At 38.4% G+C, this 117,363-nt stretch overlaps 2 protein-coding genes across 7 annotated transcripts; one reads left to right on the plus strand and one right to left on the minus strand.

The window, feature by feature from the left end:
* Nucleotides 1-13,115: 13,115 nt before the first annotated feature.
* BRD1 (bromodomain containing 1) lies at nucleotides 13,116-77,044 on the minus strand. Of its 6 annotated transcripts, none has more exons than XM_055807716.1 (14): nucleotides 76,690-77,041; nucleotides 73,923-73,985; nucleotides 71,094-72,474; nucleotides 58,689-58,845; nucleotides 52,151-52,282; nucleotides 47,874-48,002; nucleotides 46,762-47,074; nucleotides 45,712-45,972; nucleotides 41,979-42,083; nucleotides 27,087-27,222; nucleotides 25,641-25,768; nucleotides 20,408-20,517; nucleotides 17,818-17,972; nucleotides 13,116-15,027 (listed from the first exon to the last, which is right to left on the minus strand). In XM_055807716.1, exons 3-14 carry the CDS (start codon nucleotides 72,458-72,460, stop codon nucleotides 14,844-14,846), a joined length of 3,177 nt encoding a protein of 1,058 aa, XP_055663691.1. In that variant the 5' UTR covers nucleotides 72,461-72,474; nucleotides 73,923-73,985; nucleotides 76,690-77,041; the 3' UTR covers nucleotides 13,116-14,843. The 6 variants fall into 6 exon arrangements, with proteins under 6 accessions (XP_055663691.1, XP_055663688.1, XP_055663689.1 ...); XM_055807713.1 differs by having other exon boundaries at nucleotides 41,979-42,467; XM_055807714.1 differs by lacking the exon at nucleotides 73,923-73,985 and having other exon boundaries at nucleotides 41,979-42,467; nucleotides 76,690-77,042.
* Nucleotides 77,045-108,295: 31,251 nt separating this feature from the next.
* ZBED4 (zinc finger BED-type containing 4) lies at nucleotides 108,296-113,420 on the plus strand. Its single transcript, XM_027796102.2, has one exon. It carries the CDS (start codon nucleotides 108,527-108,529, stop codon nucleotides 112,043-112,045), a length of 3,519 nt encoding a protein of 1,172 aa, XP_027651903.1. The 5' UTR covers nucleotides 108,296-108,526; the 3' UTR covers nucleotides 112,046-113,420.
* Nucleotides 113,421-117,363: the final 3,943 nt, after the last annotated feature.

Consider the following 117,363-nt stretch of genomic DNA (forward strand, 5'->3'; position numbering starts at 1 on the left):
ACTGCTTTAGTATGTCCAGAACTGTAGTAGTTTAATATACATATTAAATGTGACTGGACTTATAGTGGTAAACTGGTAATCACTCAGAATTTAAACCTAGCCGCACCTAACCTCCCACCTTGGTGAGGAGAGTCAGAACACAAGGGGGTTTATTTTCTGCCAAATTACTTCATCCCCATTAACACAACAGTTACGTACTCCAAGACTCTGCAAAATGTAAGAAATTAAAACAACAAAAATATCTGTTTGATTTAAAGCCAAGCTTTTCATCTGAAGTCCTTTAAAATCTATAGAGTTCATTGCTTAGCTGAGGCCACCTTCACTCTGGAAACCCTCTGGAGGTCTGGAAAGATGTTGGCTCTATCAGACATCTGGGAAGCTTCTCACAGAGGCCACCCCTACCCCCTCGCTACCAAAACCTTGACACACAAACCCAATACAAGGGGTTAACTAAAAGGTCTGTCTTGGACTCCAGAATATTCATTTTCAAAGCCAGTGATAAAGTTTCTCTATATCATGGAAACTTAAGGTTAAGGTTCAGCAAACTGATCTTTTTTTATTAAGTAAACTTGTTAAAATTGAAAAGTTCTTTCATACTTGTGCCCTAGAGATTTATCCTTTGCTGGTGTATCTTCCTCGGATCACAAGTCAGGATTTAATTCTGTCACACCCTAGGGTTTCCCATGATCTTCTAAATAGTTAACTTTCATAATTTGGTCTTAGAACATTATCAGCTTTCTCTGCCAAAGACCTATTGACATTGCTATTATCTATATGATCCTTAGACATCGTTAGCAGTAAGTCCACTCTCTGATTTCGGTTAAAGTTGAAGGATGCTGCAAACTGTCTCTCATTTCTGGACTGCATGAATTAAACAATGGCAAATAGCAATAGGCTGAGTGGAAAAACAACTGATTTACTTATTAGAATATTTTTGTACAAGTGTTCCATAATTCAAAAAGAAGTACTAATCTAAAACCCATTAATTTACCAAAACAAATTGAACATGAATCTATTCTACTTTGTAGAATGCAGGCATATTTACTGAATAATAAAAAGTTTTAATTACTTTTACATTACTTGTGTATATTTGTTCTGTTTGAACTACTAGTTGTAGCATATTGCCTGGAAATCTGCATCTTTCCAGACTTGTATTTGTCTGTATGTGTTGTACACTTGTATGTGTCTGTAATATGTGTTGTTTTAAAAAAGTTAATATAGGAAATCAAATCAAATGGGTAGTTTAAAATGTCTTATTTGATATGTATTTTCATGCAGTTGTAAATGCTTTAGCATTAATCTTAATTAAGACCTTTACTTCAGCAGGCCTGTTGGGGTGTACAGAGCAGGATCTAGCTAAACCCTTTCTTGGGCACCTTCTTAATCTCACATTGTGCCATGGTAAAATCCCATCCTGAAGATCTGCTCGGTTTGTTCACCACCTTCAGAGTAAACGTTCAATTTTCTTTCTCATTCTCTACTTTGAGAGAAGAAATTAAAACAAGTGGGAACCTGAAAATGTCTGTTAAAAATAGACCCCTAAGGAAATAAGATGAAGGAAGATGGAGAAAATGGAAGACAAGGCCCAGTCCTCTGCATTTCTGTTTCCAGGCAGTTATTTTTCAGTTTTATCCTCGAGAAAGGCTGTCAGAAATTATGAGGGATGATTGGAGGGAGGGACAGTATGGCCATATATAACCTGTGTCCAGGTCAATCTTCATTTTTGGGCCTGGGGGAAGTGTGAAATGGCAGGCATCAGAGCAGCCCAGTGGTGGCTCTGTTTACTCGAGAGCAGCTCTCCTACATATTAAAATAGTTCTTATTAATTAAGAAAGGAGGTCTACTGTGCATTAGGATAAACCTTTCCAAGGTATTAGGATACCTTCAGCATTTTAGCAACTCCACAATTAGTTCAGTTACATCAAGCAAATGGCCTGAGAACAAGTTTTCTGTGCTTGCATTTTTATAACTCCTTTAAAACAAGCAAACAACCTTAACAGAGGGAAAGTGTTAGGTTTAGTCTTTTGTCGTCAAAGGTTGTTCTGTGGCTGTAATTTTTCAGTCATAATAAAGGAATTTTAACCTAAACCTGAAGTTTGGGCAAAAATCAGACCGTGAAGGTATTTATATCTTACTTCTGAGGGAGAACTATTTAACTAAGGTTGTGGTCGCTTAGTGAAAATTATGTTTGTGAAAGATATATAAGCAGTTTATAATATCACTGTGTTTTCACAATAAGCTGGTCTTAATGAGAAAAGTTTTCCGCAAGAAAAATTATGCCTACCATAGCTCTCCTACGTCTTTGTAGTATATTTGTACTACACAAGCAGCCCATCCATCAGAATGAAGTACTTAAATCCCTTAAAGACCATTGTGCTAATTTAGTGCTGTCGTTTGATTAATTCTCAGTGTGTCTGCTTTTCCAAAATAAGGTGTGTTTTTTTTCTTTTTTTACTAATTTAACATACATTTTGGGAATCATGCTTACAACCTGTCATTTTTTTGCCTAGAGATCTAGCAGTATAAAATTAACTTACAAAGAAAATTAAAATATTCATATTTCAATCAGCATGTAAAGAAATGGAAATAGTTTCTAAATAAAGAAGCAGAGACTTGTAAACCCCCATAATTTTAAACAGAATAAAGATGAATTTAAACTCTTTAACTACATGCACTAATTGTTTGTTTTGGTAGTCCCAGAATGCACAGTAAAACTTCTATTCAATCCAGTCCTGTCATGGCATACCTGTATAGATTTTATACTGGGAACAGCTAGTACAAGCAGTCAATATAGCCGTAAATAGATTAGGATCAACTACTATCTGTTTTATGAAAGTTGTTTTATATTGTGCCTCCCATCTGCAGCACAGGAGCAGAGATGAGGTAGAGTCAGGATTTATGAGCAGACAAATAAGAGGACGAGATAAATGACTGTATTGATGAGGAATTTTTTGATTAAAATTAAGCTGGTTTTTGTAACAATTTTAATTTTTTGTTGAAGCATATTCATTTCAACAAAGCTTCTTTTAGATGGCTTCCTATTTACAGATGGATGGTTGAGGTAACAGGAGCACAAGTTCAACGCCCACAGATGGGACACGGAAGGCTCACAGGTAAGTACCTGTGCCAAGTTCAAAGTGGGGCCTTAAGTGTGAGTCTCCCATATCCCGTGGGATTGCTCTCACTACAGCACTATTGACTATTCTGACAAAAGGTTAGAAGACCTCTGCCTTGAAAAGAGATTTAAAAATCTATTGTAACAAGCCCTTTGCTGCTGATGCAAGATGAAACCAAATTGAAAAACCTCAAACTTTTTGTTTGATCTGGCTGGAATGGAGTTACCTTTATTCGCAGTACCCTATGTCGTGCTGTGGTTTGGATTTGTGACTAAACCAGCACTGATAACACAACAGTGTTTTGGCTCTTGCTGAGCCGTGCCTCCACAGCATCAAGGCCTTCTCTGTTTCTCACTCTGCCCTTCAAGGGCGTAGGCTGGCGCTGGGCAAGAGGCTGGCAGGGGTCACAGCCGAGGCTGTTGACCTGAACTGGCCAAAGGCATATTCCATATTCACTTACTAAACTGTCTTCATCTTGGCCCATGAATTCTCTCACTTTTGCTCTTCCTATGCCCTCCCTTATGCCCCTGGGAGTGACCAAGAATCTGTGTGGGAACATTGCCTCTGGCAAGGGTCAGCCCACCACACTTCATTTTCTAACAAAATTCACTGAGTGGCTCAGTTAGTGATTAAGTTCTAGATTTAGTAGGTGGTTAAAAAAAGAAGCCATAATTTGGTGGTTGAGGCAGAAGCGTGTTCAGTCCAATTCCTAGCTCTGTCCCAGACTTGGACGAGTCATGGAATTTCTGCTTCGCTCCCTTCTCTGTCAGCCACAGGTAACAACACTTCCTATTATATTCTTCTGTTGCATCTAAATTACAGCCAAGCCCCTCAAAGGGCAGAGGGCACAGGGCAATACAAAACTGAACACAAGCAGGGGAAGTGCATTTCTCTTTAATGATCATTAACTGTACCTTCATAATACCACATACATACATACCTGTCTATCAGCAGGCATGGTAATCTACTGTTTAGTTCTGCATGCCTGACTCGAGTGCAGGGCCACCCCAACTAATGGTTTTTGTTTGCAGACTTACATATATTACATATATTACAGACTTACAAGATGATTTCACCTGTGCTGTCAGCTATGGGCAGTATTCAGAGATTGCTGCACAGTTCTATATGTGGCCACCATGTGGACATGAGATCTCAATTAAGAGGTTTCTTTCCTAATTTTTTTTTTTTATTACCATCCTTTGAGATAGAGAGTTTCCCTCGATTCTTTAGGGTAAATACTTTTCCACCAACAGGAAGTTTCTGTTTTTACCAAAACTAACTTAATTTCAGCACCAGCAGCACTAAGCCATGTATTGTTTTGTCTGGCCCTAGAACTATTTTCCTTCCTGTTTGCATTCAAATGTGGCTATCTAAACTTACAGCCACACAACCTCTGGCTTATTTTTATAACGGATCCCATGAAGATCAGAAAAGAGAGCGGTAATTTGATTAGGTGTGCTTGAGCAGACTAGCACCTACTACAAAGACTTCACATGTTGTCTTGCTGCAAACATGACAGCTAAGGGGGTGTGTGTGTGTGTGTATCTTCAGCTTTGTAACTGTTTTTCAACTTTCCAGGGCTGTTTGTTCTTTAGCTGATAATTGTACACATATGGCATTAAAGAGACAGTTGAATACAAGAGCTAACATGAACTTCAGGCTGTCCCCAAACCTAATTTTTAGAAAGACAGGTAATAAACCAGACTTGTGTAGTTCATTAACTACACCTAACCCTAGGACTGATTGAATACATCGCTGTCGGCTCCAGTAACCTTGGACGTAGAAGATAGTGTCACACTAACTAAGATTAATGAAAATACTGAATGTTAAATATGAAACAAGACCAGAGTTTTCAAAGCCAAAACTTTTTATTGCTGAGGTGTTAAAATGCTAATGGTTTATTTTTATGCAAGTAGCTTATATGAAGCATGGAAGATTTGATAGACACTTTGAGCAATTGCAGTAATAAGATGAGCAGGGGCTCTGGCACACAAGGCTCTGGAGGAGGTGTCATGCGACTGTCTGCTGCTGCTGGTGCCTCTGACCTTATCTTTTTGTATTCTGACTCTAACCTGAAAACTCTGCCCTCATTTTTTATGCAGCCTCCTATTCCTTGCCTAGAAATTAGGTCTTTTTAAATAACAACCTTTTTACTGTTGTTTGTCAAATTAAGTTTTACCTTTTTCTTTGTATTTTCTGGTTGCCAGATATAGTATCTGATAAATCAGATACTTCAGTAACATTTCAGTTCTCCCTTACTGCTTGTTTTGATGAAAATGGTTTTCACTCCATTCCAGATCTGAAAAATGGAAAAAAAATTACAATATTGTTTACACGTTCACCTGAAATATCATTATCTTTAATAAACTAGAGCTTGTTTACCTCTTGATGATATGCCGTGTATAAACAGCACCCCAACCACCCTTGGAAGAATGCAAATTATGATGACATAACTTATTGTCACATTCTCTTTATTATTTAACAAAAAAAAGAGAGCAAAAACCCCAGCACACTTGTTTTTCTTATCTGGGGAACCATTAGCTGTGATGACTTATTCTGGCTTTAACATATGAATTGGGGGAGAGGGCAAAAATCATTCATAGGAGAATTTGACTTATGAAAAATAGCTAAAAATCCAAAACCAAGTCCTATTTACCTATCATGGGGCAGCTTAACAATTAGGAAGTAGCAACACAGTGTCGAAGAGACCTTCTGGGTCAGCGAGGGCAATCACCTGTTGTTGCAAACAACTGAGTTACATAGTTCCTGTCGCAAAATTTATTAAGCTACCTTTTTTGTTGGTTTGCCCAGTTGTCTCTATGCCAGGGCTTCACTGGCCACATGTCAAATCCATTGCAGAAAGCTTACTTGCTTTCTTTGCCCATGCATTAATGCAGTGCATGAATCGTGGAGGGGAGTCACTGCTGCACAGAGCACCTCGGCAGGGATTGTCCAAACAATTGTCTGAGTCATCTGCTCTCTTCTGTGTAACATCTTGTAATTTCTTCTCTTTCCATGCTTCCTAACATGTATTGGTTTGCTGTTATAATTTTCACTTTCAGTGAAAGAGAAACAGCTGAGGAAGAATAGTTTAATGGTAGCACTAAAAAATCAGAATTATTGCAGAAGAAAAACTTGCGGTAAATAAAGCTGGCCCTTTTATTTTTCTAAATTATTTTTTCTTAACAACATAAAATTATATTATCTGTCTTAGTTATTTTCATTATAAAATGGTATGTACAAATGTGCTAAAGAGAAAATCTTAAGCAGCAGTACCTTAGGAACACCACTGTGATCTTTATATTTTTAGTGAGTCCTAGGAAAAGAATGGAAGACGTGATTGGTTTCCTCACAACTTCCCACCCTCAGCAAGGTGCTTCCTCATTTCAAGTGCTACAAAACCTTCGTGAACTCTGCACACTGAAAAATTAGTTGATCTTCAGGAAGAAGGTTAATGGTCCCCTGGGCTGCACTAGACAAAGTATTGGCAGCAGGTTGAGGGAGGTGATCCTTCCCCTCGACTCAGTGCTGGTAAGGCCACATCTGGAGTACTGCATCCAGTTCTGGGCTCCCCACTACAAGAGAGACACGGACATACTGGAAAGAGTCCAATGAAGGGCTGTAATGATGATTAAGGGACTGGAGCATCTCTCCTGTGAGGAAAGTCTGAGAGAGCTGGAAGCGTTCACCCTGGAGAAAAGAAGGTGCTGGGGAACTTTTACAGTGTACATAAATACCTGAAGGACAGGTGCAAAGAAGGCAGAGCCAGGCTCCTTTCAGCGGTGTGCGGTGACGGGACCAGAGGCAATGGGCACCAACTGAAGCACAGGAGATTCCGCCTAAGCACCTGGGAACACTTCTACGGGGAGGGTGACCGAGCACTGGCACAGGTTGCCTGAGGAGGTTGTGGAGTCTCCATCCTTGGAAATCCTCGAAAGCTGCTAGATGTGGTCCTTGGGCAACCGGCTTTAGGTGGCCCTGCTTGAGTAGGGAGGCTGGATCAGATGACCTCCAGAGGTCCCTGCTGACCTCGGCTGTTCCTGTTCTGTGACATCACAAGCACCTACCATATTTTTAGCAGTTTGACACAATCCTCCACTTATCATACCTAAAACCTCAGAGTCAACAACCCCAGCTCCAAGAAACAGGACTAATATCTAATACCCAGAAAATCCTTCACTGTCGGATCTACCCTGTTCAAAGGCTAAAAGTGCAACATTTCCAGTGTACCCGCTTAGTATTAGGTACCTCAGATTTACCCTTTCTTACTTTACTGCTCACTTCCCAGGCCAGGGAAGTAAATTTAATTGCAATCATGGACATTACTTGTGAATCTAATGGTCAGAAGAATGCAAAAAAGCCTTTGTAGCTGTTAGAGTATATATGGTGGTATGCAAAATGAAAAGAGGTAAAGGCTCGGCAGTGCTGTCTGTCAACAAACTAAAGCTATGAAATATAACATTATGCTTACAAGATTTTGAGAAGACCATTCTGATCAAGATGAATTTGTCAGCTGAGTAAGATTTGAGAATGCTGAAGAATGAGGAAGTCTCGGATGGATTCACCTACTCCTGGATGAAAGTATTACTCTTGTCCCCCAAAACCACCACCAAAGAATTTGGGTGAAACCTACCGTGTACATGAAACCACACACAGGGCTGCTGGATTCTACTTGATACCAAAGGCTATAATAAACATTTCATTACCTATTAAAGACCAACTAAGACTGTCCTTTATTTACCTCAACATTTTTATGGCAGCTGAAGTATTAAAACCAAATAACTAGTCAGTTACATTCAAGATAAAACCAGGAATTTTAAGAGATCTTATAGAATAAAGTTGGTTTAAAGATCTTTGATTGAAAAGGGTGTAATGGAAACTCAGAAAAAAAAGTAACAATTTCTGAGTTTCTAAGAGTATAACACAAAACGTATACACACATTTCTTCTTCCAGTCAGACACTACAAAAAGCCTTTTCTCTACACTGCTGAAATCCCCTTTTAGAGTAACATTTTCATTAAAAGTTACAACTATTTTCTAATGCAATCAACAACACAACCAAGCCCTGTATTTTTCTCAGCTGGAGACACCTGCTGACAAGTACTGCATCAGGCATTTTCAGAAAAAATAAACTTCTGTGGAAAGAAGCAGATAATTATGCAGCAAATTAAATTAGCTTGGTTCAAAATATTTGATGAAGTTGATCTGAAAAATAGATCTTCATGCTTCATCAGCATCTTACCGACAACTTGTATGCATTCGCTCCATAATCATCATCTGGCAGAAGTGCAGAGGAATAACTTCAAATTCACTTCTCTTCTAAAACATCTAAATTAAAGATTACTCAGTTGCACCATTATAAATATGGAACTTTTAGAAAAGGCATACAATTTAGATTGCTAGTTAACTTAATGTACAGTCCGAGTGTAGTTTTACTCGCCTTTTGTTTATCTTGCAAGTCATTTTCCTTGTGCATAGACAACTATTTCCACAGAAAGGAGGAAAAAAAAAGGCACTTTTAATACAGGTCTTTAATTTCTAAAAGAACTGCTGCCCAAATGCACTATCTTGTCTTGGTTTGGACAAATTACATCTCCTTAATTCCAACTTCCTCCTGAGAGAAGAAAAAACAAACCCTACTGGCATTCAAGTACCACATTTTATGGTTAGTTCAGTCAAGGCTACACATCAGTCTGTAAAGAAACTAATTCTGGGATGTCCATATCATGATAGAAATGTTGCATCAAGTAAGAAGTGAAGTATGAGCCACAGAACTACCAAAGCAAAAGTTCATTCAAAACATGGGTGTAGATAAACATAAAAGACCTAGACTAGCATTTAAGAATTTTGCAGTGCTATTTAGCATGATCGTATTAAATACTGTTCCCTAATGTGCAGACCCAGAAGGCAGGCTATTGAAAGTGGTCCCCCAGTTTCACATCAAACCATTGACAATTTGAGAACTGCTGCGGTTTTTCAAAGACCTGTTTGTTCCAGGTGAGTTTTTTGTTGTTTGCTTAAGAAAACAGGATGAAGAACTTCAAAAGCATTGGTGAGGTCAAAAGTAATTTCAACTGTTACTTGTCTCTTTATCCAACATTAGAACTGTTATTCTATCCTACACAAGTAATAAGTATTTTGACATTAACTAAAAATTAAATTCTCCATAACAACCTTTAACTGCTTGTAAATCCACCTAATTTCTATCTTTCTAAAGTAGGAAATTAGGAAAATACCATTGCCCTCTCTCTGCCCATCTCTCAACTGTTCCCTTTCCACCTAAAATCCAGCCACCATTGCTTCTCTCCCCATGTCCTTGCAGTGGCTTCATCTTTAGCCAGACTGGTGGACAATTCCCCAAATCCCCCTTTTTAAATGATGACCCTACTTCAGCACTTCTCCAGTTATTTAGAAACCCCCAAGTCTGTCATGAGTTCATGACGAAAATTGCAGATGTTTTCCCTATAGTTCCCCATTGATTATTGACAAAAACTGCTAATGTTCTTCCTGTATTTCTCCACCTACTTGAACATGAGCATCAAACCCCTACAGCCCTGAAGAATAATTAAGATAAGGAAGATACTATTGACTTCTTTTTATCAAAGACTAGGAATATGACAAAAAATGAACTGTCATAATCTCAAAACAACTCTCTGTAAAGAATAAAGCAAAGAAATCAATCAAAACAACACCAATCCTTCCTCATCTTTGCATCACCTATTAGCAGCTGCTTTCCCCTTAAAATGACAGGCATAGATTTTCTTTGTTCTTGTATTTTCCATGTATTTAGATAAGGTTTTTCTGGTTTGTTTTATGCTATAAGAACATGAAAATTCCCATCCTCGCAGAGCCAAGCGTGGAGCAGTGAAGGACACGGTAATTAAACATAGATGAGGAAGATGTGTGGGCTCTCCTAACCCAACTTCTTAGGGTAAAATGAATCTTTTTTTACCTGGGGCTGTTGCCAGGTAAGTTGTACAGGGATACAGCCAGCTCTCCCTAGGGTTCACAAAGTGAAGCCCTTCATGATGGAAAATGGCCCCAGACAGCTTCTGCAAGACCAAAATCGTAATAAAATGCAGATTAATGGGGAAGATGGAAAAAGTAGTATCAATAATTAGGCTCATTGTGCAAAGAGAAGCAATCACAGACTGGACATGGGAACTGTTTGCATTACCCTGGACCTCTTTGTACACCCAGACATTAGCCCAGAGAGCTGAGACTTCCCTGGTTTGCTGGCAGTGCTGACTTGTTGCAGTGAAGACATCAAAACAGATGAACAAAAAATGAGCTGAGCTTAGAGCAACTCTGAAAAGAACCAACAGAGGCAGCACAGCTGCAGTTTGACCAGAGGACTGTTTTCTAAGATACGTGGTATCACTGGGATTCATTTTAAAGAACGATTAAATTTAAAAAGGGGGAAAAAAAAATCCTTATCCTGTCCCTCTCTCTCCACGTACTATTTACTAGCACAAGATAGAACAGGGTGACTGCAGCCACTGCAGTGTTAGATTTTTAACACTATGGAAACAACTGAAAAAGATCTTGAATAAACTTAACTACGGCTGCCGAGATGTTGCATTTTCCTCCCTGACTGGCAGAGATGGAGTTTCTGTGCACAGGCAATAAAAGAAAGCTGAATAAATAGGCAGATAAAAATAAGCTCAGAGCCCTCTCCCATCAAAGACCAATTTCAAAAAAAGTTTTTAAAATCTTATTTATCCGTTTCATGCTATTCCAAAAATGTTTTCTCAAACTTTAATTAGCTTGAATTTACTCTTTTCCTACTTTATAAGAGAAGTTCTAGAGGAAATAAGTCTTTCAAGAAAGAACTGATAAAATAGGTAAGTCATAACTGAATGGCATTATACAAAAATGTAAACGAGCTAACCAAAAGGCGTTAAGTAGAATGTGGACAGCAAATGCTTCCCTCATTTACGTTTTGCATTACACTTACGAAGCAGAGGGAAGTGTCTTTTTCCTTATATAGATAACAGCCTTTACCCACACCATCACGTCAGAGCCAAGTTTATTTAATTCCCTTGTGCATATCCTCAAGACAACCCCTTCGCCAGCCTGCAGGACAAGCAGTCGTCCCATCTCGAACCTTCACGTCAAAACTTGAGTGAGAATGGCTGCACGTGTGACTTGCACTGTCACTAGCAGCAAGCAGCTCCGAGTCCCTTTCTAACACTACAGAATGCATGCGTAGCAGTACAGCCGTGAGCAGAAAATCAACAGCTAAATAAAACTGTAACTCACCCGTCGCTAGCAGACAGAGCCAGAATCCAGTCGCTGTTCTATGTACTGGCTCTGCAGCTGAAACAAGCGTTCCCCAAACGGCCCACTCGCAGCAAGATCAGAGAAAGCTACTTTTGATGGACTACAAATGCTAGAAGCAGAAAATACTTTACCCGCAACAAGTTTTAATAGCAGCATTTTGAAAAGGGAGTATCAAATGTTACCTTGGGAATGTCGGTGGCCTGTGTGCACTGCTCCCTCTAGTGTAAAAAATACAAATCACAATCAACAAACACAAAACCCCCACAAGTTTAAGTGTTCCTTTAAAAAAAGGTAATCCTCTTATCCACGTTTTTTTCCTTAAATGTTTGTAACATGATCTCTCACAATTCTAATACAAATGAAGACAAACTTAGTTTCAGCTTCTGATCTGGGTCTCTCACCTTTATTAGTGGGAAAGGATGGTACCAGGAAGGAGCAGCGAATTACGCACACCTAGGCGCTCCACTTACCGCTGCGAACACTCACCCAGAGGTCGGCAAGATACAATGTGGCATTTACCTTTCCTTCGTCCCCCAGAATACCGATTTCCACTCTATGATTATGTTACCAGTTATTTATGGTGTCATAGAAGAACTTGGTCTAAAATGTAGTGAAGCACGTTGTGAATGCACAGATTCATCCGACAGCTGTACCTGGCGATGTACATCCCAGAACCTGGACATGCAGCGGTTCTGGAGACCAGACTTTCCCTTCCTAAATAGGTATGAAAGCCCTTTAAAACCACACAAGCCACACTGAAGACTGACAAGTCAGAGAAATTATTTTAGACTTTCACCCAATCTGAAGAGCCACTGGATGATACTTGAGCTGCTGCAGCCTCCTCTCAAGCAGCATCTGGAAGAAACTCCTGGGACAGTTTCCATCACGTGTACAAAAGACGACCAGCATCGCCTTTCATGCCAGCTTCACCAAAAGAATATCCTGTGTGGTTCATTAGGATACTTAATGGGCTTTTTGTAATCAGTCAAGTTTTCCAGCTCAGAATTCTCTGAAGCACATACAGACACCTGCAAGATCAAGGCACCAGATTTACCTTCTCCAAGAACTGATGAAGCGGTCTCTGAAGATGAAAGTCAGAAAATGAAACTTGGAAGCCTGAGCAAAATTTGAACTAAAGCTTTCACTGAAGATGCCATTAAACAATGTTACAGACTAATGAAATGAATGCTCTGCTTTTGTTTTACAAAAAAAAGAGCTCTTTTTTTCCTCTCCTATGTTGCTACCATCAGAAGCAGCTGAGAACTTTGGAAGCCTTCTAATGAATCATTTTGCAACTGTCTGTACGCTTTTTTTTGGACTTTTACGGGGACATCATACTTCACAGGTATCAAAATACTTACCATACAAATACCAAATTATCATCTTCCAACTCCTATCGTAACCGCAATTTCAACTTTGCAAGGTCTAACAAATCCAAAAAAAAATGTTTTCTCTTTCTGCCACAACCAGGCTGTGAATCATTATCCAGTTTCACACACACCAAATCCGAGTGTATTTGGTGGAACAAGCCTGAAATAAAATCTGATGCAGGGTGTATTTTTGGAAGACACTTATTAGGCAGTCCTACCAGCTGCAAGTGGTTCTACTGCCCTACTGTTCGATCTAGCTGGAACTAGCGCCTCTGTAAAAACTCAAATCATGGAGAAAGAAAATGGGCACTACAGCAAAATCTCAGGGGCTAAATCCAGGACAAAATTAACAGTTGAGAAAGAAATTTTATTTCAAGCTTCTAAGGGGTTATTACAAACAATAGAGAATAAAAACATTAAAAACTATTTAAAAAGTAATTGTCCCTTTAAAATAAAGATTCAAGCAGGTTTAACAATGAAGTATGCTATTCAATGAAGTTTTAAAAAAAGATTTAAAAAGTATTGGTTTTGCTGTATTTGCTAATCCTTTATAAAAAAGCTGGGCATAAATACTTCGTGCATTCATATGCATTATTTGGTGTTTCAATATTATATAACTTGGTACAGTATTTAAGATATCACTGCAAAAGAGTTCAAACACAGTGCATTTATAAATAATGGAGTCATTATAAATCACATTGCAAACATACCTTGCCATTTTCATTGTTACAAATTCAGTATCTCAGTGAAGGTAGGAATAAAGTAGCTACAACAATCAATATCTTGACTTTATTTTTTTTTCTTTTTAATATAAAAATGCAGTTCTGGAAACCCACCCTCCTTCTTCCCCCTGCCCAAACATAATGCTTTACTTCTTAAAAATAAAAATAAAGTACTAATTCTATATACATCACATGTACCATACAAAAATGTATCCAAAGTTTCTATTGCTACCAAAGTGTTCTAAATTAAAAGTTACATAAATCCCCTCATTGGAAACAAAAGATTACAAGTTACCAAAAAATCAAATTACACACAAACCATCAAGTTATTTTATACAATTTCCAATACATTTTCTCCCAAAGCAAGTTGTCGTCTCATGTGCCTGTATAAAAATGCATATCAATATATTTGTCAATTTTATTTTTCATTATAAAGCAAATTAATACATTTTCTACAATAAATAAAACACAGGGAGGCACACATATCAACAAAATTAAATCAATGGGAGTTAAATGGGATATGGTTTTGAAAGAAAAAATGTGCTTGTAGGCTTTAAGCCAGTTTTTTTTTTTTTTTTTTTTTAAACAAAAACAATCTTAAGTTATTTTGGGCAACAATGGAGTGTTTTTGGTGATTTGCAAGTGATGTACATAGTATAATTCTTTTCGTGATGTCTTTCCCACAAAGTACCCTCCAAAATAATGCAACTTCCTTTCTTAAAATACATATTTGTAATCGTAAATTTACATCAATCTTAAATACGTGGTACTTTGTGCAAAGAGCAACAATTTACACAAACATTCAGAAGTCTTTTTCAGAAGCTACAGACCAAGGAAGAAATGATACAAGCAGCACCATATTGTATATGATTTAGGCAAACATATTGGATGCCATTTTGATATTAGGCTTTAAGATCCACTAAACACCTTCAGCTGGAAGATGGTGCTTAGGTAATTTAACCTCCAAAAGAAAGAAAAAAAAAAAGTAAAAAAAGCATGGAAACAAAAAACAACTCCCTCCCCAGCAAAATTATAAAAGGAATTAAAGAGCTACTTCTAAAATCAGAATAAGTTAAGTGTTGAATATACATTTATGTACAATTATGAACACTATGAACAAGACATTTTAACAGATTTAGTGGAAAATCCTCCAAACTACAACACGATAAAATCATGAATCAATATGGCAATGGTGATTTAGAAGAATTGCTCAACTATTTCAAGTTTGCAGAACTCAGCCACTGAATCAACAATTAAGGGGTTGTATCTTCAATACATTCTTTTAGACAAAGAGGTTCAATTAGTAGAGTTCAAGTCTGTGTGGTATTTTTCATGCCTTGGTAGAATCTCTGTTAGTCAATATCACTGAAGTCACTGACTGGTTCTCCATGGACTCGACTCAGGTGATTCATAGCACGATCAAAAGCAATTCTTACTGCTTTTCGTATGCTGGAGTTACGTCCTTCCATCATTTTTAACTTGTCTATGGTCTCATCTATCCCAAGGGGAACCATTTTGGATTTGGGAAGCCACTGCCTGTAAGAAAGGGTAAAATAAGTATGTTAAATATAGAATAAAAATCAAGAAGTTTGTCCAGAAATGTCGGTGCTGCTACATTGTGTTTCTCATACAGCATATCAGGTTTACAGTCTTAAATAAACTGATACAATTCCTTTTAAGATGGTACTTACTTGCCTTAAATATTTTAAGAATATGAAATATTAAGAAAGCCTCTTCCACAAAACAAGGAGTACAATCCAATTCAAAGATACTTATTTAATGATTGATAGCAAGTATCAACTTAAAAAAAATACCATGAAATACTGATACAGTTTTAATTTAAGAACAGGCAGCAGCAACTAACAATTAACAATGCTCAAGATTCACTTGGGGCAGTTTGTTTCTCTTCTTTCTTTCATTTCCACTATTACAAGGAATTTGCAGATGATGAATTTTTGCCTGCATTTAAGACATCTCAATTTGGTCTTTGGGGAAAGCAAAACTGTCAAGGAAGTTCTGCACAGTGTGCTTTTACTCTGAAGTATGAAATCCCACTAGTTCAGTATTCAGAGTATTTCTCCATCTTAAGCTCCATGAACATCATTAATTTCTGGGCGTAGAAGAGTGATAATGAAAAAACCTCTACATTCCATTCTTCTAGTTAAAGCAAAATATTTTATAGATGAAATAATCTCAATATTTAATTAAGAAGTGTAAAGTAAATTTACGTCATTTCCGTAAATATTTATCTTAAACCTGGTTGAAGTTATAGGTATTAAGGAAAACAAAAATCAGGTAAATTAATGACTATCTCTTAAAGTATGTTACCGTAGTCTGCAATCTCAACCCTGCAAATGGCCGAAGCCATGCTTCTGTTTAAAAACAGAACCTCAGTTTGGAAGTCCATTTGGAGCCAAACCATGTGTAATTCAGACAGTAAAGTTCAATATAAAACACTTTATTGAAAGATTTTTTTAAAAACTGAATAAAATTGTCAGTTGAAATATTATTTTTATTAAAGCACTCTAAACTACAAACCTACCGTACTGAGCACACACACTGAAACCAAAAAAATGTCAAGAGTCAGTACAAGGATACAGACAAAACAATAAAGAATCGTAACACCAGCATGACAGGCAGCAGTCTAACCATTATCAGTTTTAATACAGATCACAGAGAAGTTTTAGAGAAGGTATTTTTAACAGAAAGCTTGCCCAGTCCTCCAGAAGCAAGCAGTGAAGGTGAAGAAACAAATCTGAATATCTGAAAAGGTAATCCATAGGTGATAGAAGCTGGTATCACATACTGAAGATGACACATACCCTGCAAGTGAATTGTAGTCATACACATGGGTTCAGGAGTAAAAGACTAAAGGGAGTTAAGAGGGACGAGTGCCAAAATAATCAGGATAAAAGAACCATAACCAAAAAGATTTGGGGGAGTGAGGATGGAGGGGAAAGGGGCTGGACAAGTATTTAGCCTTTCCTGTCCATCTATGCAGAGTATACGTTAAAGCCAGCTTCACATAATACTTGCAAGATTTAGGACCAGCAGGATTTAAGTTGGATGACTCCCAAGATCAAGAAGCAATCACAGCAATTAAAGTCGCTAGGGAGAGTACACATTACACTTGTGATACCAATAAGAGAAAAAATGAGAAACAGAACACCGAACATGTTTAAATATGGATGTTCTCCATGAACAAAGGAGAATGCAGGCTCTTGGGGAATCCTGTGCAACTGAACAAAGGAGATCATGAAGTACCACCAATTAATTAAGAAAAAACCTGAAGAACAGAGAGACCAAGGCAAAGAATCATGATTATGCCAAAGGATCTATGGGGACAGAAAAGCAACCATCCGTTCTGAATTTCAGACAGTAAGTTATTTAGGTGATACCGTATCGAGATGGAGTCAGGAGAATGGCAGCATTACGAGGCATCACATATAACCAGCTAAAGGGGACAATGATTACCTGAAAGTGTAAGCAAATTCAAGAGTAAAACTGAGATATAAAAAGATTCAAAATTAGCTTGACCTGTGTAGAAACACGGAGGGGGGAGAGGGATTAAGAAGAACACAGGAAAGAAATATGCAAGTTGATGAAAGGAGAAAAAGAGGGGTAGATGAAAAGTTTCCTTATCTGGCAAAAAAGAAAACCCAACAACCCAAAACAAAAAACCTAGAACAAACAACATCCAAACAAAACACACCACAAAAACCCAACCCAAACCAAACCAAACAAGCTAGTGGAAGGGAAGAGAATGTTTCATTGCGTGAATTATCCCTTCGGGCTCCACAGAGCATATTGCTAATAATGAAAGAAACAGAAAAAGGGAAGGTTTCATGAAAAAAATTTAGAAAGGGCAAAGAATTTGAAATGAGAGTGTTACTAAAGCATTTACACAGGTTAAAATTTTAAAGAAAATGCCCTTGAGCAGACTAGGAGGAAAACAAGTGTTGGCATTCAGAAAGCAATGATGAAGGCTGATACAGATAAATAATAAAGACTATTACCTTAAAAATTTCTTCCAAAGAAGCAATTTTATCAGGTCAATAAATAAAACCAGTTTGCAAATCAAACCAAAAGACTATTAATGACTTAAAAGTATTTTCTCCCAAACTGACCGTAAAACGGTCTCTTTCAGTGATGATATTATGTCTTGGTCCAAGAATAGACTCAAATACAAAATTTTAACATTACAGTTGATACTTCCATAGGAAAGATATCCAAAGAAAGATAAAGTTTCAATTTTTTTTTTTTTTAAAGGTACAGGCTTTTAAATTTTCAACTCACTACATCAAACAATGCATTTCAATAACATACCAACTCCTTTTATTGTCAAAAAATAGTACTAAGAATAGCTTCTCATCTGATTTGGTCTGCATTTGTTCTCCGATTTTCAGTACATCCAGGGGTGGCACTGGTATAGTAACACCGTTGTGATGGCCAGCAACACGAGGCATCTTAGGGTCAATAATCTATAAGAGAGAAAAAAAGGATAGTTCCTAATTTTTAAAACTACATAATTTACTTTAAGAGGTATTACAAATAAAGTTAATGGGGGAAAAAAAATCACAAACTAAGCAGCCACTGCATATAAATTGGCTTTATGTTACACTTACATTACTTTTTGATACAAACTGAACAGGCATAGCAGAATCACAGGAGTAGATATAACTGGAAAAACTCTCTCTAGAGCATTTTTCACCCATATCTGTTCTTAAAGTTACACCTGAATTTTACTTAAGTACAAAATTCCAGACTGACAAGCAGGTTTCAGAATGAGAAAAGCTGAACCAGGATTTCTAAAAGCCATAACTGGCCTCAAAGTCTGGGTTTTGAATTTCAGGTACCTTAAAGAAACAACCTATATTAAGGTGCAAATATTTGTCTCTGCAAAATACAAGCCCCACACTCATAATCTGGAGAAAAAACACCCTCTAAACAAGCAAAAAACCCCAATGGAAAAGCCATAAATCAGAAATCACTTTCAAGTATCTTACATATCCAATTTAATGACTCTGTTTTCAGCAAAACATGCAGTCACAGTCACAAATCCTTTCTAAACAGCGTTGGGGGAGGAGGAAAGATGCTGCTCACACTAATCGCGCTGATGGAAAAACTCCTTCGTAGTCAGATCACAGCCTTATCAAGCACCCAGCTTCCACCAAAGAAAGAGGGGTTATATGGCTCCGTGCCTGTCCCACCCATCTCTCTACCCTACAAACTCCCGTTGTTTTTCTAGCATCCACACTGGCACCAATCTTAATCCACAGTGAACTGATTATGGGAACTAAATCAACAGAAAGCTAACACTGTAGGAAGTTTGTAGAAATCAGGAGAACAACTTTCTTCTCTTGACGGAGCTTTAATTCCTCCATCAATTCTTCACACACTCAGATAAAGACACCAGTGCTGACACAGGAGTGGGCAGAAAAGGAGCCCTTTAGCGTTCGATTTAAGCTGATCATGACTGAAGGGCTAACACCATTCAAGAGACAAATCAAATCATCAAACTTTCAGCATCTGACCCAAGACTGTTTGAGTCACCCTCTGAGGACATAAACTCAAGTGCTCTGAATCTCACCTGCACAGGTTTTAACCTGACGCTATGATTACATTTCCAGATGTCCCCAGCACATTTATTGTGTAAGTCACGACTGTTCAGTCTATTACAAGCCATTGTGTATGACCTGTTTCTATAGCGCTAAATGTGTGAAGTCAAACATTTTCTCAACAACGTTTTCTCTGCAAGCTTTAAGTAGAACTGTGTGTATTCCTCCTAAAATAACATGGGCACAACAGCTTTACGTTTCCAGGACATCACTCACAACTGCATACAATCATTCAATTTATTCCAACTCTACCGGTAAAGTTTTTTGTTTCTTTAATGAACTGCAGAGTATTTTTATATTCATTTTGTAGCAGAAAATACCTTGCGGTTTCAACACTAACAAGATTAGGGACATGGTTTAGTGGTGAACTTGGCAGTCCTACGTTAATGGTCAGACTTGATGATCTTGAAGGTCATTACCAACCTAAACGATTCTATAAGGCTTATTCAGGTGACCCTTTGAACAATAAAGTATATTGCAGAAACAGTCTACTGAGAAAGGTGTGCTGGTTTTGGCTAGGACAGAATTAACTTTCTTCATAGTAGCTAGGATGGGGCTATGTTTTAGATTTGCGCTGGCAACAGTGTCGATAACGCAGGGATGTTTTTGTTACCGCCGAGCAGCGCTTGCACAGAGCCAAGGCCTTTTCTGTCCCTCACCCCACCCCACCAGCGGGTGGGCTGGGGGAGCGCAAGGAGCTGGGAGGGGACACAGCTGGCCCCAACTGACCAAAGGGATATCCCATACCACATGACATCATGCTCAGCGATATAAAGCTGGGGGAAGAAGGAAGGCGGGGTGTTCAGAGTGATGGTGTTCATCTTCCCAATTAACCGTCATGTGTGACGGAGCCCTGCTGTCCTGGGGATGGCTGAGCACCTGCCTGCCCACAGGGAGTGGTGAATGAATCCCTTGTTTTGCTTTTCTTGGTTGTGCAGCTTTTGCTTTACCTATTAAACTGTCTTTATCTCAGCCCAAGGGTTTTCTCACTTTTACTCTTCCAATTCTCTCCCCCATCCCACCAGGGGGAAATAAGTGAGCAGCTGTGTGAGGCTTAGTTACTAGCCAGGGTTAAACCACAACAGGTATTGCAAATCTCAAAATACAGGTAGGGTAGTAGAGATTATTGACTCAACATCTGATCTTGCAATAATTTTACCATGCATCCAGTTTGTAAAGAGGGCAGAATAATCCACCTTTATTCAATCTGAATGGGAATTCATCAGTTACCTTAAGTTCACACACCAATATTTTCAGACCAGAAACAGTAGTGCATTGATGGGAAGCTGTGTACTTACCAGAGCTGGATAAGAGGGATATCCACTGCATTTGGCCCACACTACTTTTAGAGGCTCAAGAACAGATGTTGCAGCATCAGTTGAAATCCACATACTGCTATGCCCAACTTCTAAGAACAAATAATAATTAAATATAAAATTAAAATGTTAAAGAATGAAATCTCAGACAAATCTTCTGCAGTTCTTCACTTCCTCGTCAGTTTCTTATGACCATTAGAATCCAGATACCAATACCACCTTTCATGTACATACCAATAAAACCAGGTAACATTCATAACGCTCTTCAAATGATATTAGTACTTCAAACTAAGCCTACAGATACAGAATGAGGTTTTAGACACTTCGACAAACAGCATAACTTAGAACACCTTAATTCTCAGAAAGGAAGTGTTTGCCAAATTCTAATAATCCTTTCCCTTTGAAAAAGCTCAAAAGAAAACATAAAATTATGGTACCCCAAATAAGCAGTTTCTTTTGAAACTGCAACGACAATCCTGTCAAAGAGATGATGCTACTGAAGATGCAAATTGCATGGTATGTTTCCAGAGTTTTGGATATCCATAGTAGGATGAACACCTGATAACTTACAATGCTTGTCTGGTATGCCTTTCTATTCTTATGCCTAAATTCTAATCTGCATTTTAAATTCTACTTATTTATTTACGTTTAATCAGCCCTCTAGGCCTCTGCCCAGCCCCTTCCTGCAGCAAAGTTCAAAAAGACCAACAGGGTTCAAGGAAGCGGCTGCAGTAGCAGTTTCTTCCTAACAGAAAACTGAGTTTATGTTACTGCTCACTTCTACCACAACCCTTCGTTTTCTTCTCTGTTGCTCACTACTGCACTGAAGCATGAGACGGGCTGAAACCTTCTGGTCAACCAGAACCACATTTCTAATGCATGCATGCAGATATACATTCTATCTCAACATCACAAAAAGTACTGGAAAAAAGTGGTTTCAGACTTTGTAAGAGTCTGAAAAAGCAAGGAAAATTTGTGTAAGGTGATCACAAAACAAACAAAAAATCAGTCAATTACTTCTCACAATATATTCCAGGTCAATTTTCAGCCACAGCCCAATTAATTCAATTATAATTTATTTTGAAGGTATGTTATCAACACCTCAAGAAAATACTTCATTGGGAAGTCTAACTCTAGAGATTCACAACTATGTAACATCAGGTATCAAAATGCACTAGTTCATAATAACTTGTCACCACAGCATAACGAGACGTTAGATGTTTTTGAAACTAAAAGTTGGTTTATGTTCTATAATGGGTGTGGGTATCACAGGAGAATGAGAAACAAATGCAACTTTTCCCGTGTCTTTAAGACCTGAACAAGTCTCCTAAAGAAAACAAGGATCTTTGCTACCAACCCCAGCAGGCTTTACAGAGGTCTTTAATTAGTGCATTCTATTATATAAAACCATAAAACCAATCTGTTTATTTACACTGTTTCTTACTGAACTACATAACCCTGGAAAAAACAGTTCCTAAATTTATTTACTATTTTATTTATTTGTTCCTTTCTGTATCTTTTTAGAGAGGTCATTCTAGGACATTCTTCACTTTCTCCTTAAAAGCAGTAATAATATTCTTCAGTTGTACAAACATGTAATACACAGAAATAAATTACATACAGGCATTCTTATACTGCTAAGAGAAAAGCAGACTACATAAAATACTGGACATTATGAAACACACATTAAATCCAGATGAATCATTTCAGTAGTATCTCAGAATAAAACAACCAGAGCAACTACTAACACAATAGTAAAAGCAATCTAGGCAACTTCTTTATTTCTCTATTAATACCAGTATGTTAAGTATTCACATGTCAGTTAGAAGGAATCATGAAAGTTTAGATTGATGTATCCTTCATACATAAACTATTTTGAAAAAAAGTAAAAAAAAATAGAGAGAACTGTATCTCGTACTTAAAACCAGTACAAGTCTCTTCTTCGGGGCATCTAACAAAAAAGAAAAGAAACCTGCATTATTCCCAGTACAGAACTGATAGGAAAGAAAGAAAATGGCATTTTAATGCTGAGTAGAAGCACAACATGTCAGGAAGCATACAGCCAGATTCCCTCAGAGATTTCTCAGGTGTATACACGGTAGAGAAGAGTCTCAGAATTTTTCCTAGTTGAAATGTATTCCATATGGTGATAGGGGGTTAACTACACTAGCACATACAGTTACTAGTTTTCTTTTATAACGTAAACCCCCCTTTACTTCCTCAAGCCATGAGAGACAGCATTTAAGTTAGCAGTCAGGCCAACATACTGCTAAAGATTTTAAATAACAGTACTCTCACCAGCTGAAAACCAACAGTACCGAAATACCACCAGACATAAGACCCTGCATAGTTTAAGATAAGGATGTCTTCTTACACTTTTCATTCCCTTAAAGACTTTCTACTTATAGTATTTTTAAAACGACTAGCCTCTGTTTCAATACCATTCTCCTAACAGAGTCACTGTGTTTAATCTTCTGTGTTAAGTTCAGCAAAACACCCATTAGGTGCCACAAGCCTCAAAACTTTAAGGCACTTCAGCCTTCAGAAACAGAGCTAAGAAATTCACACCCAGTGCCTGCATAGCTTTCAGCAAGGAGTGCGAGCTCTTCATAGGCCAATTTTATTTTAAACCAGAAACTTCAGCCACAAACAGGAAAGTCTACTTTACTGAAAGATGATCAGATTAATAGTGCACAGTGCTGAGGGTTTTTTTGGGAGTTTTTTTCTTTGTTCATGGTGGTGTGGCTCATGTTTTGGGTTTTTTTACATAGAATAAACTTCGATTTTAACACCTGAATCTGCAGACAAATCCATTAACACTGAGCATATTTAAGCTCCAAAACTACTGCCACCTAAGAGGTAGCTGTGGTATCTGCAGTGTAGATTTATCATTTGTGCTAAAGAACAATCCATCAAGACCTTTCTTTTACTGTGTAACTCTTGGCTGGACAGTGTTCTCTCTGCTGTCGATGTTACCTGTTGAAATGAAGACCACACAGAGGGGAAAGCTATTTTGAGTCAAACGCAGCAAAATGTTCCCCTACAATGTGACCCTGCCCACCAGTCTGGTGTGACTGAAAGGGAAAACAGCATCTAGACACTGCTGGAAAAAATACCGTTGCTAAGATTTACTGAGGAAAAAAAAACTGACAAGAAGGTGAATCAACTGGCTGGACGAAGATGGGGACAAAGAACTGAAAAAACTGGGACAAAGAGCACCTGGGAACAGGAGAACATCAGGGAACAAGGCATAGCCAGGCAAAAGGATTAGACAAGGTTCAAGAGGACAGGGGGAAGAACACATTGCCACTTTTGATGCAGCAACTTCCTGACCCTGCTAAGGAATCCAAGACCTACAAACCTCAGGACATCTCTGTATACAGCACCTATTAATGAAAACCACTCATAGCACGTGTCTATTCATCTTCCAGTGCTCCTGCACACCAAGGACAACAAGCTATTACATATAGATAATTCTATCTGAAAACCAAAAAACCTCTCCCATTAAACCTACAAGTCCAAGCCCCAAAGTTAAACAGAATTCTGAGTCACTTTTGAAACTTTACTTCATCCTCTGTGTTTATATCTCAATATAAACTTCATATTTGAATACAGAACTTATTTTTCCATAATAACTTGTCCAGTACACTGAATGGACCTGCCCCTAAAGCGTATCTCAGTCTTACAAGTCAGAAGTGCTGAACAGCACTGTTACAGAAAACAGCATGCCCTAACTTGCACACTTGGCTTTGTGATTTCAATAGCACCCTTATACTGAAATATGTTAGTCCAAACACTAACAACGTTATATGTGCACTACAATGATTACACCTATTAATCAATGCAAAACCGCATCCCATCATAACTGCAGGACTCGATGTACCATACTGCAGGTTCTGAGAGAGCATCCTGTAAACAGAAACAAGATTTTCCTTGGACCTGAAGACAGCAGAAATGCAAGAACTGTATTTGTTTCTAAAGCATTTAGAAATTACTGTTTGAGATATTTTGCCAAAAATGAACAACGCTTAAGTTTCTTTGTAAAATCTGGGATTTTACTAATAAAAGTAAATCATGTTAAAATTCCCTGTTATGCACAGACTGTAAGCAGGAATATTCACCTCACTCCTACTTATTTCCTCTTCTTGATATGCTGAGGTAACAGGGTGCAGAAAGCAGACAAAAGAGCTCATATTAGACAGAATACATAGTAACATAAAATAATGCTGTTAAGTGTCATATGGTCCTCCTTTTAGGCAGCTGTAGAATGTATCTGAGAACAAAGAATTAAGAGAGATCAAGGAGAATTCTGAAAAAACAATAACAGAAACTTGAAGTGGAAATTGTTAAATTTAAGACTACCCAGGACAGAGTAAGAAAAGCAAATGATAAAGGTTAAATGCCGTATGGTTACCATACAGATAATAAAGATACTAAAACTGAAAGTACTGAAGCATTAGCTGGCAACAGATTAGCTTCAAGAAAGGAAGACAAAACCTGATCATATAAGGAGGAAAGAATAGACTAAGGCAAACAAAGAGCCAGATAAAAGCACTAGAAAGACATGAAAGAGTCCTGGACAAGGAACACCCGTGATGAGCGAGAGAAGAGCTGCAAGGTCAGAAACTAAAGTCAGGCCTGCTAGACGCTGCAAGGCTGAAACACAGTTCTACGTACGGAAGAGAAGACGTACTTAAAGTTTGTAATGCAATGAAAATACTAAACAGGTAAAAACCATACCAACAGAACAGTTCTTTCCCTAAAATTTGTTATCTTACTATCCTCTACATTCCTAGAAAACTCCACTTCCTTCCAAATTCAAGTTTTTCCTGAATCAGAGCAGACCATGTCTTACTCATCTGTCAACATGTCTATACAGAACAGTATACGAGGAGAACGTTCTAAACCAAAAAGCCGAACAAGGAAAAATATCAATGGAACCACAAGTAGTGCTTCAGGCCAAGTTTCATTTGTATTACTAGAGTAGCTTGCGCACTTTAAATACCATTTATTAATCAAAAAACCAAGATCAGGCACCATTTTCTTCAGTCTTTAAAGAATTAAAAGCAGAAACCAGTGGTTTCTGCAATGCTATCAACCCCACTTTCAGGATGTTTAATATATTTCAACAGCGAAAACAGAATGCTAGAATCTGTGAAATAGATGGACAAAATTATAGACATTCAATATTATTAAGAACGCAAATTATAGTTACCAGCTGCAATTCTTGCTGCTTTGGCATAGTTCCCATTTTCAATGCATGATATCAATTCACTTCGGTCTTCCAGTGTGTGTCTTCGTATAAGTGCAGGTTTTCCTTTACCACATTTCGGTAGGCTGAAACTACCAAAGTATTAATATTAAAACCATCATTTGATAACTAAAATTGTTCACTATAAATCAAGACTTAAAAAAAATAACTTAAAATTCATCAGTACACCGTAAAACCAGAGCCGCAAGCTCTAACACATTTTACGTAACAAACACAAACTACAACATAAAAGCCAAAACCTCAGATTATTTTCATGTACAGATTTGCCTGGTTATCAGCAAAAGACAAAGAGTACGTGACTGCATCTCAATTGCTCTGCAGGTTATACGTGCACAAATGACAGAAGCTGCTTTGTCTTCAGTGTTGAGTGGACACTGGCCAAATGAAAACACGTTCCCTCTGCTCCAACAGTTCCATTACATAGGAAACCCAATTATTTTGTCTTTCATTTTTCACTACAAATTCAAGTCCTTCAATTGCAGAGCACCTATACGCAAAATGGGAAATTTGTTCTCTGCACACTTATGTAAGAGATCACAGAATTTGAGCAGTAATTATTCTAAATCAACTCCTCAATATATCACATTTACAAGAGATGCAATATTCAGTTCTCTTTGTTTCTGAAAGTCTGTTTTGCCTGCGTCAATGAGTACGTTAACACCATTCCCTTAAACAGTTTAATACTGATCTTGAACACATGAATAAAGCCTTCTTCTTTTCCTCCAACAGATTTACCCTGTACTCCCATATGCCCCATCCTCATAGCTCTGGAATGGAGACAGCTACCTTTTACCCAGAGATTAGCGTGCTTTTACATGATACGCACCACTGGTGATGGAAAAATATTTATCAATGGTGGCAGAGGTGACCACTCTGACAGCCTATCTTTAACCGACTTCACAAAGAGAAGGTCAATAGTAGGTACACAGGTGCTATCGTCACTGCAGTAACTAGACGGTAATCCAAACCACAGACTGATAATCTACAGTTTCACAGCTACCGAATTTACCTTGCCTGTGTACAAAACTCTGCTTTGGAAATGGCTTCTCTCCTTCCCTCACCAAAATAAACACACCCATTTCTACTGACAGGATTAGGAAGGTAACTAAACCAAGATACTATACGCACAAATACGTATATGTATAATCTACATAGTGCAAAAGACGCATAAGTCAAGTATAAAGTGTAACTGCCCGAATCTGCAATAACCTGAATTGATCAAAAGAATACTAGCGATCCTGAAAGTTGTCTCAGATTTGATACACAACTGAGAAAATCAAAAGGTACTCTTCTTTTAAAAAATCTACGCATCCTCCGATGTGGGTCACAAGCAGTATAGAAAACTGATCTATTCAGTTCCAATTCTGTATTTTGGATTTACAGTTTTACCTTGAGTTACACAAAAGACTGTTACTAGATGAAATACTAGATTCTGATGCACAGCGGCGACGAGGTTCAACTTTTCTTCCCGGAGTATCATCTAATGCTCTCTCTTTACTTCCATCTCCAAAACCATTTGACAGACCTACAGCATAACACAAAAATAAATTGCATCAAACCAGAAACCACACCATTTTCATTAACAACTTTTTGCTTTCATTATTTTCTGCACTTCAAGTATTTTGATGTGATGAAAAAGAAAGAACATGAACATTAACAACATATTTCATTTCAAAACACAGTATTATAAATAGGAGGTTCCTGTAGTCCAGATTTTAAAGATAGGATGGAAATTTGGGTATCATAAAAAAAAGTGAAGATTGTAATATGGGAAGTGCCAAATGGAATATCAAATCAGTTTTTCTATGTAATGTTTCCAACCACTACGACAGTCAGGCTGCAGAAGTTGGGTAGGAAAAACAAGAAGAAAAAACAACACACCAAACGTTACAAACCAGGCAAATTTACTAATGACCACAACGCTCATTTGAATGCAATGTTACACCCTTAGGTCAAGAAAACCCTTTTCAAACACTGGAAGTAAAGAGTGGTAGGGATTCCCTCCTGATGCTATCTATTTCTTCCTGAAAGTCCTTCTATTTTAGTAAATTCAGACGGACATCATCAAGCCTGTTCTCTGTGTTCAACAGTTATATGCACATTACTACTTCTGACTATCCTTCCCCTGGCACAAGTTTACATACATCCAAGGATATTACATGTTAATTTCATAATTGTAATGAAAACATTAAAAAGGCATTTATATTACAAACTACTGATTTGATGGGCTGCCACCAATCCCACTCTGGGTTTGCTAATTCACAAACAGTATGGTTCCTATTAAGCCACTTCCATATTTGATTAAATAGACAAGTTAAGAGGTTTAAAATACTGTTTTAAAGACTTTTCTCCAAGGGCAGGGGGTGGTGGTGGTGTGTGTGTTTGTGTACATTAGGACTTAAGACAGAATCCAACACAGCCTCGGGAATATCAACAGAAACAAACTGGCTAGAGACAATGATACTAGCCTGCAAACAGCTACTGCAAGCTGTAGACTGCAAAGAGAACAAAATTTTAACACTAATTCAATTCTGAGCACACTTATTTCCTTATAATGAAGTTCTTACTTAAGGCATACAACCAGCATGCTTCTCATACTGCAAGAGCGAGCTACCCATCCCAGCCACCCTATTATCAGTGTCTTAAAGGTCATTGTGATCTTCGTTCATTCAGACATAGTCAAATAACCTTATATAACTTCACATGCCCCTCCATAAGGCATTATACTGTAAGACTTTACTAGTTTTAATTCTTCCAGTATGTCTTATATGAAGACCTCTGCAAAGAAGGCTGACAACTAAGGAACTTGAGCTTAGCAAGTTATTTTGTACAATCCAGTCATGTTTCAAGGCATTCCATACAGCAATTAAAGGGATTTCCCCCTCCTCCCCAGGAGACCTTCCATTTGGATTGTCAACACAATTTTAGATTTTAAAGAGAAAAATGGAGAATTTATTTAATGGTCGGAAAGATTTATAGATAAGCATTCTCTTTCACTGTCATTTAGTTTGCATTGTAGAACATTCATTTAAGAGAGTGTTTTTTAACTTCTGTATTTGCCTTTGATTTCCTATGCAAAAAAAAAAAAAAAAAAAAAAAAAAAGAAAATATAAAGGTAGCATTGTCTCAAGTGTTCAAGCACCAAACTACAGGCTATTGATTAATCTTGTTCTCGTTCTCAGCAAGTCAGTACAAATAGCTGGAGATTAAGAAGTTCAGTCTCAGACTATGCTGAAAGACCTGTCAAAACAGAGTATGCTTTATGAGAAAGCTTCAGTTCCCCTACACACTATTGCAGCACACTTCCCACAGCATCTGAAATGAAAAGCTGAAAGAACATTCTGCAAAGATAAAAAGAAATAAAAGAGATATCTCAGAACTCTGCAAATAACTATTTTTTAATTCTTAGACATCCTGTCAGACCTATTTTTCAAGTAAGGTGTAGAAACGGTTTTGTTTTCATTCTGCCACAAGCCAGAGACACATTACTCAAGTTACCATTCAGGCATCCAGCTAATCTCAATCAGCTATCAGCAGAAGCAAGTCAGATCACAGATTAAATTTTAAAGACAAAGTAATTATTGCTACCAGAGGCAGAGCACAGTTCAGTTCCCAATAGACCAAGAAAGTAGAAGGAAACAGCTGTTTATTCTTGTAAGACTATGTATAAAATGTTTAATCATATGTATGCCAAACATGGCTTGGCAACATATCTCTGTGCACACCAGTTCTGTATGTGTATGTATATCCAGGACAAAAAAAAAAATTAGGGACTAGATTTACATTTTGATTGCTTCAATCAGTTTATGATCATGCTGCCACTGAAACAGCCATTCTGGCGTTCAGTCATCTGCCATTTTTTTTCTCCTCATCACCACATCAGTACCAAAAAATACATGGTTGTGGTAGTGAACGAGTTTTCAGTGATGCACTGGGCAAAGCAACCACGCGGTTGCCTGACTGCCGATGCTGAGAAACAAGGGATGCAACAGAAACACACGGCTACAGCAACAGAGACAGCTCTCTGCAGTAGCTGTCAAGCCCTATACTAGCTTAGACTCATACTGTAGGTTATGTTTATTTAATGACTCATTTAATTCACTAACTTAGGTTTTTAAGATTACAGTAAGCAAAGTTTTTCCAGCCTGTAGAATGGTTACTAACAGTGGGGAAAAAACTTTTTTGACAAATAGGGAATATTAAAATGCAACGAATTCAGAGCTTCTCACACACATTTCTCTCTTGCTTGTGGAAGTATGAAAACCAAAGCACATGCAGGCTATCAGCAGGAGTAATCTTCCTGCTTGTAATAACAAGCCCCAAATTACATGAGCTTACGCAATCCACAAGACTCAAATTTATACAGTCCACTCTTCAAAAATTATAAGGAACATACATTATTTTAAGAAAGGAATACCTGAATGCTTATTTTAAACGAAACACACTCAGATCTTGTCACAGATGCAGCAGTTCCTAAGTGACCTTGTAACTTGCCAGAAGAATCCAGGCAATAAAATGCAAGTGCTTTATGGTATTATCAATGCGCAAAAATTAAACAGATATACTACATTTATATGCTATAACAGGGAATTTGGTTTTCTTCACTCATTACGAAACTCATTCTCCCATGAATCAAGAAACACTCCATCTCCTGTAGCTACTAGAATAAGTGAGATGAAAGAGCACCGTTTGCTTCAAGGAATTTGCATTTTATTGGCTCGAAAGATATTACTAATAAGATCAAATAAAAAGAATCCATAGGAGAAGTAACTCATCCTGCTTTGAGGGCTAGTAGCCTGGGTAAGCTTGCAACAAACTTCTATGAGTTACTCACATTTTCCAAAAGCTCATGATTTAGCTATATCAAATGAGCTTTCTCTGCAGTCATGGAGAGAACTTTTATTAGGTCAGGTACTTAACTTCTTACACATACCTCCTCACCAACACCCCTGATTAAGAGCAACCTCCCTCACCACAAAAATCCCAAACAAACTAAAACCTTGAATTAGTGGACGATTCCTTTATGTTTTCCCCTCTGTTCTTAAGCTTCATCAAAAAAGCAATGCACTAAGGGGCAGAACTCAACTTTTTTCATTTAAAAAAATAATATTCACAAACAGTGAGGTCTGCTATTGATCTTAAATGCAGGGTTCCTGTAATTTCCAATCTTCAGTTTTAGACTTGAATTTACATAGAAAGTTTACTGCTATGTCAATAATGCTATATAATACAACAATTAAAAAAAATAATAATTGCTAACAAACAGCTACAAACTGAAGAAAATAAAAAGGCAAGCCAAAGATCATCAACTTAATACTTTTTCACAGGTTTCTCACTACCCTGAAAACTGTATTCATAAGGGAAAGTTGTCTCAACAGTAGGATTTTTTTCTTAAACTGCAGCTAAAACTTCCACTGACTACCCACATCAAAGCAAGTTAGAATCTTGTTGCCCATACACAGCAAATTAATGGAAGCAGGAAAAGGTAACTCTTGAAAGACAGCAGAAATTCAGAAAAAGTGACAGAACAAAACTCAGGATAGTTCGAGGAGCAGCATGCTCCATCAGTGTACAAAACGCTGCCATGGAATACAGAATTGTGCATTTCAGACTGTGATCGCATCTTGTAGTTCTGCTGGAACAAAAATAAAGAAACAGAACTTGTATAAAATTATCTAAAGCAATTAAAACTTCGTTATACACAGCTTGATGCAAAACTAAGCATATCCAAATGTAAGGTGAAGTGTTGTATTAAAACCACAGCTGAAGAGCTGAGAAATAGTGAAAATCATTAAATAACTTCAACCACTAAATAAGTGGGAGCATTCAAAAAAACTAATGCACACAGCGCACCAGCACTTAACACAACAATATTTAAGTTCATTTTACCAAGCAAGGACTAACCCAGTCCTGACTTGTGCACTTACCCAGCACCAGTGATGTTAAGTCTTCATTAAAAAATACATATTAGAGAAAAATGTGTATTTTTTAGTAAAACTACATAAATGCACAAAAATAGGTAAAAACATTTTTTTTTGTACACTTCTCCAAGGAAGATTAGACTGGTTTTGGGGGAAGGGAAGAGGATGGAGATGGAACATTCTTAACTAATCTGCTCTCACAGAGCATGTTCTGGGAATAAGAATGCTGGGACTGGTAAAAATCTGCGACCAATTTGTGTCACATATACTACAACATGTACAACTTCATAACTTACGGAAATGGGGCAATATATTGAATGAAGAGCATAGTTTCATATATGTCAAAGACTTCCTCCAACAGTGTTCATTTTTTTTTTTGTTTTAAGGATGGCTGGTGTCTCCAACATGATCCAAAATAATTACTTCAAATGTAATTGTCTTTCTGCGTTCCAAAATGATCAGTTAATTGAATTCCATTCCATGTTGAGGATAACAGAAAATAATTAGGATCCAAAGAGATAAATACCCAGCATGATATTAGTTAATATGAGAACCTGGAAGACAGTGAAAAAGCCATTAAGTCTCTCTGAAAGGAAACAGAGCTTTCAAATAAATAAGCCATCCTTACAGCAGCGTCCAGAGACAGTGAGAATGCTACAAGTGTTCCATGTATTCTAACACTAATGCTCAGCTAAAGTTTCAAAAAGGGCAAAACTAGATTAAAGTTTCACTTAGATTCTGTCCTCCTTCTTGAAAAAGAAAATATATGCAAGTCATTGAAAGCACAGAATACAACCTCCATGTGCATGATATGCATCAAGAACATGGTTCTGAAATGTATCTAAAAATCCCTCCATTAAGAGTAAGAAGGGGGATGACCCTAATTTAAGAGGATTTATATATACAAGTATGCACAGGCAGGATAAAGGAATACCTTAAGGTAATAAATAGTAAGAAGTCACTGTATTCTTAAATATGCAAACCTCAAAAACAGATGTACTGCAGCAACAGGAAGGTATCCACAAAGTTGGTAAAAAGTGAACCTTAGAGCAACCCTATAAATGTCTACTTCCAACACTAGTGGAGTGCGAAAAGAATACTAGACATAATCCTTCTTTTCAGAACACACAGATGAGTATCTGAGTACATCAAAGTTTACAGGTTTTAAAACAGTCTTCAGTATGCAGCCAAAATGGGAACCAGTTACTCTCAAAGATGATGAAGTTTGGTGTGAAGAGTCCCCCTGGATATAAAGCTTTTAAAACTTGCTGAAAATTTGGTCATGGCCAAAGACGGCAAAGAAAGCTCAGTGTGAGCCCATGACACGGTACCTACACACTGAACAGCAGCAGCTTTCAGTACCCTAAATAGAAATATTTCACCTTTGTTGGTTTAAGTAACACATAAATGAATACAGTTTGGTGGTTCACTGAATAATCAAAGTTTGATATGTTTCAAAAGAGTGCTTAAGAATTTGAAATATAGAAATAAGAAGTGTCTTTGGCTAATCAGATGAGAGTCTGCTAAAACAGCTGAATCTGAATTGCTCATCAGAAAGGAAAACTAATCAACATTTAATAACTACAGCTTCCAAAATATAAGGATTTTCTGTTGGTCTGTGCACAACACTAGGATCACCGTCTAGGATGATTTGTTCAAGACATTTTAAAATATACAAGTCTGAGGCAACAGTAGTGTAGGAGCTTGAAAACATTCCAGAAAAATCTGAAAGGAAAAAGAAAGCAAAAATGTTTCTCAAAAAAAAAAAAAAGTTTACAACAACTTCTAGACAGTATCATCTGTGTCTCTGGTATAGAAAAGACTGATGACGGTAGTAGCACAGTAGAAAATGCCATTAAAAAGTGCAAGCACAAAACTTGAAGAATTTAAATCTAACTTTACAAACTGAATTCTTTAGTCAGCTCTAGTTTATATGATTTATGACATGTAAAACACACAGATGACTAAGTGCCTGAATCACACATAGGTCAATGGTAACCATTCAAGATACAAGAAATATCATGGCTATAGAAAGTCAATAGTATTTAGGATCATTTACTTTAATTATCATGACAAAGACTACTTATGAGGATCTAAGATCACAATCTCTTTTCCAAACATTTTTTCTGAATTATGCAGCAATGCAAACAGTAAAGATCTTCAGGAAAAAAAAATATTTTCTTACACATTTTCCATTTGAAGATTTCTATTTTCTCACCTAACAAATCTTGATATAAATTAAAAGAAAGAAAAAAAATAAAGCAGTCAAAATTATTTTTCTTCTCAATTTATATTGAAAAAGCACGATAATTACCTATCAATATACTGCATCTAACACCTAGCAATCCTTCAGAGCAGTCCACCACAACTCACAAAGGCAACCTAATCCATTTCCGAAACGGAACTAACTTCTTTTTCTTAAATTACTATGTAAAAGATTTTATACAGAGCTTTTACCAACATTTTTTTTTTTCTTTTTTGAAAGTAAATGTTTCCTTGTAATTGTGAGAACATAATTGCTTGGCATAGTATCCAAAGAAAAGGAAACAGACAGATGAACTTTAGAGCTCTCTACATATGCACATCCAGCAATCCTCTGTTAAAAAGGAAATAAGTAATTTGCCAATCATTTGCCTTCTACAGCTATTTAAAAAAATTGTTTATTAATTTGTGCCTCATTCTAGGACAGGGAACAGAAACTGAAGTTGCCATCTGAAAGAAAGATGAAGGCAGGAATGTTTACCAGAGATCTGCCGCTCCTGAGATGACATACAGGACAATGCAGTAAACTGCAAGTTCTTGAATTAGCCTGTTGCTTCATTAAGTTACCAGCTGCATTTGTGGACCTAAGTTTCCAGGCCTTTTGTACCCTGAGAGGTATTTTGCACAAGGAGATGAAAACTTCAAGTGATTCAGTATAAAAGATCCAGTGTATGATCTGAATCATCTTACAGACTGTAACATCGCTTTAAAATTTATTCCAGCCTAGTAAAAAATTAATTGCGCTTGCAATCCTAAGACTGCCTTCCTGGCTTCAACAAAAGGAGCCGAAAAGACAAAACAACACGCTTCACTGCTCATGCAGTCAACCTGACAGTGCTTGAAGCATTGTAAAGTGAAGATAATCAAGGGATATTAAACACCAACCCAGCGTTGCTATTTTTAGGCAGCACTGAACACAGAGTTAAAATTAAGGCCACCTTGCCTATTGACACCATTGTATCTAATCAGATGAATCTATAGTATGTTCCCTGCCCCCTCCTTCAGATCTAAAATACTTTTCAAGAAAAAGATATTTTTATAGAACTCGGTATTACTTAACCATTCTTACCAGCTGATGATTAGTTCTTAACATCTGCTTTCATCTCCACTTTTTTCCAATTACATGTTGTTAGAAAGTAATTTCTGAGTGACAGCTGTATTATTACAGCTTTGGAGGGAGGAGAAAAGGAAAAATAAAGGAAGAAATGAAGGAAAAAAAGGAAAATTAAGTGGGCAGAGAGTTCCCATGTTAGGATAGCATGGTCTGACAGTCCAAGTGAGAGCACAACCAATGAACACTGTTTGGGCACCAACAAAAGCAACTTTGTTTCAAGTATTTTACCTGTTCTTGAGTAATACCTGTTTCTTTGTATGGGATACCTTCTCAACCTGTACACTTCCTCTATGCACACCAAAAAACCTGTGTCTGGGTACTACAAGGGGAAACACTGAAGAGCGCTATCAAGCAAAACCATCCCAAAATACTGGCCTGTGTGTATGACATAGTAAAAGAAAACATACTACCATAATTACTCTTTATGAAAGGAGGACCTCCCTCTATGCATGTAACTACATTATCTGTTCTCATCTAGGGGGAAAAAGTGGAAAGTCAAAAAAACCCAAACAATTCAACCCACGCACAAACTTTTTCTGAGCAACATTCATCTTGCAGTCAATCATGTAGGAACTGTGCCTCCCTCTCTCCGCTCATAGTAGAATAAGCCCCAAGTCACTTCTATTTTTGAGTGTCAGGTTCAGTGCCTGAAGTTACTGTACCTTTAATGGTCCCTACCAACCCAAACTATTCTATGACATTGCAGATAGGTCAAATATAATGGTGATCTGCTCAATTCTGGCACCCGATGTACCTGATACAAGGGACTTCATGATATCTAAGCCTGTGAACTGGAAGACAGAAGGTTATCTATACTCAGCCCCAACACCATGGCAAGTGTGTTCTTAATTTATAAGCACAGTATGGATCTCCAAATTCGCTATTGTTTGTGGTTTTTTTTTTTTAATATCTTCAATAAATCCCACACTTCTCTGTTTACCATCTGCACCACACAGAAAAATTAGTGTTAAATGCCACAGATGAAGCACATAAGGGACTATGACTTTATTTTTAGAAACCCAAACCTGGGACAAGAAATGAGCTAATTTATTTAATTTTTTTTGAAAAAAGAAAATACCAGAATACAGTAAAAGGCTCCACAATTCCTACAGCATCAAGAAGAACAGAATGGCATGTAGAAATATTTTTTTTTATTATTACAGAAGATTCAGTTATACTGATCTCAGAGAACACAGCAATTTTAAGTCAGGTGCTAATAATTAACATCTTAAAAATAACCCAAAAAATAGTACTTTCAAAGAAATTAACATGTTTAAAACCCAAGAAAAACTTCTGAAATATCAATGCATACTATAACTTAACGGATGCATACACTTCACAAGCCTTAAAAAAGAACAAACCCCCCATATACATAGCTGTTCATTAAGTCCCACCGCTCTTGCCTATGTTGCTCAAAATTCCCTCCAATAATATAAATCAAGAAATAAGGAAAGGATTTTTAATGGTGAGGAAGTTAATACTATGGTTCTTTAGATGAAATAAAAGGAACATTTATTCTCTTAAATGTCATTGCAATTGCTGACTGGTATATAATAGTTTCCTTCCCCCCTCTTTCTGTCTTATGCGGTTATTTTATTCCACATTTATTACAACAATCATCTCCTCTTTCTCAAAACTTTTCCAGAAATTAAATTGGCAAAAACTTCAGCAGGGCTGCCAGAATTCCTGTCTAAAGCTTGAGTGGGCCAAATACAAATAAAGAAATTAAGCATTCAGTTGTTTTCAAATGTGTCCCCTTAAACTGGCTTATTTTCTTAGCAAGTGGTCAAAGTTCCTTAGTGGCCTACTATCCAATTAAAAAAAAATAAAATTAAAAAAACACCAAACACACAGAAAAAAGCCCCAACCAAACTTGTAAAAAACCAAGCACAAATCCACTATCATCTCCCCCAATAATTTTCGTACTGTTCTAGTCAAGCTTCATTTTCTCAGCCTCTTTGGTACTTACGGGCTGCTGTGCAGCCTAATTTTATCCTGACAACTCAGCAGTGGATGGAGCTCCCTGTAGTCCCTGTGTCCATACACTGACAAATCTAACATGCCAGAGGGTAATTCCTTTTAGGCCTTCGCAATCTCCAATGCTTTGTTTGTTTGCATGTGCACCATAAAAAGTTTTGGTTTGAAACTTCCTGAAGGCAAACAGTTGAAGTTTTTGGATATCGCTAAGTACTTAGATAACTACACTTCACATCAGATTTTACAGGAAACAACCACTATGCATCTAAAGAAAAAAGAAAACAAAAAGAGTAGTTTTAATTCAAAGTACAATGACTCTAGATCTGTCAGTAGATATAGTCAAGTAGTCAAGTAACTGCATCTTACTCGTGAATATATGTATACATTATCATTCTTGTCAATGTTAATCAGACGAGTAATCATGACAATTTGTTTTTTCACTAAGCAATCTCTAGTTTAAGTTTGTTATTAACTTAGAGGATGTAAGTTACGTTCTTAGACATGCATGTTTTACTTTCATTTCTTCCATTTAGAGAATTGTTCCTGAATGCTGCGTAAAGCTTGATTTTTAATCAAATTGGCTGGTGGTCCAGAGCGCCAAGGATTTATTAGAAATCAAGTACTGAAAGAATTCAAAAAAGAACCTGTGTTCTGTCTTACCCAGATATAATCTCTATACTTATCACACCAAATAAAATTTAAGTAAAAATGGTCATTGCTACAATATTCAATTGTATCAGATACAAGTGGAATTCACATAAAGGTAATTTGCAGACAGTTAAATGCTGTCAAACATTTTGTAGTGATTGGGCAGACACAAAGTCAGCCCAACATTTACTAATAGATTTAATAAGGTACAATTGCATGTTTGTTGTATAATGACAACTGCATGCAAAGTATATATTAAGAAATTATAAATTCCCTCATCCCCCCAAGAAATCCTGCTCTTTTTACTGTGTTAAAAACTAATTCAGTGATCCATGTTATAAATATTTGTTTATATCTGTTTCAGTGCCTTGAGAAAATCTGTGTAGCTAGAAGCAAGAATACCAAGTAAATTACATGTTTCACTTAATTTTTTTATTACTGCTATCTAGCCAAGAAATAATAAAAAGCCAACATGCTGCACTATAATAATCACTATTTGCAATTTTAATTCTATAAATTAAAATGATTGTTTTAAGATAATATATTCTAAGTACTCACATAGTTTCTTACTAACTTAATATTTATGTAGTAGTTTCTAATTAAAATAGAGGGTGTAAACACAGTAACTGCAAATTACTATCCTAAATGTGTGAAACCAAGAACAACATGAAAATTTATTCTGAACCTAATCTAGCATTTTACAATGCTCAGAAGTTATCTTAAAACAATCATTTGTTCCAGGAGTTTATTCTACCTCTACACAACTGATAGAGGCAAAGTTTCAAATGGTCAGTAAAATCTACCTTCTATCCATTAATCAGTTTCATTTTTCTCAGATGTAATAACTGCACCAGCTAATTTCCTGACAAAAAAACCCCAAACAAACCCAAAACCAAAAACCAAAACCCAAAAACTACTCTTTGTAGCAAAAGAGGAAGGTAAGCATACAATGGATATTTTGAAAAGGCCATTGAACTGTTGCAGTTAAGATCTACCATGCCTAAACTTCAAGAATCATCAATCTCTGATGTGACCAAGATTTCCTAAATCAAAACAACCTATCTTCTTTTAGAAGTTGCTAGATACCATATGAAGTAAAACCAAGACACATCAAATACGTATAGGAAATTTTTACACATCTCTCCACTATGTACTTGTCAGTTTCCACTTAGCAACTACGGAGAAAGATGTGCTGTGTATCTAAGATGTGCTATATGTGATAATGCTCTAGTAGAAGGCTACAAAATTAAAATTTAAGGTTACATTATGCTATTGTTTCATATTTTTTTAACGAAGATTGACATATGAAGGGAGGTCTGAGTATTAAAGTGAACTGCTTTCAGTCCTCTCTGAAGGTAAGTCGCTGTGCAATAATTGCCTATTTCTGAAAAAAGCTAGTAGTTCAGTAATTATTTTGTATATGAAAACTAACAACATATAGGACCACCATACTTATAAAATAGTATGCCAATGGATCCTGTATGTGCCTTTCTTGAAACTAACTGGCAAGCACACCAACCTCAAATGTAATTCAAGAGAGCATAAAAGGCAGTCTATGAGTAACAAAACATCAGACAAAGTAGGCGTGGTTTTACTTAACTAGGTTAGCTTTAGCGTGTTCCTTTGAAGAACTTCATATAGGAATACATGTGAGTGACATGAAAGCAGGAAAAATTGAGGAGACTGAGTAAGGTGAAGGACAAAACAATAAAGCATCCTTAAGTAATGGCAAAACCCCCACACTGGTTATAAAAAGATAAGGACGAAAAAAGATGTGACAGTGCAGCTCTTGATCACTTAAAAATTTCAATGCTTTGTATATCAAGCAAAGTCCTTTTAAATGATTTTTTTTCCTGTATCCACTAGAACTGAGAATATATACCATTCACACCAGTCAAAGAAAACTGCAACAGTAATGCATTTTCAACGACAGTGATTGCTCGTTAAGTTGCTAACTCAAAAGAACACATGTAAAAAGCCTGAATCACATACCTTTTCTATCACAGTATGGCTTTGGAGGGAAAAGCTCATGTCTGCTGAATTCTTTTGAATCGTAACGTTTCTTAGCAGCAGCATGAAATTAAAATATTGTGAAAAATAACCAGATAGAAAAAACCCCCAACATATTACTGTATAATCTAATTTATTTTTATCAGAACAGAGACATCTGCATGAATCCACACTAGTTTGCATTATGCGAAAGTAAAACAATTCAACTCTGTTTAAATCCTGAAAAGCATCTGAGGTTTGTGCTGGTTTCCTGCTGAATCGTAGTTCAAAATAGCTGCCAACTGCAAATTGCTTAAATTAGTGTGGAGAGACAACTCTGAGAATAACATGAGGAAAAAAATCTCCAACATGACAGCAAAGTATTTAGTTGTAAAGGGAAAAAGAATCACTGGAATAACACTTGATAAGCTGACACATTGGTACGGACCATATAAAACATACTATTAAAGAGTAACTAGAACACCTTCAGGTGAATTTAATATGGCTAAAACATTTCAATTCACATACACAGTCTCTTCTTGAACAAAGAAATTAAAGGTTTAAATATAAACACCCCCTAAGTATTAGTTCTCTGTAAATTTAATTTTGCGCGTATCTTCATTAGCTTCAGGAAGAGGCTACAGAATTTTTTTATTTTTTTTTTTAAAAAAAGGTAATCTTTTAACCTTTTGAATTTTATTCCTGTTACTAGCCTACATATTACATAAAAAAAAAAATCCACAAGCCTAGAAATTCTGAAATGGGAAGAGTACTAAAATAAGAAGAAAACATCCATAATTGTTTGGGTTGAGGTTTTTTTGTTTTGAAGATAATCAAAAGCATATATGCTCCACATACGCCTAACTCCACAGACAGAAATGGAACAAAATGACAAGATTTTAAATGTATTCAGAAAACTGGTGGGATTGTCTTTGGTCAAGAATTAAGTCAGTTTTCATATATAATAAAAACATTTTTTCCACAAAAAGAAATAAATTACAAAGTTTTAAGATGAAGAATTCAAGGAATCAGTATTAATTCCTGGTGTGATCTAGCACAAAATTATTCAGTGTGCATGTGATAAAATGCAATCTATGTAAGAAATTACCTAGATTAAAGACTGGTATATTGGAATATTTGGAAATGAAAGCTTTTTATGTCACTACCGAAGATTAACTCATTTGTATCATCATACTACCTTCACATGATTCCTACTTCAGAACTAAAGTACCACATCAAATCCATACCTCTTTCCAAGCTGTTAGAAAAAAGAATGGAAACTGGGCTTTCCAAAGAGGCAAAACAGAAAACCCAAACAAGAATCTAAATGAAAAGACACACACACACACACATGCCCCCCAATCTTATACAAACAGCTTTTGAATCACATGTTCATAATAAACGTTCAACTACATTACTGTATCTTTCACTCAAACCCACAAAAATACACATGCTGTTTTCATACCTGCATACGGGTTATCAACATGACAATGAAACAAAAATAATTATTTCAAAGGTGATATTGAAGTCATAGCAATGGCCATGGATTGTTGTTAAGGAAATATACTTAAGTAATTTCCTTTTGCTGCTGTTCTTCCTCAAAGAGGGTTTTATTCAAATGTCTCCAATAAATAGAACTACAGTTCACTAAGAAAAGGTGTAATTAACATCTTCAACTGTGCCGCACCGATGTTATCAAGATAACTTTTTTGTTTCTATAATGCTCTTTAGAGAAATCTCACTAAGACCATAATCTTACACTTAGATTCTTCAACTTTAAATAAAGTGCACCGACTAAAAAAAAGAAACACGGGAAATGTCATTATACTTTGGGATTTTAACACTTCCATAAAATACATGGGTACACAAAGCACCCCACACACAGTCATCAGTTTCATAATGTGAAAATATGCTTGGAGTAACACTATAGCAGAAAAGTCATACATGGAAGATGTATTTTCCATGCTCCTCCTCACAAGAGTTCTAGTTTTGGCACCATATATGAAGTTTCCATATAATTTCACGGGGAATTTTTTAAAAAAAAAAAGGTGCTGATTCACCTTTCCTATTGGTTGCAACAAATAAAACAGAACACTGCCTTAAAAAAAAAAAAAAAAAAAAAAAAAGGGCACCCACCCACACATGTAAATTCAAAGATCCCACTGCTAAGCGAAAAAAGTAAAACTTGGTTCAGGTCTAACTACATAGGGCCAACACAAATTAATTTTCCAAACTGTAACTACTCAAATGTAAGGAAAAACTGTTCCGAGTGCTAAAATCTGAAGATTACCAATTACATGTATGTCAAAAAATTATCAGGTATGTTAACTTTCGAGATGCATCCATTCAAATAAGTTTTGTAACATTTACCTGTATCCAAGCGCTTTACAGGGGACTCATCATCAACCTCAGAATCTCCACATGCACTCCTTGATCTTTTCCTTGGGTGCAGAAGTGTCTCCAACCTTGGAAGGACTACAGACAAAAAGGTTTTGGTCCCTAGCTGTGGAGAAGTTGGCTGGGTTTCAGTGTTCTTTGCAGACTTTTGGGGGCTTATACTTTTCGATTTGCAGAAGAGAATGGATGTACGTCTGTTTACATCAGTTGATGACTCAGCTACAGCAGAAACAGTCGACTCATTGAGATTACTGTCAAGTAAGTGTTCTGGAGTGTGTCCATTTATTTCTTTCTGAATGGAAGTGCTATATAATTCATTATCAAATTTTACTCTTTTGTAAAGCTTACTCTGCTCTGGATTGAGTTCTACTGGTTTGAGGGTTGGTGGTTCTGAATTAGTCTCCAAGTTTGAAGGAAGAGGTAATGCATCTGATGGTTCAAGTTTAGGGGGAGATTTATCTCCTGAAAAAATTATAAATAGAGTGTGATTTTTGAAAACCTGTAGTTATAAAGTCTATTATAAAACTCACTATAAATGTGCAGCCCACCAAATAAATTTCTGTTTGGAAACAAAGCATAACATTTTAAAAACAAACCTTGTCTAGCAACAATCTGTCCTAGTTAGTAGTTCCTACTTTTATACTGGGAATGTAACAGGGATAGAAAAGTAGGTGTTTACAACTGGTGTTAACAATTGACACCTAGAAAAATACTTTTTACTTCTCATGCAGTTATGTTAGTTTAATTAACTAAAAAAAAAAAAAATCAATCCTTTTTTTTAAATATAAAATTGGGGTAGTGGATGATTATCTGTTAAATGCAATTACACTGCCATTCAAAAAAAATTGTTGATAATATACATTTTTAACTATTTCACCTTATCGATAGTTACCTTACCTGCCTAAGACAAATTTTATCACAGAAGCATAAAAAGAAAAAAAAAAGTATTTGTAACCTGATTTACTAGAGTGACCTAAAACGTGGTATAAAATTTACAGAAAGGCAAGATTTGCAAAGCTGTTTTACAGCTGTGGAACCTTTTATATTTCCTTAAGGGGAGGAAAAAGAGCCAACAACCATCTCTTAAGTCCTGCAGCTTGATTAGCCACTAGTTGGCAAATACACACTTGTCAATGTAGACCTGATAGGAAAAATCAGAAAAACCACCCTCTACCATTTTTTCTTCCTTCTTCTTTGTGGTTTGTTTTGGGTGGGTTTGGTTTTTTGCTTTTTTTTTTGTTTGGGGTTTTGGTTTTTCATTTGGTTGGGTTTTTAATTCTTCTCTCTCCCCCTAACATGATCATGTCCCAGTCAATTCCAGTAATTCCATGCTGGGAAGAGACAACGGAGATATAACTGTGACCATACAAAACTAGTTTCAGTTTTATATCCCAAGTGACAGGGAAGAAAATAAACATTCTACTGTTGCAGAATTCCCAAATAGAAGGATTTCCTAACCCACAACTGTCCAACTCAAAAGATATTAAAACCTTCTTCCTAGCTTCCAAAATATACTTTTAAATTAAGAAGAAAGAAGATGCTTACTCTAGAGTAACTGTATGAGACCAGTGTAATATTTATGCTATCTCATGAAGTTTTAAAATTTAGTTAATTTTTCTATGTCACCTGGAAAAAAGGTGTTAACAACTCAAGGGTTCAAGCCCTTTATCTGTAGTGGATTAAATATTAACCCTATGTTGTTTTGGTTTTGGCTCAGCAATGCTTACTTGGGAATCAATGACTTCTAAGTGCAGAAAAATCTCTGCCCCATTGTTTTAATCAAACAACAGCAGAGTTCACATTAAAAATATGTTTTTAAAATGAAGTGTCACTATGCTCACATCCTTTGAAGGCACACAAGCACTAGAATTAGTATTTCAGTATTTCAGGAAGACATTTAGAATGAAAATTACGATCAGATAAGCACATTTAAAGTACTACCAATTAAAAAAGCCTATAGTTTAGAATGTCCAAGGTGACTGTTCTTTGCGAACAAATTCTGATTTCCTTACAATTAATTACAAAATAGTCACAAAAAGATTTAAGCACAGAAGAACACTTGAGAACTATTTAGAGACTAAAACCTAAATTAGTTATTCTGGCACTATATTCTTCACATGATCAGAAAGTGAAAACAGAATTACAAGGGAGTAATCTACAGCTCTTCTAAAATCAGCTCCTATAGAGATCCTGGGCACGGATTCTGCTACTTTCCTCATCTTTCTTTTTGGCAATTTGTTTTCTTCACTCCTCTAAGTACCTTCCATTTCAGAACTGAAATTTGAACTAATGACTATTAGTCTTCACTAAATCAGAACTGTAACAACAACGCCAATCAACTCCGGATCATGCTCTTCATTATGCTTTTTCTAAAAAAGCACACTGTAAATACAACAAAACAGCTACTACTCATTTTTGGACTGTTTTGGACAGCAGCTGCAGTGAAAGACTGTGTCATAAAAATGTTAAGCTACAAGTTAAATGTATTCATTATCTGCCAGAAACTACATTCCTGAAGAACTATATTCAGTAGCATCAACATTTGAAGATTAAGTAAAATTTTAAAAAAATCATTAAATGTTTTAAGAATACTTAACAGCCTCAGAGCAAGATAAGCATGCTGATTCATGTACACTGTTTCTACTGTTGTTCAAATTTCAAACATATAACTTGTTTGAATGAATAAGAATTAAAACACCAAGCTGCTGTTTGAATGGCAGTTAAGGACAGTCATTTTAATAACTTTACCTTTCAAAAACTCTGATAGCAACAAGCTGCACCAGACACAAACTGCTTTGTTTATTACCATGCTTCCACTTTCCCTTAAGCTTTTTCCTGCTCCCATTTAATGCATTTACTCAAAATGAAACATCTCTTTAACTCTCCTAAAGCACAAGTTAGCTTTTTAGAGAAGAGCTGACGGCGAAAGAAAGTCAAGATAGCTTTTTTTTTTTTAAGAGAGACTAGGTTTTCTTTGCATAATTTAAAAATGAGCAATACAGACCTCAGTAACTGATTTAAAAGCTAAAAATGCAAATATGATATTCAACTGAAATATAAAGTTAGTGCTCTCACTGAAATCAACGGGAATTTGCCAAAAGCACATGCAGTCCCAAGACCAATGTTTTGAGGAGTAAGAGAAGCTCAAGGGGAAAGGCTGGTTAGATATAGATGACTTGATTCTACAACGTGAAGTTTGTTAAATCCTATCAATAGTTAGGTTTATTTTAAAATAAATAAAACCCCAACCAAAACCTACCCTCCCCCCTCCCCAGAGTCTGGAGTAGAGAATAAAAAACCAAAAAGCTATAAAAGATAGTACAAAAGCCAGAGTCTTCAGCACCACTGAGCTAGGCTCACATGATCCCTAATACATATTTTAGGCATTTAAGTGTATTTCCAAAAGTGTGTTTTCCACTCAGGCATTTGATTCCTTTTTGTACAATTGTCTGTATTTTCAATTCTTAACACCTCAATTATTAAAAAGCCTTGCTATAACTGTGAAAAATAATGGAGGGCGGTTCTGTTTAAGATCATTCTCATATTCTGAAAACATTTGTTGTGATTAAGTGGCTATTTTATCCATTTAAAAATTAAATAATATTCATAGTAATAACAGTAAAACAATTCTTTAATTCACATGATTAAAGCACCTGACTGAAGACATTTGGAACAGTACTGATTTAAACATGGTTTAAAATCTTACCTTCTTCTTCTCCATCTTGTTCTAACGCTGCACTTTCTTCTTCAAAACTTCCAATACCTGATTCTATTTGAGGAGCTTGGTTGTGTTGCTGACTTAGTTTGTTGCGAATAATGCTGATTTCTTTCTTTAACAGCTTTGCTCTTTTGCTCCTTGACCCACTGGATTTCATTGCACAGGTGAGATCCAGTTTTTCTAGCAACTCTCTCAGCTGTTCTTCCAAGGACATATGCGCCCTGTTTGCAGGATTCAGTAACCTATCCACTGAAGTCAAAACATGTATAATTGGAAACGTGTTAGTGTTTCCCAGAATACCACCACCAACAGGAGGAAAAAAAGAATAAAATTCACTTGCCAGAATTAAAAAATATCATCAAATAGCTACTTAAAGTCTTAGTAGCTTCACCGTTACCAGTGAAGAAATGTCTAAATGAATTCCTACTATATAATTATTATTCTTCTTGATCAGCATTTTGAACAAGAAAGCTAAGTAGCAGAGCAAAGAATTAAAAGGTCAGAAGGAAGACTAATTAATTCTTCTCACCCTAATAGATGATTTCCTTCTTGTCAAAGAGAAGGGCAAAATTATGGTTATAAAAGAAACATGTTAATTACTGTCCTTCACTGCCAAAACCTCATACAACTGATGTCTGTGTCAGAAGTAATTTTAATTCCTAGTATTACAAGTGTACTTGATTTTTTAATTCAGTACGTTATTTAAGAATGTGCTTAAGTTTACGTGCACTGGTAGCCATTTTCCATGACTTTAAAGCACATACAATCATGTGAAAAAGCACTCTATTTAAAAACCTTTTTCATGTATCTTGTTAAATTAGGTTCTGGCATTGTCAGCATCAAAATCTGGATAACACTGTTTTCTAGCAACAGATGTAGTAGAATAGAAACACTTGAACCTTTCAAGCAATGTTTTTAAGCAGAGGGGTGTGAACACTTAGCAAACTGAACAGCAACATTACAACATTTGTATGGAATGTACAGGCTGTATGTAATGAAAAAAAAGCAACTTTTAAAAGTAATTGAAAAACATCTTACCATCTTCCCAAGAGAAAGGCTGGGGTGACTCAAGTTTAGGCCGTTCAGGTAAGTGCATTCCAGTTTCATTATTATAACCGATTCCTTCAGCATCTCGCCTAGCTTGCCTGAGAACTACACCTCCTTGATCTCTTAACCGCACTGCAGCTCTATAGAATATTGTATCTTTTGCATTGTATTTCATACAGTTATCTATGATAAGATTGAAGTCTTCTTCAAACTCACTGAGGTTTTTATAGCCTTGAGCATCTAACCGTTTTCGCATGGTAGAGAAATCCATAGGATGTTTAATATGATCCAAATAGTCTGGAACCTTTGAATAAATATTTAAAACACAAATGGGTAAAATTATCTTATTACAGACAAAATAACATTAGCTATTAACTGATCCACATTTTTAAACATCTTTTGTAACACCTCAAATCAAGAACTTTAAGATGTAGCTTAGAATTGCACATCTTGATATTGCAAACGTTTGCATGCCAACAGAACTTCACGTATTACAAGACCCTGCATCTTGGGCAACAAGCTGGAGCTCTGCTAATAGATGCTGAAACTACATGATTTTAGAATTCTGTGGTTTTATATACATGTTATACACGTATTTATGCATCCGCCTACTTAGAAATATGTTTATACATATGTGTACGTATGTATAATATATACATGTGTATGTAGCAAACGTACACATATATACAATGTATATAGGCATGCATGTTTACATATTATTTATACACGTGTGTTGTATATGGGCATATGCACATATGCACAGACACTCTGTATCTAGTTTCCCGGTGAATGAAAACGAGTATCACCTGCAAACAAGAACACAGCATCTACATTCAAATTTTCAGGCACCCTTTGAGTTTGCTATATCAAATAATCTTATTGCAAAAGATCAATATGTACCCACGTCATTCTGTACAAGTATTTCCCAGAAATTATTTTGGTATATAAGCATAGACTTTCATAGCAGCAAGTTATAACTCATAATGTAAATTATCAGAATAGAGATTAGAAGTTAACATTGCTCCCAACTCTGCATGCAATGATTTCTTTCTTGTACTCAAGGGCCACCAAGTCATATCTAAACATAAGGAAACAAAACATACCTCTTTAAGGTTCACTGGCTGAGCAAATATACGAGCAGAATCCTTTTCCTGCAGCTGGTCCAGAACTGATCGCAGAAGTACAGTGAATGGAGTAAGCTGCAGTTCCATAGCAACCTGCTCAATCTTGACCTAAAGTAGTAATAATTATCCAACAGAGCATTTTTCATTAAGATACCCTTTTAAAGTTGTTTTGCAGCAATAGCGAAGTACTTTAGACATGGAATACAATATAAATGTATTTAAGTTTAATGCTACTTTCAATATCATCAGTTGGCATTTGTCTGACAAACATTTTCAGCTGATGACTTTATAAGAAAAGTCATTCTCATCCCCTCATTGTAGACTCGACTTCAACTCCAGCTTCTCAGAACTCAAATTTGTATTTTATCTATGAATTATTTTCCATTTTTTTAACTGTATTTTTCTTTGAAAAGATGTTACATAACAGCTTCACACTTTGCCAACAATTTGAAAACATGACCAACAATTTGAAGTTAACATGTTTAAAATTAAATTTCCGTTGTATTGCCATGTTCAAAGTGTAAAAAGAGAAACCGATGAACATTTACAGGCTACCTAAGGCCAAAACAAAAAGTAATTTTAAAAACAATGTTTACTGTAAATTCCAAGACAATAATTTAAAAAAACCAGAATCAACAACGTATTCAAGTACTTGATCATCCTTCAGAATTTTCATTATTTTTAGCAATATTACAAGTCCTCTATAGTTTTATTTTCAGGCCATTTAAAAGGATTTATCAACATTTGAACAGTGTCATTATGGCAAAAATAAATGCTTAATGACACATTAATGGGGTGCGTGTATACATATAATAAAAACACTACAGATGCACGTACACACATAAAATACATATGTATTGGAAGTGATATGTAAATGTACAGGAATGATGCATGAAAATTCCAGAAAGCACTCAAGAATTACAAACTATGTAAGCTTGCAATCAACGTTCACAGCTTGCAAAAAGTAAAAATGGAATAGTGCTTTTATAGATAAGGACAAAGACTCTTAAGTGCAAACATTTTGCTTTCGAGGTTTTCATATCAAATGCTATCTTTCGGCATTATCACTTCATCAAATCTCTTCTCCCAGCAATGTTAACTCTAGTCTTGTAGGACTCAGATGCAGCTTTATTTTTTGGTGACAGAAGAATAAAAGTGCTACTCAGTATAGGCACATGTATTGGGAAAGCTTGTAGAGATCAAAATTTCTACAGTTCTTCAGAAACCAATTGTCTCTACTAGTCTAACAAAATGGATTGTTAAATAATTTCTCTACACCAACGCACACAGCATGGGCAACAAACAAGAAGAGCTGGAGTCCACTGTGCTGCTAGAAAGCTATGACCCAGTTGCCATCAGTGAAACTTGGTGGGACAAATCCCATGACTGCAGAGTGGTTATCAACGGCTGAAGGCTGTTCAGAAGGGACAGCCAAGGAAGGAGGGACAGAAGGGTCACCCTCTACATCAAGAACTAAAACTGTGAAAAAGCTGTCTCTGAAGAATAGCCATGAGCAGGTTGAAAGCTTATGGGTAAGAATTAAGAGTTCAAGGCAAAGGGAACCTTGTGGCTGGTGTTCACTACAGGCTGCCTGGTCACAGGGAGCCTATCGACAAAGCCTTCTTATCCCAGCTACAGGAGGCATCAGGCTCACAGGCTCTCATCACTCTGGGGGACTTCAACCATCCCAACATCTGCTGGAAAAGTAGTACAGTGAGCTGTAGCCAATCCAGGAGACTCCTGGAGTCCATTAAGGATAACTTCTTAGGCCAGGTAATACACAGCCTGGCCAGAGGGGATGAAGTACTGGATCTGTTAAGTCACCACCAGAAGTGAGCCAACTGGAGACATCGGGATTGGAGGCAGCCTGGGCTGCAGTGATCAGGCACTGGTGGAGTTCACAGCCCTGACAGATATGGGTCAGGTGAAGAGTAAAGTCAGGACCCTGAATTTTAGGAAAGCAAACCTCCAGCTGTTCAAGAAGTTAGTCAATAGAAACCCCTGGGAAACTGTCCTCAAGGACAAGGAACAGAACAGACCTGGCAGATCTTTAAGGACATTTTCCATAAAGTGCAAGAGCTCTTGATCCCTAGGTGTAAGAAATCAGGAAAGGAAGTTAAGAGACCAGAACAGGCAAGTCAAGACCTGCTGGTCACACTAAAGGGCAAGAAGGAAATGCACAGGCACTGCAAGCAGGAACAGGTATCCTGGGAAGAGTATAAGGACACTGCCCAGTTATGTACAGATGGGATCAGGAAGGCCAAAGCATGGGTGGAGCTGAACTTGGCAAGGGACAAAAAGAGTGGTAAGAAGGACTTCTAAAGATAAGTCAGCCAGAAAAGGAAGGTCAAAGAAAGCATACCCCCTGCAATGAACATGACTGGCGAACGTAACAATGGATGAAGAGGAGGCTGAGGTACTCAACAACTTTTTTGCCTCAGTCTTCACTGGCAACCTCTGCCCACACCTCGTGAGTAGATGGACCACAAGATGTGGACTGGGGGAGCAAAGTCCCTCCCACTAAAGATCAGGTTCATGACCACCTGAGGAACCTGAACGTATATAAACCTATGGGACCCAACAAGATGAATCCCAGAGTCCGGAAGGAACTGGCTGACGCAAGTTGCCAAGCCACTCTCCATGATATTTGAAAAGTCCTGGCAGTCAGGTGAAGTCCCTGATGACTGGAAAAAGGGAAACACTGCACCCATTTTAAAAAAGCATAGAAAGGAGGACTGTGGGAACTACCAACCTGTCAGCCTCACCTCTGTGCCTGGGAAGACCATGGAACAGATCCTTCTAGAAACTATGCTAAGGCACATGGAGGACAGGGAGGTTATTTGGGACAGACAGCATGGCTTCAAGGGCAAATCTTGCCTGAACAAACTAGCAGCCTTCTATGGTGGAGTGACCACATCTGTGGACAAGGGAAGAGCTACAGATGGCATCTATCTGGACTTCTGCAAGGCCTTTGACATGGTCACCCACAACATCCTTCTCCCTAAATTGGAGAGATATGGATTTGATGGACTGACAATTTGGTGGATAAGGAACTGGCTAGATAGTCACATCCAGAGAGCAGTAATCAATGGCTCAATGTCCAAAGGAAGATCAGTGCAAGTGGTGTCCTTTAGTGGTCTGTACTGGGACCAGTACAGTTTAATATCTTCATCAATGACATGGGCAGTGGGATCAAGTGCACTCCCAGCAAATCTGCAGACAACACCAAGCAGACTTGTACAGTTGACACACCTGAGTGATAGGATGCCATGCAGAGGGACCTGGACAAACCCAAGAAGTGGACCCATGTGAACCTCATAAGGTTCAAGAAGGCCAAATGCAAGGTCCTGCACCTAAATTAGGGCAACCCCCAGTACCAATACAGCTTAAGGGATGCAGGGATTGAGAACAGCCCTGAGGAGAAAGACTTGGGGGTACTGATGGATGAAAAGTTGAACACGGGCCAGCAATGTGCACTTGCAGCCCAGAAGGCCAACTGTATGCTCAGCTGCATCAAAACAAGCATGGCCAGCAGGTTGAGAGAGGTGATTCTCCCCCTCTACTCAGCTCCCGTGAGACCCCACCTAGAGTACTGCCTTCAGCTCTGGGGTCCGCAGCACAGGAAAGACATGGACAGGTTCAACTGGGTCCAGAGGAGGGTCACAAAAATGATCAGAGGGATGGAACACCTCTCCTATGAAGACAGGCTGAGAGAGTTGCACTTGTTCAGCCCGGAGGAGAGAAGGCTCCGGGGAAACTTTACTGTGGTTTTTAAATACTTAAAGAGGGCTTACAAGAAAGATGGGGACAGACTTTTTAGTCAGGTCTGTTGCAACACCACAAGCAGTAATAGTTTTAAACTAGAAGAGAGTAGATATTCAGACTAGATTTAAGGATGACATTTTTTACAGTGAGGGTGGTGAATTACTGGGACAGGTTGCCCAGAGAAGTGGTAGATGCCCCATCCCTGAAAACATTCAGGCTGGACGGGACTCTGAGCAACCTGATCTACTTGGTCCCTGCTCATTGCAGGGGGTTGGATTAGATGACCTGTAATGGTCCCTTCAAACTCAAAGCATTCTACGATTCCACATTAACTTTATATATGAGGCACGCATGCACATATATTTTTTGATCCTACATGAGGGTTAAAAGACAAACTCTGCAGTCTTCCTATTGCAAAAACTCTGTGTGAAAATACTTAAACTATCTTTCCTTCAGAGAAGTTTCACCAAATTAAAAGGTGGTCCATTTACCTGTTCTCTTTTTAACTTTTCACGCTTACGTATAAGTTCGATCAACAAACGTGCTCTTTCAAGATCATGGCGCAGCCTTTGCCAGTACTTCAATTTCTCTTTTAAGGCTTGCATTTCTTCATCATCTTCTCTCTAAAAAAACAAAAGGTTTTCATGAAATTAAAGCCACTAACCTCTTTTTATAAGCTAGTTCTATGCAACTACAGAATGTATACACAGGAAAGGAGAAACTACTGGTCAGAGTACTTCTAGAGTTTCTTGACCTTCTAGCTGAAAACAAAAATCTATAAGCTGGAAAGCAATCCTATGGTGAAGGCTATTTACATCAGAAAAAGTAATATAGCAAACAGCAACCTAGCGGTATAACAAGTCACAAAATAAGGTTCGGTATTTTCACATCAAAATCCAAAACAGGTGAACATCATCAGCTTCTTCAGAGACTGAAGCCTGGTAGAAAAAAAATTTTGTTATGCTCAACACAGCACACCTCCCCCTGCACCCAGCACAATTAAGACACATGCTTTAACAGAACAAAATCATTAGGACTTCTGAGGACAGGAAATGAAAAGCAATCACTTAAATAATATAGTAACTTCAAATGGCACTGCAAATGGGTAATGCAGTAATACAATCTTGCGGTGAATGGAGGAATTTAATTCACACATTTCTAGGAAGAAGTAGTGTTTAAATACTGCAAGTACTTAGTTTGATATGTACGTACAGAAAACAGCCTTTCTTGGTTTTATTTTTTTTCCATAAAAAAGGATATTGTAATACTACCTATAGTATTCAAATGGTATTGGTAATTCACCAGAAACAAGGCCATAAGAAAGCAGAAGTCCTAATATTAGTACCAAATACACAAAAGAAACATTTGCTTTGGAAAATTATTACATTTAAAATGAGTATTTTATGAAAGAACCTCAGAAACAGATCCAAAACTTTGTACGCTTCCCTGTAACTGTCATAATCCAATAAACACTTTATAAGTAATCATGGGTGGGTTTTTTTGAACTAAAACAAACAATACATTCAGTAAGTTATAAAAAAATAGAAGACAAAGGAATAAAGAAAACTGGCCAGGCAAATGAACAATAACCAACACTGCAAACTGTTACATTCAAAGCAAAAACCTTCCAAACAGAAGGATAATTTTAAAAGTATCATAGGTCCTCTAAAGGAAGCTTTGCAATTTTTCAGACAGAAGGTTCTGAACACAGAACTGTAAAACCTGGCAATTCAAAAAAATATCTAACAGATTTGCAAGTGCTATGATTCTGTGATCTGCATCACGTTCTACTGCTTTATACATTTTGTGAAAGCAAAGGCAAGTATTTGTGGAAGTTAGTTTAATTCAGATCTGACTTCACTGAAGTTGAAAATCGTTAACTATCAACTATCTCTGTATTACAATACAAGAATCTGGAATCAACTGTTTGTTCCTCTTTTTTTTTTTTTTTTTTTGGGGGGGGGGGGAACCACAGGAGGAAAAAAAAAAGACAAAAAAAATTGTAGCTAGAAACTTCTAGTTCCCTTTCCTAATGACTATTACTACTGACAGTTACAGTTTCTTTTAACGAGTTAAGTTTTAAGACGCAACCATTTAACTGTTGAGGGTCAGAATAGTTCAAAGTAGATTCTGAAATAAATAAAAAAATTAATAAGCACATTTTCAATTCCTTAAAATTCTCAGACTCAGTGAATTACAAAGTCTACACAGCCACTAACTGCTGCTCTCTTACACCCCTTCATCTCTGAGTACAGATCCCACGTGTGGAAAAACAACCTAACTGTTCACTGACATAGCTACAAAATTTTTCCATAGTTTTACTGTTCTTTCAGATCTAAAATGAAGTTATGGCTATTGCTAAAAGTGGAAGGCTTGTCCTCCCTTTGCTTGCAGCCATTTTGTCCTATGTAATTGCATAGTTCAAGAAACTGGGGAAGCAATCCTGTCTGAAAGCCAAGTCAACAAAACCACACTAGTTTTAGGGTGGGTCAGGAAAGTTAAATACAGCAAGAAAAGAAAAAAAAAAAGTTACTTTGTTACAGCAGATTTTGCAGTAGTTCATTAGAAACTTAAGTATTTGGCTAAATCTGAAGGTATAGTTGGCTTTTTCTTAAAAAAAAAAATAAAGCTTATCTTTTTAGTTGAATCATTTGTTTGACCAATTTTATTCCATAAAATAGGCAGGTAGGTGTAAATCTGCACATGTGGCCCTAAGTATCAAGAGGACCTTGCTTGCCCCCTTTTTTTGTGTGTGCACACATACACTCCCTTCTTTAATGCCACTCACGCTTGGGGATTAATAGCTCCAAGACTACAATTTTTTGACACTTCTATGCAAACCAACGTTGGCAGACATGGTTGTAGTAGCTAATACAAACCTCCTGTACCCTAACATATTTATTACCTGACATACAACATATACCTTAATTGCATTAAAAGATCCAGGCAAGCTCAAAAGAAGTATTGGAAACCAGAGCATTGTGCTAACTAGTAATAAACTTGGATAAAAAGAGTTCTTTTCAATTTTTTCATTTTTTTTTTCCAAAAACTTTCTCACAAGGAAATTTCTATTAACTTCCTTGTAAAAGAGTTCTTCCAAATCTTCCTTTCTATAACAAAGCCAGGAAGTTTCTTCTGGCTGATGACAGAAAGAAACTCTCTGGTATTTTCTGATTGACTTAGTTCCTGCTGACCACTAAATATTACCTAGAAAAGCTAAAACTGACACAATTTATTAAAGTTGAGGAAAGAGGGAAGCACTGCTAAGTCTACACAGAGAATATGTATCAATTGAACTGGTCTTCAGCTCCAACTCCCACCGTGAGTACGTTACCAGTCTCTGCATACTAGCAGGAAGACTGGACCAACAGATCACTCCTTATGCTGGATGTGAATACATGGGCACAGCCTCACTCCCTACAGGGACTGTAATTTAATATGAGCCAAACAAAAACAGAATTGTAGTGATGAAACGGGACCTTGACCAATACAATTATTTTTATTAAAACTCTCTGCCGGCACTTGTATGCCAATCAGGCGAAAACATTCAGTAGTTGCAACTTGTGTTCTTAGTGAAATCCTCAGTGCAGATGTCCTTAGCCACCTGCACCTTCCACTTTATTTCTCTGAACAGCTGTTTTAAACCAACTGCATTACAGCTGCAACAAGTTACTGCACTTAAATTTCACATCTTATTCAAGCATTCTTTACGTACAGAAAAAAAAAAATAATGGGGATGCAAGTTTATTCGAGTATTTCCAATATCTTTCCTGAATTTCTAAGTAGAGAGAGAAGTGATAGTATAAACCATTATTTCAGAGGGTTCCTTGCTCCTGCAGATGGTGAGGTAGTATGTAAGTTAAGATCTTCTTGCCTGGTTTGGAATTGTTAGTTGATATAACGTCACCTTCAAAAGCATACCGTAACTGAGCTCTGAAACACATTCATTAGGAAGTCATCCTAAATCATGAATGCTTCCCCCCCTGTCAAATTTGTTCTAGTAAACAATCATTAGAGGGATCAAAACCACCTTCCACTAGACATCTTGAAACCATTATCAGGGTTTTGATTCCTCATAACATTTCTTTTCGGTTTAAGTAACAACAACAATAATAATAATTTAGAAAAAAATCTCCTCTGAATCTGTATTACATCAGTGTTTACATTCCTTTGACTGACTGAAAACCTATTTAGGATTCTCGACTTTCTGACCTCTCACATAAAATAAGGTAAAAAGAATTTTCCTTTTTAGACCAAAATAACCATCTGTATCCCCAAAATTTTGAGGCATTCTCACAACAGCTATGCCACAGCTGTTTTAATAAAATCTTCATTATGGTTTGGCTTATACTTCGAGTAACAAAAATGACTAATGCATCAAATGCTTTGCAGTTACAATTATTTTACTAGGTATTATAAATACTTATTGATGCTGTGGAGAAGAGACAGTGTCATATACTGGACACTCGCTACTCACCGAAAAGCACTAGCTACATATTTTTCATCAATGGAATCATTTAATATTCAACTTTGCCTGAAATTTGCTTTTTTCTTTTCATAGGACAAAGTTAGTTTCAATTATTAGTTTTGAAGAATAAAGTCTCAAAGTGCCTCAATTTTTAATAAACAAATCAAGTATTTTCCAATTTAGAAAATGATGACATTATTTTCTTACTTTCTTCTTTTTCTAATTTCTGTAATTGGAAAAGAAATAGTGTTTATACAGGACTGCAAACAGGCAAAGATTTTAAACAGCCACTACCTAAGGCATATTCTATTATACCAAAACATCAATTATAAGAGTAATATTATCTTGGTAGCTACTGTTTAAGTATTTAGAAATGTTGCAGTCTCATCATGCCATCTCAATAGGAAAAGTACTTTTGAACTACCAACTAGCAAGTATAATTTTTCAGACACTAATTATAGTCTAGATTGATAATGCCACATGAGCCCCAGATTTTTTTGCTTGATTTTATTATTTATAAGGACTCAAGCTCATTTTTTTAAAAAAGTCTACTATCTGAATACATTAATTTCAGCTATTATAAGGTCACTGCCAGGCACCACCGTTCAGAATAGAAACTTCTCCAACAGAATTAAAAGATTAATCCAAGATCAGAAGTAGAATACAAAATATTTTAGAGAAGTTACAACCCCAAAAAATAGTATTAAAATGGACTAATATAGAAGCAATGAAAGGAAGATGAACAAGTGGCCAATTTATATTCAAAGTTAATTCCACCTAAAAGGAATCTATCGCTACATTCCACCTAAAAAGAATCAGAGATTTCAGCTATGAGGAAAGGCTGAGCGCGCTGCGGCTGTTCAGCCTGGAGAAGAAAAGGCTTAAGGGGAGAAATGTGATCAATCTAGGGAAATGTGATCAATCCAAACAAATACCTCAAGGGAGGCAGAGCCAGGCGCCTTTCAGTGGTGCCCACTAACAGGACAAGAGCCCAGGGGCACAAAGTGAAAAACAGGAGGGACCCACTGAACATCAGAAAACACTTTTTTGGGGGGTGGTTTTGGTTTTTTTTTTTTGTGTGGTTTTTTTGTTGTTTCTTTGATTTTTGTTTGTTGTGTTTTGGTGGTGGTTTTTTTTTGGATTCCTGTGAGGGTGCTGGCACTGGTTGCCCACAGAGGTTGTGCAGTCTTTACCCTTGGAGATACACAAAAGCCGTCTGGAAGTGGTCCTGGCCAACCTGTTCTAAGTGGCCCTGCCTGAGCAGTGGATTTGGATCAGATGACCTCCAGAGGTCCCTACCAACCTCAATTGTTCTGGGAATTATTAATTATTTTCATGAAAAGCTAAGAAAAAAAACCATACACAAAAATGTCAGATCAAATAATTAGGAAGCAGTGTTGACAATTGTATTTTTATGACTACATCAATTAATGACTTAATCAGCAAACAGCAATGCAATTCAAACAAAAATAATAGTTAATCTTTAAAGAGGAAAAAAACCAACCTCAATTTAATACAAGTGAATTATTATCAAATACATTCTTAAGTCCTAGAGGCTATTTTACATGAACAATTCCACCGGAAATCAAACACCTGGAGAATGGAAAGAACACTGTCAGCAACATTTTCAGTTCAATTAGAAAAGGTAACTGGGATGCAGTAAGAATTTCCACGTTATGATGCTTCACAGTGTTTCAAGGTCTACACATATGGATCCATACATGGGATTCAGAAAAAGACCTTTTAAAGTATTTTCGAAGACACCCAGTGACTTGAAACCAAAACAAGGAAAAACCTGCCAGACCCTCTAACATCACTGAAGAGCTGTTCATATTACAAAAATGGGAAGCAGAAGAGTAACACTTTCTGAATCTGATACACATCTGGAGTGACCATTTTCCTGTTTTTCAGCAATTTTGATGGGTAAATGTATACAACTTTAACCAACCTAGACATATTTTATCTAGGATGAGTTTGACTTTTCACAAAATACCAGCATGTTTATGCTTGTCTACAATCCAATTTAACTACATCAAAAGTGAAACTAAAAGTTGAAACGGGTCTCTGAACTTCATCAACAGCTTGTTCTTTGTTCTGTTATTACCAAACAAGACGGGCAATAAGGATCTGAAGTAAAAATACCCGTTTTCTTAGTTACAAGTATTGAAGATTATATTTGCTTTACATTTTTTCATGAATTTAAAACAAAATTTATTTCTTATTTTACTAACTCACAGCACACTGAGTCAGTTCCAAACACAATACTAGTCAATGAACAATGGTATTAGGATAGTTTTGGTGACAGCATTTTTGTGAAACATTTAAGCAAAATGAAAGAAAAACCCACACAAATATTTTTTTCTACCTCACAAATTAAAATGGATTAAATAATGTCTGATTTTCAATATAGGTCATATTACTTAAGAATAAATAAGACAAAGAATTTACTCAGTCTTGAAGAAGAGAAAGTTTTTACTCTGTGCTGTTTCCTGGTTAATTTTTTACTCTATAAAATAGAGATTTTCTGATTTCTTCTTAGAAGTAAAAAGTGTATCACATACCTGTTGTGTGTTTCTTTGTGACTGTAAACTGGACTGCAGCCTTCTCAACAGAGGAACACCATTCCTAGACAGTCTTTTAAGCAACCAGTAACTGTGAACTCGTTCAACAAACTGCTTCTTCCGCTGAATGGCCACCTGATTCATAATCTTATTTAATCTAAAATATGGAAAAACTGAGATTGTATTTTTCACAGTAAAGTATAGAAAGTATTTGTCTATGGAAGTTAAACATCAGATATGCATGAATGTATAACGTAACAGCAGCGATCACCAGATTACTAATTTCTTTCAATGACATCCTTTTTAGTACAATTATTTCTGAGAAGTACATTACAATCAAATACATCTGCTTGACACTGTGGTTTCTACCAAGTATGTTCAGGTACTTTATAAAGCTAAAGGGTATCAATTTTTTTCATGATCATTATCCCAAGAGCAATCCCAGATTAGGGCTGTGAATAAAGCTTTATTCAGCATAATTTTCCTATTGAAAATACAATCAGAAATAAAGCTCTAAATGCCTACGAAAGTTTGCAGACAACTTGTTACCACCTTCACACACAATTAGTAATTTATTTTGAACATAATATATGTTCAAACTTTTTACATAAAAACATGCAACAAAAAGCTTGTATGACTCATCTACTAAAATTAAATTTTGGTAAATAAAGCAAACAAAAAATGTAAAACAGAACACTTACAATTTTACCCCACACATACAATAAAAATGTCCACACAGAAAAGATGCAAGAGAGGATGATACAGTTAAGCAAAGCATCTTGATTAAATAAGTAGTATGTTCTTCAAACTTGTTTAAGAGATGCAAATACTGTTTACATACCCTCTGTTTAAAAATAATAAAGTGCTGTATAAATATTACACACAACAATCTTGACTATTTTTTGAATAATGACACGTTAATATTTCCAAGTCACACACATGAAAACTAACCTCTCAAAACTTGCCCTAAAAAAAAAGTTTATCTGAAACAGATCTTCAACTCTCTGTGAGAAATCAAGGCAAAATATTTCCAAAAAAAGTTAATGGTTGTAGAATTAAAAAGTTTTGGTTTTGTATGATATTGCAGGGATTTGTCACAGGTGACAGTCCTTGCAAAATTAACACAAGATGCCCCAAGGCACCAACCACCTGTATTGTTAGGGGGATTGTTCATTTGTTTGAGGGCATGGATGAGTTGGAGAGAAAGGATCTCCCTGAGCTGAATGTAAAAATTACAGAAAAGATAGTATCAATGAACAGAAATCTGTCAATTCTTCACTCAGTATATTACTGCCCATAGCAAAACTCTACAATGGTAGGAGGTTTATCAGAGAAATAAAATTTAATAACATAATAGGAAAAATTAAATTCAAGAAGTGTCTGATTTGTAGAGCACAACCACAAAGCATTTAAATGGGGGAAAAAAAAAACACCCAAGAAACACCCAAACCCCAAAACATGAACATACACACATAGTAGTCTTTTCCTGCTTTTTCCCTTTTATTATTAGAAATAAAGCAGTTTCTTAGGTGAGTGACAGAAGAAAAGTAGTTAAATACCTAATTAAAATTTAAAGGTGTAAGTAAACCTTGGGCAAAACGTTAATTTTAAGAACACCTGGGAGATGTCAATGATGATTTTCACTGACATAAGTGAGTCTACCCTGAGTTCACCAAAGGTCATCTATCCCTGGTTGTTTTTTCTGGGACTGCATAGAAGGTAACGTGCAATATAGGTCTACTCAGTGCTATGCTAACTGTAGCTACAGAGCTTTGAGTCGTAAAGACAGAGCAAACACAGGTTTTCTTTAAAATACAGTCCCACTGTGTCCTTCAGTTCTTCAGTGACATATTTTTTTCGATTAATAACTAAGCCAGTTAGGCATTCTTGAAAAAAATTAGCTTAACTTAAAGGTGAGAAAGCCTCAAGATGGGCTTAGGACTGTCTTTTAAGTCTTTCACTGAAGGGCAGAGGCAAGCTCCACAAAGACTTACTCTATGCAGAACACACCTTAATGTGACCATATTAAACTTCAAACACAACAGAATTACAATTAATTATAGAATGCAATCAAAATGAAATAATTACTTTCACATCTCTTGGAAACAGCAAAACCTACTGAACCAAGTCAAAAAGCCTTAGCAAAATATATACCTACTTGGAAAGATCAGAAAATCATAACTTAACATGAAGAAAGGTGCCTTGGCTTCACACCCATCAGATGTGGCAAGACTAGGCAAACATCTTTAATTACAGCTTTAAGTACATTTGCCCATTCACATAACAAACCATTCTATTCATAGATAATTACAATGGTAAAGTGCTAGAATAAGCTTAGTAAAGATGTTCACAGAAGATATCTTCTGTTTATTTGTATTTTGAAAGTTGGAGGAGAATAATTTGGAGTGAAGAAACTACTTAACAAGGGGTAAGAATCTACTCCTTTCTGCCTTCCCTCCCAAAAAACCCAAACAAATACTGGCTGTTCATACTTCAGGTAGACACCGGATTTCAGTAGTGGCAATACACCACCAATCACCCCTTAGTTTCTCAAAATACAAAGGTCAGAAGCTCTTCACAAGGCATTTATCTACAGAGCCTCTACACTATGATCTTACTGATATAACATGTTTATCTACTGCTAGACCCTAAGAACCCACTAACTATAGCAATTTCTTGATCACCTTTTTGCTTTGTCAGATACTCCCAGTAGACGTTTACTGTCCAAAACACTTTGACAGACAATACAACTGGTTTGAGAAAATAAGACACAATTTGTCCACTGCTGTAGAACGCTAGGAGTAGCACAGACTGGGTATTGATAGAGAAGCTCCTACCCGTGGCAGCACTACCATTCTAGGAAACAGGTTCTCACCACAAAGATACGTCCAGCCACAGCAAAGCTGACCACAAAAGCATGAAATAAGGCATACAGGTATGCACCAGTCTTGGACAAGCTCCTTTCTGCTACCTGAGCTTGAACTAAATTTCTAAATGTTGAAATTAAACCGTCAAACTAGAATTTTTAAATTATTAGTCGTCTTAAAGGAGTTTGCTGCATATTCTACATTTTTTTTAAAAAAATTACATCTATGTTGGGAAAAAAGCATTAATGAAGAGCAGAAAAAAAACACAGATCCTTTTGAAACCATAGTTCAGGCTGAAGCATAAATTATGGCATCAAAAATATGTTGCATTTACAAAAGCAACACAAGGACGAGAAGAAGAAATTGGTTTGTTTTGAAAGAGTAAGCAAACTCAAATTTAAATTAAAATGAAAATTAACAGCTTTGGTGAGAAACTGTAATTTATATGCTGCACTACATTAACCCTCTATTCACACAGAGACATTTGATGGATAATCCACCCTGTAAAGAGTGATACTCCTAATGCACTGGTCAAAGCATTCAGAGAAAGCTAAGTGTTACTCAGTCCTGTATTTCCTCATTTTTTATAAATGCATAAAGTATTTTTTGTCAACATAAGAGATATGATCCTCTCATATTTGTAACCTCACAGCTTCCTTCTTCCTACTCATGACTGCCTTCCTCTCCCAGTTTGTTATGTGTCACTGTGGCAACTACAGCAACTGGTTACACGAAAAAGTGAAAACAGTATTTTTGGTGACTATGTGGCAGCTTAACCTTAGAAAGTAAATGACATTCAGCAACTTTTCTATTAATCATCACTAACCGCTCCACAAATCATACAGGGTTTTTAGTCTCATATATAATTTCAATATTATATTCAGACTTCTATAGCAAATCTCCATTCTCAAGTTTTCAAAACAAACTGAAGAGAAAATTTCCTTAAGCAAGTACGTGCTGTTGCCAGTATTTGCAGAAGGAACTTAATATGAAAATCTGTAAGATCAAGTAAGATCAAATACCCACTAAAACAAATCAATTTTCAAACTTGAACTAAACCTAGTATTTTAATTACTATACTTCCCCTGAGCCTCCAGTTTCATCAGTTTTATTTTGCATCCTCCTTTATCTAACATAGCTATATTAAAGGTACACACAAAAAACTGAGACTATATTTTATTTAGTATCACTAAAATACCAGTTTCTCTTGAACTATGGTAATACCCATACACGATCACATTAAGTTCCACTTTACTGAGCAAATAAAATACCCTTATTTTCCCACACAAAGATCGCAGATACGTTTCTAAAACCTGTCAGAACTAAAAAAAAAAAAAATCTAAATTGAACAAATGCTAAAAAGTAAACAGACTTTCAAGAACATCTGAATTTTCAAGCCTTGCTCAGTAGAGTTCCACAGAACATACTGAGACTCATAGGAAGCAGAAAAGAAATAAAAAATTACCTACAAACGACTATGGTAATTCCAATTACACTAACTGGAAAAGAACTAACAGAACAAACAGAATAAAAAGCTATGGAAGTGTCTATTTTGGGAACTGGAATTAATTCTGGGGCCTTGCCAGCTATTCCTCCTAGTTCCGTATCAAAAAAATCCAGCTTTCAATGATAAGAAAGCCTGCTTGGACAGATGAAACCCTACCCTTCGCAGAGAACCTTTGGCAGCAGATGCTTATCATTGTTTGTACAATGCCTTTCCATATACCAAAAACAAAAAAAAACACCCACAGTGGAGACAGCTTTGTTGCTGTGTCTGCATTTGTAATACCCTCAATAAAAAAAAAAAAAACCAAAACATCAACTTATTATACTGCTTCCTCACTAGAAAAAACCCAAAAGCAAGAAAACCTTTTGATCAGCTTTCAAGACAACACAGATAGATGAGTAAGTAAAAATGGGAGTCCATTTGCATGTCTTTATTTCCTTTGGAAAAAGGACAAGGTTTCTTTTGTAACTAGCAGAAGTCCGCTGGGTATCCAACAGGGTGCATATCAAATCCCGGAAAGGGTGACAATGATTTCATTTAAACTTCTATAGAACACAAGTCTGCAGAGTCCCCATGTGACAAATACACGCTTTCCTAATTATAACTACTTTCCAGATTTTGTATTGAAGATCTACTTTCCAGATTTTGTATTGAAGATTTCAAGAAACAGAAACGTCCCGTTCCCAGATCACCTCCCTCATAAGTCTAACAGTTTTGAATCACCTTCACATTCTTTCCTTTTTGTCTGTATATTTTAAAATTCTAGCTACTGATTTTGCCTTTCTCTGCTACGCGAAAAGTCCAACAGGATATATTTTATCTACTGACACATCTTCCTAAGCCTGAAAGTCTCTTCAGGTTCCTATTCTTTATTCTGCACTTACTGGTATTTAAGTAGTATTTGGTTTTGACTGAACATGTAGGAAGCACTTTTTCTTGCTTCAGACGACTATGAAACCAGCCATCTATTTTTCTACTTGAGCAAGCAGCTTGTAAAATTTTTCTTGGACAGGAAAGTAGAACATTGTATTTAAGAGTTAAGAAAATTCTGTGTTATTTCAGTCAATTCTCCATTAGCTATAACAAGTTACTTAATTGTTAGAATAGAAACAAAGTTCGTGATCTTCCAAACCTCTAGATAAGGATAAAAAAGAAAAAAAAATACAAAAAAAACCAACCAACCCCACCCTGTCACATTGGAAAACCTCTTTAGCCTTCTCACAAAAATCACATGTATAGATTTACTTCTGCCACTTCCTACACGTAATACTGAGTCATGCCTTTTCCTTAAAATTACTCAAAATATTATTCTGTACTTCTTTTTTTATAGTATTTTTAACCATACTACACATGATTTTGAAATCTAATCTCAAAAGGATTCATCAAAAGCCTTCAAAAGCAGAAGATACAAGTATAAATCAAAAATCCATAATAAAAAGAAATATCGGTATTTATCTGCTAATTTTTGTGCACTCTAACTTGTCCATTGAATGGAAAACTACCAGGAGATATTTCTTCAGACAACACACTCTGCAAATCATGTTTTTGTATAGCACTTACAAAAGGCAATGCCCTCTAATTGCCACCAAAAAAAACCCTCTTCATGAAAGTTCACATAACTGGGGAAATTCAGAAGTATCAAAAAATAAAAACACATTAATTTTGTTCTTCATAACTGCATTATCACATATATAATTAATTGTGGACTGAAATCCTTAGAGGACACACAGAATACTAACGATGCACCTTTTACAGACATATCTAACATGAATTTCTGTTTCAAGCTTCTTTGCCCTGTACATGCAAAAAAAAACAAAGAGAAAAGAAAAAAAATATTCTATGTTCTGCATATTCCTATATCCACTTTGTGAAAAGGGCATATGTGAATACGAGACAGCAATTCTATCCTCTGGATTTTTAGCTGGGGAAATGACCCCTTGGACATCAATCAACATGTGGCTTTTAAGACCAGATACAGAAGTCTTTTCCCAATTTTTTTTCCTCAAAAAAATCAAGATCCACTTTTACAACTATTAAATAAAGTCACACTTCCTAACACACATTAATTCCCATTTAACAAGCCAACCAGAGTCAAGATGAACTAGCTTGAAAATAAAAGTTCTAAAGCTACCTTTTTTTTCTTTTTTCTTTTTCCTAAATACCACTGCACCAAAGTTAGTGAACACCATAATAGCTTTCTTCTTGATTCAGGTGAAAATTGTTTTCTTATTTAAACACAGAGGTCAGGATGACAGCAGCAGTAGTTTCCACATGTATCAGAAAGGTTTCCAAGAGAATCAATCTTACAAGAAACATCAGTGGATGATGACTGCTAGTATCTCCTCCCACTTTACCTAGGTGATTCCATCATTTAATTATTAGGTACAGCCACAAGGCATACCAGCATCATAGTCTCCTGCAATTAAAGTATTTCCGCATGATTTTGTGAAAGTATACATACATGTATATTCAAGGATAAACAGCTAACAGACATTAGTCTGGGTTTATTCAGCTTTCAATTTTTTTCACAACGCAGCCAGCCTCTAGTAGTACTTTTCAATGGCTTTTTTAATGCTGAATTTTAAGTGGCATTTCTTGTTCTTTTCCCCCACTTAAAAGCTTTCTGAAAGCAATAAAAAAAATCCCAGTACCCCAAAAAATATTTTTAAAAATCCCCAGAAGAAACCCACAACCCACATATATGATTAAGAAGCATCATCTACGAATGCAGGCTAACAGTGTCTCAAAGGCCTTGTAAATGTTCCTTTCTGTTTATGCTGCGTTTCATCACTTTGTGTTCATTTATTTTTTTGATCCATACTTCATTTTAGAGACAATCAAGATTCCTGTGTTGAAATAACAAGGCTACATTTAATTATCTGGTAAGAAAGTTCAGGATAGTTCATCTGGATAAATTCTAAAACAAAAGGAAGTATTGGTTTGGCCTCGAGACATACAGTAACAGATCCAGTTTTATTACCCAGTGTAATGTGCTTTCTAATAAAAGCAGAGGTCAACATAGAAAAATCAGTTAACGCACAGTACATAAATGTTGATTTCTAAAGACAGCTGAAAATATTTTTTAAGAGTCTCAGCAATTTTTGCTCAGTTATCTGCCCACTACTTACCTACTTTTATAAGGATATTTTAATTCTCTTCCAGTAATATGACACAACACAACTGATGCATATGACATGGAAAACAAGTGTAACACCTCATTCCACCTTGTTATGAAAGTGGAGCTTTTTTGCTTATCTTTTGCTCTCTGTACAAGTATTGCATTTCAAATGCTTTCTTAATTTCAGACACTACAAATATACCATGTAGAAACTAAAACTAAAGATGAAAGCAAATATTTGCTTTAAAATCTCTGTTTTCACTTACAGTAATACTTGCATGAATGGTATTTTAATACAGCAGATTACACTGTACCTCAGTGTAACTTTAAAATTATTGAAGATTAAGTATTTTACATCACATTCAGTTTCCCCAAAGTATACAGCCACAATATCCTAGTTTCACAACATTTTCAGAGACCATGAATATTGATACTGGCTTTGCTTTTCATGAAGTAAACAAATTTTAAATGCCTCTTTCAACATATAAGATTAAAAGACTACACCAAAACTATGTTATACTAAAGGATCAAGCACTCAAACATAAGAGAAACCAGGTAATTTTCACAGCTAACACCCCAACTCTTCTCTGTGTACCCATCCTACTCACTGAATAAGGCAGCAGGGGGAATAAAAAAAAATCCCCAAGACATGGAGCACAAGGGGCTGTACAAGATAATTAACATAGGCAAGAAACTAGATTTAGATTGTCAAGTCAGCCCTACAAGTTAGGATTTCTTAACTGGGAAATTCTGTACCCGTAAAAATTAAAAAAAAATATCTCCCAGGCAAAATTCAAAGAGTATGAACACCGCAAGAACAAATTTGCCACTGTCTTCAGACAAACTAGTTGGTGGCAGCTGGAAGCCACTTTTCTGAGAACCATTTGCAACAGGTGCCAGTTCTGCCTGTCCCTCCCATACAGAGGTACAGTTTCAAAGTGTCTTCTCCACTCACCCCTGCACATAACACAGCTGCTCTGACACTTCTCAGAAACATGTGACTTTAGACTAAGCTCATTTCTGCCTTTTCAAAACAAAGAAAGAACAACAAAAAAGCCCTGTTCAATGCAAGCAGTACCATCCATGTAAGCAATAATTTTCAGCAGTTCTGTATTTCAAGAAAAAACGAACGGTATTTCCCAGTAAAGAGGTAACACACTTCTGTAGCCAAAAGGCTTGATGCAAATCGCATGTCATAGGAGGTTCCCTGGTGGTCCCATTATTATTACAAGTGCTAAAGCAAGTTACTAAGAAGTCAACACTGAGAGCACTGAAAACCATAGTCACCTTAAGGCTCTGACATGATCTACTGCAACTTTGGAAGTGGATACTTAGGTACAGACTTCCTAAAATACCTAGGCAACTGGACAGATAGATGCCCAGCATTAAAAAAACACAAAACCAGAAAAACCAAAACCAAAGGACAGGGGAAGCAAGCATTCATCTCTTATTAATGGTTAGCAGCTTCTGATCCTACACTCTTAAATGAGCAGTTCACAGATGACAGCCCGAGAGGCCATATAATTAATTACAAAAGACCTACAGAATGACATTTTCCACATAATTTAACAGCAAAAAGGTTAGAGTATGACATCTGTGTAAGACATTGTGGCAACTGAAAAGTGTACAGCTCTCAAAATCATTTAAGGCAGTAGCATAGAAACCTGACCTATAGATAAGCTGATACAGAAATTCATGAGGTACAGAAGTTGTGTAGACAATATGAAGGATGTTGTTTTACACCAGTCTTTTTAACATACCCTGAACATTACGATAGGTATTTCAGAAAACAGAATTATTACAAACGGTGTTATTAAAATGCCCAGTCTTTCATATACACTCACTATCCAGGTAAGGAAACAGCATGCAATTCTTCCACCTTAAACTAAACTTAAATGGCAGGACGGTTTTCCTCAAGCTTCAGCAGGTGCGCTCAGGGACTAAATCTGCCAAGTATTTTCCTCTTCATTATAATCTTCATATTTCTATACTTCTCCAGCTACCAACTCTAAAGAACCAGCTATATGTCAAGGAGCTAAAAACACATTCATTTCAAATAATTTAGTAAAAAAGCAGTACTGTTTAAACAGTAAGCATAAATAGCTTAATTGCTCTTCCTCAAGATCTCTGGAAAGGCAAATCATGTTTCAGCTCCAAGTTAAAAAAAGCACATTAAAAAACAGATCAGAGAATAGGGACCATTTAAATGAAGACTACTGAGAAATGATCCACATCATTCTATTAGTTTACGAGTATGTATATAACACAGAGGGGTTTTTCTAAGGAGGTGGGGGGGAATAAAAAAAAAAAAAAGAACAGCCAAAGAAAATTAAGACAACTGAGATTTGGATCTGAAGCATATTCACTTTGCCTTTTAATATGCCCATTTCTATTTTGCTTTTAATTCAGGTATCAGAGTTTTCTAGGCCTAAGGACATTCACATTACAGAGTCAAACAGTACTTAAGCAACAGTCTCCCTCAACTAAAGACAAGCAATTTACAACGTTTAAGAGTTTTGAACTGTGCCTATTTTTCACACTTCTGACATAAAATACAGGAACTAGACTTGTGTCCAGTAACATGAAACTAAGCATAAAAGAAATAAAACTTAATCTCTCTCTGCAGTCTTCGAAAGAAATGTAGTCCTTATTAAAAAAAAAAACAAACAAACAAAAAAACCCAAACAAAACACAACCTCTTTATTTCTGTTCCTGGCATCTAATGACAGTACTAAAAACAAATAAACAAAAATCTGATGATAATATCCTTTTAGGGTCTGGCTTTTATGAAAGTTAAAGATGGGGAGAATTGCCAGAGGCTATACATTCTAATCCTCAACTCACTTAGTTCATGTTCTTTCTTACTTTGTCTTAAAAAAACAAAAATACACTACACCACCAATCAGGACTGCCCTAAGACAAAGCCAAACTCTTTTATATGAACCCCCTCAACAGTACCTGTTTAAGTAACAGTATTAATTGCTTACTGTCAACTTAAGATTTTCTGCAGTTAATCACTGAATTAAATACACCATTTCACCAAGCAAATCATAACAAAGAACAGTGCCATCAATTTGATGTTTGTAAACAATACACTGCAGCTAAAGGCTGTTTGTCAAAGTCAGTCAATAGGTAGCTACTTACATTAACAAACATTATTACAGGAAAGGACTGCAATCTCTCAACATCTCTTTTATTTAGATTAATATAATCAGCCTGAACAGTCTAATACCTAAGACCTTGGAGTCTGCTTTTAAAGAAGCATGGTTTATTTGTATTATTTTAAGAGCCCTCCCTGTCTGAGCATTCAGAGTCCTATCACAGTACGAACAATGAACCTGCACGTGGAAATGGTGCTTGTTTTAAGAAACTTTAACTACTGTTCTTAAATCAGCAAGTTTAATTCAAGAGGTAAACATATTGATGTTGAAAACATTAGGAACGAAACAAATATCCCATACAGACAAATTCATTTTTTGACACTAGTCCACTCTTGCATTTCTCCACCCAGTATGTCTCAAACATTCAGTAAAGCCAAAACTGTATCCTTCTGCCACAGAGCTTTCTATCATTGCTCAAATCACAGAAACAATTTCAACTTTTAAAATACATAACTCAGATTAACTGAAAGAAATATGAGAAGAGATGCTACTTTTCTTTTAAATTAAGATATAGCTAAGTTAAAAAACTCAGCATGAACTTTAGTTAACTCCTGAAATAAAATAAAAAATAATTTTGCTCCAATTCTGTTATTACTTATGAAAACAACACTTGAAACAACCCTGCTTTCTGATCTGTCACTTCACTAATTTCACCAGATCTGTGACCATCTGCCAGCCCCCCCGATCACCCCTGTTAAAATACAAAAATATAGAATTAAACATAAAGAGCGATTACAGTTCTGGTGTTCATGCTTTATATATTAGGATTCTCATAACAAAAGCTCCTGCCAGAACCACAGAAGACTAATATAAAAATCAGCATAAACAGAACTTCTTACAAAGTATAAATTTGTAAGCAAAGGCAAAATTAGGATTAAAACTCTGTCACAAACCTTAATTAATTTCTGTTCAAACAAACATTTTACTACAGTTACAGGACAGATATTTGATAGCATCACTGAACAGGAGGGCACACTCATTTCAGGTTTCATGATTAAGAACACATTAACCACTTATTATTAACTATCAGCACTTACTTGTAACTTTTCTAAAACAAGTCTGCAAAGTACCAAATTCAGCCAAGCCTTGATAAATACTACTGCATTTGCAAAAGGCAAAATGCAAATTTAGGAAGAACTTCCTGAAAAGTTAGTCTGTCCCACAAAGAAAATATTTCCTGGGGGTTGGGGGGGGGGCGGTTTATTACTTATATAGATCTTACAGTACAAGTTTATACTTAATTTAGGGTATAGGAACAACTTTCAAATCTTATATATGCAAATGTAGTTTTCATTTTGGGGCTCTTAAAATTAGGAAAAGAAGTTGAGATTCCCCAAATTAGGAATACAGTTAACCTTGAGCTTGGCTGTTTTTTGAATATGAATGAAGGTCAACTACATATGCTATTCTGAATTCAGCAGTTAATTCTCAAAAGCACAGCGAATGACAACAACTGAACACAAAACATGATTTGGTCTCACAAGAGAAAAAAAAAAAAAAAAAAAAAGGTTTCTGAGGACAAGACAGACCACTTGACCACTTACTGACTTCTCTGGGGAAGTTACTGCATTTTTAATGCAATTTCACAAAAGTGTAATGCACATAATTTACATTAATCTTCCAAGTATGGCCTTTAAGTAAAACATGTAAGAAATGCACAAAAGCTTCCTTCAAGTTGGGATCTAAAAGCATTGGTTTAAAATTAAACAGATAATTAAATAGAGGTTTCTCTCACTTGGATGGTTTGCTTACCTCTGGGGGGGGATATAAGGAGCAGATACTGTTGGCATAACTGTACAGGGTTCAACCACCGTTTTCTTGGCTTTTTTTGTCTTTTTTCTGACTTTTGATGTAGACCTAGCAGTTCTGACTGATCCCTCCTTTCTACAAACACCGTTTTTTATTTCAGCTTCTCCATAAATATTTAGAGGTCTCCGTGTGCAACCTGGTGGAGTATGTACATCGCAATAGGCAGTCTTTTTTACAGAGAATGTTGTCCCACTGCCAGTTAGTTCTTTCACAGGTTCCATTTTCATATATAGACCGGCCTTTTGAGCACACGTCACATGGAATGCAGTATAGCAGTTTGCTTTGTGGCACTGGATGCAGGCACCAACACCCTTCTGTTTACAGAGGTAGCATGTTAACTTCCATCTGGCTGGGGGAATGTTCCTGACACCATCAATTGGCTCAATAAAAACTGTATTGGCAAATCCAACTTCTGGAATCCACAAAGCACACACCACGTGTCCCCAACGATCATCATCAGTCTTTTTAAAGGCACCTCCCTTGTTTGGGCACAGCACACAGTCTACAGGCCGAGAACGGGACTGCAGACAGTGTCTGCAGAGCCACTGGCCCTCAGGTATATATGGCACCCCATAGCATTCCTGATGTACTGCTAAGTTACACATGTCACAAAACAGGATTACATTGCTGTTCTGACATTCACCATCCATGCATATACAACACACCGCATCTTCATCAATTAAAGACTGATGATCACCCTGTTTTTGATTCTCACAATAAGACTCTTTTTCAAACCTATCCATAAGGAATTCAAACATATTTTGTGAAACAACTGACACTCCATCACTTTTCCGCTTCTCATTTATTATTTCTAACCATGCATAATCTTCTTCATCCATGTCATACTCAACTTCATTATCAAGTTCTTCTGCTGATTTCTCAATGAATTTGTAATAAACTGGAGGTCTCCGAGGAGCCGAAGGAGGACTGTATTCAACAATCCGTACTTTTGGTTCTGGAAGAGGAGTTGTTGTAGCAGGTATACCGTGTGAGCTCGGAAGAGCTTCATTTTTCTTTTTCACTTTGTTATTTTTATGCCGCTTGCTTCTTAGACAAACTGGTGGTCTTTCACTATTTTCTTTATTGCTGTTGCATTCACTCATTTCCTGGGCTGTAAGATCATCTTCTAAAATGATCTCTAAAGGATCAAAGATACTGATCCTATGCAGGCGACCTTCAATTTCTATTTCAACCATTCTTTGAGCTTGAGCGTACGTCAAGGTTTCTCGTGTGGGGGAGTGCTTAATACTGCACGGGGAAGAAGAATGCCTTGCTGCCGATACTCGATGACATCTTCCTTTTCTCCTCATTTGGTAATGTTTACCTAAAATTAGAGCAACAGTTAGTATTACAACTCAAAACCTTCATATTAAAGTATTAGCTTTATTATAGCAAAAAAACCCCCAACCTTCAGCTCTATAGCCCTCAACATATCTACTCAACTTAAAAATAAATAAATAAATAAAAGCCTGTCACCCTTACTCAACAGGACTGCTCACAGAGTTTTGCACAAATTTAACCTAATGATAAATAGATCTCCTAAATAACAGCTTCTCTAAGTAAATACAGCTATGCAAAATCCTTGATACAAAAATCCTACGGAAGAGCTATCTGTAAGACCTCTGCATGAGGAAAAAACCATTTCTTTGTGCCGCAGAAAAAGAAACAAAATATCACACTTGTTACATTGTAATAAAACCTTCAATACAGTATTTCCTAATACCTTAAGGGTGTCTGCAGTTTCAATATTTTTTTTCCAACAGCTAGATTACTTTCTCCAGACCTCCCCCCAAAAGAACAAAATTGTGAAAGAAAAACAGTCTTCCCTGCAGTTTTTTCCATTGCAATCTGAAATAGTCAGGTTAACAATCCAATTACTATAGCTATACTTAAAAGCTAGAAAAACACGCATGCTTCCAAATTTGGCAAGTATGCACTTTTGACGGCTCTTTTGCTGTTTTACTTTTCTCAATTCTTAAAGAGCCTATTATTCTTTACAAAGTAACAAGAACACAACCGAACTTGCAGTGCCCAATATGGCGCAGTATGGACTGCAACTAGTTTTTCCACCTGTAAAGCAGATTTGACTTACAGCAAAAACATGCTCCCTGCATGTATGGGTGCATGTACACACACCCCCTTCTCCCTCAATATTCTTCTAGAGTTGTTCCCAGAGCAACGGGGGTAGGTAAAAATCTCCCTGTCTTTAAATGCAATCCCAAGTTCCTTAATGTAATTTTCAAGTTCATCACCTACTGCAAAAAAATCATTCCACAAACCATACAAAAGGTAGCTTCCCCCCTCCCCCAACCATCAAGAACCATTAGTAGGACAAGTATGCGCTTTAATTATAAAATTTCTAATTAAAAGCTTCCATACTTATGCTTTTGACATTTTCATGTTGGTTTTTTGTTTGGGGTTGTTTTGTTTTTTTTTTTCCCCTGTGAGGGTTTGAATTATTACAAAACTGGTAAGGTCAAGTTTAAAAGTTCTGTCCCCCCTTCTTCCTAATAAATCATTAACAAATAGCAAAACTCAACCTCAGCTACAGAAAACTCTTGATCTTTAATCACTGGCTTGAAGTATTATTAGGTCCTTACCATTTCAATTCGGCACTTCAAGTCAGTGTTGTGCAACTACTGTTAGCATGTATTGCCAAATAGCAGAGAAGCAGAGATCAAAACATAACTACTGTTAATGACTAGTTTATCTGTTTTAGGAAAAAAACAGCAAGGCCTGGAAGAATTACATAAACTACTCCATGTAGCCTACCTTTTGTTTAAGTCTAGATGCCACAAAGGTGAACCTTCAAAGTTGTCCTGGTTTCAGAAGGACCTGTTTTTACAGGAAGACTAAATGACTTAGTCAGCTAGCATTAAAACTAGTTTTTGAGAGGGTCTGATCTATCTGCTCTCGCAAACTGACCTTGTTTTCCCAGCCTAAGCTGATGTTATTATTCATGCAAGAATTGCATTGCTTACAGATCTGACTTTTACACAAATAATCCTTAACCTTTACTACTTGCTTTTACAGCACAAGCACAAAAAGAGACAACAGTCAGTGCTTAATCATGACAGAACTCTGACCTGCTCTATATAAACACACGAATAAAAAAGGCTCCATCTCGTCAAACAAGCTGGGAAAAAAACTTTGTATTTTAATTCTGTAAAACAACACAGCATTAAAACATACTGTTTTCTTAACTGCAGAGAAGTTTAAACCACTAATACTGCTACAGAAGGTCCAATAAACAAAAGCATACTGATAATTCAACCTGAATTAAAAGTTAGTTCCCAGCTTCACAACAGATGTTATAATTCAGAGGCAAAGATAAAACAACGGCCGCAATTTCTGTTTATTATTGTGAACAAGGAAGGAGGGATTCTTCAGCTAAAATACACCGATGTGTCAATGTACAGCAATCTACTACAGATCAGAATGGTTTCATTTTATGGGCATTTTTTAGTATCTGTCTTTAATTTAGTCACCAAACAAATTATTTAATTATGTTTACCTCATATAACTGCATTTTAATTCTGTCTAGATGTAAAAGTCTGTATTTCTCTTCTTAAATGACCCTTCCTGCAACTTAGCTCGTTGTTTATCTACTCATAGTGGTTCATAAGGATAGCGACTGTTTTGAAAATACTGGGGGAGGGATGAGATGTAGCCTTCAGAGACTAAAAAAAAAAAACACGTGCAACTTGTCCAGACTTCACTATCTGACTCAACCCAGTATCACAAAAAAATAAAGCATTAACGCTAGGTTTCCAAGCTCTCCATCCCCCTCTGTTCCCGAGATTTCTTAAGCATGGCCGCAAGCAGAACAGGAAGAAAAATATTCAAAAGCACAAGTGTTCTTGCTTTAAGAGTTAGGACAACTATGACAAAAGTCAAATAAGCTGTACGAACCAGAATGATAAAAACCGACTGAGCTAACACCTAAACATCTTCCCTTTAATACTCAACTGTGAATAAAGCTAAATCAGGAAGCAAATCACAATCACAGTTGAACACAGAATAGATACCCTACAAGTTCAATGCAACGAACACTGAAGTGGAACTGGTAGTACTCTGGCCGAATTTCATAGAAACTTAGCACAAATAACTTAAACGCTCCATAAGCCAAAGGAGTGTTTTGTTTTGTTTCTCCAAATTCTGTTTGCAAATGTCCCATAAGCATTCCAGATAAAGACCAGATTTCTGCATAGCAAATTCACGACTGGCAATTGGTTTGCTTTTCCGAGTTAATTATCAGGTATCTTTTTTCTCTCCCACCCCACCCGCCAGTGTCCCGTAGATTAATAGGAACAAAGACCAGGGATTTAAGTTTGAAAAAGAGTAAACTAAGAGAGCTGCCATTCAATATTAACAAAGATATCACACTAACAGCAAAATGATATTACTTCATGCACTTCTGTTAGCACTCTTCTGTCTTTTACAACAACTCGAAGACTGCAGGAGATAAAACAGGAAAGTTATCCACAGCTTTCCTCTCTTGGAACTGCATCAGCTGCTTGGGAAGAAAGTCACCAGCAGACGCTTTCCCTCACCACAATGAAAGCACAGGAAGACAGCTGTTTGTGTGGAATACGCGGTATGAGGCAAGATATACTTGTTATCAACGTGCAGGACGGCTAAAGCCAACAGGAAAAGTATGGTAAAAATTCCTTTTACAGCCTCCGTCCTAGTTACCTTCCTCCTCTGCAAATAAATTGCCTTTGGCCCCTAGACGCCCGGCTCAATGGAAAGAGGGAATTCCATTCTCAATGGACACTTCCATGCAGACCATTAAAAAGAGAAAGGCACAGGAATGCTCTTCGCCCCTAGACAATGAGGGAAGGTGAGCAAGCGCTGCCTACACCCAGCACGGGGCGGCCGCCACCCACGGCGTCAGCTGTGGAGCAGCACCAGTCCCCTCAGGGGAATGCCAGGGGCCGGGGCTCACGCGGCCCAGCCTGCCGGGCCGGGGCCGGCGAGGCGGGATCCCCCGGGGCGGGATCCCTGGGGCCGCCCCCTCCCGCGCCCCCGGCCCGGCTACCGGCGCGGCCGCCCCCTGCGCGCGGCCTGCCCACGCCCACGGGCCCGCCCTCGCCGGTCCTGCGCGAGCACTTCCTGCCCACGCCCAGGGAGCCTCCAGCGTGCACACACCCCTCCGCGCCGATGGTTCCTGCCCGACCCCGACATTCCCCCCTCCCGGCCCCCGGGAGGATGGTTCCTGCCCAGGCCCATCAGCTCCAGCCCTTCCCAACAGTCACCTCCCTCCCCTCCGCGAAAATACTCGGCCCACAAATATGGCGGCTGACAAAACAGCTCGAGCGGCGCCCTCCCCCAGACCGCCGCGCTCGGCTCCCCCCCGCGCAGCCTCCCCGCCCGCCCGCCTCGCCCCCGGCCGCCTCTCCCCACCGCCGTGCCCAGCCCGCCCTGCCCTCCCCCCCCCCCCCCCCGTCGGTCTCCGTCTCGCCGCGGCGGGACCCGCCGGCTCCTGGCCCCGCAGCCCCCACCCGCCAGCCCCCGCCGCCCGCCCGGCTTCACTCACGCTGTGGGAGCCGCCGAAGCGCGGCTGACAGACCTCCCGTTCCGCCTCTGCGGCCGACGCTGCGGCCGGTTTAATGGCGGAGGTCCCGCCGGTGCTGTCGCCTGGCCCCGCGTCCGGCAGCCGCGGGCGGGCGAGCGGGCGCTGCGAGGGCCGCGCTGCCCGCGGCGGCGACCCGGCGCTGGGTGCGGGGCTGCTGCTGCAGCCGGGCGCGGCGCATTCGTGAGGCGCGGCGCAGGTCGCCGTCCGGCTGCGGGCTCGGCGCTCAGCTCCCGGGGCTGAGAAGCTCCCCTCCCCCCTCGGCACAAACAATGCGGCTTCACCACAGCGCTGCGCCGACGGGGGGGGGAGGAGAGGGAGGGAAGGGACGTGAGGGCGCCAGGCACCGCCCAGCCCCGCCGCTGCGGGGCGGGGCCTGCGCGCCGCCGCTACCCCCGCCCCCGGGTGGCGGAGGGCCACGAGGGGCCGCCCGGCCCGGCACCGGCCGGCACGGGGCGCTCCGGCCGACGGGGCCGCGCCGCGGGGGTGGGGGGTGGGGGGAAGCACAGGGCGGGAAGGGCCGGCCGAGCCCGCCGCGCTCCCGCCCAGGGCCGGCCGGGCCGCGCCGCCGCGCCCCCGGCGAGAGCGTTCAGACGCCCCGGCGCAGGGCGGACGGAGCGGGGGCGGGCCGCGGCCTGTTACAAAACCAGCGCTCCCAACTACCAGCGAGCGGCGTTTATTGTGTCTCCGGGGGCAGCCCGAGCCCGAGAGCCCTACGCTGAAAACGTGCTCGCAAGTTAGCTCCTGCGCGGTCCCCGGTCAGGCGGCTGCTTGCAAATCAGCTGTGGACAGCCTCACGTTCGGCCCAAGCAAAAGCAAGTTATTCCTGGATCTCCCGGCGAAGGACACCCTTTGTTACGTATTATTTTTAGACAGCCATATTCCAGTTCTGGAGGATTTTACTGCAGTACGTTTCTGCCAGGCAGCTGCACCCACACGCTTAAAAACTAACTTTTTGCTGGCCCACCCAGAGACAAACACTTGCCTTTGCCGATCATACCCAGCCAGTCCCGCGTGTAGTAAAAAGCAGTCACGGGTAAGTGTGACTCTCTTCGCCCATCTGCAACAGCCGTCCACCAAGCAAAGCTTCCTGCGAAGTGGCCTAAACCCACACTTAAGTCTTCTCCAGTGCTACGTCTCCTTAAGCAGCAGCTGGTCCTACAATAAATTTAAAACTAGGAAATCAGAAATAGATGCACAGGTCACTACTTAAAGAAAGCAAATGAAGGTCTGGAATGCTGAAGTAACTTCCCTAAGGAAATCCTGTAGAACAGGCAAAGTACTTTCTCACTCCTTTTCCCCCATCAGGGACCATCCAGCATGCTGATCTCCAGAAGCTTATTAGAACAGCTAACATATCTGCGGTGCAGTCAGTGTAGAAATACATGTCTATAATCACATAGGCCGAGCAACTTCCATTTCCAATATAAAAATTTTTAAAAAAAATTAAAGATTGCATAAACTGGAGAGGCCATCTGGTCATTTGTGTACTTGCCTGTGAGGAATTATTCTCCAGTTATATTGCTTAAGTGATCCTACCACCAGCCTCAGAAGTCTTACAACGTGCTGATGTGAGCTAATGTCGTTGCACTGGAATTTAGCCTGTCACAGAATTAAAGAGGGAGAAGCATACTAAATCATACATGTTAGTGTGTAAAGTATAAAAATGACTAGAAATTATAAATGTCATCAAGAAGCTAGTAATAATAAAATCTCATTTATGATAGAAAACATGTCATTTTCCCTTTTAAGTGGTAATCCCTATGTATCTGCCCTGCAGCTATATAAATGCTTTAAAACTGGAGACAAGTTTTGCATAGCGAGCATGACTGTGTCCATGCTCTGGTGCATCTGATGCACAACTCTGGCACTTTTCCCGTTTCTTTTTTCTGCCAGGTGGACTACAGCATTCCATAGCTGGATATCCCTGCAATGTTTCAGTGTTCCTTATTGCTACTTGCATCATGTAACCATCTTTTTGTAGTTTGAACTCATGCTTCTAGATCCTCTCAATTATTCTTAGTAAGAAGGTATGAGGAGTTTTCGCTATGGACTGTCCAGGCTCTGGCACAGAATGCATGTCATTCCTTGATACAGCACTCCAGAGCAACGGCACAGAGATCAGGGCAGGCTCAACACATTGTTCAGTGTAAGGAGTTGTTAATTACACTTTTGAATCATTTCTCACTGATCTTATGACATGTTACCAGGTCAGGATCCTCAACCCCTCCATGTTAAATATTAGCACGTTAGCCCATATTATTTTAAAATGCAACAGTATGTATATAGTATGGTCTGGGGCATTTGACCAGTCCCCAGCACATGCTTCTATAATCTCAAAGGTCTGTTTCTTTTGCCTTTTCCATCTCACAAGTGAGACTTGGTGCTTCAAAATACCATTCCTTCAGGTTTCGGAAAAGGAGGAAACAATTCTACTGGGATACTGTACAATTTTGCAAAAAACCAGCCCTCTGAACCATAGTTTGATGGCAACAGGACCTTCACCACCTTTTTTGGCAGTAGCTCAACATGTACATGGGACTTCAGTCCCTATAGATCAGAATCTTCAGACCCTTACTTCGGGGAATCAAATTTGTATTCAAGTTGCTACTGCTGACTGACCCTGCGTGGAAGATTCCCACTGAAGGAGCATCTTCTGCCTACCAGCTTTCACCTGCCCTTGTTATCAAATTCTCAAGAGAAACATATCAAGGAGGACTGTGTAAACAAGCGTTTGGCATCTCCCTTGGCATCCTCCTCTGTCCTTGCAGAATCAAACTTCATGAGGCACATTTCTATCTTGCTGAAGCATATCACCTACACAGTACCACCTTTGTTTTACAGATCGATAAAGATCAACTCAAGACTTGCTGCAGCACTTCAGTGTTAGCAGCGGTGCTGGTCTTCCCTGAATGGAACTCTATTTCTCTCCTGGTCTGAACAGCTGGCTGGTGAAAGGACAAGCAAGAGGCAGCACCCATTCCACATTTTCTTTAGAACCTGCAAGAATCTTTCCATTTCAAGATCAGTTTTGGACTGCTATAACTTGTCAGGGGGGTCTTCTTCCTATCACAACGACAAATCTGTCTAACCTTGCTAAGTCACGTGGTGCCTCTGTATGATGCCTCAAGCCCATCTACCCCTATAAAGTTTTCAAGTCTGGCTTCCTCCACTATACAGTTTGCACCTTCAGACTCATCTGTGCATGATTAATATTTCCCTTCAGAATACGGTCTCATAAGATGCAACATTACCATGGTCCTCTCATCCTGCAAGGGGATGCTTTTTGATCTCACTCATCTCACCAGTAGTGCTATATGGCACTGGTAAAGTACTTGCACATATGACTGTGCAAGGTTGGCTGTTCTCAAAAATTTTCTCTAACCTTACAGAAGCCAGAACAGCATGCACTGTGGAAAAGATACTGCATCCTATCAAAAGACACGTTACAGCAGTGTGCTGACAAACAAAACCACAACTGTTTATCTTCAGTCTGTGAGGTGGTGTAGTGCTCCCCCACCTCTTCTGGCGATATTTGAGGACAATTCCACATATCACTGATCCATCTCCTAGTTATCATTGATACTTTGGCAGGAAGTCTGACTTCTTTTTCATACTAGACCGAGTGGGATATATGGTCTAAAGTCCTAGATGACAATTCCAGAATGGGGATCAGCCTTTCTGCTTCAAATATGGAAGAAAAGTGTTGGTTCTTTTTACATGTTTACTGAATATCTTCCTTGTTCTCCGGTTAGGAAAAATTGCCTGCATTTTCCTTTACATCCCTCTGGTCCTGCATTGTTAGCTGTACTATGACAAAAGGGTGAGTAAAGATGAAATAATATTGGTGTTCATGCATGTTCACCAACTGCTAAGGAATCAAAGGTTTTTGCTTCTTACTGCCATACTAACTCTTACTTCCTGCATGCACCACCTTTCTCATCCTCAGAATTGAAGTGATTCTCTATAAAATTGAGAAGGCGACCCTTTAGATCTCCAGAACAGTTCATGTTGATCCAAATGAATAGTCTTCACTGAAACACAGGGTTTAAGACAGACTGGAGGCTGCATTGATGCCTTCTATGGTGCTGATAAAGACAGAACCCTTTTATCATGAGAGCTCCACCACAACTCAAGCTATAATAGTGTGCTTGCTAAGAAATACCTTTATGAGTTGCATGTGCTAAGCAGTCCTACAGAATGTAATCTATAGATAATGAAGATATTTGACAGAGTGGTCTTCAAGCTGTACAGCTGCCCTTACCCCATTTCCATTTAAGCATTTGTGGAAACTACTGCTTGGAGTCACCTACTGCAAGGAGAGGTATGTAGACTGTCACTTGCAGACAGAAAGATATCTTAAGCATTGCACTGAGATACACAACTGACAGGGAAACCTACTTCCTGCCTCACCCTTCCACTATCTAGCTTGAGTCCTTTAACATGATGTACCTTTGGGATTTTGCAGTTCTGAGACACTCTACCATATGTGCTTGTAACTGTTGCGTGCTGAAAGGTGGGGCTTGATCTCACCCCTACAGACCCTGCAAAGTTAAAAAAATAGAAACATCTTTGTATTTGGACATACATGAAAGCATATGTAAACTACACTTCAACAAAACAAAAAAGAAACATTCTCAAATTACAAAATGCTGCAGCAAAAGCACAAAACTTGCCCATGTACTCACCTGTAGGTCTTCTAAATAGCAAAACTGCTACCTACTGGAGACTATTTTATCAAGCACAAACCTTTGGAGCAGAGGTTTTTGCACTCTTATGTATTTCTGTTGTTTACAAAAGAGCAGACAGAGCCATAAAAAAGGGAACTGTACTCCCCTTCTCTCCCGTCGTTACCTCTTTGGTATTAATTATTCAATTCCTAGCATTTATAGTTTGGCACCTTTATTATGTTCTCCATAGTAACTCCACCTGCAAAGGTCTTTCTAGGAAGCTATTCCTGGCAAATGGAAACTGCCATCAGAATAACCCTTCATAAACAAGTTACCAGCTTTCTGTTTAGCTCCCAGAACTACCTCACTGCATGATCAGATGAAAACAATTGCCAGTGCAAGGGAGGCAGCAGGAAAGTAAAGCCAAGGGTTGGGAGTGCCCCTTCAGCATCCCGAGTTATTAGCCATCATTAGCTTAGCTGACAAAAAAAGGTGCATGTTTAGAATTGGAGTGTCTGTTAATTCACACAGCATAACTAACTGAGCCAAGTTATAGGCAAAGACAAAATGCCAGTGGTAATGGGTAGGAATCAAAAAGCGAAACAATAATTGCTATGTGAAAAGTTCTAAAAATATCATACTTGCATAGCAAAGAATTACAAAACACGAGCTAAACAGTTTACATTGGATTTTGACTTTTTTTTGCAAGACATGCCGAGGAAACCTCCGTAGCAGATAAAGACAGAATTTATAGAAAGCTAATGCAACAAATAAAAGTACTTATTTTAACTGAAACTTTGTAAAAGGCAGACACAGCAAAGGGAAAACAAAGTGCTCAACACAGAAATATCTGATACACAATATATTTCTCAAATCAAACATCAGCTTCAGTACTTTTATTTCTAATTTCTCCCTGTGGTTGTTCACCCCATTGGATTTGGATTTCAGAAGATACTTCGTTTAGCACAAACTCAGGTAACTGCTTAAGCCAGCGTAACCCATATAAACAACATTACTGCAAATACATTATTACTTATTCTGATAACCCTTTCTTAATCCCTGATCCTTTCCTCTATACTAGGAAAGATCCATTACACAGCCTTCACCCAAACAAAGAAAAGTTACTCACTGCTTTCATAAAGTTTAATACTGTAAAAAGTTTATTTATTAAATCCCTTAAAGTGACTTCTCTATTCTCAATTCCTTGCTGTCAGTATTAAAACTTTCAAGGGTAACATATGATGAAGTGGTTTTCCTACTCAGGTCACTCACAAATGTGTATCTCCAAGAAATTATCTCCAATGTTTACAATGAGTTAATACTTCAGCCTTAGCATAATTAAGTTAAAACTCAATCAGCAATCAGACAATTCCAGTCTTAATTACTTTATTACCTCTTCCTGATTCATTCCAGAGGACAAACCTGGTCTGCAGATGATTAAGACTGTACGCAATGGAGGAAGCTTTGCTGTTAGAATCCCTAGTCATTTACTGCAGAAGAAATCTCAAAATAGATGGGCTCATTCAGAATTAAAACCTCGTCTCCTCATTTACAAGGGGAAGGACTAGAAGCAAAATCTGGGGAGGAAAAACAAAGTGAGAAAATAAGTCAGAAGCAAGACTCAATACAGTACATCCACAAAGAAAAATAACACAAAAACAAACAAGAGAAGCAGACCTGGCTCATAGCTTCCTCTGTTCAGAGAAACATGACTCGTATGTATCATTTAACAAACATTAATGAGCCCTACGCAACTTTGCTTTGTCTCAGACAGGTCTACAACCTCAGCCAGTGCCTGACGCTGGCTAACAAAAGAGATCTTCCAAACTCATATATATAAAAATAATATATAACTGATTTACATATGTTTATCTAATATGGCTTTGTAATGCAGTCAAAAATCTCAATAGGCTTAATAAAATGCCAGAATAGGAACTTCAATTTCAGCACTACAGAAAGATGTACTCCAGCACCATCCTCACTCCACATTAAGGGCAAGTATGAATAAATCCTGTGAACATGCTATCATACGCTTAGCTCCAGGTCAAAAATCACTGATGTACACCTCTGATGGGCTATAAATCCAGGGTGATAAAGAGATTAGACAGTTGTGTTTGTAACAAATGAGGTAATTAATATAAAAGCACAAAGGTATCATGGTTTTGGCAGTGAATGCTGCTTAAGAGTTGCTCACAACTACTGTGTAATTGCTCATTCTTTATTTTCTGAGCACCCAACTTGACACCTTGGATCTCATGAGCAGAGCCAAGTGCCTGCTGAAGTTAATGGGGTATTTATGCTAAATACATAAGTACTCTCCTATGTTAAGTATTCTTAAAAAATTGTGATACTAAATTGGGCATCCATATCTAGTACTTCTGATTGCTATTTTAAGGTTTTTATCACTAAGTCGAAGCTGTCTAGATAGGGCCCTGGAAAAGGCTGGAGTCTATACAAGGAGGAAAAGAGATCATTTTTATTAGATATATTACCTCAGTGCATACAGAAGGCAGTAATCCTTTGTGCTTGGCTTAAGAACTATTATTTCTTGATATAGTTTTTATCTTCATGATTCCCTACAGAAAATGCATCACTGATGCAGAAGTTGCTAGAGGTGAGGCCAAAGATTTGAGTGATCAAGCAAGGAAAATAAGCTTATCAGAGCAGGTTTGGAGATAAACACATTAAGTGTTCAATTCTGCTACAACAAGGTAACAGCAGCAAAATGATTAATACTCCCAACACTGGTATTATCAATATGCCATTATATCATTTAATGTTTCCAAAGGTATAGAAATTCAGAATGATAGAACGACATCAATTTATCATTGCAGTATCAAAGTTATCTTTACCACCAAGACAGAAATGGATGGAAAGAAGCAAAAAAAAACAACCCAAAACAGATTAAGATGAACAGCTCAGTGACTGGGAAGACTCTGGGACCATAGAACACAAAGCTCTCTCTGCAGAAACTGAACATCTACAGTTGTCTAATAATACATTGTTGACAGAGAAACAAGTATATTTAAGGCATATTTTAAGTTCTGTCACAGTAGGAAGGGACAGAAGTATTTAATCTAGTTTCCAACTGGTTTTAGGCTCTTGTTATAGCCTCCCTGGGAGCCTTCTGGGTTCAGTGTGTACCCCAGCATTAAGAATGACAAAGAGCTGGTTACTTACAGTTACTACAATGACATTTCCTTCTTCTCTGAAGCTAACACCTATTCTCCAGAGAATCCTGCTTCTTTGGGAGCATGCTCTTGTAGCTTTCCAATATTTTACAAAACATGAGGAGCTAGGTACTTGCAGTTTGCTCCAGGGACTAGAGCAAGAAGTTACCTTTTTATATTCATTTAGTTATCGGCCCACTTTTAATTCATGCCAGGTTCAGTTACATGTGTAAATAAAGATGTTTATTCACAATATCTGAAACAGATAACAAGTTTATAAAGGCATAAATGGGGGAAAACTGAAGGAAAATAATTACTCCTCTGAAGTTAAATAAATAGTTTTGGTTTCTTTCTATCAAGACTCCTTGCACAGTTTCCTAGTATCTATCTTGCCAAATGACTATGTTCTTTCACATAACCTACAGCTCAGACTGCATGGTTTATAGAGAATCTGTATCTTTAGACTATTGCTGCACCAGTGCTGCTGCATTCACCACAAGCCGGCAGTCTGGAGCATTCTCCAGGAATTGCAGCTAGTTACTCTTTCCAATGCCTGTCAGTAATCATCAGCATCTCTGTTTCATTCTTCATATTGCTAGGTTGTTTGTGAGAAGACTTTCTGGCCTCAGCTTTGCTCAAATTTTTAAGATCTACTTTCTTAAGTTTCCAATGTATTTTTTTAAAGCAGAAAAGCATTCCAGCTATTTCGCTGAAACTGTGATATATACCTACAGATTATATACTGAATCACCAAACGGTTCTCCAGCCAATTAGAAGATACTTCAAAGAAATGGTCAAATTTCATTAATCTCAGCTTTCATTAACCCTTAAGGAAATTTTCAGAATTAGATCTATTAAAAAAAAAAAAAAGATAGTAGTACATACAGAAAGAGAAATATGCAGTGGACAAGCACAAAGTTAATTACCAGTCCTTTTTAATTTATTGTAAAATTTTCAACTACAAATTGGGAAACTCTTCAAAGTCATAGCTGTTCGAAAAAAGCAGTTAATAGAGTCACATATTCTAACACTATCAAGCATTCAGTGGCGGGGTAAGTGTAACTATGTAACTCCACATAAAATTCAACATAACTGTAACAATTTCACAGTTCTCTACAAGATGATTTATTTCTATTTATTATTATTATTATTGCATGTTGAAGAGTCACCACAATTTCCTGAACTTCTTGACAACAGACTGGTGATAGAGGCTTCTTAACTAACCTCTCACACCTCTATTACTGAGTCTAGCTGGCAGATCTGGCCAAGACAAAACTTTATTTTTAGTAGTTGTATTCATAGAAACGCAGTTTGTAACAGTGGAAACTGGGCAAGTCAAAGTAACTTCACCTCAAATCACTTTGGTCTCAGTCACTTGGCCTCAAAGGTCTATAGCAGCACTTTAACTGTATCACTGAAAACACACTGTACGTTATGAAGTAACAGTATGGAACAAAGGACTGCCAGCACACAGTGCTTTTGTGTTGGGATTTTGTGCAGCGTATGGATGAAAAAGAAAACTTGACTTGAAATGAGATTTCCAAAGGAAGCATTAACCATAACAGATCATTTACTTCATGTTGACTGGCACTATCCACTTAGAAGACCGCGCCAGTACTATGGAAGTACAAACTTACAAATACTACAGAAGAATGTTCAAAAGCTCCACTATTTCACATCAAAAAGTGACCAGCAGATTTCTTCATGTACTGCCATATATCCACCAAAACATTTTTTGACTGAATCTGTGCAGTGTCAAAAAAAAAAACACCACAAAACAGCCAAGAAACTGAAGAAAAAGAACTCAGATCAAAAACCGAGTACTTGCTTAAGCACTGTTTCTCTCTCTAAACAGTATCTTACTCTAAAATTTGGTATTGCTCTCAAAACAGTGCTGTTAATAACTTGCATGTTCACATTTGGAAGTGAAGCAGGAGAAAAACATTATGACCAGCGACATCAAAGTCAAAGAAGGGGAAATCTATAGCTATCACTGGGAATTTGACAACAAACGTCAAAGTCTCACCAGATCATAACTTTACACCCCGCTCTCCGTGGACACGACACGCGTTACAGAAATCCAACACACCACCCTACTTCACCCCACACCGCCCAGAAAGCCTGTACCAGCCCAGCCGACTTGACAACCTTGACTAAACTTCCGAAGCAAAGACAAACGCCAACCCACAACTGCACGCCAGAACTGCCGGAGCTTCAGCCAGAAAAATTCCACCACCTCGGGCACGCGGCGTCCCCCGCTGCACGGAGCCGCCACCACGCGCGTCCCCCGCCCCCGAGCCCCCCCCGCCACGGCCGCGCAGGCGGGCGCGCAGCGCGCATTAGGCCGCTAACCGCTATCAGGGTGAGCTTTGCTAAGCGCGAATACGCAGGAAGGGGATCAAACTCCTGGGAAGGCGAGGGCCGCCTCCAGAGCGGCAGCCCGCCCGCGCTCCCGCGGAGCGATGCCCACGCAGGCCGCCCGCGAGGTGCGGGCCAGGGCAGGATGCGGGCCGCCCCCTGCGAGCCCACCGCCCGCAGCGCACCCGCCGCCGCAGCGCGGGCAGGAGCGGCCGCTCTGAGCGCGGGGCGCCCGCTCCCGGCCTCCCGCAGCGGGCAGCGCCTCCAGCCCTGCGGCGCCGCAAGAGTCCCCGGGCCGGCGCCGCCTCGTCCCCGCCGCCCTCAGAGCCGCGGCAGCCGCCGCCACCGTCCCCCGCAGCCGCCCCGGGAAGGAAGCTGGCGGAGGCGAGCGGCCGCCGCGGCCGCCCCTTTGCGGAGGAGGCTGGCGTCTCACCCCGGCCCCGCCGCGGGGGCGGCGCGGCAGGACCGCCGGCTCCCCGCAAGCGCCCCGATACGGGTGCGGAGCCGCCGCCGGGCGCGGCGGCCCTGGGGGCGGCCATTTTGCGGGCCGCGGCCCGGATGACATGTTGCGCGTCGTGCGTGCGGCCGCTCGGCGGCGGCAGCGCCGCCCCCCGCGCCCGGCGCCTGCGCAACGCGCCCCGTGGCGGCCGAGCCGGGGCAGCCTGCTCAGCGCCGCGGCGACGGCGGCGGCCGGAGACAAAGCGCCCGGCTAATGAATGGGACGGTCCCGCCCGGCCCTTCCTTTTAACTCCTTCGGGCCCGGCCGGGTGGCGGCGGTGACCTCCGGCTTCCCCTGCGGCGGCCGCCCGGGGAGGTGAGTGGCACCGTTCCGGCACCGGGAGGGGGCCGGGGAGGGCGGTCCGGCTCGCGCTTCCCCGGCTCCCGCCGCCCCCCGCCGCCGCCGGGTCCCGCTTCAGCGGCGCCGGTGCCTGCGCGGCCGGGGGCCCCGCGCCCCGGGCCGGTGGCGCCCCGTCCCGCCTGGGAGCGCCCGCAGGACAGCGCCGCCAGGCCGGGGAGGGGGGCGTGTGGCGGTGGGGCGGCGCAGGAAGCCGGGGACTAGGCCCGCGGTGCTGGCTCCATTGTCTGCGAGGCCCCGGGAGGGGGCCCGGCCGGCCCGGCGGGCGGGGGTCGCCGGTCCCCGGGGACTCGGCGCTGTCCCGGGCCGCCTGGCAGGCTCTGCCACCCCTCGCCCGGGGAAGGGTGCCCGCCGAGCCGCTGGCCGCGCCCCGAGCCCGCCCGGCATTGTGCGCGGCGCGGGCCGGGCCGGGCCGGCGGGACCCGCCGGGGCTCCGCGCCAGCTCCCACCCGCCGGGGCCGCGCCGCCGGGAGGCCGCGGGAGCCGGGCCGGCGGCGGGAGCGGTGACCATGTGGCCGGTGCCATCCTGAGCTAAGACGGCCCGAGCGGCCCCAGGGGCGGAGAGCCCGCCGCCCCCCGCAGCGGGCGGCCGCGGCTCGGCGCGGGGAGCGGGCCGGGGCCGGCGGGCGGGCGGGCTCCCCGGGCGCCGGTTCTGCCGGGGCGCCGGGCCGGAGCGCCCAGGAAATCCTAAAAAGCGTTTCCTCCCGCGTACGCGGGGCGCCAGGGGGGCAGGCGCCCGCCAGTGGCGGCGGCCGCGGCGTAAACATCGCATCTCTCGTGTGGGGTGAAGCTCCCAGCCCCGTCCCCCTCGGGCAGAGCCGCTCAGGAGAGGTGCGTGTGAAGAACGGCAGAATTTAACTTCCATGTACTGCTGCTCTCGCGTTCTACCCGGGACGTGGTAATTTTGCTTAAAAGTGCCTTCTGTAACTTCTAGATCTGCGCTGAGACAGCTGCTGGTGGTAGAGGCTGGCTGTGTTGCGATGCTTACTGGTTTTCAGAGGGTGCCTGATGCACTTTAAGTTGTCTGTGGCACGTGCAGTCTACTAAAAGTGTAAAAACATTCATTAACGAAAGGTATAAGGCCTCGCTTGCATTAATGGCGTTTCTAATCATCATTGCTAGGTTTAGTATTTGCTAGGTTTGGCTTTGCAGCGTAGGAAAAACTCTTTCCCCAATCCTTTTCCCTGCTGCTTAGGTGTTAGAAGCAGTCGTGTCTTGTTTCTGGTTGGTATCTCTGATAGATTTCAATAATTTAGTGTGAGCTGTCACGCTACGCCTATAGTGCCAAGCAGGAAAAGTCTTTCAAGCCCCCATAACGCAAACATACTTCTCAGGCTTTCCTTATGTGTTGCCTGTATGGCCCACTGTGGATATGCACGTGTGTTGCTTTCAGGAGAGTAGAGCATAGTTCTAGCCTTCTAAAGGTTATCTTCAATAACGCAGCATTTCACTTAAAGCACAGATGTGCACCCTTGGGAGGATGTTTGTGGAGAACATATTGAGGGTAGTGAAGTCTGGGAGACTTTATCAACGATCTCCAAGATACCATACTGCTACTAGAAAGCCCGTATTTGTGCAAATACTGGGCTAGGGCACTCCAGTTGTTATTTACTATGCAGATTAGTTTTGTGGAGAAAAAAAGTTGTACGTGTCTTCATTATATATTAAAAGCAGCAGTGGTTCTTTTGCAGACTCTTAGAAGTTTGAGTGCTGCCTGCTAGGTGCAAGACCAACAGGCAAGGTGCTGAAAGTTTTTATATGGTTGGATGTCTATCTGCTTTGCTACTTACAGTGCTGCTAGCATCTTCCAACTTTAACAGACGTTGAGGTATTTATTCCCTAAAAGTTCTCCAGACAAATATAAGAATGGATTGAGAACAAGTAAAATGAAAGTAGAATGAAATAACCAAACTGAGCTCCTCAGCTAAGTTTTCTAAACATTTTGTGCTTTTGAATAACTGTAACTCTTTTACTGTTACTCTGTATAAAGCAAAATTGTGACAGGTGCAGCATCCTCAATGATAATGTGAAAGGCAAAGTATAGAATAGCAGAAGGCTAGGCAGATGATGAGTTTAGAGTAATGCTTATAGTCTTTCTTCTACCATGTCTGCTACAGCCTCTCTGTTTGGTGTGTCCACCTAATTCTGGCTCATTTTAAACCTAGACTGCAAACATCCTGAGCAAGAGCTGTGTTTGTAGAACAGCTAAAGTGTCATGGGGTCACGGGTGGTTAGTGCAGAAGGGGGTCTGCTTCGGTACACATAATGCATCACTAATGCTTGTAACAGGTCCTTTGGAAGTGCAGGAAGGCAACTGAGTTTCACAGGTTCATTTAAAATTGTCTATCCATGTAAAGTAGAATATCCTCCTATCAAAGATGCTTAAGAACTAGATATTACAGAGGAAAGTCCTGGCAAACTTTTAGGTAATAAAGAATAGTTACTGGTTTATGTGGCCTTTGAGCCTGTTATATCTTTCTTTCTCCTCTTGGAACTTGTTCTTATTTTTAGAACCCTTAATACAATAACTTCTCAGATATTTTCTTTTGTGGCTCTGAGAAAGTTTGTATTAAGGAATGCAGATGATGTATATCCCAATACCTTGCTGCATTTTAACACCGCTCACAGTGAAGATTCTGTATGAGAGGATTCAGTAAATCCTGTCTTTGGATGCTTACTTTTAATTTGTAGGAGTTTTCATCTTCAAAATGAGCGTATTGTGCTATGGCGTTGCCACTGTAATGTATAGTTAATCTGCTTTATGCAAATAGGTGTGATAATGCATGTATATTAGCCTAGGTTTAGACAGAAAGCAGAATTATAGATAGTTTATTTGGAGATTTTGCACAGTGTAGACCATGGCATTTAACTCATCATCATGACTGACTTTTTTTTTTCTAAGTAGGGACAATCTAGGTGTTTTAGTGGTATTGACATAATGTAATTTACATAATGTTATCTGTTCTAGTGTACACTTTCAAAACAGGTTTCACAAAAAGGTGTTCTCTTGCATGTGGAAGATGTGCATTGTTTTCTGTACAACTGTGGCTGTTTATTCTGCATTCAGTACTGGCATCATTGGTATCTGTCAATTGACAACTATGGGTGTATTTGATTTCAGCCAATTAGTGAAAAAATTGACTAATTTCCGTGGCCTAAAGATAGCTTTCAAGTGAAATCTAGAGTTTAAAGCACATACAACATGAAGTTAGAACGACTGAAGCTTTTATTGGTTTGTTTGGTTGTTTTTTTTCCCTGAAGCAGAGGAACTTCTGTCCTAAATTAGTGTGATACATACTTGAACCATGTTAGTATTGTTTTGTTTGTTTAGGGGGCGTGTGTGTGTGTGTTTGGTTGTGTTTTTTTGTGATGAGACAGCATAATATGATGCTCTGCTAGCGCAACAAACAGGGAAATAGTTTGATTTTTCAGGTCCTTTTTTTCATTCAGAACAAATTGTGAAGTTTTTTCTTTTCAACAGCATGTCAGCCTTTCTTACAACCTGTGTAAGACTGGATTTCATTGGATGTTGACATAAGAAATGTTATGATATTACCATGATCTTTATTTAAACCTGCAACCTGTGTGTTCTATTTAGCTATTACTGCACACTTGCCTCCATCTCTCACCTCTTTCCCTTCCCCCTCTACTTTGTAATGACAAATAGAGTTGGATGATCCCTCTTTGAAGGTTTAGAGGGTTACTAGTTAGTTCACTGTTACAGCTGTCTGAAAGCTTGTTGGATTTTTAAATTTTTTTTGAGTCATATCTGCTAGCTTACATTCACTAGTGTCATACAGATATATTTTTCCCTTGGTGTGTTAGAGTAATTTTTGCACCGAGTGCTCAGATTTTCTGTACTTTTAATACAAAAGCCGGTTCTGGATTTCAGTAGTCAATAGCTTGAAAATTACGACTGAAAATGGACTTGGTTTAACAGCTGTGACTTATTTTGGCAATACTCTTGTGCAATCCTTTGCAAAATGTATAGGAAAAGGTATTTAAAACTACTAATATATTTGTCTCATATGACAATGATCAAAGAATTTGTACCAATATTGCCCCAGATAGGTTCATTTAAGTAGCATTTCAATAATTACGCTGTTTACTTGCTGCTGTAATTCTGTATGCTATTTGATGAATCAGTGTTTGCCTCTAAAGAAAATAAGCCCAGATCCAGCTAAAATCATGACTTCTTTGTTGTTCTCACAAAAATGAGCAATCAAGAAAATGCAAACATTAATGTGAAAAGAATTAAATGTTTGGCCTTGCTTGAAACTATTTTGTAGTCCTCTTGTAACAAGTGAGAGAATGGGAAAATGGGAATAGAAGGGTTGTGGGATTTTGGTGGTGTTTTTAAGAAATCGGGAAGGATAAAGTTGTTTGTACTGTATCTTGCCTGTAGTCTGATGGCTCTGGCGCTTGGAAGGAATGTGGGAGAGCCAGGTTCACTTCCCCGCTTTGCCTGAGGACCTGAATCCACATCTTGGGAGAGTTCCCGAACTGCTCCTGCTGAGCACCCTGCATCGGGTGGGTCTCTGTCTCCTTGGCTGACACCTTCCTCTTTGTATACCTTACTTAAAGGTTCGCTGTAGTAGTGACAGCAGAAGTGTCTCATCTTAGCAGTCAAATTAGCCAGCAGCACATCTTTGAGATGTTTTCGCTTGCTTAAGAGGAAGTACGGAATTATTTTTAAGTGAAAGTGTCAGTAAAAGGAGTTACATGTAATTTATTTCGTAATGCACAGTAAGCCAGCAATCAGAACTTTCCACCCTGAGAGGTGGTCTCCTGCTCAAGGGGGAAAAAAAAAAGTTTGTGTGTAGATACATATATGTATAGATATCAATCACAGTCTCACAGTCTGAATGAGAGCAGTAAGCACCGACTGGTGGGGAGAGTGCTTTGCTGATTTAACCCCTGTTGGTGCTTGAGCCATACTAAGTTTAGAAAAGAAGACAAAACAGCATCCTGACCACTTTGGGGCATTTTTGACATTGCAGAGTTCAGCATTTTCTGCATTTGGATTTGGAGTCAAAGTTTACTTTCCGGATTTTCTAAGATAGCTAAAAAATTTCTTAGTTTGGCTGTTTTGTTTTTTTTTTTCAGTGTACTAGTGCAATGAAACAGCTGGGGCCTCTGCAGAATGACGCTTATGTCTGTATAATGGTCAGTGGGACTGAAGTTGCAAAACTCCAAAATATGTCCTGTGATAGACTGCTTTGGTTTGTTTTGTTGCTAAGTCAAAATATCTGACTTAATATGCACCACTCGCAATCGTTCCTTTCTCATACATGGGTAATGATAATCTTGTGTTGATCCTGTGCTATTGCATGTTGATTAATATGCATGCTGGGCGCAGTGTGTAAGCAGTATGTTCAGCTCATGAAAAGAAGGTGTAACAGGCTGCCAGATAAATCCTATAGTGCATTGAAAGGTGTCGGCAAGCTCCTTTTAAATCTTGCACATAGTGTAGACTTGGTTTCATTCATCATGAGATGTAGTCATCCCTGAGTATAAAAAAGAAAATGGACCAGTGCTGAGACAGGTACAAAAATTTGACTTTTAAATGTTTTTTTTAGTACTAATCTTGGGGTGGAGGTGTTTGGTTTTTTTTTTTTTTTTTGCTTTGGAGCTCTTATGTTAAAAATGTCTTCCTTTTTCTTGATAATTATGAAGCCTAGGGATTTTGAAAAAAGGCAATAGCTAGAGCTAGTCATAGCAAGTGCAACTCCTGGAGCTGTCACCTAAAGAGAAACTTGAAATCCTGTGACTTGCCACTGTGACAGTTTACATACTAAAAAAAAAAATAAAAAAAATAAATCTATTAAAAGGAATTACTTTCTTCTTTTCCTTAGATACAATCATCATCATTAAGTTTGAGTAGCAAGTATTTAACCTCACATGAAGCCACCTGCATGCAGTGGAACAGATGTGTAAGTTTTTCTGGGTTTTGTTTTGTTTGTTTTGTTTTTCTCAGTAAAGTAGTGGGCAGCTTGTTTGTTTTGGGTCTTGTATCTTTGTTATTGTTAATTTAGAGTAAGCCAATGGATAAAGATAATGAATAATTGTGCATCTCTGCATTGACTTGTATGTAGCTTAATAATGTAGCAGGAAGTTTGTATGAGTGCCTGAGACTTAAAAATCTTTACAGTGTTACAATAATAGTAACTAGTTCATGATTTGTGTGGTAACAGCTGGCATATATACATCCTTACCCTGCAGTCCACCCCTTAAAAAGGGGGAAAGTAACTTACATGCTACATTCATCCTATACTTAAATTTCACTCATTCAAATTTTCATGTCCTCACTGATGAAGCAAATTTTAATATTTTCTTCTAGAGTTTCTGTCTGAAACTTTTTTTTTCTTTGTATATTCAGTTTGAGCTGTTGGGTACAGATTTTTCAGAAGCCTGAGATTCCTGACTAAGATACAGTAGAAAAAGAATTGTTCATATGCAGATCAGCATTTATGTGTAGATTAACAATACGTGTTATTCTTGCACAGTGTTTTGGAGCTTTGTGTTTATTTTTGGTCCCTTCCTCCCTCCCCACCCTGAATAAAGTAGTTCAACTTTTAAGCTGCCTGTATTATTGGCTAAAGTACGTGTTAGCAACAGAAGAACAAGATGTTTAAGATAGGTAAAATGTTGAGCTAGGAAGTCTTGGTGAGGTCAGAGCATCAAAGAAATCGTTAGGGTTGGAACGGACCTTTAAAGATCATTCTAGTCCAAGCCCCCTGCAGTGAGCAATGGCTTCTTCAACTAGATCAGGTTGCTCAGAGCCCCAGGCAGCCTGACCTGATGTTTCCAGGGATGGGGCATCTTAACACCTCCCTGGGCAACCTGTCCCAGTGCTTCACCGCCTTTGTTGTAAAAAATGTCTTCCTTAAATGTAGTCTGTCTACCCTTTTTTAGTTTAAAACCATTGCCCCTTGTCCTATTGTAACAGGCCCTACTAAAAAGTCTGTCCCCATCTTTCTTACAAGCCCCCTTTAGTTACTGGAAGGTGCTTTAAGGTGTCCCTAGAGCTGTCTTGTCTCCAGCCCGAACAACCCAACTCTCTCTGCCTTTCCTCATAAGGCTTTGGCCTTTGTAGGAAAAGAAAAAGAAAAACATGATTCAGCTTCACTTTCTAAAGGAAAGTTTTCCTAGGTGACGGATATAGAAGGTGTGGGGGATTTTGTTACATACCAAATCTGCTTGTGGATCATTCTTCATCAGAGTCTAAGCGAAAATGAACTGCTAGTGTTTTCCAACTCTAGCACAGTCAAGGAGCAGGAAAGAGTAGTCATCGTCTGTTGCAGCAGCCTTTTGAGTCAGTTCTAGACTACCATAAAGAAATCTGACAAAAGGGACAATGTTGCTTCTGACAGAATATCCAAAGGTTCACTCTCATGTATTTAATGCTGAATTTTAATATGCTCATCTCAGGGTCGCTATATGCTTTGCACTGTTTCATTACATGATGTCAAGCACTGTAGCATTTTATAGTTCTATTTAAAGTGCCTTACTAATGTGGCTCTCAAGGTTAAAAGCCTTCAATGAAAGTACCCATTTTAATACTACCTGTCTACTGCAAATGAGTATCTGGTCTTAGTGTCTTCAAGAACTCTTTCTTGAATTATAATCCCAGATGAAATAACTTGTTGACTGCAAGTTAGTTGTTCTGATAGGTAATAAAATCTGTAGGTGATTAGTCTTAAAAAAATTAAATGCCAATGTGAGTTCCAACAGAAAAGTGTATACATTTTGTCACCTGTTTTTTTGTCATATTTAGGTGTTTTATTGAAATTCAAGTTGTCCGCACTGTGGGATAGAGTTTAGATCATTTTGGTCAGCCTAAAAAATGTATTTATAGAACATAATTTGAGTTCCTTGAGACTTTATTTTATTAAGGTTTTATAGAACACAGTCATTTTTACATGTTTACTTAAAAAGATTATGTATTCGATATATTCCTTATATTTTACATTTCCCAAAATAATCTCATACGATTTTTCCTTTATGGCTTGGTAATTGAATACTGACTTTGTTTTTTCCTCTGTGTTTCAGCGTATCAATATGCAATATGTGATGTGTTCACCAGTACAGATTTCACCATGCAGCATATTATGAACAAGTTACTGCATATTAGTTCCTGGAGTTCAGTAGTGCGGCCCAGAGAGCTAGCATTTTGCAAGTGTTCCTTTTGTCCATGATGCTTTCTTCATTTGTGATTAAGAAGGCACCCTTGGTGGAATGGGTGCTTGTATAGTGCTGGAGTCTCCTGAGATCAAAGTTGGGAATATTCTGCTGTTCAGACGTTATCTTCCCTGTTAAAATTTTAAGTTTCAGTAGGTCAGAAATGTTATAGGTCAAAATACTTTAGCATCCACTGTAAGAATTAAAGTCTTCTAGTGCATATGCAATGCAGTAGCTTTTATGTGCAGTTAAGGTGGTTGAAGAAACTCTAGTTCCTGATTAAAGGGATCTAGTAGTGTTAGATGTGCCATCACAAGGTGGGAGAGGAAGGAGCAGTGTAGAAACTGTTACCTGTTTGTAACTCCCACCCAGCTATTGGCTCCCAGCTCTTTGAGAGCTTTTCTTATCTAATATTTGGGTCTGCAAGTTCTTGCTAAAATGTGGCATAGATAATGGCAATCATGTAATGTTTTCTGGTTTTACTCTGTAGTTCCCTTTCTTCTGCATTAAGGTGAAAACGTGATATGCTAGTAACTGTGAAGGCATATCTACAGACAGGGGGGAAAAAACAAACAACCAAAAGACAACAGGGTAATAATCGTTACATGAGAGACTTGTTGTGACTTGTATTAGTAGCCACTGAGGCAGTAGGAAGAGTGGGTAAGCTTTCAGGGAGCTGAACAGTGTGCGGATGATGCTGTTAGCAGCATCTTTCCTTTTGACGCTGGGAAGTGGAAGCAATTGAGGTTCCATTCTTCTTTTCCTTTCCTAACAATTTTGAGTTGTTTTCTGTGGCTTACTGCACTGTAGGGAGGCCATTATTAGAAAATACAGTGATGCTTATAAAGAACAGGGAGATTCCTGATCCTTCTCCTTTCTCTAAATGTTTTTATTTATTTCCCTTTTCCATACCTCACAAAATACCAGGTTTATTAAAATAATTATGGCTTTTGTCTAATAATAGAAATCAAACAAATGGGAAGAGCAAGGGCTGTCCTTTACCTGCTCTTGTACTAAAAATGTTGTGGATTGTGCATCGTTACACCCATGTAACATTATTCTGTAAAACTTATTTAAATTACAGGTTGCATTACATGAATGAAACCTCGTGAACTGCACTGGTTAGAATAAGTACTACAAACAGCTTTATTGTTCATTACAATTCTTGTTGTATTTTTGGTTTTAGCTCCTCAAGTAAAACCTGATTTGCTGAGGTGTCTGTGGCAGTAGGATGGCTCTCCTATAAACCATTTATTTTGGGAGAAGACTGAGCTATTTCTTTGCCAGGGACAGGAGTGTCTCTTTTGGATTTCCTGCTAATGCTCAGGTGGAAACAATGTCGGCTCTTGTGGCTTGGTTGTGTCAACAAGGTCTTTGCTGCAAAGTCTCACCTTGCCTTGAAGAAGCCAAAGATTACGTCCCTAAAAGAGGTTAAGAGGGGGAAAAAACCCTTGTCATAGAGGCTAGGGACAGGCTGGTTTACAAGTAAATAGGGAGTACTGTTACACTGGTTTCTCTCTCCCTCTCCGTTTATTTTGAGAGGGACAGAGCTGAGGTGATTGTGTTTTAAACTGGGGTATCAGGTGAAAATGTCAGGTGCTACGGACAGTTTACTTGGAAAATACTGAGTGACTTGAAAGGGGAATAAGAAGTTCACCCACGTCATGGGTATGATTGATTATGCCTGCATGTGATACGGAAGTTTGACTTCACACATAGTTACCAGGTTGTTTTGTTGCAGTTTTTGTGCTCATCAGCAAGGTGAAACCGAGTATTTCTGAACTCTATAAAATTATCCTGGATGGCATTGTTAATATTATTTTCTTTTATATTTAGCATATGTAGTATATTTAGTAAAGAGATGGTCTTTTCCTTGCTTCAAGTAAAATCTAGCCATATTTCTTCAAATTATTACTTAAGGAAGAAAGAAGAGACGCGGTACAGAGAAGAAACAGATTTGCAGTCTTTTGCAGTTGAGGGTCTCTACTGACTTGAAATAAAGTTTTGTGACAAAAGAATGATTAAGCTTAGCTGTAAAAAAAATCCCTATGAAGTATTTATATCCTCTTGAAAATATTTTTTGTCTTTTTGGCACTTTGAGCTGCATTTTCTTTCTACCTTGCCTTTATGTGCCCAAGCATTCCAGAATACAAGTATGTAATATAAGCGTAGTACCATGTCGTACAACACGTACAGATACGATGTATGTAAATCATGGACAACCTCTCCATGGCACAAGTGAAACTATCCGAGGACATGTAACTAATTGGCATCAATATGGAGACAGAACACTATGAAGGATTTTTAAAACACACCTCTTCAGGCTTGATCTGGTTAATATCAAAATAGATACTATTGTACAACAGTCTTAGCAGTTCAGCAGATATCGTTCAGGTTTTTGGTTGTTTTTTTTTAATTTTAGAAAAATTCTAGTTCAAACAGGTTAATATAATAGTACATTTTGTAAAGGACCCTGTTTAGGTTTTGTGAGATTTTTTTTTTTTTTTCACTTTACTTACATGGATGTTTTCAGCAAGAGTTCTGAGAAGACTCTTCTCAGTACAGAATACGTGCTGTGCCTCTCCTAACTGCTTTTTCATTCTGCATCATCCTGCCCATTTAGCTTTGTAGCCCTCAGCTTCCGCCTTTACAGGTGGCTCATTTTTAACTGTTTGAAATCATCCTTAAAGTAATTAAGGTTTGACTCTTACCTGAGTTTAAAGATAGACATTTAAAAACCAAAACCAAAACAAAACCAAACCAGAACAAAAGTGTGTGTTTTCTAGTATATTGCAAGCTGGGAAGGTGGACTAGTCAGGAGAATCTTGTCTCCTAATCCTATCCCATTTCTTTCGTCAGCTGTGGACTGCACAGGAGGAGGAAGAGTGTAATGGGCTAGGCAGAGGAGCTGATCCCTTGGGGAAAGGTGTCAGAGGAGGATTGCTTGGAATTTTTTGGTGCTTTTCTGAAAGCAGACTGCTGTTCTCTAGCAACATGGAGTAAATGTTTTTTGTCTTTTGTCTTTCGTTCTTTCCGAACTAAACTTCGGTGTTACTGTGGTTTTGGTTGTGTGCTGTTTCCTGTTCCATGATAATGCTGATGCATCTTCCCTACTCTAGTCTTTATCTGCATTTTACCCTTGTGTTATGTTACTGCAACCTTCATTCATCTCCCCTCAACCCAAAATTGTACAGTGTGAGAGATTAAAAGCAGCTTTGACGTGCTGCACTAAAAATGCTGTAAGCCAAACAATACGTTCTTCAACTGTTTAAAAAAAACCCTAAACTTTGTTCTTAATAAAACCATGTTATCTCTTGTAAATTGAGAACTGCAGCATCTTATTAGCATATAATTGTTTGTCAAAAATTGAGAATTATAAAAATATCAGAGTATAATCTGTAGTTTTCACTTGGAGCAACATTAAATGAAAGCGTAAGACTTCAGAAAATCCTGCTTAAAGTTTTAATGAAATTATTACATAAATTACATTAGCATTTTAACAAATGACAGGCTGATCTGACATTTGTTAGGTATGAACAATAGCATAGAAACATATCCTGCAAGTATTGCTTCAGTAGTATCATACCAGATAATGAGAAAGCAACGCTTCAGTATTTGAGACAGTTTGGATCTTGGACAAATGTTATAGTTTACTTACCGTGACAGATCTGTTTTTTACGAGATCTCCCTTAGTAAAAGCTGAGACAAATGATTAGTATGTGTACACCCTGCTTGGTTTTCCTCTTTTTTTTCTTTCTTATTGTGTCCTGCTATGGAAAGTTAGCAAAGGATGTGTGAAGGAAGATAGCCCCATTTGAGATCTGGTGGTATGCAACAATTAAAGGCTTATCAGGTGGTTGTAGGTGTGAGTAGTGTTGTTTGTGTTGATACCTAATATTGTGTAAGGTGGTACATGCAACACAGTGATATTTCTTTATTTTATGTATAAAACTTGGGAGTGGCATTGTTTTGCCTAAGGTGGGGGTTTTTTTGTTGTTTTAGCTTTCCGTTTTTATTTTGCCCGCAAGATAAATGCTGTTTAAAATAATGTGGAATGGGGATTTCTGGGCTTTGTAGTGCTGCTTAAACCTAGGTGGTGGAGGATGATGCTTCAAATAGACCTGCTTAATAAATTGTCAAATAAATTTTGAAGACTGATTTCTCAAGAAATAAGCTTGAGTTTTGACTCCCTACCCTGTATCAGACACCTGCTTTATTCTTAAACATGCTGAGCAGTCAGACTGTATCACTGAGGTCTGATGAAACATTTTGGTACCAGGCATGTTTAGCAAATCCTGTTGGGTGCTAAACAGGGATGCCAGAACTAAATGTCAGCCAGCTGTGAATAATACGCATGATAACACAAACATCCCTATTTGTGTCAGACTCCAAAAATGATGAATATGAAATGTATAATATGTAAAAAGCAGTATCTCAATCTCTCTAAGAAGTTCTGTGGTTGAGGATATACTGGTGTTAAGAACTGAGTTAAGAACCAGATCCTCTCCTTTTTTTTAAAAAAAAAATATTTTTTTATATTATCTGACTTTTTCTCCTTTGTGTCTATTTTAAAGTATTTTTTAAAATTATGCTTATCTGGAAAACATACAGTTTCTCTTCAGTTTTGCCACTGTCATGAGTTTTTTACTCCTTTTACACATCAGCATAAGAGCCAGTGTAGTTTTCTGCAGTGCCAGCGTGCACGCTTTCTTCCATACACAGTGATGCAGGTGATGTAGGGTTTGAGATGGAGATGTTTGTTTAAAGCTGTAGCTTTTAGTTCTGAAATCTTCCCTGAGGTTTCAGGGAATGTCTGAAAATAATCAGTAAACAGAGTACCATAGACTTTTTTATGTTTACAGCAGCAAGAGGAGAAAACGGATGTACAGAATAAATCAGCTTTTGAGAGTAAGAGGCTAAGAGTTTGAGTTTGTGCAATGTTAGGTGTGTTCTGTGTGCAGGTTTGATTTTTAATTTGACACTGCCCCTTTAGTCTTAAGACTAAAACTGTCACTTTAAGCTGTGCTGTTGATTATCTTCCTGCATTATTATTAATTTAGTGGTGGGGTGAAAATAGAAGGTAGAGAGGAATCCAGAGGCTGCTAAGCCAAAAAAATATAACTTGGCACTAGCAAATCTATTTTACTGCTTAATATAAGAGTCTGTGTTCCATAGTAAAATTATTTGATGTTTTGGGAGACAGGAGGCAAGAAAGGGGGAATGGATATTTACATTTAGCTGCTAGTCCTTTTAGTCTTTTCAGTCTCTACTCTAGCTAAATTCCTGCATTTGTAATTAGGGTTGAGTACTCAAGAGCCCAATGATGATGGTTATGGCTGTAACACTCAGCAATCCACACCTTGGTTTTGCACTGTCGGGAATGACTGATTTAGGACCCAGCTTACACCAAGCACAGAATTTTACAGCAACGTGAAGAGGCATGAATGAGCTTTATACTTGGATAAATCGGAGGTCTCTGTGTCGTGTCCTGACAAGTAGCATGAGCACAGCAGGGAGCTCACATACCTTTCTTGGAGGGCTCTCATTCTTCCTGCCTTGTCTCCCAAACCTCTGAGCAAGTACCTTTGTCCCATTGCTTTCCAAAGTGTGTTTTTGTTTACCTCCTTACGGGTTACTCTGGATATGTTATTTTCTCTTTGTGACTTTTTTCCAGCGTCTCTTCTCCTCAGGGATGAGGGAGTTGAGGGCATCAGTTGCCCTGCAAGGATGCTGCCTTGTTTCTTCCAGCAGCTGAAGCCCAGCAGACAGAATATCTTTGGGAGCGGCCTGGTTCCTGCCTCCCAGCCTGTTCGAGCTCCTGCGCATGGCATCCTGCTCGGCTGGCCACACATCCGTGAAATGCTCCAGCCGTGGAGGAAATAATCCTTCCCCACACCTTTTTTTTTTGTTGTTGTTGTTGTTGTTGTTCCCACTACCAACCCTAGTGTGGTAATGTTTACACAACCATCGAACTGTTTGTGAATGTTCCCTATTTGTACACTAGGATTTTTCTAAATGTTTGCCTCGCTCTAAAATGGAATTTTAAAAATAATTGTAAAAGCTTTAAGCCATGTAGTAAGATGGCCCTATAAAACTCATGGCAGAATAGATGGAACAAAAACAAAAGATGAAAGGTACGGCCCTCCTAATTTAGAAGGGATCACGGAGAAAGAAATTTAGACTTCTGCAAGACCAGTGGCTTGTGGCAGAACAAGAGCTAAACCTAGGTATTATTTCTCAGCCAATATTCAGAAATGTTGTATATTCATTACTTCCATATATCACTTTTTTAAGATCTAAGTAGGAAAAAAAGCATAGTAAATCGTTAAAATGTTAAGTAAAATTACTTTCAGTTTCTAACATCAGAGGTTTTCTCACCAGTAGAAGAGAGCACTAAACAAAAGTAATAGTTTCTGTCTTTTTTTTCTGTATATGCCCTTTTGGGTTTTTTTATTGACTTAGATATGATTTTGGTTATGTTGTTTCCCCTTCCATTAACATTTGCTTCTCGGGGGTCTTTACTACTATTTTAATTGTTTACATATTTTCTGTTGAATACACAAATTCCTATAAACTTCAGCTCTTTCACATTAGATCAATAAAAACGTCTAATATTACTTGTCCTAATTGTTATATTCTGTTCCAGTATTCGGTTAGGGCGAAGGCTATCCCTGTCAACAAGGAGCAATGTATGGTATTGGTGGTGCTGTTCCCACACTTGAATCCTTTGTGTCTGGATGGAGTACCTGGGGTTGTGTATACAAGAGGGTATTTTGCAAATTGGAGAGAATACCTTTGTAAAACCACAGGTTACTGGTTAATGTAAGATCTACCTTTCAGGTGACTGCGAAAGTAACAGAATAGTAAAGGTGGCTTTACCTTCCTCTTCTTTTTCTTTCCCATCAGTCTTCTACAAATCATACCTCCCATGAGGTCCAGAACAACTAGTTTCTTTTATTAAGCCTGACTTTCTGTACTTCGATCCCAATTGCACTATTGCATCCACTAGTTCATGCTTGTACGTTTGTGCGGATTCTTGTGAGACTTGAGCTTAGGACCCACCTTGCTTCAGTGTTTGACTAACATGCTAATTGTGCAGTCTCTTCTAATACCATGTTTTAATTGCTTGGTATCTTCTTCTTCCAAAGAACTTCTGTAGTTCTTTGTGGGTGAGCTAGTACTGATATTTTATAACAGGAAATCTGTATAGAAAAAATGCCACTATTCTTAAGTTTCCTTCTTCAAGGGATTTGTAACTGAAACGTGGTAAGGTTCATCTAGGTTATACATTTATAAGAATTTGTTCTGCTTATTTGTTACAGGTTTTTGGGTGTGTGTTTCAGCTTTTCTGGAGTTCTGATTTGTTTGGGTTTTTCTTTTTGTGGGTGTTTGCTTTTTATTTGGTTCTTTGTTAGCAAATATTCCTTACCTAGCATAGTATCCATCCATTGAAGTGGAAGCTGATAATAATCTGTTAAAATTTATCCTCCTTATTGCTTTTATTGCTTGCTTTTAGAGATTTTCTTTTAATTGATGTTCTTAATGATGCTTGTACATTTTAAAAAAGTAAACAAGATTAGCGCTATTTATTCTAAAACCGACATCCATTTGTGCAAATTATTTTTAATGTGCTTTTGTGTACCTCCTACACTCAAAATCTGTCACTGCTTTTGATTTTTTTAAAAGTAATAAACAGTTTTGCTTTCACTTTGTTTCCACATTTTGCATCTATCTTGAAACATCTGCTTTTGCATTTTGCAGGGGTGTGTGTTTACAGTATATGTAATTGTATAAGTGTATTTTTTTGTTGTTTTAAAGTGGTCTTTCTAGACTATTTTCTGCACCAAGATTCTGTAACACGATCAACTCCATGATTATTGCCTGACTAGTCAACCTAAAATCTAAAATGGTTTAAAGCTTGCAGGCCACTATCTGCTTTGCAAACAAATAATCTGCTCATGGTTCGGGTTTTTTACGTACTTTTTATACTTCACTGTATGTTAATGTATGTCTCTGCAATCCCAACACACCAGTGTTTCTCTACACCAGTGTTTTCTTTGGTTTGTTTTTGTTTTTTGTGGTTTTTGGTTTTTTTTGTGTGCTTGGGGTTTTTAACCCCCTTCCTTTAGCAGTGATTTCTTCTGGTCATGGCAGTCTGCTGTGGCACTCTGGATCAGTGACATTCTCCTGACATTTCTTGTCAACCACCATACGCTTTCAATAATCCCATTTTGAATGGAAAATCCTATACAATGTTTCTGCAGGCTTCTTACCATAGCAAACCACTGACTGTCTACAGTTGCTCAGGAGCTAATAGTCGAGAGTAGTACATTTGAGCAGATAATTGTTCTCTAGTTCCATTTATTTTCTTTTGAAGATTTTTGTTGCAAGGTGACTCTTAATTCTCTTTGTTTCCCTGCTTGTCTGTATCTAATTGAGGAGATCTCAAAGGCATAAATCATTTTCATTTTAAGCTGATTGCCTGTAGCCTTTTTTTCCTTTGAAAACGTTTTCCTTCTCCTTGAACATCCTGTTTGTTTAGCAGTAGTCCATAACTTCGAGTAGCTTGTGTCTAAGGGTAGACGAGTGATGTAAAAATGGTCATAAACAAATTCATACTTTGTTGTAGGTTACTGTAAAATTTTAGACGATGGAGTATTTTGTTTTGTTTTTAAAACAGATTGACTCTTCTGTAGAGTTGGCATGGGAGGAGGGAGATGAAAAACATTCGTATTCCTATACCCTGAGCATTTGAGGACTATATTCTAAAGAAAATTAGGGTTGAACCCTCAACGGTGTTTGAAGGGAGGGAGCTTGACTTGATTTTACGGTATGATGTAGTAACACTCAAAGCAACAGAGATCATGCTTAGATGTTTGAAAGAAAACGGGGAGAAAAACCCCGCTAAACATGCAAAATCTTCTAAGGGGCATCCAGCTTTGGGGATTTCCAAATCCAGGAAGCGATCTAGCAGCCCTGACAAGTCCCCTTTGAGAGTCTCAGCTTTTCTGCATTCCTAGAAGGCAGCAACAAAGCCCAGAAAAATACGTATTATGTAGCCAGAGAGCTGTAACAGCCGTAAAGTGGGAAAAGATATAATTAAAATTTTCTTGTCTTAAACTCAAGGATAAGTACACTAAAATACTGCAAATGGCCGCAGTATATAAGCAGTCCATAACACCGCTAATAGCATAACCGTCCTAACGGCATGAAAGCATTTTAAATCACGGCTGAGCATAAATACAGAAATAATACGTAGCTGCAAAGAGAGACCTATGTTTAATCGCATAAATAGGGGACAGAAAAAACATGTGAATTGACAGTTCGAGTAGTAAAATCTGCAAGCAAAACCGAAGGATACAGAATAAAGTAGGAAGGATTTCTCACGGAACAAGAACGGTTTCTGGTCCTAAAGAATGGTAAATAATGTCAGGAGCAGATGAGGCTGCTTCCTACACCGTTTTTTGGTGGAGGAGATGAGGAGCATTAAAAACACCCAGGAGAAAGAGGATAGAAGCCTTACCGCCGCGGTTCCTGCTTCAGAGTCCAAATAGTTGTCTCTCCTCTTCGCCTCAACTTGGCAAGCAGAACCAGCCAGGACCATAGCCATCAGGTTAACTGGGAGGCGTCAGCTCGGTGGTATTGTGTACTTAAAGCTAATTTAGCATAAGATGATTAGGGCCTAACTGTTTGAATATGTAGTGGTAATGGCTGATAATGATTATGAACTTAACCATTGGCAATGTGTATTGTTAATGAATGTCAATCAATTTAAGTATCATTATGAAGTTTGCTACTGGCCTCATTAATCAGGTTTCCAAATCTTCCCTGCGTGGCTACCTGAAGCTTAGCTGTGTTAAGCAATAACTGCTTATCCGGACAGGGACAAATGAAGCATCTCCATGGACTTTTCTGTTCAAAGCCTAGAATTAGGTTTTGCGTAATTGAAAAACGACAGGAATTGCAGGCCAGGGATGTGATTACCTGCTTTGAGGCAAAGAAATCATGCACGACTTCGTCAGAACCCAATGCCAATGTATGCATGCTTTTTTGCGTGAATCTAGCTAGGAATCTGTAATGTGCTTACTCTAACTAATTTATGTTCTGTAAACTCTGCGTGGAGTCACTTGCTTTTGAGCCTTTCTATCCTGTGATACTAAGTCACAACAGCTTACTATATATTCTTGCTTTTCCTGTTTGCAGTACAAGCTCCAAGTTCACATCAAAATAAAGATGAAAAAAACTCTTAGATTGTCAACATTTTTAAAAGAAACCAATCTCTCGTCCCAAATGCACGTTTCCATATCATCAATATGTGTGATGACTAGCCTGTATTTTATTCAGTTTTATACAGTGATGTTAATTTTAGTCTCTGCTGCCAGAGTTGTTCTGTGGAAACTACTGTGTAGTATGTTAAATGTAAGGTTTTCCTTTTTCTTCATATCCCTCCCTTCGTGAGAACTGATGTCCTTTGTGCTTGACCCTTATATCTTTTGGTGTCTGAAAAAGGTTGGGTTTTTTTTTTTTCTGAGAAGGAAAGAGAAAGGCAGAGCGCAAATACTAGAACTTTCACAGAAAGAAAATCAGTTACTGCTTTCCTCTTAGCATAAAATAGCTGCAGTAAGATCTGCAGATTTTTCCCTGCCCCTTCCCCTGCGCTGGGGGGGGGGGCGGGGAGTGGGGAGAAAGGCAAGTTATCACTTTGATAAGCTTTCCAGAAATCTGAAATCCACAGGAAAATAAGTGTTTCTGTAAACAGACCTCAGAGAAATATTAATTAAAATAGGTTACATAGCTAATATGACATTGGTCTTGATTCAGGGTGGGGAAGGCTTTGTGAATACAGTTTAGACTTTTTTAATGTGTCTTGTAGCTATGCTAATTCCACCCTTTGTCTACCGAAATACTTACTGTGCTTGAGTAGCATGAAAATTGTGTGAGAAGTTTTTAAAAGAACCAATTCAAATGTGTGTTTTGTCTTCAGCTGGGGAGAGACAGTCCCATAAAATCCAGTTCATTGGAGTGCGTAGTGTAGCATCACCTGTGTAGTCCGGAAAATGTTTATTGTCTTGAATGGAGGTACTAATAACTACATTGATGACATGAGAATAAGTGAGAGAGGCTCTGGCAAAATTTAGAATTCTAATATGACTGTTGTAAAGGGGGGTGGGGGGGTGGGGGGAAGCGGCTGACATGCAGACGGCTTGTTTGTGTGGGGCTGTTGAGGTGTCCTGGTTTTTGACCCTGTTGTTGCCCTGTGACTTCTATGCAGCTATACTTAAAAAAATCTACTCTTCGTACTGGAATTGGTGGTGGGGGAAATCTCTACCCACGAGAGAAATGAGCTATGAGTGTAAATGGGCTTTCTAGTATAACCCTTCGGTGTGTGAGGAACTTGAGCCGGCAGTGCCGCACGTTGGGCACCAGCGTGTACATACAGCTGTACGTATCTTTGGTTCTGGGTGATGATGTTAGGCTCTTGGGAGACCTCAGTTTATGTATGGCATTTGCATAGCCCAGATAGCCTGAATTAAGCATTTCAATTTTTAATCATGAAACTCTACAAGTAGCTTGTTTCTAGAGTATGGTGTTGTCTGGGAGCGTTGTGGCATAAATATAACCATGATGGTCAGAGGAATAGAGATGAGCGTGACCTCGCTGGACACCCTTACAGAGGTTTTCTCGTGAAATGTATTTTTAGACACTGCTGTCAGTAATGAAGGGCTCACATGTACAGGAGTATAACTTAACATTTGGTTTTAAGTACATATTTCTGTGCTAATACGATGTCTCCTTGTCTTCATATATATCTATAGATACCTATATAGTATATGTTTGTGTATATATGTGTGTATGTATGATTATGCAGTGGGTGAATTAGGATGAGGCATAGGTATGTCCAAGCAAATACAAAAGTGATGCTTGGACTCCAGATTTTGTTAAAGCTGAACTAGAGCTGCGTGTGGATATGTATTTGGCCACACAAATGTATTGAGTCTATGTTGGGTTTTTTTCTTCCTTTCAGTCATACGCTGAATTCTTTTCACTTTAAAGGAAAAAAACCCTCCAACGCTACAGAACATTTAGTGCATGTTTTCAGTTCATCTTTACTGTAGCTATTTAAAGTGGGTTAGTCAACTTTGTCTCCTGATTATTATTTGTTTTTGTAATTTCTAGATGGTGCCAATCAAGATGAACAGAATGGCTTCCTTCAACAAGAAAATAGAACATTCATTTTTTAGGATTATGTCTACAACATGAAGCATTTAACAGTAGCTGTCTTTGAGAACATTCATCTATGACCTGAAATGTCCTGATCCTGGGGAAAAATGATATTCCATTAATTAAGTCTATAATTTTTAAATGCATTGTTATGACTAATCATATTTGCTTATGCACAACACAGATACAGAATTGATAAACGAGACTTTATTTTAACACATACGCACATTTGTGTTTGTGCATTCAGTATACAAGATACATCATTTTAATCAAATTTTAAATAATCTCTTAAATTATCTATATTTATTAATAAATGAAGACTTGGCAAGAAGAATTTGTCATCCATGGACGAGAGTAAAGCAGATTCCCCCAGAATGGATGGTAGTTTTGTATTGGGTAAAATCAATAACTTAAAAGCAGAGCCAGAGGAAGACGGCATTAACTGTACTCTAGAAAGAATGGATATAAAGACGGAACAAGATGATTTCAAACATGCGGACAGCAGTGATGAACAGGAAGACAAAGAAAAGAACTTCATTACGAACAACGCTGGCAAATATTTATCTACAGAAAACGAAGATGATTATGGATCTCTTTTTTCTCAGTATAGTAGTACGCTGTATGATGTAGCAATGGAAGCTGTGACACAGAGCCTCCTTTCTAGCAGAAACATAAGCTCCAGAAAAAAGTCACCTGCTTGGAACCATTTTTTTATATCTCCGAGAGATAGCACTAAAGCAATATGTATGTACTGTATGAAAGAATTCAGCAGGGGTAAAAATGAAAAGGACCTGAGTACAAGTTGTCTCATGAGACATGTGAGGAGAGCCCATCCTACTGTACTAATTCAAGAAAATGGAAGTATGCCAGGTATATCCTCCTTTTCTTCACCTACGTTGTTACTGCCACCTCAGCCCGCAGATGTTGGAGATCTGAGTTCCATGTTATCCCCCATAAAACTAGTCAAGAAAATGGCTTCTAAAATACCATCTCCAGATCGAATAATTGAAGAATCTGTTTCTATTGTTTCTACTGAAGAAATATCAGATCTTTCGGTTTCTGAAAAGTGCAACAAAGAAGAAGTCATTGTTGGGTCGTCTCCGCAGCTACCCAACAACCAGTATGATGACACTGTAGAGAATGTAGCAGAAAAAACTGTTGTAATTCCAAAGAGCACATCAGGTTCCAGAAGGAGATCTGCTGTCTGGAAGCACTTTTATTTGTCACCTCTAGATAATTCTAAAGCTGTTTGCATCCACTGCATGAATGAGTTCAGTAGAGGAAAAAACGGAAAAGACCTGGGAACGAGTTGTTTAATAAGACACATGTGGAGAGCCCATCGTTCCATTGTCCTGCAAGAGAATGGGGGTGGTACCAGCATACCACCTCTCTACACTGCACCTCCAACTCTGTTGCCTTCTTTACTGCCCTCGGATAGCGATCTGAATTCTATGTCGTCCTCTCCTGGAAAACTAATGAAAGAATCAGCTTCTGTTTCTTCTTCTCCAGACAGAATCTCTGAGGAGATCCATACTAATCTCTCTTCTGGAGATGCTCTAGTGGAAGACTCAATGCTGTCGTCGTCTGAAGATATAGGCGAAGTCTCCTTTGTTTCGTCTCCTGAGAAACAGTGCGAGGGATTAGGTCCACTAATATTTGAACCTACGGCTGTGTTTCAGCAAAATAAAAGGATTATGAAAAGACTTAAATCAGAAGTTTGGCACCACTTTTCACTGTCGCCTGCAGACAGCCTAAAAGCAGTATGTAGGTACTGCAGTTGTATGATAAGTCGTGGCAAGAAAGGAGATGTGGGCACAAGCTGTTTGATGAGACATCTATACAGACGCCATCCTGATGTTATCGGAAACCAAAAGAGCTTTCTTGACGTGAGTTTGGCGAATTCTCCTTATGCCACTTTGGCTTCTGCAGAATGTTCATCCTCAAAATTGACTGACTTGCCTACAATGGTTACACATGATAATCAAATAATATTTCCTGTTAATAGTAAGAAGACCTCAAAACTGTGGAATCACTTTTCGATTTGTTCTGCAGACTCGACAAAAGTAGTATGTATGCACTGTGGACGTACAATAAGTAGGGGGAAAAAGCCAACAAATCTGGGCACAAGTTGCCTTCTAAGACATCTGCAGCGGTTCCATAACAACGTATTGAAAACAGATGTCTCTGAGCCAGTATTATCCTCATCTACGGATAATCACATGCCACTGAGCACAGAATTAATAGGATCCTCAAATTTTGATGAAACCAATGACAAGTTTTGTGACTCTCACCCAGTTGCCAAAAAAATCACACGTCTTGTAGCCGAAATGATTGCACTTGACCTTCAGCCATATTCTTTTGTAGACAACATTGGCTTTAACAGGCTGCTTGAATATCTGCAACCTCAATATTCTTTACCTTCTCCATCTTACTTTTCTAGGACAGCAATTCCAGATATGTATGATAATGTAAAACAAATAATTATTTCACATCTTAAAGAAGCTGAAAGTGGAGTGATCCATTTTACATCTGGAATATGGATGAGCAACCAAACACGAGAATATCTAACCCTGACGGCTCACTGGGTAACATTTGAGTCTTCATTTCGACCACAGTGTGAGGATTACCATTGTTCAGCACTGTTAAATGTATCACAGATTGATTGCGACTACAACGGAATCAGTATTCAAAAGCAGTTAGAGTACTGGTGGGAAACATGGATTACTTCTGTTGGCCTTCAGATTGGGATTACCGTTACTGATAATCAGAGTATAGAGAAAACTTTAAATGAAGGTGATCATTCAAGTGTACAATGTTTTAGTCACACTGTTAACGTCATTGTAAATGAGGCTATTAAAAGCCAGAGAATGGTTCAGAATTTGCTTAGTATTGCAAGAAAGATCTGTGAACGCGTCCATCGCTCAGCAAAAGCAAAAGAGAAGTTGGCTGAGTTGCAAAAAGAGTATGAGTTGCCTCAGCACCAGCTAATACAAGATGTTCCATCAAAGTGGAATACATCGTTTCATATGCTTGAACGTCTTATTGAACAGAAAAGAGCAATCGATGAAATGTCGATAGAGTGCAGCTTTCGGGAGCTAATAAGTTGTGACCAGTGGGAAGTCATGCAGTCGGTGTGTCATGCTCTCAAACCTTTTGAAGCCGCAAGCAGGGAGATGAGTACACACATGTCTACTCTAAGCCAAGTGATTCCAATGATCCATATACTTAATAGGAAAATAGAAATGCTATTTGAGGAAACAATGGGCATAGATACTATGCTGAAATCTTTGAAAGAAGCTATGGTGAGTAGATTGTCCTCCACGCTTCATGATCCAAGGTACATTTTTGCTACGCTTCTGGATCCCCGATACAAAACATCCTTATTTACAGAAGAGGAGGCTGAACAATATAAACAAGACTTAATCAGGGAGCTGGAAATAATGAGTTCTACCTCACATGATGATAAACCTGTTTCCAATGGCTGTGATGCAGGTTCACCATCTACAAATTCATATGGGGAAGATAATCTCTGGTCACTCATGGGTGACATGAAGAAAACAAAAGACCTGAAAGAGAGAGCAAAGTTACCGGAGGAAATGGTGCTTTCTTACCTGGAGGAAGAAGTGCTTGAGCATAACTGTGATCCTCTAACTTACTGGAACTTTAAGAAGTCATCTTGGCCAGTACTGTCAAAATTGGCTGTCAGGTTCTTGGGTTGTCCACCAAGCATTGTTCCTTCAGAGAGATTGTTCAATACATCCAATGAAAGCAACAACTTTAGTCAGTCAAGGTTAATGATTGAACACTTTGAAAAGCTTATCTTTTTGAAAGTGAATCTTCCTTTAATATACTTCCAGTATTGAAACTAATGAACAAACTGCTAGACTAAATCTATTGTTGCTCACTGGATATTAACTATCTATAACTCGGATTTTTAAATTGCTCCAGTAGGGGCCATGTATGACATCTAATCAGTGACTATAATTCCAAATTTTAGTTTCAATTTTTTCAGCTTTCAATATGTCTACATGTGCCTTATTCATAGTACTTCAGGCCAGATATTGTATATATGTTTTTTAAAACTTCACGCTAGAGATAGCCTGTCTTGTCAAATTATACAAAATTATGTAGGTTTTAATCCATAATTGTAAATGAACTTTAAAAAAGCTCAGTCATTTGTTTTAATAGAATGGCAAAAAAAAAAAAAAAAAGATGTAAACAGTTCTATTCTGTAGTTTTTTATTCAATGACTATGTAAAAACCATAAACCAGGTACTGTATTTTAGTTGAACATTGCTTTAATTGCAACAAAACAGCTTTTGTAGTTGTCAAAAGAAAGCTGTACGCGGAAGATGGGGTTCCAGCCGTCTTTTTATCATGTGGTGTTTTTAACTGCAAGCCCTAAAGTACTTAAAGGATTAAGAAGAGTTATCAAGGAAGATGTGTTTACAGGAGACTATTGACTTAGTATCTGAAAATAAATCTTAAATTTGAGATGATATGGAATGTCAGTTACACAGCAATCGGTAGCAAAACCTCCCATTCTGGGTTCTCCTGTTCAGGTTTTACATTTTAACTAAACTACAGAAATATTCTGGGTATTTATAAAAGCTCTTTGGAAGTCTTATCAAAGTTTGTGAATTAATGCTTGTTATTTAATGCCATGTACAAAAAAAGGCAAGAAACTTACCACAAAGATTTTAATGTCATTCTAAAGCCTTTTCTAATCTTTAGTGCATCAGAACTATAAGGTTCCCTATTGTAAAAACTGAGCCCTTACTCATAACGTAATTTCAATTGTGTAGAACAGCCTGTCTTTAAAGCTCCTAGTACAGAAATAACTGATCTTCTGATTTTTCAGTAATAGCCTTATGGATATGGTGCACTGCTTAGAATTTTATGTAGTAGGGTTGATTCTTAACTGTTGGTGTCCATCAGGCAAATGGGATATAGAGCCTTCAAAACTTCAAAGAAGATGGAAATAAATAGCCAGGATTTTTATTTGAAAGGAATGTTCTCCATGTTTTAACTCTGGAAAGGTTAATTTTCTCATTTCAGTTTTCATTGGATACTTTTTGGGAAACAAGTCATCATTTGCCTATGACCCTTTAGAAAAGTTGTAGCTTTGTTAAAATACTGTACCTATGCCTAATCTAATTTTGCATTTACTATGTTTTAGTGTATTTATAAATGGTGAACTCAGTTTCTGAAATTAAACATTTTATTTGCAATTTTCTAGTGGTAGTCAACACTGCTTTTTATTTTCAGATGGATTTAAGACAACCATTAAATAAAAAATAATTGATACAATTGTAATCATAAATATACCACAGAACGTGCTATGTGAAAAGATTGATTTTCTGTTTAGCTCTTTGGACTTAAGCCTGGATTCTAGTTCTTTTCATTTCACTCAAGCTATTCAACCTCAGGAAAATTTGTTGAATTCTTTCACAGGTGGCTTTAGCTTCCATGTGCCATTTCTCTGAACATTTTATTGTTTCAGGTATTTTATTTGTTATTCCATTAGTTATGTTTACACCTGTATTATTTAAGTAAATTATTATATAGTGTACTTGGGGTTAAAACTAATGCTGCATTTTGCCTCTAGTATTTTGAAAGGTAACCTTTAATTCCATCAACATCATGCTAGTCAGCAATTCTTTGTTCTTCTAGGGTTAAATGAGACTGGCACGTGTTTTGCAGTAATAAAACAATTTGTTCTAGTTTATGTATAGTTGGAAGTAGGCGAGTTTGAAGCAGCTTATTGGGAAACATGTTTAAATGGTTACTGGTTAATTATTATCTCAATTTTTCCCTACATTTTAAATGTGAATATAACCTTCACCTTTGTAAAGGAGCTGTTTAATCTTTCCAAACCAGTAGAGGGGGAGGTAGAAGATGAAGACAATTTTTTCTTCTTCTCCCCCCCCCTTTTTAAGCAAGTCATATAATTTTCACTTAAGGCTTGAATGTAAATACAGCCTTCAGCTTAAAGCGATGTAGGGCTACGTGATACTAGGAGGAGTGCTGGCAGTGAACAGGTTTTCCTGAAAATCCCAGTCCTCTGGAAACAAGCACCTGGACTCCTCTGAAGACAGTCTTTACTGTAGCTCCTGTGTAACTCTCGTGTGGAAAGTTGAAGCAATGGCATTTTGTAGCCCCCAGCTTGCATCTTAGTTATAGGGATAGTTAATTGTATACTCGTGCTTTCTGTCAAAACTTTTCCTGAGAGCATGAGAACTCGTCACTTTTTTAAAGTAAAAGTTTATCGGTTAGTCTGCGTTGTTTGTACCTGCCATTTCCTTTGTTTTGAAGGGCTCAGAGCTGAAGACCACAACTGTTTCAGTGTCAGCTTGGTTATAATAGGCTTGTGTTACAATTTTTTTAAAGATACGCAGGCCCAAAGGGCCTTAAAATAAACCCACGTAATTAATTCTTAAAAACTGAAATAAAAATAGAAGAGACTGAAAGCACAAAGTTGCTATTTTTCGGTTTAAGCCTTGATCCATCTATGGGAGTTACAGGAGCATCTCCATCTTCGGTTCAGGCACTGCTGCTGCCCTTGAGAGAAGAATGACTTCCAAAGAAGGGCTGGAAGCTTTCACTGAAGTATTGAGGTAAGTGACTGCGTGGGTATGCTTTGTGTTGGGTTTACTTTATTATTTTTAATATAAATTCTTAGTGATTGCTAGAACTTTAGATTTTTCCAACCCTTCTCTTATTTCTCATGTATAGGAAACTCCCGTTTGTACATTACGCTCTCTCAGACAGCAATAAAGCACAAGCCGTGAGCAGTGTGGGAGTTTTTTATCAAGCTCAGTTTGTGCTGCACCAGGCCCTGTAGCAGCAGACAGTTCCCTAATGCATAATGATACCATGAACCTGCAACAATTGTATTTATTTACACAGTATTTCAGTACCTTAGCAACTTTAGAAATAAATTTAGTAGGCAGACTTTTTTTTTTTTCCCCCTCAGCATAAAAAGTAAAGCGTAGATGGTACTAAAGAATATACTTCATGGCATCGTAAGAATCTTGCAGCTTTTGCTGAAGAGTAGGCAGGTGTAGCATCTAATTACACGCTGCAGCAAGAAATATTTTGTAGTACTAAAGGTAGGAAGGGGAAGAAGAAGAGATCCTCAACAGCCTTTTCACAGAATTCAAGTCTTGCGAAGGATCTATAATGGAAAGTATGTATTGAGACCTATATTACGCTCCAGAAACCTGTGATGATGCTCCCCCCACACTGCCCCTTTCCACTTGGCCTCTTTCCCTACTCACCAAGTAAAAATGAAGGAAACCGTTTGACTGCAGAATTTGGCCAGTGAGCATTTACCGGGAATACTCACAGCTTCTCCTTGCTCCCCAAGAGTAGCTTCTGAATTCACAAAGAACCGAAATCTCAGTCTAGAGCAGTTTACGTTCCGGCATAAGGATGGGAATGATTAAATGTAGATATAGATGACAAGCTCAAAGTAGATGTTCACAGTTGTTGAGTTGTGTGTCCCTCAAAGTAGTGTTTTTTCCACTGCTAACAAGCTGACATTTAGGTATCTCCAAACACAGGGAAAATAAACATATAATTAGCAAATAACACTAATTACAGACTATTTAGATTTTATAAACTAAGCATTTTAGTCTTCCACAAATACATTTGTTCTTTGCCTTATTCTCTGACAGGAAAGTGATTCTTCACCTTCTCGGTTTCCTTGCAAACCTGACCCCAGAGCAGTTCATTTCATAAAGCGAGTGTGCCAGCCAGAAACAGAAACCGCAGCCGTGTCCCCAGCTTGGGTATCCGCGTGTGTTCCAAGGGCTGGGTTGATGCTTAAGCAGCCCCTGCCTCTTTTTCTTCTCCCCGCTGTATGAACCACTTACTGCTTCCTATTTATCCATTTAAATGAGCAGTTATAAAGGAAAAGATTGACTCCGTGTCAGGTATAATTCCTACCTTATACTTGACGTATCTGGACACAAGTTGAGCCTTGGTACAGAACCAAGGGCAGCTGCAGCTGAAATAAAGCAGAATTGGCGAGACTGGCCATGACAGTAACATGTAGAATTTCAGAAGTAGCACTGGCTGTCCTTGCTGTAATAAACAAAGGTCTGAAATGAACAACCAAAAGTAGTTGTAGTTGCTCACGTTTATCTGAAGAGCTGATCTAAAATGGGTAGTTACATACAAAACAGATCAGTTATATTTAGGAATCGCACATACTTAAAAAACTGAAGAAAACCTTCATGGAGGTATTCTTTGTCATTTAACTTCAGGAATGTTTGCGAACACCCTTTTAATCTACTGTGTCGTATGTTAAGCAGAGAGCGGTACATGTCATTTAAGACAAAGCTGAGACACGGTAACCAGCTAACAGAGAAGGCTGCGGCTGAACAGTCGTGCTTAGCCTGTGATAAACTCGGCTTGTGGTTTGGCTCTTTTGCAAATAGAAAGTGAAGTCGTTTGTACAAGAAGGATCCTTCAGACGCTGAAGATGCAAGGAAAGCTCTCAGGGCTGGGAGTATTTAAGCACGAGCACAGGGATCAAAGTGAGGAAAGCAACACTATACTATGTGCGATTTCTGTTATGTACGAAAACGTGCTCTCAGATGCAAGGGAAACGCATGCTTCTGCGCTGAAACTGAGATACAGCAAAGAAGCACTTAAATCTTTTCTCACTTTTCAAGCTCCTTGGCCTTATGGAAAGAAGTCGAAGTATTCAGGAACACAGAAGTGGTGCTAGAACAGCGGTAACTGCAGTAGGAGGCAGCACAAACTGAATCTTCACCCGAATGTGGAGCCTGCCTCACCAAGGGGCTGTGTGAAATGGCCAGGGAGTTGAGGGGAAAGGGCTGTGACCAGCATTTCAAAACGTGTTACGCAGTTGCATCGCGTCGAGGTTGTGTTCTGATGGCTGAAGTGAAACAGACAGCAAAGGGAAGAACCGGGCACACATTCTGGCTTTTCTTGGTGTTAACACGTAAATACATTTTATGTTGGATCCAACACAGCTGTTCCCCAGGCTGCCTCACCACAGATTTGCTCTTGGGAGAGAAGACCCGCAGCAAGTACTGAGAGCAGGTGTAAGGTAAATATATGGTCTGGTATTTTTTCCTAGCTCTGAATGCTCTGTTGGAGACTTTCCGAATGCAAAGCTGTTCCTTGATCTTTGGTTCTTTTGGTTCTT

This window comes from Falco peregrinus, chromosome 6 (genome assembly GCF_023634155.1).
Source record: "Falco peregrinus isolate bFalPer1 chromosome 6, bFalPer1.pri, whole genome shotgun sequence".
In the NCBI taxonomy this organism is placed as follows: Eukaryota; Metazoa; Chordata; class Aves; order Falconiformes; family Falconidae; genus Falco; species Falco peregrinus.

What these genes read in the sequence shown, in the direction of transcription:
- BRD1 (XM_055807714.1), bottom strand. Translation starts at nt 72,460, where the DNA reads ATGAGGAGAAAAGGAAGATGTCATCGAGTATCGGCAGCAAGGCATTCT. An exon ending in CCTTATATCCCCCCCCAGAG is followed by an intron (nt 58,846 to 71,093) that starts GTAAGCAAACCA and finishes TCCATATTTTAG; the next exon opens with ATTAAATAAGATTATGAATC. An exon ending in ACAAGATGGAGAAGAAGAAG is followed by an intron (nt 42,468 to 45,711) that starts GTAAGATTTTAA and finishes TAATTTTTTCAG; the next exon opens with GAGATAAATCTCCCCCTAAA.
- ZBED4 (XM_027796102.2), top strand. Translation starts at nt 108,527, where the DNA reads ATGGACGAGAGTAAAGCAGATTCCCCCAGAATGGATGGTAGTTTTGTA.